At 37.2% G+C, this 132,570-nt stretch overlaps 6 protein-coding genes and 3 long non-coding RNA genes across 13 annotated transcripts; 2 read left to right on the forward strand and 7 right to left on the reverse strand.

Annotated features, from left to right (window-relative positions):
- Positions 1-2,304: 2,304 nt before the first annotated feature.
- LOC124199545 lies at positions 2,305-7,679 on the reverse strand. Of its 2 annotated transcripts, XM_046595377.1 has the most exons (6): positions 7,557-7,679; positions 6,916-7,127; positions 5,153-5,328; positions 4,888-5,082; positions 4,042-4,272; positions 2,305-3,163 (listed from the first exon to the last, which is right to left on the reverse strand). In XM_046595377.1, exons 2-6 carry the CDS (start codon positions 7,109-7,111, stop codon positions 3,026-3,028), a joined length of 936 nt encoding a protein of 311 aa, XP_046451333.1. In that variant the 5' UTR covers positions 7,112-7,127; positions 7,557-7,679; the 3' UTR covers positions 2,305-3,025. The 2 variants fall into 2 exon arrangements, with proteins under 2 accessions (XP_046451333.1, XP_046451332.1); XM_046595376.1 differs by having other exon boundaries at positions 6,916-7,673.
- A 20,664-nt stretch (positions 7,680-28,343) lies between these two features.
- LOC124199532 lies at positions 28,344-29,233 on the forward strand. Its single transcript, XR_006876870.1, has 4 exons — positions 28,344-28,557; positions 28,621-28,690; positions 28,751-28,820; positions 28,885-29,233. It is a non-coding gene; the product is annotated as an uncharacterized LOC124199532 (long non-coding RNA).
- Positions 29,234-29,375: 142 nt separating this feature from the next.
- LOC124199531 lies at positions 29,376-34,856 on the reverse strand. Its single transcript, XM_046595364.1, has 3 exons — positions 34,248-34,856; positions 33,933-34,143; positions 29,376-29,832 (listed from the first exon to the last, which is right to left on the reverse strand). Exons 1-3 carry the CDS (start codon positions 34,381-34,383, stop codon positions 29,592-29,594), a joined length of 588 nt encoding a protein of 195 aa, XP_046451320.1. The 5' UTR covers positions 34,384-34,856; the 3' UTR covers positions 29,376-29,591.
- An 817-nt stretch (positions 34,857-35,673) lies between these two features.
- LOC124199693 lies at positions 35,674-56,378 on the reverse strand. Its single transcript, XR_006876953.1, has 3 exons — positions 56,028-56,378; positions 40,718-41,015; positions 35,674-35,797 (listed from the first exon to the last, which is right to left on the reverse strand). It is a non-coding gene; the product is annotated as an uncharacterized LOC124199693 (long non-coding RNA).
- A 6,059-nt stretch (positions 56,379-62,437) lies between these two features.
- LOC124199581 lies at positions 62,438-69,844 on the reverse strand. 2 transcript variants are annotated; one of them, XM_046595421.1, is made up of 5 exons: positions 69,329-69,844; positions 69,009-69,228; positions 64,470-64,550; positions 64,140-64,380; positions 62,438-62,873 (listed from the first exon to the last, which is right to left on the reverse strand). In XM_046595421.1, the coding sequence occupies exons 1-5, from the start codon at positions 69,695-69,697 to the stop codon at positions 62,657-62,659; spliced, it is 1,128 nt and encodes a 375-aa protein (XP_046451377.1). In that variant the 5' UTR covers positions 69,698-69,844; the 3' UTR covers positions 62,438-62,656. The 2 variants fall into 2 exon arrangements, with proteins under 2 accessions (XP_046451377.1, XP_046451378.1); XM_046595422.1 differs by lacking the exon at positions 64,470-64,550.
- Positions 69,845-73,263: 3,419 nt separating this feature from the next.
- On the forward strand, positions 73,264-90,702 carry LOC124200379. 3 transcript variants are annotated; one of them, XM_046596601.1, is made up of 4 exons: positions 73,264-73,746; positions 76,424-76,828; positions 77,776-77,921; positions 90,551-90,702. In XM_046596601.1, the coding sequence occupies exons 1-4, from the start codon at positions 73,395-73,397 to the stop codon at positions 90,566-90,568; spliced, it is 921 nt and encodes a 306-aa protein (XP_046452557.1). In that variant the 5' UTR covers positions 73,264-73,394; the 3' UTR covers positions 90,569-90,702. The 3 variants fall into 3 exon arrangements, with proteins under 3 accessions (XP_046452557.1, XP_046452555.1, XP_046452556.1); XM_046596599.1 differs by lacking the exon at positions 90,551-90,702 and adding an exon at positions 87,837-88,206; XM_046596600.1 differs by lacking the exon at positions 90,551-90,702 and adding an exon at positions 78,050-79,108.
- An 803-nt stretch (positions 90,703-91,505) lies between these two features.
- LOC124200510 lies at positions 91,506-95,741 on the reverse strand. Its single transcript, XM_046596781.1, has 5 exons — positions 94,667-95,741; positions 92,993-94,500; positions 91,948-92,792; positions 91,586-91,755; positions 91,506-91,516 (listed from the first exon to the last, which is right to left on the reverse strand). The coding sequence occupies exons 1-5, from the start codon at positions 95,739-95,741 to the stop codon at positions 91,506-91,508; spliced, it is 3,609 nt and encodes a 1,202-aa protein (XP_046452737.1).
- Positions 95,742-108,558: 12,817 nt separating this feature from the next.
- Positions 108,559-109,157, reverse strand: LOC124200498. Its single transcript, XR_006877332.1, has 4 exons — positions 109,059-109,157; positions 108,904-108,994; positions 108,759-108,829; positions 108,559-108,667 (listed from the first exon to the last, which is right to left on the reverse strand). It is a non-coding gene; the product is annotated as an uncharacterized LOC124200498 (long non-coding RNA).
- A 5,488-nt stretch (positions 109,158-114,645) lies between these two features.
- Positions 114,646-115,588, reverse strand: LOC124199504. The gene is made up of 2 exons (XM_046595323.1): positions 115,156-115,588; positions 114,646-115,057 (listed from the first exon to the last, which is right to left on the reverse strand). The coding sequence occupies exons 1-2, from the start codon at positions 115,524-115,526 to the stop codon at positions 114,820-114,822; spliced, it is 609 nt and encodes a 202-aa protein (XP_046451279.1). The 5' UTR covers positions 115,527-115,588; the 3' UTR covers positions 114,646-114,819.
- Between the last annotated feature and the right edge of the window lie 16,982 nt (positions 115,589-132,570).

Here is a 132,570-nt window from a genome sequence, read left to right on the forward strand (position 1 = left end):
TTTTTGACTCAATCACTTGTGTCTCACTCGTTGAAATATTTGACTAATACTTTGTTACAAATATGAATCATTGTTCGATGACACATTCAGGCTATAAAGAATTTCTACGAGTGTGACACATGTGTGTGAGACAACTTAGTCAATACAGGAACAATCTAAAGTTTCAAGTTTAGGCCTTAGTAGGTCTAAGGCCTTCACATTAGACCCATTGCATTTATACAGGCCTTCATATATAGTGACCCCAGATTTCTTATTGGCCGATGTATAAGACCTTCTGCTGGCTTCCGCCAGGAGCGCAGCGGACCGTACGAAAAAATGGCTGCAAGCCAGGGAGGGAAACCAGCTAAATTATCCTTTCACTAAATCAGTCATATCTCAACCAGTAAAATCCGGAAAGGAAATTCCTTTTGGATTTTGGTGGTTGAGTATGCAACAAACCTTTTGAAAAAATTAGTTTTTTCCCTAGCTCCCCCGCTTTTCCGAAAATGGATGTCAAAGCCCCCCCACTTTCTGACAAAATTCAAAAAACCCAAACTTTAGAGCTAAATAACTCCTAATCGGGTGGGAATTTTGTAATTCTGCAAACGCAGGTAAATCCTGCGTGCGAAGACAAACATGCCTTTATTTTTTTTATATTTTTAAGGCCTTTTCCGGATTTAGATCTGGAAAGCCCCTCCATGATTTCGGTCTACTTGAATCGTGGATCGCTTGTTAAATTTCTCTGAATGCTACATCTATTGAAGCGTAGATCAAATTTCAAAAAAATAAGTTAACATGAAGAAAATTAACGAATGAAGTTGGGGGGAGGGCTGGACAATTCGACAACAGATGGAGAAGTGGGAGGGGCATCTTAGATATTGCCTATCTATTGCGTCTAGTCCAGTATCACCCCTAAAGAGGGTCTCTTTTTAATTCATTAACAACTCTTTAACTATAAACCGTATATAAACCGGCTGTGTAAAATTAAATAAATGAACTAGCTACTTTAACTATAATATTCATTTTTTACGAGTCATAGCGTGGGCAATACCAAAAATTGTGCTGTAAAGATGAAAAGTCATCCCTTTTTTGTTTCCTCTATAACTTTTGTATTTATAAGAATTTCAGGTGTTTTTTTCACATATCGAAATTTACATTGACAACATCCCAGTATTTATTTCCCCCCAGTTCATCATTACCAAGACCCGTAAATGCTACTATCCTGTTTGGTACGTGTCCTCTATAACCCCGCTCTCCCCTACTTGTGAATTTTTGAACTTGGGATGGGGAAGGGACAAACAACACGAATATCAAAGAACATCATTAAGGCAGATTTAATTGCTATAAAACGGAATGAACCTCAAATATTCACTAAAAAGACCAGGACCGTTGAATTTTTATTATTTTTTAAATATTTATCATGGAGATTGGGGAAAATTGGCATTGGGGCATATTCGCAAACCGTATTTTTCGATAGGTCAGTATAATTTGAATTCCACAATGAAAAGACGTTATAAATGTTATCAATGAGCATCTTTAAAAAAATCAGTAGTAAAGTAAAATAATTGTAAGAAAAACAAATAAAAATAGTTTGGCGCATTTAATTGGTACCGACCGAACCACAGACTAATTAATTAATTTTTAATATTTAAAAAATAAAATTTTAATCAAGCTGAATCAAGCATTCTTTTCTCTTTTAACTGTCAATGTTAAATTTTGTTTTATTAAATATAAATCTTACGTTAAGATTTATATTTAATAAAACAAAAGATTAGATTCTTAGATTCTTTCTTTCAAGTTAAGATTCTTAACAAAAAAAAATGTAACATTTCTAAAACCCTTTTATTTCGGAGCAAGTTACCTTGATAACAAGGGGTAATTTTACCCTGTAGACATTTTACGTCATATTCAAAACAAACTTATTTGTGGTAAATTTTTTAAAACCATTGGTGGTCATTATAGAGAAAAAAGAGAAACTATGCAAAATCGTCCTTTAAAGTTCTTTCTGTAAGAAGAAATGCCGCCAAAAAATTTAACACAAACTAAACCCTACTTACAAGTGAGACAATAGTCATCACAAATTGAACCCACGTCTATAAAATTTCAAGCGGAGTTTCTTTCAATGGGTTACTCTAGTTTTAGTAATGTTAAACTTATAAATGGGAACTCATACTTTTTCAGTTGGAACTTTGACATTTTTCGTATTGAAAATTCTTACACTTAATTTGATATGATAGTAACTGTTTTGTATGACGCTTTCTAAGTTTGGAAAAGCATATTTTGCATGATAATCTCCCTCACGTTCTTTTTAGAAAATTCTTACATTTTTTAGTATTTAGTTTATTTTTATTTCGATTTTCGGATTAATTTTATTACAGTAATAGGATATAATTTAGTCACGATAATAATTACTTGAAATACTGTACCCACCACAGGTATTGGATCACCCCCGTGAAAAAGTGGTGTTTTAACCCGCGGGAGATAGGCCCTATGGTTCTCGCGGCGGAATTTTTTTTAGTAGACTTAGATTGGACCTACGAGTTTCATTTTGTTTTTCTCGGAAAGACAAAGGAATATTCTTTATCCACGATTTTTTCTTAAAAAAAGTGAAACGGTTCTGTATTTTTATGTTTAGTTTTTAAATATTGGATCATCCTAAAAATAGGTCGCAATAGTCTACTAAAAAGATTCCCGCGCGAGACACCGTAAGGCCTAAAATACTCAAAATTGTAGATATAAGCAGAATAACAAAAACAAAAAAGTGAGCCAACTAGTACAACTCTCTCCTACTCTTCTTATACCATGTAGGTGGATCCTATATATTAATCCAATATTTCAAAAAAATTGAGTTTTAGTTGAGACCCAACACTACCTGACAAAGTGTTTTATTCACCTAAATCGAAAAATATCTTAAGTATGTTGAGTCCCTCATGTATTCCCTAAAAATATGTGATTTGAATTGTATAAAGAATTTGTGATAGCTAAGACTCGAGAAGAATGCTCAGAAATTGACAATCTTAAACAGCCACTTGCCCTCTACGAGCAATCAACGTTTGATGAAAACTATGTCGTAATATCCAGGTCCGTCCATCAATTCAACATTTTCATATCCTTGTTTTTCCATATATCTTGTAAGATCGTGTAAGTCTCGTTGGTTTCGTGTCGTGATCTCCACTGTCAGCGTCTGTAAATGAAATAATGATAAATATAATTAGGGGAGAATGTATGGGGCTAGAATTTCTATTTATATAGCACTGATTTTTTTTATTTGAAAATATTACCATGTGTGCATTATCATCATGTGCACTAGTTTTCAACTTTTCAACAATATATGACAAGCCGTTCTAAAGATTTAAAAAAGACACTTTTCGACTCGTAGACGACGCTCACCAAAATCAACCTTTTCGTATTTCACCTTTAGGCTCTAAGGGCGAAAGAGGGTTGTAGACAGCCGTAGGCAGGAAACCGTAGTCATTTTAAAAATATTTAAAAATACCATGAGAATCAGCGTAAAAAAGTGATTCTTACCAGGTATATTTTAAACAAATTTAAATTTCATAAAACGACCCTAATCACAATAAGTCAACTTGCCTTACCTAATAACAACTAGTCGACTAGGAAATTACGCAAAAGTCTATAGAATGATAAATAATATTGTATATAAATCAGAAATAAATTTCCGCTTAGTCAATGAAAATCAAGTCCCAATAAGGATGGCTAAAATACCTGATAATTATTTAATAAAAAACTTTTCGATTGTAAAAAATTAATCTAGCAGTGATTAAACGAAGGTGTTTTTAGATGGGTTAAGAATCCACTAATTTTTTATGTGAAAAAAGTGCCGTCGGACTAGCTTCGGTATTTATTTTTGGACTTGAAAAGTGTACCACGCACTTATCTATGATACACCTTATAAGAGCGTTATCAGTTTGAATAGGCCCACTATAGTTTATTCCGCACGAAACTGCACTTTCCCGGGTACATTACAAGTGTAGTCCAGTTAGGTAGCAATTGTGTAGAGAAACAAAACTGATTTTTTATGTAAGACTATTCTTTATTTACCTTTATTTCAACATGATTCCAGGGTATGTTGACGAGGATTTTGATTTCACTACCCTCTACGTCGAGACTAAAGTATTCCACGCGAGTCTGGCCCACAGCTAACAAAATTGAGTAGAGTGGAAAGCATTGTACTTCAATGAGCCAATTTGATACGTTCTCTTGTTGAACTGATGTTTCATCTTTTCCTGGTTCATAAATTTTTCCTGCTTCGTCATTTGCATCAAATTGCACCTAAATTATTTTTTTTTATGTTTACAGTTTGTAAAGTTAGCATTCAAGAATTTCGACCTTAAAATGCGAGTTTTCAATTTATTGGAAATCTGCAAAATTAAGGTACAAAAAGTCGAGAAACCACACATACTTTGGTACACTTACAGTAACCACGAAAGTTTTCACCAAACGAGTAGAAAATACGGTGGAAATAGCCCAAATCATGAGTGCTTATAAGAATCCAAATGAGTTCACTTTCCTACATCATGATGGAATGATGTGAAATCACTTTGGATTCACATGATATATTTATGATTTCTCAGTGACTATAGACCTGAAATTTTTTTATGATCCCTTCTTTTTCACTGATGTATTTTATGTGAGTCAGATCCATTATATGAGAAATAAGGTACAATTACTCATTTACTTTTCATGATAACCTTAAGTGTGGCTTCGGAGACCCACAGAAGGTCCGTGTAACAAGTACCAACAAATTAAGCGTGACAAAAAGTGTTAATATATTAGTGCATGACCAATTAATATATTGTAGATTTCCAAAATTTCTCTGTTCCTTTTGTGATAATTGCGAACTTCTTTTTAATTTAAAGCAACAAATAAGGATAGAATATTACTCACTTTAGTAGGGTATGGTTCAGTACTCAGGCAAACTGGAAGAGACCAAGCATGACGTCGTTTTGCTAAGATTTCTTTAAATAATTCTCTGTTTGCTTCGATCAGTATTCCTTTCCACTGAAGGTACCGTTCCATGTAAAGCGTATTAGAGCCATATTCACCATCTAATGCACCACACTCAACGAAAAAAGCTCCTGACTTTAGACATATAGAAATAAGAATAAATAAGTGTTAACGTTAAATGTCTCAGCAGCTGTAGCAAACCTACTTGATTGTTCAGGAGAGTTAGGATTACTTTGGATTGACCAGAAGATGAATCTAATACAGCAGGAAAAGAAAGATTAAGTGAATACTCCAGTGGGGCTGGCTGATGCAAAAAAAAATTTCTGATGAGTTCGACGACACATGGGTGATCTTGTTGTAAACGGTTGGCGTTTGCGAATTCTATTGCATTTCAATGCAAACGTGGGTTAAGAATTAAAAATATATAAATTTTTCACGCTAAATTTACTATGTTCGTATACATTAAGTAAATCCTACTTAAAATATTTCCCGATGTTAGCCTACTAAAATTAAGAGCAAATATACTTATACAGTTGTGGCTGCAAGTTTGTTAGGTGTAGCTCTAAAACTCGCCTTTTTACTGTGTATTGGCGGATGGTATTAGCCTGTGGTAGATGTTGAGTTACCTTATTTGCTTGATTTTATAAAGTTTTACCCTCTAGCCTTTTTCCCCTCCGACAATGTTTGTTGGCGCGGCTTTCTAAACTATGGATAACCATGGCCGAAAATCAGACAATTGCATCGATGCCCAATAAACTAGCAATAGCTATTAAATGAAACGGTGATATGACAGAGGATTAATCAGTTTGTTTTTATGGCCATTTCTTCATCGATTGGTTTCATTTTAGCATTAGGCAATAGGATTGCGTAACATTTGCGATATCGCAGGTAAATTACTAATTGATGTTTAAAGGGAAGGTAAAGTAAAGAAGTGTGGTTAAAAATAAAAAAAACGAGAAAATAAGGTCGGGGTAAGCGGGGTCAAACAGGACAAAAACTTTGTTTTGTCTATAATTCAGTTTGTAACAATGTTATGCGGAAATAAATTATATTAGTTTAAAGAGCGTTTGTTTATATAACATTTTGGTTTCTAGTTATTAATGGAAAAACGAATTCTCTAAATACTTTATCAATAAAACATCTATTGTAGCGTAGATTAAATTTTAAAAACAATGAGTTAACATGAAGAAAATTAACGAATGAAGTTGGGGAAGAGGACTGGACAAATTGGAGAAGTGGGAGGAGCATCTTAGATATTGCTTATCTATTCCGTCTAGTCCAGTATCACCACCAATATTTTAAATTCATTCACAACTCTTACACTATAATCCGTAAACAAATTTTTATAAAGGCTCTGTATAATTAAATGAATAATCTAGCTACTTTAACTATTATAATTATTTTTTACTGTAATATTCCCTTCCGTTCGGGAGATTTTTTATGTTAAAGTTTGGTTTTTTTTCAAATATTGGCAATTTTTTTTTCGGGGGGGGGGGAGCCCAAAATAAAAGGTATTGCTTTTTGGGAAAAGGGAACATAAAAAAACTAATTTTCACAAAAGTTTGCCAAAGTTACGCGTTCTTGGCCTTCACCTAAGGCCAAGGGATATGCTGTAGGCCCTCTCATATAGTCTAGTAGCCAATATTTTGAAGCCCGAGGTGCAGAGAACTCGTATGCTTCGGCTGTCATCCACTCGAGGAAGTGATAAAAAATGGCGACTAGGCTGGGTGGAAAATTGGCCAAATGAGCCCTTTACTAGATTGCTAATAACTCGGCGAATCAAATCCGGAAAAAAGATTTCATTTTCGATTTTCATTGAGGGGTGGCCAAACAAACTTTTGGGAGAAATAGTTTTTTAAGGTTCACTTTTTCCCAAAAAACGAAAGCAAAGCGGTCCCTCCCCCCCAAAAAAAAATTGACAAAATTTGAAAAAACCCAAACTTTAACATAAAAGATCTAAGATATTACCGAGAGTACAGAATGAATCGGGAAACGATGATTCCGCGGCTGAGTGCTCCCCATAAAACTCTTCCATCAAATTATAAAGATGAATGTCAGAATTCCAAGAATTGAGAGACCAGAAATGGAAAAAAGCAAAGATGAAAACAATAAAGATCAAACATGGCATTGACTGTCGATAACGGCGTGAAGCAATGAAGAACATTTGAACAAATAGAGACCTAAAATACAAGGCATAGAAAATAAAATGTTATGAACGAAGAAATATAACGAGAATAAATTAATTTGTAATTAAGAGTGGGGTAGTTGCCAGAAATCGGTACGGGGGGTTGTCTACTCATTGTTTGGGTGTATAAATTTGAAATAAAAACACACAGTGGTGGTTTGACACTGAAACACTAAGTAGTTCAGTGGCCCACGCCACTTATTTTTGCAAATCCACTTAAAAAACATGCAAAACACTATTATTATTTTAATTGAATGCCTACTCGATTACTATTTTTCAAGAAACAAGTATGACAACTTTCGTCAAGTATAAAATATGCACAAAGGAATACACGCGTAGCTTTACTAAAACTATCAGTAGTTTGGGTCTATTTACAAGCCTTTTATTAAAAATCACGTGATATATTGAATAAGTGCCAACATACTACAATTACAAGTACTCGAGGTACTTGCATGAAAAACCCTATTATTAAAATCCACGCGAAGTACGAAAAAGTGCTGCTGTACTAAACCTAATTCTTTACTCGAGGTACTTGTATTAACTGAAGGCAAAAATTAAGTATTTACATACTTATATTGCGATTTGGTATTTATAGAGAAAACTTGGATTACATATACATACACACGCTTGATTACTAACACTAACTGTGAAGAGAAATTAGCCACTAAAATATAGGCTTTAAGTGTCTTTTTGGTAGTACCTATCTCCACTTGAAAAGTAGCACTTTGAAAGAAAAAAGAATTTCCTTTTTCACCAGTGCGTTTTTTATAAATATAATTCGAATATTAAATATAAGTCGTTGCAGCACTCAGGAGAAAAATGGGAAATCCCCTGGCTCTGTTTAGTTTAACCCCAATTTTTTTCTTAATTTTTTCCTCTAAGATTTTATTAAATAGCTATCAAATAATTCTACCAGAAAATTTTTTAATTTTACCAAATATAAATAAATGCCAGAGTATCATTCCCATACTTTTATTTTTTTCTTAATTTTTCTTTTAAAAAATTGGCAGTGAAAAAAAAAGTGTTCCACATAGCCCCAGGCCTCCTTGCATACAGATAATTGATACATGCTTCCGCAGGAATAAAACAGCTAGAAATGCACACCATCACTCTGGCAGAACCAACCGGTAACGTTTTATACCAGAAAACTGTGGAAATTTTTAACAGTGTATAGGCCTTTATTCGTTCTCTTTCGAGAGAAGAAATTTCAACTAAATCACCCAAAGCTTGGGAAAACGTGCACATAAAATATTCCGCACAAAATTGTAGATGAACATTAGTAAAACGCCAGATCTAACAATAAGAATGGACACCGAACATCAACATATTTAGATGTTGAGCTACGATGTGCTAATCCGAATCACTAACTAACGAGACAACTATAAACTTCAAATAATCCGTATTCTTTGGATTCCCATCTTTATTAAGACAGTAGTTTATTTAATTGGAGTTTTATTTAAATTATGTGACTCGATTAAATTCACATCTACTGTACGCCTACGAATGATCACGTTCAATGAGAACGTGATGCATCTCTGTTCCCACTGTTGGAACCTGAAGTTTCAAAAAAATCTCGTAACCAGGATAAGTTAGGGGAGAGCGGGGCTATTCTGAACAAAATCGTAAAAACCTTGTTAGAGTTAAAATATCTTTTGATTCTCGAAAATAAACTTAATTATCTAAGTACCATTTTGTAGCCCTTTCTTTCTTCTAAAGCTAAGTTTAAAGCTACAATTTCAAAATTTGTTGATGACTAGTAGTTTCCTTTGTAGACATTTTTAGCGAAACCGCATTTTGTACAAAATAACCCCTTCACCTTGGGGCTAAACTGTACAGCTTAAAAGATCATTTATTTCAAGTTTTTTAGCCATTTTTTTGGATACATAAATGCACCAATCGAATCAAACTAGCATTTTCTATCTAAATTTATCAATATGTTTCATGGATATGAAAATAAATGAATGGAATTAATAAAATAAGAAAAAATTGAAGAAAACAAGTGAATTGAGGGAATTTCAAGGCGGATATTATTGTAGCAGACGGCTTTGTTTACCAGTCATACCGTTTTTCCTGTCCCCACAAAAGACTATTTAGAATCCTTTAAATTAATCAAAAAAGGAAAAAAGTAAAAAGAATATGTGGTGCGACCAGAACAAAAAAAATCCATTTACTTAATTAGTTCTCCTGTAATTTATGAAAAACTGCTAAAATAATTGCTTAACGACAAGTGAAATCTGGCGGTTGCGACTAGAACTTTTTCACCTTAGGCTAAATTTCACTTTCCATTATAGCCTTAGGTTCCCTCGTTTTTGGTTACCTTTACTTTTTTTTTTACTTTTTGGTCTTAAAAATTAGACAAAAAATATGCGGTACGACCAGAACAAAAATAATTTAATTTACTTACTCCCGATAATAATGAAAAACTGCTAATTGATAATTGCTAAACGACTAGTGTCATCTGGCGGTTGCGATTACAATTTTTTTCACTTCAGGTCTAAATTCCACTTTCCACAATAGCTTCCCCCGTTTTGGGTTTTTTGCAGAGTCCTGCCATGTCCATGCGTGAAAACCTCTGTCGAGCAAATTTACCGCCGGAGGTTAAGCGTGAAAACCCTTTATCCTGCAAATATATCTCCGGAGGCCATTGCGCTGGGGGGCGAAGATGGATGGTTCAAGTCCATCTCCACCAATATTATTTATTGTGAACAGCGGCGTATTTGTGTTATTCCAACCAAAATGTAGTAGAAAAACTGTCTGCTTCTCGAACAAAGGATTTTACCTACGTTAAGTGTCAAGCGCAATAAAAATTTTCGTTCTGCTATCGGCCGCAGTGGTGCGCATCGGCGTAAACTGCGCACGAGACTTTTTGGCATGTCTACTACTTTTTGGTTGGAATAACATCTAATCGTGGCTAAAGAGCGGAGCACGTGCTGCATAGGTAACGTTGCCAAGCTAGATTGTATTGTTTTACCCCAAACACTGTAGGCTCAAGTCAGTATGTGTGTATGTGTAGTCAACGTTTGGTACCGATGAAATATCGTGATAACAAATTTTTACGAAAAAACACGACAATGACGCACAACAATAAATTTAATTTGATTGTGGTTCATTATTGTAGATAAGAGATAGTATATTGATTATAGAGCTGGTCTGGTAAAAAAGGATCTTGGTTCAAATCCTATTAAAAAGAATTTTTTCAGGATAAAATATTGTTTTGACGATGTTTTTGTTAACCATGACTCAGACAAGTAAAAATTTCGCGAAAAATTTTTTTTTCACAAAATTGAAGAGAAAAATCGGAGAATTTACAGTAAAAAATTACCGCAGGTGAACTTGCGTGAAAATCTCTGCACTAAAAATTTATCACAGAAGGCAATGCCTGAATATCCTATGTCATGCAAATTTACCGCCGGAGGCAATGCGTGAATTTCCTCTATCCTGCAAATATACCGCCGGCTGAAATGTGACACAACCTCTATCCTGCAAATTTACAGCCGGATGCCATGTCTGAAAATCTCTCAACTACAAATTTACCGCCGGAGGTAAAGCGTGAATATTCTCTATCCTACAAATTTTTCGCCGGAAATGCGTGAATATCCTCTATCATTTTCAAGTTTTTTTAAAAGCAGGAAGTGAGTGGTATAGATTCCACCCCGTCCGGTCTGGTTGTAAGCAACAAACGAAAAAGGCTTGGTCCCCTCGGGTTTTTTGCTCATAGAGCATATATCTCTGGTGATCTCTCTTGTCCTCCCTGAGCGAGTAGCACGACCGGTGCCAAATCCGTCCTCGTGTCGTGGGCTTCTGCGGAAGTGCCGTAAACCTTTTGGTGGAGACCTTGGGGGGTTTTGGACGCTGGTCAATCTGCTCATGCTCTGTGTGGGGGGGGGACTGGGGGTAGTCATAGCCTCCTTCTGACGCCTTGTCCGTCCTTGCATTCCTCCCAGTGTCAAAGAGGATCTCCTGCATTTCTTCCTTCATTTCTCTTATTGGTTGTGTGTACTTCGTCTACTACTGTCAAACAGTCACGTAGTTTTAGCCCCTGGAACCCCCCTCACCTGCTCTTCTCTTCTGTTAGGCTGGTTATATTTGTTGTTTTTTCTCTTCCTGGCTTACTAGTAAGCCAAAGGCAGAGATGCCGGATAGCTCAGACGGTGACTCCGTCAGCAATCTGAGCCAGTCGATCAGCCAGTCAATCAATTGTCACAGTGAGGAGTTCAAGCTCATGTTTGTCCCCCCAAACAAAAAGTTCAAGTATTGCCCAAACTGTAGAGATAGAGCAAAAGTAACTCCCAAGTCAGGTGGCGTCAAACGTGCTGCCATTATTTCCCCTCTGTCTGATTCAAATCACCCGAAACATTCTAAGGGAGAAGATTTTGCGTTTGCTTTCAACGGGACGTTCGGTCTTGACGTAGAGGACTTCATGGTCATGGAGAGAGACGGTCAAATTTAGGTGTTTAGAACTCTCATCAGCAATCTCCGTGAAAATGATTCCAAAGTTGATGAGAGTATGTCCCAGCTTAGAGAAAAAGATTAGTGACTTAGAGAGCGAGCTGTCCATTGCCAGGAACTCTCAACCAATGTTATCTGATATGAAAAAAAGAACTCGTGCTTGTCAAACTTGCTCTCGACGATAAAGACATTAAGCTTTTTGAACTCACTGATGGTGCATCAAGCCGAGTCCCAAGTCACGTCCCATTGCCCTCTGCTCAGTTAACTAACGTCAATCAGTCCTCGTCAATTGTGTCTTGCCCGTTGACTGCGCCTCCGATTAGAAAACCGCCTGCTATCATACCGGTAAAACCATTTTTGATCGCCAGAGTCAGGAATACGATCTCCGTTAAATCGACCACGGAAAGTTCTGTGGATGGCTTGCTCGGTCTAGAGGAGGATAAAGGGGGACGAGTCGTACAACAGTTGATCCGACACAGCGGAAATTCAGTAAAGTAAATCTTTAGGGACGAAGCTAACCCCGACAAAGCCCGAGATCTCCTGGACTGTCCGGCAGCAGATAATGTTTTTCAGAATGTACATGCCCTGGTGAAATGCTACCCGGCCATTCTCAGGCTGAACGGTGTGTCCGGGCTTAGTATGATTAGAGAAGATGGATCAATCGACAGCGCCGAGTTATTTAATGCTAGAACCAAGCAACGTTGCAATCTCATAAACAAGCTAAATTCCGAAAATCCATTACTGAAAGGTAGAATTGCTAGTGTCAGAATCCTTATCAATCGCGCCGACTTCTCGTTAGTCAGATTAAGCTTTCTCTGCAAAGATACCCGCGATCATTATCTGGAACAGGGACGCTTAAAATTAGACAATATGTCACATGCCGTCATTGAAGTAGACAACAATTAAGAGGTCAGATTCTGCAATCGATGCCAAGGCTATGGGCACATAGCCAGGTTTTGTACCAAGCCAGGTGCATGCGGAAAATGCAGCCAAGCGCATGCCAAGCAGTCTTGCAATGTCTCCCACCCAAGCCTAAAATGCGCTTCTTGTTCCCTGAATCATGCTGATGGCTCGTATGGTTGCTCAGCCCATCTCAAAGCAGTTGCGAATATTGTTAAATACAACTCCACTGCCCAACCATGAACCACACCCTTTCCTCTCCTGTCACACCTTCACCACGTAGCTCCGCTAACCTAATCTGTTTTCAGATCAACCTCAAGCACTCTCGTTGCGCTGCGTTTAATGTCTCGCAATTGATACTGGATCTTGATATTGAAGTGATTTTAATTCAAGAGCCGTATTCAGCTATGTCCCCCCTGTCTTTTTCGTTTGAGCCTAAATTCGTTCCTCTTGGCTACTCTTCTTTACACAGTATCTCTTCCGAGCATGCTTTCGGTGCCCTGATTATTGCCAAAAGTTCTCTTAACGTTTCGCTCTGCAATTTTGGTCTATCAAATAACTGTTGTGGCGTCAAGCTGTCCAACGATCTTTTCTTCTTCTCTATTTACTGCAGACCGTCTCTGGTATCGATTACTTTACACCTCGAGTCAATTTTGAAATCTTTTCCGCCTGCCGCAAAAAAACACGCCATTTTCGGCATTGATTGCAACGCCAAAAGTCAGGCCTGGAATAGCGTTCGCTCTGACCACATCGGCGTTGACTTAGAGCTCTGTTTCCTAAATAACGCTCTCTCTGTTTCAAATGTGAATCTTAACCTTCTTTCGCACAAGCCGTCTAACACGTCCTTTGTTGACGTCACTCTGGCTGTGGACTCCGTCTCCCTCAATTGTTGGCAATACCCGGCCTATCCGTCTCTTTCTGACCACCCTTTTATCTCTTTCCGTGTGCCCTTTGGTTGTCGTGTTGCCCCGCCTGCACGCACTGAGGTCCGTCTTCCGTCTCTTCCCAACTGCAACATGACGCTTTTTCTCTAAAACCTTGAAGCCTCCCTCGGTACCATGGTCATCCCCAGTACTATACAGACGTTTACCTCTCCTCATGATATCGAAGCATTCATTGCAAATTTGACTGACTCTATCAAGTCGGCTGCTCTGAAAAGTAAACTCCCATTTCATTCCTCCCCTGCTAGGATGCTAGGAGCCCCTGCTAGGATGCCCTGGTGGTCCGAAAATATGTGGTCTCTGCGTAAAAAGCTGAGAGACGCCTACAAACTCAGTCGTGAATCTCCCTCTCAAGGGAATAGAGACGCGTACAGTCACCTAAAAGCCGAGTACCAAAGGACCCTCAGAGCAGGAAAAAAAGAAAGCTGGAAATTCTTCTGGTCCAATAACCTAAACGGAGATATTTTTGGAGAGTTAAAAAGTTGACATTATCCACCCCAGTAAACAATCATCCTTCAGAACTACTAATTGATGAAGTTTCCATTACCGACCCAAATGACATCCTTTCTGCCTTCAGCTCGCACTTCTTCCCGACTAACCCTCCAGATGACTCATTTCAAAAATCCGCTCTGCTCTCCTCAACTACCTTCTGCGAAGCACCTCTCTCTTCTATGGAATATCTCGTCCTCCCTCCCAAAGTTAAGCAGGCCTTCGATAGTGTGCGTCTCTCTAAGTCCGCCGGCTCGGATGGAATCTCGTCCATCTGGCTAAGCCATTCCTTCGATTTAATCAAATCCTATTTAGCGGCCCTCTTCTCGGTTTGCCTTAACCTCGGTTACTTTCCTAAATGCTGGAAAACCGCCTCTATCGTCATCCTTAAAAAAACAAAAAACCGAACTACCTTCATCCAAACTGTTTCAGGCCAATCAGTATAATCAACAGCCTCTCTAAACTGTTTGAGAAAATCATTCTTGCTAAACTCAAGGCTTTGGCTGCTACGCACTCTTGGTTCAGCCCCAGTCAGCATGGTTTCAGGGCAGGTCTATCCACAAAAACGGCCTCCCTCTCTCTTATTTAGTTAATCGAAGGCGACAAAAAAAGAAGATGGTCGTTTGTTGTGCTTTTTTAGACATTAAGTCAGCCTTTGACGTGGCCTGTTACCCAGCCATTCTGAACAGCCTAATTTAAAAAGGCTGCCCCCAGTTCTTAGTAAAAATTCTGGGTGACTTCCTCAGCTCTCGCTCAAGCATTTTGGAAAACGTTTCAACCTCCTTCACTGACAACACTGAGCTCGGTTGTCCACAAGGCAGTGTCCTCTCGCCGTTTCTTTGGAAAATTCTTATAGAAGAACTGCTAAGCCTTAGTTTCCCTATTCTCTCCTTTATTTTGGCGTATGCCGATGAAATTATTCTCTGTGCTATGGACAAAGACTTCGAAACTGCTCTTGCCAACCTTCAAGCAATAAGAGATTCCGCTGTAGCATGGGGTCTTTCGGTCAAACTAACTTTCAGCGGCTTAAAATCCGTCTTCATGGTCTTCTCCTCTAAACGATCCCTGCCGTCATTGCCCTTGAAGGTTGACAACGTATGTGTTGCTCGTTCCCATTTTTGCCTGTACCTTGGTCTAACCATCGATGACAAACTCAGCTGGAACACCCACATATCTAACAAATGTGCTGCGGTAAAAAAACTTTTGTTCCTCATTTAAAAATGCTGTTGGCTGTCTTGGGGCCTTTCGCGCAATGCAATTTCTCTTCTATATAAAACAACCACAATTCCCACTATACTTTACAACTGTTCTGTTTGGGCTTCGGTCATCCGCAGGAAGCGAGTAATTGCAGCCCTGAAATCCGACCAACGCCTTTTTGCGCTGACCATTGGCCGACTGTTCAAGTCCACGTCTACTGACGCGGCTTTCATTCTCGCCAACATCCTCCCTCTGCACCTCAAAATCATCGAAACGGTTCTAAAGAGATCCATCTCTACCCTAGCTGCTCTTCTGCCACCCTCGTCGTTACAAGTTGCTGGCGGTATCTCTGTTAAAATAAATAAGATACAATATACTTGGGTATATTGTTGATGACACCAGTGATACAAAAGTCACATTTGAGACACACACGAAACACAGAGCACATACACCGTTACCTCACTCCACGAGAACATAGACAAGAAGGAGGAAAAAGGAAGCCCCCCCCCCTTTTCTAAGATGTCTCCCTCCCACGTTGCCAGACTTAAAGTAAAGCCTGGTGTCGTCACTTGTTCTAAAGAAGGGGAAGGGGGTAAAGCGGGTTTGCCAAATGGACGGCCGTTTCTTATACCCTCTCTCAAACCCGCACCTCCTCAATTCTTCTCGTATGGTCCTACCCCGATGCGTTCACGTAACTCTTGGAATCTTGGTGCTGGTAAAGCCTTCGTGAAGATGTCGGCCAATTGGTCTTTGGAGCTAACGTATTCGACGGCGATCTTGTTGTTTTCTTGCAGCTGTCTCACAAGTGATATCTCATGTCGATGTGTTTTGATCGCCTCGGATGGACCGGATTTTTGACCAGACAAATAGCGCTTTGATTGTCGCAATACATCTTAACGGGATTTGGTGGTACCTCGTTGCCTGAAGACTTTTCTTTTGGGACCGGAGATGAGTTTAGCCCGTCAGCCAGCGCGTTGAGCCATAGAGCTGTCTTCGCTCCATCGGATAAGGACACATATTCCGACTCGTTAGTTGAGATAGATACACATTCTTGTCTCCTGCACGACCATGCGACTGGCCCTCCCTCGTAGAAAGCGATGCACCCTGAGATGGATTTTCGGTCGTCTACATCGCTGGCGTAGTCGGCGTCGGTGTAGACTACGGCTCCTTCATCCTTCCGTCCACCCAGCCATATACCGAAGTCGAGTGTACCTTCAGATAAGCGAATATACGTTTGACCGCGTTCCAGTGCGCTGGCTGTGGGTTTTCGCAAAATTTTGACACTTGTCCAACGCCGTAGGCAATGTCCGGTCTATTGGTAGATGAGAGATAGAGCAGGAATCCAACTGCCGCACGGTAGGGGATTAAAGACATGTCCACTTTCCCCTCGTTTCGTGGCACCATCGAACTTGAAAGGTGGACGCTGGATTCGGCTGGGGTCAGCTTGGGATGGCTGTCCGTCATGCCGAACTGTTCCAGTGCCTTGAGTATGGAGTGCTGTTGCGAGAGAAATATTTGTTTGTTTTCCCCGTCGTACTCGATGTTCATACCAACGAATCTGGTCGGGGGGAGACATCTTACTTCAAACTCGTTACCGATCCAAGTAGCGAAGCGTTGACACTCCTGATCAGAAATGCTAGAAAACCATCCGTCATCTACCCAGATGAAGAGATATGACACGATGCTCTTGTTTACCAGGATGAACACGCACATATCTGCGTCCAGTGCCTTGAAACCATATCTGAGTAGGGCGGCGATGAAGGTCTTGCACCAAAGACGGGGAGCCTGCTTTATGCCGTAGACTGCTTTCAAAAGCTTACAAACGTGGTCCTCTTTTCCAGACACCACGAATCCTTCGGGTTGGGTCATAAAGATTGGTTTGTCAACATCCGCGTTCAGGAACGCTGTGGCCACGTCGAATTGAAATGATTTGTATCCGAGCGATGCGGTGAGTAATAGAACAGATCAAATCGAGTCAAGGCGTGGCTCAGGTGCGTACGTTTCTTCGTAGTCGACGCCGTACTGCTGGTGACATCCAACAACTGTCAATCTTCCTTTAAAGCGTGGGGCCACGAAATCTGGCTGCAGTGGGTCTCCATAGCCCGGCTTATATTTCCCAACCCATTTGTGAGGCAGTATAGCGCACTCAGTTGGTACTTGGGATTTGGGGATGAGCACCCACGATTTGTTCTTGATCTGAGAGTCATACTCTGCCTTGAAAGCTGGTAACCACTGTTCCGCATATCTTGATTCCACCGCTTGTTTGTAGGTTTGTGGTTCATCAATTTCTAGTTCGAAAAATGAAGAGCGCTTAGGGGCTGGATCAGTGGATGCTGCATTTCCGAATGATTCCATATATTCAACGTATCGATCCGTGTATCTTGGCACGCGGCCGGATCTTGTTGGTCTATGAAATATATATAGAAGGTGGTGAGCGCCAGTAATTGTTTCGTAACGGCGATTAGTTTTTACCTTCGATAATTGTGTGATTCGTGAATCGATATTGGTGGGGCGTCAACGTTGGGGACTTCATCCGCTTCTTGATTCTTGTTGGTGTGATCAGGAGTCACAACGTGAACAGGTTCCGCATCCGCAACGTCGAGGACTTCCGTACCATTTCTGCCGCCAGGAGCCCGTTCAATCTCCTTCTCTAAGGCCTCGACTTGGGAAGCTTCTTCGACTGATGCATCTTGATTATCGGCTTTGTCTTGGCTTTCATCTACACCTTCGATTAGTTGAGTCTGGTGGAAAAAAAACGGATATATATACATAATATATATATAAATATATAAATATACACATACATAAATATATATACACAAAAATAGATTTTGTTTGTTTATGTATGGCTACTAGTATAAGCAAGATACCTGATTAAGTACTTCTACTAATAGTTGCATTGGTTCCATTGGGCTATTGCCCTTTACAGCTGTGAGTGGGTGATCTCCAATCAGGATTGTTTCATCGAAGGTCACATCACGGGAAACGATTATTTTCCTCTCGACAGGGTTCCAAAGTCGCCAGGCCTTTTGATTTTCACCGTAGCCGACCATCCAACATGCTTCGCCTTTAGGATCTAGTTTCTTGCGTAGCTGGTCGGGAACTTGCGCGTATGCGCGGCAGCCGAGAACCCTTAGGTGGGCCACCGATGGTTTCTTGCTGAATAATTTCTCAAACGGAGTGACTTCTGTGTGGCTGGTAAGAGTCCGGTAAAATATGTAAACGATAGACAGAAGAAATTCGCCCCAGAGTTCTCTGACTTCATTTCTGATGTTGCACGGAAGTTGGTTGCTGTTGTCGTTAGTGTACAGGCCACTTCTCACGGCCTCTACAACTGTACGCATTGTTCTCTCGAAACGAGAGTTTTGTTGTGGAGTGTACCTAGCAAGAGTTTGATGAATAAGGCCAGTACGTTTTTTGTATTCGCTAAAGTTTCCGCCGAGGATGTCGGTTCCTTGGTCCGTACTGAGTATTTTTATTGGCCTTCCGGTTTGGGTTTTCATCATTTCTGCAAATTCCATGAAATGCGTGCCAGCTTCGTTTTTCGTCTTCATGAGTTTGGCTACTGTATAACTGCTGTTGTCGTCTTTGAAAATGACGAAGAAGCGATGGCCTTCAGGAGTTGGCACGTGTAATAGACCCCCGACATCGGAGTGGATCAAGTCGCCGATATTTTCCGCGCTTCCGCATCCGGTTGGGAACTTGCTACGGTGGAGTTTTCCAAAGATGCAACCTTCGCATATGAGTGGTTTTTTGACGTCGTTGAGGTGCAGGCCGTATACTGCTTTAGATTTGTTGATCTTTGAAATGTCCTGACAGTTGAGATGGCCGAATCTTCTATGCCAAAGTTCGAGGGACGCCTTGGTACTCCCATTACCAACACCGTAGAGCGCTGTTGAAGATTCTTCGTTCAGTTCCGTTGGGTTTTTGGTCGTAGCGCATAATCTGTAGAGAGAGTTTTCGACACGAGAGCCAGTCATGAATTTTTCGTTAGTTTCCTTATTAGCGAAAAAGACCTGTTGGTAACGAAATATTTATAAACATAAATCTCGAGTCATGACTGCAATTTTTACGAGTTGTATCATACCTGTGTATCAGTGAACTCAACATTGACGTTACAGTCGGTGGCTGCTCCAATTGAAAAAGATTAATTCCAAGGCCGGGAACGTATAACACGTCGTGGAATGTTTCTTCAAGCTTCACACCATCTACTTCTGTAATGACGTCGATGTTTCCTATACCAAGGGCTTGTAGTTCAACACCACCAATTCCGTTAATTTTCCATGTTCCGGGTGGCATTATTTTGAAAGTGGTGAAGAAGGACCGTTGATCAGTCATGCGATTGGTTGCGCCCGAATCAGCGTTCCAGACCTTGTGTTCCCGTGCAACCAGACACAATGACGAAGAGATACAGCCAAAGCCTCTTTTCTTGTTGAGGTTTTCGTTTCTCGCTTGTCCACGTTCTTCTTCTCTTTTTGTTGGACACTGATAAGCTTTGTGTCCGTTTCCATTGCAGTTGAAGCAGACGACTGTGCCGGCGTGTTGGCTGCTTTGCTGCTGATCGTTTTGTTGTTGTCCATCTTTTCGAGCGTATGAGTGGTTGTGCGGATAGGAGCTACCACCACCTCTACCTCTTCTTCCTCCTCGGCCTCTGCCAAGTCCTCGCCATTCACCCGTAAAGTAAGGACCTCGTCCGCGGCCACGAAATCCACCTTGCGCGTGTGCTGCGTTGTCGAAACTTTGCCCTGAGGATGTCTTTGCAGCGCTCTCCCCAGCGAAAGCGGCGGCCTTAGGTGTGTGAAACGCAAAGAAGGCCGCATCGGTCGGATCCATCGCGCCGTTGTTGGCCGCTCTGCTGATGGCTTCTTCGTTTACCAGTCTTGGTGTTAGGTTTGATATCGTTTGCTCGTTCCTTGGTAGATTGTCCCAAGCTGAACGGAATGAGCGAAAACTGGGGGGTAGTGTTTGGATAATTTTCACAACGAGTTGTTGTTCAGTGACAGGTGATTCCAAGTTTCTCAGCTCTTCTGCCAAGTTTTTGTATACTGCCACATTTAAGTACTCTGTGTTCTGTGAACGGTAATCATGTGTGAGTCAACAAGATTCTTTAGTTTTATGAACTGTATAGTTAGTATACCAGGATTGTATTTGTAGTTGAAAAATTTCTCTAGCAGTAGATTGCCGTTGATAGGAGCAGCGTTGGCGTATTGCAGTATCAGACGCTCCCACATTTCCGCGGAGGACGCGCATCCTTCGATGAGAGTTTGCTGTGGTCCCTCAACGTTGCAGAATATTATAATTCTCGCCTCTGCATCCTTCATGTCCCAAGCCTCTATCAGATTTTGGTTCGCGACTTCCTCGTTCTCATTGAGGTTCTGTCAATAATTGAACATAACGTTAATTAATTGGCGTGCGTAATAGGCCACGTCTGCGGAGATGAGATCTCAATGAACGGCATAATTTTGTGTGAATTCTCAATAGAATAAACAGTGATACTCTGGTATTCTGTCGTGTCGTGGTACGCGCATAAAATATGTATACATACATATATTTATATATAAATATACATATATAATTGTTTTAATCAAACGATCGTGACTTTCACCACTCGTTAGACGCGAGTGTGGCGTGTGTGAGGCCTGAGTGACGTGAACGATCGTTTGTCCCAAGCAAATGCGTTTACACGACTTACAACGACATAAACCTTCTTCACAAATCATGCTAGAATGGCAGTATAGTGTTTCTATTTCAGACCGAGGCTGTATAATGAGAGGATTAATTCAGACTGCTTTAGCCGAAAACAAAATCTAGCTTACAAGTATCATGTGAAATGCCTATCTGAAAGAAACACTATTTACAACTGCAAAATTGAACAATAAGCCAACCATTTAATGTTTTTCCATCATCAGGTAGTGTCATGTTTCTATACCAACACGTGGCTGCAAAGAAGTAAGTCTGACCCCACGATTACTGTAATTCGTTTCAGAATAAGAAAAACTGGTCATTGACTTCATTCTGAGCAGTCGTTGGGTAGAAACATCACTTACAACTACTCGTAAAATCTCTTTCTTCTATGTCCCGGAAATAGCTCAGTCTTTTGCCATCATTACAATTTTTGTCTCTCTCCTTTTCTTTTGCAAAAAAAAATTCTCAAAATTCAAGCCTTTTTCTTTGTCTCGCAAGACGTCTACATAGAAAGACAATAATTACCGGTTCGGGTCGAGGTTCAAGTCTCGTGACGACGTTGAAAACACGTGCTCGTTGCAGCAGCAGTGTACACCCATATCTAAACGAGGTCCATTTTTCTGGACCGCTCAGCTTCGTTATTCTGTTGACTTCTCTCGCGGCTTCGTGATTCATTCTTGTCAATTAATCGGCGTGTTCTGGGCCCATAACCTGTTAAAATAAATAAGATACAATGAACTTGGGTATATTGTTGATGACACCAGTGATACACAAGTCACATTTGAGACACACACGAATCACAGAGCACATACACCGTTACCTCAATCCCCAAGAACAAAGACAAGAAGGAGGAAAAAGGAAGCCCCCTTTTCTAAGATGACTCCCTCCCACGTTGCCAGACTTAAAGTAAAGCCTGGTGTCGTCACTTGTTCTAAAGAAGGGGAAGGAGGTAAAGCGGGTTTGCCAAATGGACGGCCGTTTCTAAAAATCTCTGCCAAAATTCTGGCGTCTGAAGCTCCAGCAGGCATACCCCTTGGTCTGCACAGAAAAAGAGTGTTGCGCTCGGAAATGTTTTCCATGTGGAACGCAGCCTGGCAAAATGCAAACACGGGTGCCCAGACCCGCTTGTTCCTTCCCTCAGTGGAATCCACCTTAATTTTGTCTTCCTCTAAACTACCGTTCTTTCTCTGCAGCTTTCTCTCGGGCCACTGCGGTCTAAAAAATTTTCTTTCTAAAATCAAAAGGTCCCCGTCACCGCTCTTTCCCTGCCTGTCGGGGGAAGTGGAATACGCAGCTCACTTTTTGTTTGTCTGTGTAAGCCACGTCGCACACCGAGTCCGCCTTATTGATTCTGCAGCTGAGTTAAAGTTATCTTGGCCTGTCTCACTAGATGCCATCTCCCAATCGAAAACTCTGTGGTCCGCGTTTGTCAAATTCCTTTGTTCCATCAAAAGACTATAACCATCATTACCTTCCCCATTTATTTATATTTTTTCTCTTCTCTTAATTGCGATTTGGCCACTCCTTTTGTTTTCGCATGAGTCCCTCGTGCCTTAATTTCTGTTGTATTTGACCCTGCTGTCACCCTCTGGCTCTAGCGGGCGCCTTAACCAGAACGTGGACGAAAGAGACGTCCGTTGCTTCGCGGTGCTGGTGGAAACCAAATCAGCATCGCGTCGCTCCGGACCATCTAAGTGGTCGACAGCAGCAGATTTTACTCAGTCTGTTCTCGGTCTGTTCAGCCGGAATGCTCTCCTCTGCCTAAATATCGTGTGCCGTTCCACTTCTTTCTTTTTAGAACGCCAGTTCTCCTCCCGATCTTTCGCTCCTACTCCTGCCTAAATTTTATTCTTGGTTCCCTCTTCTGCCTACCCCTTTTCTTTTCTTATTTTATCTCTCCTTCATATTATTTTGACTTTATATTTTACCGTGTCCTGACAATAAATTGGTAACATTCGCCTTCGGCGAATATACACCTTAAAAAAAAATAATCCTCTATCATGCAAATTTACCGCCGGAGGCAATGTGTGAATATCCTCCAAACTTCAAATTTACCGCCGGAGGCAATGCGTGAAAACCTCCCATTGGTAATTTTACCGCCGTAGGCAATGGCACTTTTGCAGAGTTTGCATAAACAATGAGACTGTTGGTATAGTTAGAATTCCTCGATAAAGAATAACAGGAGATTAAACGATAAAATGAGACCAACAGCCATTAAGTAACGGGCAGGATGAGAATGACGGGCAGGGTGTTAATGGGCAACAAAAAATTTAATCGCTGTAAGTAAAAAAGAAAATTTGCAGCAACACCCAATGATGCCACGACGACCAATTTATCAACCAAAAACACAAATAACTGCATTTAACTTTGCCGATGCAAGCGGCCGAAGAGTGGCGCGGCTAAAGAGTGGAGCCCACGCTGCATAGGTAACGTTGCCAAGCTAGATTGTATTGTTTTACCCCAAACACTGTAGGCTCAAGGCAGATGAATAACACGGAATTTCGGGCGCGGGCCCACGAAGGGGGCCCGTGACCGAAGTTGCAAATCACTTAAGAAAAAATAATATGCCTATACAAGCAGCCATAACGAAAAAATCACAAAGCAGATGCAACGTTGCCAACCGAAATTTCTTTTTCACGTATGACACTGACTGCTCAAGGAAGGCCTTTAGCCAAAAGTCGGACTTAGAACTGAGACAACTAGGACCGGCCTCAGAAGGGCTAAAATTTACTAGGTTGTGTCGAATCGTATCGATATACGTTGCGGCATAGGCAACGTTGCCAAGCTAGAATATATATTTTTTTTAACTCCAGACTCTGTTTGATCAAGGTGGGTAATTGACAATAGTGCAATTCTTTTTTTAGAATTGACATTGAAAACTCAAGTTAGTACTGCAATAATAAGTGTAACCTCTTAAGCAGAAAAAAGTTACAAAAAATTGTTTTTAATGTTCAAGACTGATTGCTCAAGGAAGGCATTTAGCAAAAAGTCCGACTTAACAATAGGCCCTGAATTTGTCATTTAAGACAGTTTTCAACCGACTTACGACTATCCATTTGGCGAACTGATAATCTTGCTTTTCTATCTTAATCCGGTGGTCTTATTGTTGTCTGTGGCATGTAATCGCTTAAATGGCTAGATTTAGCTCGTTTCTGTCATTACTGAAGTTTGAAAAATATGTAACCCGATAGTTGATCATGTCCATCAAGATACATCCATTTTCAAGTAGGCTTTTTGAAACGGGGCCCGTGTTGCTAAACATTTCCAACCGTCGACAAAATGTGTGTCAACCGGTATGGATTGCAGTAGGGCTGTGCACGTTTCTTTTGCATTTGCTCAGTCTAAATTAACAGTTTACAATATGCGTACATGCTTGGACACCAGACAGAAGTATATCTTATGTAGTTTTACCGTGACTACGATCCTTCCTCCTGGATTGGCCAGAAGTCCGTTGGGAAGGATTTGAAATTCGTCCTCTTTTTCGAATTTATTTCTCTCCTCTACAGGCTTATTTTGTTCTGCCATAATTGTTTGGCAGAATGTGTCTTCCTTTTGAGCGATAATCAAGTCGTCAATTGCGAAGTTGTTAGACACTATCAGGTGCACTGGTATTCGTCTCAAGGCATCAGCATTTTGATGCATCTTTCCGGGCCAGTATTTAATTTCCATGTTAAATTGTTGCAGGTATAGAGCCCATCTTGTGAGACGGCCTGCAGATTCTCGTTTAGTCATTAAGTATTCGGGGGCTGCATGGTCAGTTACTATGGTAAATAACGAGCCATACAGGTAGGGGGGAAAGGCTTTTACCGTGTGGATGATGGCGTAAGCTTCAATTTCAGTTTTGCACCATTTGACTTGGGTTTCCGTTAAGTTTTTAGACGTATAAGCGATGGGGTTTTCTCGTGATAGTGGAATATTATCCTCGTGGACGTCTTGGTTTTCCTTAGGTGACGGCAATTAGACGCCATCGTAGCACGTCTGCTTCTCAGTACCCCGTTTCCATGGTACTTTTCTTTTTGTAAGCTAGATGAGTACATGGGTCTTGTTGATGAAATTGTAATTATGTTCTGTAGTTCGTTACTGATATAATAACTTCGATTCCTCCTTAGGATACGATATGTCCTAAATATCTCACTTCTTCCTTTGAGAAACGATACTTATTGGCAATGCACTATTTGATAGATTTAACTTACGTAGAAGCATAAAAACTTCTCTAAGGGTAAAATATGTTTTGAGTGTGCCTGGTTTGAGTTTATACGATAATGAGAGTTTTGACACACGTTGGGTCAACACTCGAGAATGTTTTAGCTCCACTATCGGTTTCTTAGACAAGGGATACGTTGAAAAGGGTTAAGATAGAACGCCATAGTAATGTTTTCTTCTTGACTTCAAAAAGGGTTTTTGAAACGAGAGGGAAGCAGACTTATGATTTAATAGTCTTTAATTAGTAGCTAAAAAAAGGACGTTTGAGTTAAGCGATAAGCTTGATAATTTTAGAAGGGTTTTACTAAGTAACACTACGCAAGGAAAATTGAATATTTTAAAATTAAAGTTGAGAATTCAGGGGTTGTCCTCGTCGATGGAACTAATATAATATGTGGTGTAAATATGGTGGAAATAATATATGGTGTCATCAGCTGGTTCTTGTACTTCTCCAACAAAATTTATGTTGGTAAGTTTTGATTGTAGTTCCTTGTTTTCTTTCTGTTGCTGTTTTAGGGTCGTACTTGTGTATCAATATTAGAACTGATGAAAGTAGGCAGTTTTAGTACTCCACCGCTCGTTTCAGTTTTGTAGAGAGTGGTTTCACATCTCAATGCTGCTTTTTGTGCATCATCCCAATTAGTAACTTCTCGGAGCATTTGGTTCAAAACCACGAGTGTTTTAATCGGCTTCAAGATGCCTTTGAGGAGGATCTTGACGAGTAAATCATTTTTTATCGCTAAGTTATTGTTACCCGTGTCATCGTATATAGCTTTGTAGGAGCCATTAATTTTGTAGATAAACATTCGGACAGGTTGGTTGGGTTTTTGGGTCAGGTTCTCTAGTTTTTGTATCTGCTTGTCTCTGTCGGCTGGATGTTTGAAGTGGTCTTTCATAGCATGGTTCCATACGGCGTAGGCTTCGTTTGGGTGAGCTCGAGTGCACTGAGAGTGCCATTTTTAGGCAGGACCTTTGAGTCTTGAAGCAAAATTTTGTTTTTTAATTGCATCGTCCCAATTTGGGATGGTGGCGATTGCTTCTGCTTCGGAGAGCCATGATGAGATGTAGTGGTCTGTGGCGTTACCGCCGAAAAAGAAGATGGTCTGGATGTCTTCACGTCGGTTTAGTGCCGTGATAAGGTCTTGTAAGGCGTACGCAATGATATGAGAATTAGATAGGTTCGGGTTTGGTTGTAGGAAGAACGTTGATGGTGAAGGCTATGATGAATCAATGGGTAATAGGGGGTATATGGTTGGAGTTGATTGCGATCCCGAAGGGCGAAGCTAATAATCGCATATGCAGAAAAAAAAGCCATGTCACTTTGTCTGTCTGTCTGATGATTGTAAATTTGAGACTAATTTAGGCGCTCTAGCGCCTCTGCTAACTCGTTTTTGCCACCTACAAAGTTCGTCCCGTTGTCGGCATAGATGATCTTTGGGGTGCCTCGCGCCACTCGGAAGTTTTCGTAGGTTCAAATAAAGGCGTCGGCGTCCTACGCGTAAGCCATCTCCAGATGGATAGCGCGTGTGGTGAGGCAGGTGAATATACATCCCCATCTCTTGACGACGCGTTGGAAGAGTGTTACCTCAATTGGTCCGAAGTAATCGATACCGTTGCAGGCGAATGGCGGCTGAAAAACTTGAAGGCGGGCAGACGGAAGCGCTGCCATAAGCGGCGATCCGGCCTTTGCTGCGAAACGCCGACAGAGGGTGCAGCGGTTAACTACGCGCCGGATAAGACGGCGTGGCGCAGGAATCCAATATTCACACTGCAGCTCCGACAGCGTCCTCTATGATGAAGTGTGTCCTTTACCCTTGATGTGAATGGCTCGAACGATTCTTTCGGTGACGATGGCTTTCGGTGGCAGCACGATCGGGTGTTGGACGTCAAACGAGACTGGATCATTTACAATTCGTTCCCCCGACGCGAAATAGCCCCTGTTCTAAATAAGGGCTGACCTTTGCGAGCGGATAGGCAGCAACCAATGCAACCTTACGGTTTAGGGCCTTTAATTCCGAAGCGTAAGCCCTTCGCTGCGCCAGACCAACAAGACTACTAACCACTGTGGCCGGCTCTTCTGGCGAAGGCTCCTCCATCTCAACATCTCTGGCTACGGCGACGTACAGTATCCTACAAAAAATTCAGAACGGCGATTTCTTTGTTTTGAGCCACCTATCCATATTTCGGGAAACTGTTTGGCTTTAGACCTAAATTCGGGAGGCAAGGAACAAAGTGAATGGTGGGAACTGGGAATAATGAAAAAAGGAGTTATAGGCTCAATTAGCCTTTGGTCATGTCTCCACCCCATCCCCCCAAAAAATATGAACAAATTCAGACAGGCTGTCTAGAATTATCATGGCGCGAAAAAATGAACAACGAATTATTCCCGCTTTATATGCAAGATTTCGGCAGCTTTAAGGTTTTCTCGTCAATTGTCCAAAAATTGACAACGAGCCTAATTCTATTAAAGACATTACTTTCTTCCCACCTTTCGCTTTGTTCCTAGCCCCCCAATTTAAGTCAAAAGCCACATCAGAGTCTAATCAACTAATATCTGTATTTGTAACTGTAAAAAGATTTTGTCTTCATGGAGCAATCTCAGTTCAAATATATTATTTTAATAGTCAGCTGATCAAATCTGGTCTTTCGGATCGAACCCAAAGTTTAACATTTAATTGAAGGCTTCCCGTTCACGATAAAAAAATCCTTTGATGCAATGTTTCTTCATGTTATGAAGAACACACGATTAAAAAATGAAGAAAATATAATTTTTTTTGTGACGAAAAAATTCGAAACTAGGTGGAATGACCCTAGAGAAAGATTGTTTTTTTCCCGAGCAGCATAAAAGACGATCTTCAAATAAAAAAACTCCGAATTTTCGTATGATTTATTTCCCACGGCTCGAATCATAAAATTAACCATCTTACCATTTAATTACCAATAAGGTAGCAAAATAGCAGCAGAGAAGTAAACAGCAATGGAAATTTGATCTACATTTGGTCTACCAATGACATTTTGAGTGAATGGTAGACAAATTGGTAGGAGGCATATTTTACTTTTTTTTCCCTACTTTAGACAAATGGTGGTCACTCTTTACCAAATGGCAGGGCATCACTACCAAATTGTAGCCAATAGTATAGGGTAAAAGTTGGGGACATAAATTGAGTGCTGTGGGCTTAAGTGGAGTAAAAGTTTGTTTTACTACGTAGCGCTCTCTAATACGTTTGCAACATCTTTCTGATTATTATTTCCAACCCCAAATACTCAATAATTTTTCCCCTATACTAGCATATTTTAATTGAAAGCTGACTACTAGCTACTAACACGACTAACTTATGATAGATGGATCGGCGAAAGCGCATCCCGTCATAAAATTGGCAACGTTTTCCCTCCCTCCTTTTCCCCCTCTTAAATGTCAGTTAATGTCGTCTGTAAAGCACGTTGAATTCTGGGCTTTCACTCTTTCTCTCTCGTGTTAAACTGATTTGTCCGTGATTGCCCAAAGATAATTTACTGGGTTTAAGGACCCGCGTGTGTGTGTGTCGCTCTTCTTATTCTGAGGTATTTCGGCCATGAATTTATGTTGTATTTTCCCTACTAATTCTGTGTCCTATGTTTCTTCAGAGACGTCACTCGAGTTATCTCAAGTGTGTGACGATATATCCAACATTTGTGTGTCATAGGACACTAATTGGTATGTGTTATTAATGAATTCATGTCAATCACCTTAATTATAATGTATGTTCCCTCCCAGGCCTATTCACCTCTGGGTGTTGACCCTGTGTACGAGTGATTCTCACCTTGTGTGTAGCCTGTCTTCACAGGTAGCTAAATTTTTACTCGCTCTCTCTCTCATTATGTCCCTAACCTTATTTTATTCCTTCTCAGGAACCACCACTTCCATTATCATAAGTACACCGTGTTCATTTATATGAGCACAAGTCAAGTCGAACACAATACAAGAGATTTTGCTCTTACGAGCCAAATCAGGTTTTCATTAAGTGGAAACAATAGAGCTTAAAAAAATCCTCTTCGAATTTTTCTTCAATACCTTTTTCATACTGAAATATGCTGCTGGTACGCCTAGACGGTAAACATAGTTGTACAGCAGAAAAAGTGAGCTAAGAATTGAAAAAGAAAGTCCCAAAGGCAATTTATGTTTTTTTTCAGAATTTTCGTCTGATAATTGTATTATCATGTTGGCTAGACGACACAATTTTGAGAAATAAATATAATAAGTGTGCAAAATATATTTTTTCAAACGACGTATAGGGGAAAGAAATTTAATGAAATGTTTCCTTTTTACGAATTAGTATGTAAATGAAAATAAATTATATAGAAAGATAATATTTTTTTAGTTTTATGTACCCCAATAAGAGGTGTCTATTCAAAATAATTAACACTTATTTGAATTGTGTTTTACAACTTTGATGTTGCTTCTGTAGATTATCATGATAACTTATCATAACTCTTTTTTTTACGTCTGTACTGATAAAAGTTTAAAACTACTTGAAATAGGGTGGATGTGGTAGTCTATCGCTGCTCTAAATGTTTATGTTAAATATCGAAAAGAAAATAATGTGTGCCACCGTGGTCTATAGATTTTCCCTATCATCACTTGTAATCTCTATTTTGGAATTACAAATATCATTAAACAGTATTTGAGTCGCTTGTGAGAGAGCAGCGTTACCAAAATGGATAAAATCTTTGCATGTTACATATTTTGCAAAATACTCACCATGCACTTCATCACGTTGAAAATTAACAGCACAACTACGAACGTATTCTTCGGCCAAGGAGTTGCTGGAATCCCAAATGCGAACATTGCTCTGATTACTGAAAAATATATTTCAAAAATGGGTTTATGTTACGTCTGAAAAACTGTAAACAATAGTGGCTGGAAAAGCATATTTTTAAAAGGTACTTTCTTAATTTGAAAACAGTTTGAATCAACTATAGAGTGGTTCGAGGTTGCTATCTTGGATGGCTATTCCCCCCCCCCTCCTCCCCTTTGGTACAGCCGCAACCCCAACGCATTGTGTTTGTTTTTTTCCATAAGCGAGGGGGTACGAATAGAAAGATAAAGGAGAGTGAAAAAAGGGACCAACCCCTTTCTTCCCCTCTTTATTCTTCCCTTCCTTGACTGCTCATAGTTCAAGTTCAATTAATTGCAATCAAATTCTTTCTTCTCAAATTCATTAGGTCAATCCAAAATGGCAACCTCGAACCACTCTATATTCTTTGTTGAAAATTTTTCTCATTTCAAATTGCTGTTTGGGTTTGTAGACATGGGGAAACAAGATTTCGGCAAATTTTTTTCATGACACAAAAGAAAAGTTTGTTGTTTTGTTGTATGGTCATAACAAATAGGCCTACACGGGTCATCATATCCCACATACATGAGAAATTTTCCCAGTGCTTCGACCATCCCCCTTTAATTTTTGCGTTTTTTAAGAACTTTTTCGTTAACTAAAAACGCGTTTTTGATAGCTAATTTGTCCTCTTTCAGAGCAGCAACAAACTACTAAACTCTAACTATTCTGAATAAAGGGACGTTAATACTTATTTAATTTGCCTACTGAATTATTATTTCGCACTTACATTTGATAACAAATCGTGACAAACGTAGACTTCTTGCGAACTTACGATACTACTATAGTCATGAACAGCCTACTGAAAGAAATCTTTGATTGTCTAGCCTAGTGGTGGAAACCTAGATTTTTAAAAATAGGTATTACTATTACTAAATAACTACTTTTACAAATGTCTAAGTAAAGTAGTCGCTAAAAAAGTAGGTTCAAATTAAAGTATAAAGTAGCAGAAAAGAATCTGAGAAAACTGAGTAACTTTGAGAGCTTGATGTTGATTCGAAAATGAAACGTAATAAAAAAAGACTAACTCACTGAACACAGTAGTCTAATGATACTCATGTAATCAGAGACCTGAATCATCTGAAATACATTATTTTTTAATGAAAGCCTTGTAATAAAAAATCTAGTTCTTACGTCAACAAAAGTAATTTAAATGTACGAATCATTTTTATGTTATGTATAACAATTACAGACTATCTCACTGAGATCCTGGACAACCCCATTATTTCTTAGTTCATAAGAGAAGTCAAGACTTAAGAGTCCATACTCCACAGTTATTGAGTTGAAATTAGCAAAGTGAATAATCTTTTTCACATCGTTATATGTAATTATCAACGATAATTCAGACTGTGAAGCAAAAATACTCTTTCAGTATTCAGAAATATGGTTTACTCTCTAATAAAATCTTCCCACAGAACGTTTCCCGAAATGTGGAAGTTGCAATTAACATTCTGTCAGTAACGGAGGGATAGGAGAACACGAACGCAATGAGGAAAGTATGAAATTTGAAATTGAAGTAGGAAAGAACGGGGCAGTTAGGGTATTGTGTAAGTTGGCACTATTGATATTTAGATAGGTTTTAATGAAATCTAAGTGTCGAAAAAAGTGATGCTTATACAACCCAAAAATCTCCATCCTTGAAAAAAACATCAAAAAAATTCAAAGGGTTAGTAATAAATGAAATAATAATTTTCGCGCCTTTAATTAGTATCATCCGCTTCGACAGATTTTTTCAATTTACGGCTTTCAGAATTAGCATTAAATTTTAGTAAAATAAAAATTTTTAAGGAAATTTTTTCCTTTTTCAATCCCATATTTTTGTTCATTTTTAATCCTTAGAGGAGTGACAGATGGGGTAAGTATTGATGGATGGGGTAGAAGATTGGCAGATTGTGAGTATAAAATCTCTGTCGTCCAACGTCTAAATGGTAAGGTTAAAAAATTTGTCAATTTCTGTTAAATGTTAGATGATTAGGCATTAGATTAGAAAAACTGAACGTTATATTTAGATGGTTAAATTTTGAAAACTGTCAAGAAAGTCGTTGCTGAGAAAAAAAAAAGTATATGTTGTTTACAAAAGAAACTTCCACCCCAAAAAGATCTCTACTGAGATATGTAAAAAATGTCTTGGCTGCTGGAATTCAACATGAGGCTGAAGTAACTACAATCATTGGGGGTTACAAAATACCTCGTAAGGAAAATCCACTTATAAATTTTACTTTATATTTTTGTAGCAATGTTAACTCTTTCTTGTTCGCTCTAGGTTTCCAGCAGCGAACAATAAATTATTATTAGCAATTACGTCAAAAGGGCCAGTGACATTTATCATGGAATCACTGCCACAGACATCCAAAGATTGGCTAATCAGTACGCTACCCGAGAAAAATGTATTGTCCCTCTATCTTTTTCAGTCAAGCAGGAAGCTCGAAGAGACTGTCTCTATGGCTTCATGAGAAAACATCGAGACCTTTCAATCAGAAAGCACAAGCAACATCTCTAAGCAGAGATACCAGCTTCAACAAGCATAAAGTTGATTCCTTCTTTAACAATGTTGAAGTCATAAGGGCTCGAGGCATTCCACACTCTCGACCTTTTTCGGGCTACATATTTGTAGCTGGTGTACAAATTCGTCTTTGCACACCTTTTGTACCCGTATGTATATCCTGTTTAGGAAAAAACGATTTGTACGCCTCCTTTACAAGTATGCAAATTAGGTTTTTTCGTTTTTTTCACTCTTTTAGCGAAAGGAAGAGACCCAAAAATCTTTTTTTCGACCGCGTTGCTCTCCCATCCCTAACCGCCCTAATGTCAAGTTCTTTCTCGAAAACCCGCGCGATGGAAATCCATAATGGCGGCTAAAAACGAAAAAAATTTTCCAAGTCCCATCACCAAAATTCAATGCAGCTAGATGAACACTCGAAAAGTTGTTGGCTTTATATATTGTTAGCAAGCTCTTTAATTCAACAATGATTGCAATCAATAGCAATCTTGAAATTACAAGTTTCTTTCTCTGCCCTAAGAATTAATAAGCATTATAAGCTTCCTAATTTAAGTACATTAGTTGGTGGCACAGCAGATAAATACTGGATAGGAAAGCTGAGGTTTCGGGTTCGACTCCCGAAAAAGCAAATATAATTTGACATAGAAGAGTCTAAAGAAAGCTATGAGTTACGAATTGTGAAGGAGGCTAATATCAAATAATGAGATAAAATAGAGGGAAGCAAAAAAATTTTCCTTTCATTCTTGAAAGTGGGGGATGGGTGAGAAAAACGGTGGTCGCGCGAATTTGATAAAACAAAGACGTTATGACCTCGTTCCAGGGTATACAGTACCTACCAAAAGTCTTTGGAAGCCCGAGAGGACCTTATGCAAAAACGCTGTTTAACGGATAACGGCCTTACCACTATTCTCCCCTATTCAATGTTCTGTTATTTTAGTAAAAAATTTAGTTTGGTCAGTAGTTGTATTAATATGAGTACTATACTGGTTACGGCAAAGTCACTTCACTACAATTTTTCACATATTTTCCTTTTGACTTAATAGTGTATTACTCTTTGTATCTCAAACTTATTTTGATATAAAGCGGTTATCGGTTTCTTTGATATATTCTTCAAACATTTCATGTTTCTGCTGCGATAGGTAAACATGAACGTTTGCCTATAGGTAAACATTTTTTTACTATAAGCAGACTCCTCTTATGAGAGAGAGCTGCTGTGATGCAATAGTAAATCCTCTAGACCCTCATGCCATATTCTATCAATTAGAAGAAAAGAGATATAGACTATAGCTAAACACAAAAAATCCCTTAAGTAAGTAAACAAAGAGTAAGATAATTAAGATTGAAGGAAGAATCATCAACCAATGTCATAGTGCGAAAGCTGTAAACAAATGAAAAATGTGTGCGAAAGGAGCGGTTATTTAACGTAACAAAATCCTGGGAGGGGTTTCGTGCAATTTTCCTTTTGTTTACAACTTTCTTGCTGTGACAGTGCTTACTGTGTTGACAAGTTAAAACAAAATAAAACGAAAGTGTGAGGAGCTTATAAGCTATTTTAGGTAATTTACTTCAATATATTTCGGATGTCTTTGTTGTAGCGGTGAATTTTTTCAGAAAAAATTTCCTGATGCGCTGGGTCAATTGTAGGGTATTGGTTTAGCCAAATTACTTTGCTAAAATTAGAAAAATGATCCAGTACTTTCCCAAGCTCTATCATGCTCTTCAAGTACTGATTGTAGTCTGCTCCCTTGTATTTAACCATGTGGTGAACTTCCATATCTTGGAAAATATTAATAAAATCAAAACATTTGTTTAAAGAAATAAAAATATCGATAAGAAAGATAATCATCAAAAGCTACCACACACTATGAGTGGCCTCATACTTAATAGAATCCAATGAGGTCGATTAGATTGATGAATTTCAACCCATTTCCGTATCGTATCGGTGACATTTTTAGTGATACGAGGTCGCCATTTAAAGGATACGCGAAGTCTAAGCAGGCTACTAGTGAAGTCCATATCTTCGTGAATGTAGTAAGGCAGTGGAGCTGGATGTGTTTTTTGGTCATAATCTGGAATTAGCTGAAGAATGAAACGTATTATTATACAGTCATACTGAATCAAAAGAACAATAGTAAACGGTATATTTTGAAACTCAATAAGTAGAAAATAGTTTTTTTTAGTAGGCCTATGATTTATTTATAATTATGTTATTAATCTTTATCAATAATAACACTGGTTTGCGTCCCTGTATTATGACATACTAGTATTACCGTAAATTAAATTTATTAAACGGTACAAATGCTTATTAAGCATCAAATTCATTTATAAAAATTTTAAGTACATTAAATTTAGAATAGTATGTTGCTAAAAGTACTTGTATTGTAAAAATACTTAATTTTATTTTATTAAAATACTTAATTTGTATTTACTTAATTTTTTAACTTAAGCATGATGTTCCACTTCAAAGCATGAAATTTTGTTTTTCAGTATGTTTATAATACTTACCAACCTGCTTAACGTGCCAAGCAATCTTAAAGTAATTTAAAGGGGGGTATATTAAGTATTCTATTATACCACTGCTGCAGTGGAGGTCCGTGGTTGTTAGTTAGGAAAAAATCGCAGAATGAACCACAACGAACATTTGGTGGTCAAAAAAGCCAAAATATTTATCTGAAGTTTGAATGAACCTTCGTCCTGCAAAACTCTACATATGCACGTGAATCATCCCACCAATCCCTTCTGATATACCCTTCAAACGTTTTGGTGCCTTCTAGGGTACTACTATGTGGTATCAAAATAGATCACCATAATTATTTAGCCCACTAGGGGAGACCGGGGCTATTTGGACCGCGAGGCTAAAATGTACAGGGCAGTTTTTATATATACAATTTGTTTAAAAATTCTGAAATAAATACAGCGTATTTTAAATGGTGTCTTATTTTTTTTTAAAACTTTTTTTCCTGAATTTCTGATGAATTTTGCGAGTTTTATGGGAAAAACAAAAAAACGGGAATCGGAAAAAAAATTTTGGTTGTTTAGCTTTCAATTTTTTTTATACTTCAATAAATATTTTTATTAAACCAAGATAGCTTTTTGATAGGGTTTTCTTTCTAGTTTAAGGTGTTTTTTTTTATTTTATAAGAAATGTGGGTTAAGTATTTGATAATTTAGTTCCTTTGATGTTGTTTGGGTCCGGGTTAAATGGTACAGCCATCTGTTTCCAGGTAAACGATAAAAAAAGATCGAAAAAAAGACATCTTTTCTTTTTTGATTGTATCTCCACTTATACTCAATAGAATGAATAAAATAACAGTACTTCTGAAAGAGAAATGAATTTCCGTTTCACTAGTGCGTTTTTTGATAAATTTAATCCATCCGTTGCGGAGAAAAATGGTGTTCCGTTTTGCCCCTGGCTCTGTTCCGTTTAACCCTAAAAATATTTATTTTCTTCATTTTTTCCTCTTTACATTTTATTAATTAACTATTACAAAGTTTTACGAAAAAAATTAAAAAATAACCTAATGTAGATAAATGCATGGAAATCACGCCTATTTTTTTATTTTTTCTTAATTCTTCTATTAAAAAATTTTCAGCTTAAAAGAAAAAAGGGTCCCATATAGCCGCGGTGTCCCCTACTAGATAGTATGCCAACCTACTATCTCAAATAGTAGAGGATTTACTATTGCATCACAGCAGCGCTCTCTCATAAGAGGAGTCTGCTAATAGTAAAAAAATGTTTACCTATAGGCAAACGTTCATGTTTACCTATCGCAGCTGAAACCTCAAATTTTTGAAAAATATGACGAAAAATAAATGTTCTGTCATAAAACACCCGAGGTTCAAGGTATAAAAGGGAAAAAAAACATAGGAAAATTAATGGGAAGAAAAAAAAATGCACTTATTGAAGCTGAACATCCCCCTAAAACCCATAATTTGATTTCTTTATCCCTTTTCCGCCGCCGAGAAAAATTTTGTCGCAGCCAACTGAAAATTTGTGCACATATTCCTGAGGACGTCAGTACCTCACTAAAAAAACCAGTTCCGCCGGTTTTTAATGTACACTTCCACTCGTGTTGTTGTTTTGTCCCGACAGTAATGGCCAAATATCACCATTGCTGAGGTCTGGGGGGGGACACCTATGGCGGAAAAAGTGTCCCGAAAGTTACACACAGCAGCAACTCTTGTGAATATTTGTCCCGACGAACGGTTGGTCACCAACAAATATATCGCTCGAACGTCTTTTGAGTTTAGGAGGCGTAGCCATACAAACTGTTCGAACCTTATCATGTTGGCCAAATTTTCAAGTTTTCGCACCAATCATTTTCCTTATACAACGCTTTTCACCCTCAGACCGCCGGTTGTCTGGCGGCCATTAGGTGATAAGCGCGTGAATAAAGAGTTCATGGTTGCCTCTGGCGGCCATTTCTCCCGGGCATCTAGTGCCCTAAACGATAAATCGTTATAATTCAATAACGACGCGCACGAATGGACTGAAACTTAAACCCTTGACAAAGGATCGGTCAATTGACTTAAAGTGCAAAGGATATTCAATTCTGTGGTTAGGTCATTGAGAAAACAGCTTTAGTCTGAGGCAATTTTGCTGATTTATTTTCTCTCGTGTGGGGGCACATTTCTGCTGCCCACAATACTGAAAAGCCGTCAATTTTTTGATTTGACGGTCAAAAAAGGGTTATTCGAATTTGTTTCATAATGAAAATTCCATTACGATGTTTTCTATCATTAGTTTCACCAGGACACGGAGGATGAGAAGAAGGAGGAACATCGCTCCATAAGCCTATACAGGAAAAAGTGACTACCCCAGTGTACCTTTCTGAAAAGTTGCCAGATTTTGGGAACTGGACCTGAGACCCCACATTGCCAGTTCTAAGAAACGAAGTTTTGGTGAAAGTCCCGTAAATTTATTTTTCCATGACGACAGTCGTCCACGCAGGGACCCATGGCCAAATCAAAACAACAATTTTCTGCTGTTTTTTCTTAGAACTTCCCCGAAATTATGGGGAAAAAGTAGAAAGCAGGTAAAAATTTCTCGATGTGCTCCTTTAAAAACAGTGAAGAACTCCTTGTTCAAAACGGTCTCTTCTGAAGGTTTTTTATCCTATCTAACATCCTTCCTATTGATCTTGGGGGTGTGGGGTGTAGTAGACTAGGGCGTCAACGCTGTGTTAAAAGGTAATGAAGCTCTGGTTTGGAATCCCAGCTGAACCCGTCATAAAACTGTAAGTAGCGCCCCGGAGGCTGCATGCTTGACACATGATTCTCGATTGCTTTCAAGAATATGACGTTTTTGTTTAATCACATCTTCCAAACTGGAAACTAAAAAGCAGCGCTTTGAGCATTTCATGAAAAAGCCCTATATAAATCCTCGAAACATAAACATAAACATAAAATCTTCGTGTACGTGAGATTACTCAACTTTATTGCTGCTCTGCATCTGATTGTTCGTTTGCAACCTTATCACTCAACTGGCTTAGTAGGAACCTGCCTCGTTCAATTCCTAAATCCGAGTCTCTAAGACAGCATTTTAACTATTTATTTCCAAATTGGATTCCCTCTTTTCATCCCAGTCTTTTACGGGAGGGGAGTACCTTGTTGCCCTTAGACTCCGTTCAGCGAATTTTTGACGCTTTTTCTCTCTCTGCTACGTCATCATGTCGATTATGCCTTCTATCAACTTACATGACTAACGTTCTTGATTTTAACTAGTGGCTCTCTGCTACTTCGAGAAACATGGGGTTTGCTAAGTTACAAACATTTTAGGGTTTGGAGATCTTTCCAAACGTATTTTAAGGTATAGGGAACAAAATGTTTAGGGATATGTAAACATTTGTTGGATTTAGCTATACGCAACATTTTAGTTTAGAGACATGCACAATGAATCTATCGGGACAGAAAAAAGCAAAAAAAAAGGTGCACTTTCTTTCCCTTTCTTTTGCTTTCTTCGATAAAAACAAAGAAAATAAAAGCTACCCCTCTTTTAGTCACCTGTAACTCCCAACATATATTAAGCGCCTTTAATTCTCTCTTTATTTCTTAAACCCAACACCCACATTTCTCTTAAGTGCTGAGACGACTGTTTATATCCCGTTACACCAAGGCCTATGAATTTCCTTTGAATTAGCGAGTGTTATGATGTTGAGATTCACCAGGCTAACATTCACGGTGACCAATATGTATGTTAGGCAAAATCACCTATGCAATAAGTAACAATGTGTTGCGATAATCAGGGTTTGCAAGCAATAATTTACTATATTTTTTCCTATACATAACGATAGAAAAGCAGCGTAGCGCGGCATGAGCTCTCCCGAATTAATGAAAAATTTGCAAATCCCTTTTTCTTCACCTGCAATTAGAGCTAAACCTTTTATTCTCATTACCCTATATCTTGAACTACCTCGGGTGTTTTATGACAAATAATTTTTGTTTTGTCAAACTATCTATGAAAATTTTATGTTTCAGCTGCAAAATGGGTGAACACATCTGTTTGGCTATAGCTTAACATTTGTTTAGTATTAGCAAACCCCTCTTATGAGAGAGTTGCTGCCGACTCTACTTTCCTTGCTATGCACCTTTCTATCTTGCACGCGATTACAAGAGCCTGACAAAAATAGACTCGATGAATAAAAAATGTTTGATTGCTCATTCCTTGATTCATTCTTCTGAAAAGAAAAGATGCGAGAAAGGAAAAGGCACCCAAACTCTTCCTTTTTATCTCACCACCCACCGCCTCGATGTCCTCCCTCGTACTCCTCCCTCAGATTTGGATTGGATGGATTTACCCAAGATCGAACCTGAGAACTCTTATTTCCTCAATTACTAACTCAGTGTGCAACTGACTACGTTATGATTCAATGTGACATTTGGAGCGGGGTTAAGAATATACATTTACTAGATATAAGAAAAAGGACTTGATATCAATAAACGGAATACTTTTCAATCTCACGTTACTATCGTTTCAACTATTGGTCATGCATATAAGTTCCAATGGCTTTTAAATCTTAGTTTACTAATGAACTACACCTTTAACATTTCTTTTACGATGTTGATAGTGACAGGACAATGATATTGCCGTCAATTAGTAAATTTAACGACTAAACACAATGTTTTACGCCAAGCCTTCCATCGACCAAAAAAATCTTTCCATAATCCTTTTGCTGTCCTCTCCCTCCCGGTTCCAACTTTCTATCACCCTCTCATCTACTTTTAACTGAAAGGATGAAATCCGTTTGCAGATTGACAGGAAGTGAGACAAATCAAACGAAAGACGTAAATGAAAAGCCGATGTTTTCGCATATGTACAGTACTCTAAAAAAAAATCCGAATGCGATTTATTGTTGAAAAGCCCCCTATCCATATTGCAGGGAACTATGCTGGGCTTTTAGCCCAAATTTGGGTGGCTAGGAAGAAAGCGAAAGGTGGGAAGAAAGGAAAAGAATTAATTAGCCACTGGCCATGTCTTCCCCCTCCCTTCCCCCCCAAAATATGAATGAAATCAGACAGACTTTCTGGATTTTTCATGGCGCGAAAAACTGATTGAACCGACTTAAGCTTATTGTCGATTGTTGAACAAGTGACTTAAGGCGGTTCCTTTGAGTTTTTCACGGTTTCTGATGGAAGATTTGGAAGATTTTGGTTTTATCGTCACTTGTTCAAAAATTGACAGTGACCCTTAGGCTATTCCTTATTTTTTTCGGAAAGGGGAAGGGGTTTTTACTTCCCACCTTTTGCTATGTTCCTGAACCCCGAAATTTGTGGTAAAAGGCCAACACAGTTCCCCGCAGTATGGAAAGGGGGCTTTTTGAAAGAATATTCACTTTTTGGCGTCTTTGAAGAGTTATTTTTCCCCTATTTAGCGAGCGGCAAAGTAACCACTTTTTAATACGCTTCTACAGTGTGTTTCCAATTTTCTGCATCCATTTTTAGCTGCCCTCCCCTTAAATATAAAAATCTGAAAAAAATTCAGGAAGTAGCCAACTATTATGGCTACTTAAAAAAAATTTCAATACCCTCCGTCAAAAACCAAATTTTTGGGAACGCGGCGAAAATCGGCTTTTTACATAAGCTTCCCTCGCGCGTTTCAAAACTTTTGGAAGGTACTGTATATTATGTAAGGAATGGGGCAGTGGCTAGCATCCAGTCGGTTTTTTTTATATGGAACGATGTTTGATCCCTCCTCCAGCTACATTCTCAATAATGAGAAAAATATGGGAAAGTAGCAAATAGCCATTGGCGTGTTTTCGTTCAGAGATAATACTTTATTTTATCTACCTACCAATTAACTATGGGTTGTACCCAATATATATAAGTTACCAATAAAAAAAACAGTTCTTACCCTTAGAAAATTAAAAAAATGTTGACGAATCCTAGAGTCCCCCATGAAAACAAAATTTAGCTCCACTGGGCTATGTTTATTGTTGATAAAAGGACTTCGGGAAACATGCTCTTCAAATAAAACATCCAGACAGGTTACTGCTCGCTGAAGAGTATATGTTAACAACCCGCATGAAATCCGATCTTGTTTTGTGGAAAGTAACACGTGACTATTGGCAAATTTTCTTCCAAGGGTTGTGAAATCCAAGTCTTGTTTACTAAGCAGGTTATTTATGCAGAGAGTTACTTCACTGGAATTTCTGCAATAAAATTAAACCGTATTCAAATAAAATATGGGAAGATGCCGATGTATAGGAATTTTCAAATTGGTTATCTTCTCCGATTTCTTCTATTTAAATTCTTTACAAAGAGCCTTTTTAGAATATTTGTATAGTCATCTTAACATTTCTATCTCGGAAAAGTTGTAATTATAATTTTTAACACTGAGTCCACCACTCAAAGAGGCCAAAATTGGGGGTTTTGGGGGTTTCCATTTTTTTGAAAAGGGTGACCAAGGCATCGCAGCCAGTCCCAGTACAAACCATTTTGTGCGAAATTTTACGGACAACCCAATGGTGAAGTTCGCAATGTTCTAGCTAGCATAGTTTTTAAGTTATTAAATAAAAACTAAGGGAACCCCCCAGAAATTGTAGCGTTTTTTCTGATTTTTGACATTTTCAGTTTTCGGGCAATTTACAAACACAAGACTTGCTTTTCAGCACAACTGATCCAGGTACAATCCCATAAGGATTTCTCAAACGAATAATAAGGCCAAGCCTAAACTGTCACAGTGAACCTATCTTCACAATCTCATAGAGATTTCACTATTACATTCCCAAAGGGAATATTTCTTGTTATTTTATTGCTACAATGGAACAGACATAAATTATAATTATCCCTGAGGGATTTAGTTTACTAAATTACCGAAGAAACCTTCGGTAATTTAGGGGCTCTTAACGCAGCACAAGTTACAGTAGTCTGCTGAGAGAGGCCCCCCGAAAGCCTTTATTGGGAATTTTCTCGACCAATCAGAATCGAGGAAATCCGAAAAACACGATTTAGGGTATATTTAAGGTTTAGTTTTTAACTATAAGGCATGACAAAGTTAGGTATAGAGCTTATTAGACGTTCCTGAACCTCAAAAGAAAAACTATGTGATTCTTTTAACCTTTTCGATGCATTTAAAAAGTGAAGTAGCGGCCATTTACTTTTTGACAGCTGTTGTTTTCTGAGATAGTTCATAATGTGACAGCAGATTGCGCTACTAGGTTTAATGGGAAAATGTAAACACACAAAAATAGAATGACAGTTGCACAATTCTTTGAAAAGCAATCTATGGTGAGACATGGTAAGAAAACTAAATCATAGTAAAAAGTGGATGAGAGTTAGAAGCTGTTGATCATTAACTAAACAAAACCTAAATCCCGAAGGCACCCAAGGGGCTTCATTTATTATTTTCATAGGTGTTCGAAGAATCCTTCAGGAATGTAACACATCAAATTAAATGTGGGCCAGACTCACACAGAACCGAGAATCTTTTGGTTTTTATCGATCATTTCTACCAGTATTCACCTGCAGGAAATGACAAAATGATGACATATCTTGCAAAGATTGAAGGAATGGTGGGCCAATTAAGAGATTAAGGATCTCCAATCCATGACAACCAAGTGGTCCCTAAAGTGGTGATGACACTCTCACCACAATATGCGCATTTTTGAGAATCATGGGGCTTACCACCTACCACAGAGAAGACTATAGGGCCAACTTGATCTCCAAATTATTACTGTTAGAATCCATGTTAGAACTGAAAACTAATCAAGAAGGAGCTGTCCGAAACCAAGAACATGATGTTGCTTTGGTAGCAAATTCATGAAATCCTCGAGGACAAGAAAGAAATGCTGGATCATCTAAGATGTGGTGCTCACCCTGCCGTACGAATAGTCACAACCATGCTGACTGTAGAAATATTTCCAGGCGTAACGAGAATCTACCTGACCATCAGCCATCCAAGAGGATGCGAGTTAAATGTACCTACTGCAACTTCAACAATCATGTTCGTTAGGATTGCCGTTCACGACAAAGAAACAAAATAGAAGCACAGGCCAACGCGAAAAAGAAAAGAAAGGTTCTGTGGCTCATCTGGCAATCAATCAACATAAAAGAAACCCCTAGCAAAAAGAGGTTTAACCTCGAACAAGCTTTTTCTGCATTTGATCTCGCCAGACGAATTAAAAAGACGACTTAAACGATTGGTTTGCTTATTCCGCCTTAACTGAACATATGACAGAGCATCGCCATTACTTCACTTCTTTTGAGCTTGTCTTCCACCAATGGAATTTTAGAGGTGTTGGCAAAGGTCACAAACCATTGGCTGCTAAAGGAAAAGGTTATATCAATATTCAAGTCATGATTGGTGATCACTTTTTCATTATGGAATTCTTCAAGACGTCCCCTTTGTTCCTGCATTGACTACTCTAATTAAAGACGGGACTCTTCGGCGTTTCTTATGTCGGCCATGTGAATTTTTTTTTGGGAGAATCAGAATCAGAATTTAAAAATTACCGTAGAATTACCATATGTTCCTATGCCTAACATTTATTTTTAAAGAGATATTTCAATTCCTTTACGGAAAATTTGAAATAGGGCAAAACACCGGTGCCATCTAGGAACCAAACCTCCTACGATCTTTGTTAGTTTGAAAGCAGATGCCCAAGCATGCATACCGAGGGAAAGAGAGACCACTCTCTTATCTCTAGTCCTCTGACATAGCTGCCTAACTATCTTTTACCTTGTAGCGTATATTCTTTAGAGCTTAGGTTAATTGGTTGCTATATGGCACCGGTGTTTTGTCCTTTTATCCCTACTCCTGTTTTTAAATTTTAAATATATAAATGATTAGTTTATTTCACTAAGATTTATATCCATAGTTGGAATCAGCGAAAAAAGCTGAATTTAATGATATTTTTTATTAATGTTTTCATGAAAATACCCCACCCGACTAGCTATAACAAGGCATGATAGGTGAAGAGTCCCGTCCTTAATTAGAGTAGTCCATGGTTCCTGGCATTGTATTTAACTTATTCTACATTGGAAAATCAACTAACCATGGAATCATATAGACGCTTTCAGGAAACAATATGTCAAAATTTACAGTGGTGACAACCTTGATCTGACCGAAACTCGTGCTGAAAAAGATCTCCATCAACTTAACTTCAAACCTCTGTCACCAGAAGGATCACATTCCATAGCTGCATGATCAACTGTGTCAGGTAAAACTTCAGTCAGTTTTCCTGTTATGTCCCTCGTTGTATGGCATCGTCGTTTCAAACATGCCCATCATGCAGTCCTAAAGATAATGGAGGCAAAAAATGAATTCATAGGTCTTTGCCTCACAAAAAACTCTGTTGATTCCAAGCCTTGTGAAAGATATGTTATGGAAAAAAGTCATAGACAACCATTTCCAAATTTAGGTCATCGCCGAGCAACAAAAATTTGTGAGATTGTTCATTCAGATCTCTGTGGCCTAATGGGTGTCCCCTATATTACCCTAAACCTAAAAAGACTTCTGGAAAGCTTTTGTTCACTTTGTACGTTCTTTTCCAAGACGACGCATCGCGTTTTAGGGTTGTTTACTTTATAAAAATTAAATGTGAAGCCTTCAACCATTTTAAAACCTATGCTGCTCGAATGTTAAATGAAACGAAACGTATATTGTATCTCAATTCTGCATTTTGATAACGGGGGGATGTAGATGGGGATTTTAACCAGTACCTTTCTACCAACGGTATTCGACACAAAACCTGTGCTCCGTACACACCTGAGCAGAACGGTGTTATTGAACGATGCAACAGAACCCTTATGAATCCGCCATGAGTAGTGTCGCGTGGTCAATGATGACGCTATGTAAAACAACTGGTATGTAGTCCAACCAGACGTATAGCATGACAGTGCCAGCCTTGCCGGGTATGTAAGCGTAGAGCGTCGGACTGATCAGGGCTGTTCCCTGGCTATCCGCGGCTGCTTACAGTGATTGTACTAGAATGTAGCCCTAGTAATACACCCCCTTATTTAGTACGTTACAGTAGTCTACTTGATTTAAATTGACTTCGTTATCTCTGAGAAGAAGCAGTAATTATATCTGTCTATATTAATTGTAAGGATCCGTCAACCGCGGCGTCGAAGAGCGTCATTATTTTTAATAGTTGATTTATTTTTTTAAATTTCCTTTTCTCGGTATTGAACTTTTTCCTCTAGAATGTTCTTTTCTTAGTTTGACTCTTTTTCACCCGCAATTCTAACGAAATCTCTTTCCGCCCCTTTCCTCTGTCTCTCTTATATTGCCCTTTAGAATTCTACGTAGTAACTTCTTTTCCTTCTAGAATTTTTCTTTCTCTCTTTATATAAGTTGCCATTTTCTCCCGTGCCATTTTAAGTATAAAAGGCCGAACTGTCTTTCAATCCATGCGAACCCTTCTACATCTGTCGAGCTGAATACACGGTGAATTCAGAACTGGCAATTGAGTAGTAAACTATTTACTATGCAGCAGTAAGTAGGGTTATTACATAATGGTGTTAGAAGTCGGATTTGAATGCAGTAATTTTTATCTTCGCCTTCTCCCTCTCCGCTGACATTTTTCGACCGGGTTTTGGAAATCGATAAAAGTCATAATGGGCCCAACTGTCTCGATTTTTAATTTGCACCGAAGAGTAAGAGGAATTATTTTGGAATCTCTTACTTCCTACCACTTACCACAGCCTGCTGGAAATTTGCCCCAAGTATTGAACTTGGCGGTCATTTTCAGATGTGGCTAACGTATTGGGAGCGCGAGGGACACCCAAAGTGAGCGTAAGAGATTTCTGGGTGGTCCGTGATCCCAAATCACGGGCTTCAAATAGAGATCTCCCAGCCTTTTGGACCGCGTTAGTAAATACGTACCTCTTCAAGCCTTTCTTTTGAGTATTGATTAGCGGTCAGCTCTCTAGTACAATTTCCGCTTGGGAATGAACCGAAAACGAGAGAACAGGAAGTGTCCGGTTCTTCTCGTTAGTAGTTTCATTTCTCTATCGTGCGGATTAGAGATTGCCAGCCAGGGTCAATATTTGATAAGAAGGGTAAGATAACGTCTTTAACAGACCGAGGACCCATGGTCATTAAATTGACTAGCCCATCCTAAAGGAACAACGAATGACTGGTAGCGATGTTGCTAGAAATGAATGCAAGTAACAAGCCCAATCAAACTGAGTTCCTTCCCGTTTGGTTCAGGTCTCAATTAATTACTCCCAAATCGACTTTTTTATCTGTCGCAGAAGGCAAATGGTTGTACTGATGTAATAGAGGTGGGTTATCGAGGCCTTTTGCTACTGAAGTCCCTGTTGCCTCGTTGACAACGTGTAATCACCCAAAACACTATCTTACTTTCTCCAAGTTTAATAGAGATTAGCTGAACATGATTTGAGTAGAACTCTCACGTTCAGCCGCCTGATAGAGATCGCTCTCAGTGCAATTTAAAACAGATTGGTTAACGAGGACTATTGGGCCGATAGTTCGAACGGACCAACTCTTTTCCCATTTGAACTAGTGTTATCATTTTTTGAAATTTTTATAATCATGAATAGTTATCCAGATAGCGGGATAGAGAATACTAGAGGGGAATCAGCAACAAAGAAGCGGCCAATACGTTGGATGCGCTCCTTTCGGGAGAAAATTTCAGCAAATCGTTTTGATACCAAGTCGCGGTCTCTACCTTTCCAAACCCAGCATATATCCATTTTAAGAAGACAATTAAATAGCGAAGAACCACTAACTCCCGAAGCAGCTAATCAACAAGTTAATAGCCCAACTGACCAAATTCGATCAGTTCAACTTCAATCAACTCAGATCGACCCAAGAAGGTACGAGGAAATAAGGAACAATATGGGCAAAGCAAGTAAACCATCGTTGTCAAACGGAAGAGCCATAATCAGTAGTTTTACAGAACGATTCGGATAATCATTCAAACATTCCAGAACCTTTAATAGGAAAAAACACTAGAGATGTCCTTTCCTATAATCAACTTCTTGAGCAAGCTCGTGCTATTTTAGATTCGATTGAAACTCCGGAAAATAAAACAAATATAGGAGAAGATCCAACAAATCTTGTCGATATTGATTTTTCCAAACGAGGGAGTAGACCGTCTGTACTTTTTCAAACAGTTCGACCAGGATAATTGAGGTTCCTGTTGACGAGTTAATTTTTGAGTTGCAATACTTACGTAAATTTAATCAAAGGGCAGATATAACAAATACCGAGGTTGAATCTGCGTTTTGAGCTTTGCTTTTAATGGAACCCACTATAATAACGCCTTTTGATCTTTTCTCGCATTGTCAATTCAAAACTAACTACGAACCTCCTACTGAATCGGAATACGAATCTGTTGTTTCAGAAAGGGAATAACTTATTGACAAAAATTTCAACCTATTGCCTTTACCAGATCAAGAAACTGAGTTAATTCCAGACGATTGCTCGGTAACCATACCCGTTTCAAATCAAGCTGATTTAGTTATTTCCACTACTAGTGCCCAAATCACTCCTCTCAACCCTACTCTACCTTCTATTATAGAAAAAACGAGTACGAATCCATCCCCTTTAACATCTACTCCGATTAGCCATCAACCAAAGCTACCCAGTCGAAGGGTCACTTTTCCCCAATCTGGAAAAATCGCTCAGGGTAGAAATTCACCACCTGCTGGAATGTCGACAGGAGGAAAGAAACCGGATATTCCAATCATCATCTACGCCGGAGAATTGAGTAGATAACTAGAGTCAGGAATGTCCTATGAAGATGCTTCGGTAACAGCGGAATAGTGAAACATGTTATGGATAGTAGGAAATGTTCTCCGATATCTATTCCCGGAGCCATTCCCCGCGTTTCCCCCAAACAGATTAATCAACCAACACCGCTTGGACAAACTCCTCTCCGAACGCTAGGTACATCATTTGTTCCTTTTTCTACCCATCTCACGGGGCAGAGCGGGCAAAAAACCCCTGCACAAAACAAACCCAAGCAGATTCCAGATAAACTCACTCCGAGACAAGGGTTGAATGCTACGTTTACGCTCTCCCTAACTACTCCACAGTCGATTGAGGCAATAAACAAAACTAGAGTCGACGAGACTTCAAATTTGGACAAGAATATAAAATTATTGCAGGGTCAGGCAATGACTTTATTCAGTTATGTGGGGATATACATCGATCGAGATCGTTCCGGTCGCTTTGATGAATGGCTAGCTCACCTCGAATCGGTACTCATTCTTGGCGATTTTGAAGAATCTCGAAAGATTGCGCTATAACAATCGAAATTGTACGGCGAAGCAGCCGACGAATTCGACAACTTTAAAATCGAAAGTCCAATCAGAGCACAGGATTACGATAAAATAAAGGAACGTCTCCACAAACTCTTTCATTCGACTGAGATTAGGTCGAAACAGAGTGTAGAATTCCGTAATATGCAGAGGAAACCCGAAGAGAACATGCGGCGCTATGCCAATCGCATACGCAAAGCGTTTAACCTTGCATATCCAATGACAGGCATAATAGATAAAGCGATGTCCCATTCCAGAGAGCAAATCATGATGGATAGATTCTTGGAAGGTCTTTCGTTTGATGTACAAACCCGTCTTAAGTACAAATAATTTTCATCCTTTGAAAAATTGATAGAAAAGCAGAGATGACTGCAATGGCGGTGGAAGAATCACAAGTCAGAAATAGACTAATTGCTTTTCAAAGTAGAAAAGTTGAACCAAATAAAGAATTCGATAGAATAACAGAAGCGTTAGAGCACCTTAACACAAAAGTAGAGTCAAATACCCATCAGAACGATTTAGAAAAACGTATCGAGAAAATGCAACGACAATTAACTGCACAAAAAAGTGTAAGCTTCTCCCAAAACATTCGTCAGATATACAGACCGCCCAATAAAACTGCAGATCTTTATTTTTGTGATTTTCATAACAGTTGGGGAATTCAGTAACCAGTAGGTGTAAGACTAAGGAAGGTCAAATAGATCGAACGTGTTTCAGTTGCCAAAAGACCGGACACTTAGCAACATATTGCCCGGAAATAAAAAATGGAAAACCTCTCCTCCACCGAGATATGACGCGAATGGAGTCAGGCAAGGCTCGACTGAGCAACGGGAAAAGTAGGTGTCACCGACAGGACCGTAGGGCCAATCGGTGACACAAAGATTAAGTCCCAACATTATATAAACAGTTTAGCAGCGAAATCAACAGTACCTATAATTAAAATTAAAATAGGGAATTGCATTGTAGATGCTTTATTTGACACTGGAGCCGAAAGAAGCGTAATAAGTAAACAATTTTACAATAAATTTAAGGAAAATAAAGAAGTTATTAATTTTACAAGAGAGGTAGACGTGGATCTTTTCACCATAAATGACAAGCGCCTCTTCACGGAAGGCAAAATCACAGTTAACTTTGTTGTGGCAGAAGAAACGCCACACCAATTACTTAAGCAGGAATTTATTGTCGTGAGTAGTATTGTTGAAAATTGCGTCTTAGGGCGTGATGCTCTTTTTAAACGTCATTTCATGTACAGTATCCTACAAAAAAATCCGAACAGCGAATTTTTTTGTTTTAAGCCACCTATCTATATATCGGGAAACTGTGTTTGACAACGGAAGGAAACCAACTATTTATCTCGGAAACTGATCACTTCCTGGAAAAAGAAATCCCTTGTGCGATTGCACGCTCATTGAGAATTCCCCGATATTCTATGTGTGTACTAGAAAGTGGGAAGGAGGAAGCGCAGGATTCTCACATTTCCTGTCATTTTGTTAAATGCAGTAACATACCAACCGGGCTTGACCTGGAACCTTTTATTTCCCTAGCACCAAGTCGTTCGTTCCGTGTGGTGGCTATAAATAGAACAAATACAACCATATCTCTACCTCGCCTAACAGTTTTGGGGACCCTTAATCTTCAAGAAACTCTTAAACAACCCCTCTCGCTTCGTTTTACGCATCCTCGACTCAAATTGATATGGCAGCCATTGAAGCAGTCCTCCCTGACATTGATGAGGTTACTAAAGAGAAAGTACGAAGCTTAATAATTAGCAACTATAGGAATTTTGCCTTTAAAACAGATGAATTGGGCCATACTAACTTAGTAAAACATAGCAATGATACACAAGGGCAAGGGCCGATTCGCCAAAGAGCATATCGAAACTCTCCCAAACAAAAGGAAAAACGGCATGAAATTATGAAGAGCTCCGGAAAAATAAAATAATTCGATTTTCAATGTCTCCGTGGGCCGCACGGATTGTAATTAGTACTAAAGAAAACAGGAGATACCCGTTTATGTGTAGATTTTAGAAAACTTTATGCTATAACGAAGAAAAATTATTTTCCTCTACCTCGAATAGATGACGTTTTAGATCTACTACAGGGACAGAAATATGTTTCAACTCTAGATCTAGCATCATGTTAGTGGCAGATAGAACTAGAAGAAGAGTCCAAAAAGAAAAAAGCCTTCATAGTGGACAATAATCTATATGAATGGAATCGTTTGGCATTTCGGTTAACCAATGCCCCAGGCACGTTCCAAAGATGAATGAATTCCGTTCTACGAAGCGTCATTGGAAAAATCTGTCTAGTATACCTTGATGATATCATTATATTCTCCCGTTTGATAGAAGAACATATTTCCAATTTAAAAACTGTATTTCCTTATTAGAAGAAGGAAACCGAAAACTGAAACTGGCAAAATGTAAATTTTTAGCTCAATGTGTTCCATATCTGGGACATGTGATTACGACCGAAGGAATTAAACCCGACCCTTCCAAAATTTAGGCGCTTAAAAATTACAAAAGACCAGCTACAGTACGAGAGATGAAGTCATTGTTAGGATTAGCATCTTATATATTACCGTCGTTTTTTCGAAAATTTTTCTACGATTGCCCATCCGTTATTGCTACTAACTAGGGAACAGCAAAGTGACGTTTTAAATTGGAATACCGACGCTATTTCAGCATTTGAGCATATACGGCAATGTTGAATAAGTGAACCCATTTTGCTATACCCAGATTTCTCGGAGAAATTCCTTATTTACACTGACGCCAGTAATTACGGGCTTAGAGCTGTCCTCTCCCAGATGCGCAATGGAAAAGACCAACCGATCACTTATGCAAGCCGACATTTAACTACTGCAAAAATGAAGTATTCTACGATCGAAAAAGAGGCAGCCGCACTTGTGTTTGGTATTAAGCGGTTCCGTCATTATCTACAGGACGAACCCTTTACCATTATCAGTGACCCCAGACCTCTTCAGTGGCTCCAAACGTTTTAGGACGAAACAGGTCGGCTTGGGCGATGGTCCATTCGGTTGTCAAATATGAAATTTACTGTGCAGTATCGACCAGGTCGTGTGCATGAAAACGCAGATTTCCTTTCCCGAGTACAAATGAATCTGATTTTGTGCATAAAAACGCAGATTTCCTTTCCCGAGTACAAATGAATCTGATTTTAGCCCGAACCGACGACAACATTGTTATGTGTCAAGAACAACAGAAAGATCCCCTTTGCAAAGCGATACTGGCGTTTATACGAAAAGATTGTCCGTGGAATAAAAAAGATGGCCCGATGCCTCTGTGGGCTGCTGAGAAAGACTTATTTTTTTTATGGAAGACGGTCTCTTTTGCAAACATTAGGAACCTACGTCAACAAAACGAAGGTGATTTGCCCAACGCCAAGTTGTTGTTCCTCTTTCTCTTAGAAAACAACTTTGACAGGAGTATCATGACTCTCCTTTATCAGGAAACCTGGCGTACCGACGAAGAGTCCTGCGTCTACGTGATAAATACTTTTGGCCATCCATGCTATCAGATGTAAAGCAATATTGATTTACTTGTGAATCCTGTGCGTTAGGGCGCCGAATTCATGGATCGAAAGACTTTCTCAATCCATTAGAACTCACTACCAAACCTTTTTAAATGATAGGAATGAACCTTTTAGGCCCCGTCAAACCTCCTTCACTCTTAGGAAACAATTATGTACTAGTTATAACTGACTATTTTAAAAAATGGATCGAAGCCACGTCACGGCCATCGAAACGTCACGGCCCACCAAAAGCTATCATTACCGATCGTGGAAGTAATTTTACGTCAGAGTTGTTTTCTGCGCTATGTAAAGCTTTAAACATTAAATGTATGACGACAACAGCATACCACCCTCAAACGAATGGACAAACAGAGTGATTTAACAAAACAGTTGCCGAAATGCTTAGGAAGTACCTAACGACTGGGTTTGAGAAATGGGAATATATGTTGGGCCCTGTTACGTTCGCCTACAATAATTCAACCCACTCCTCCACCCCAGAAACCCTATACTTCTTAAACCACGGCCGTGATCCCTTAATGCCAATAGACCAGTTCCTCCTTCCTTTACCTACGGCTATGGTTACTCCTTCAGACTTCAGAAGCCAGACTATGAGATGCTTACATGAAGCGTTTCAACAAGTCAAAACTAATCTTGCGCAGGCTCGGGACCAGCAAAAGATTCAATATGATAAACGTGTAAAACAATAAAAATTCAATATTGGAGATCAAGCATTACTAAATATGCGAACGCCCTTGAAGGGAGTAAGTAAAAAACTTATTCCACGTTTTATAGGACCCTTTCGGATTTTAAAACTAAACGATAATGCCACTGTAGTAATCCAACAACATGCTGGTAAACAAACACAGCTTGTTCATGTAAATCGAATAAAACCGCTATTCGAGTCAATGATCAGGAAAGACGAACCTTCGTAGATTTCCTAGATATTCGAATTAGCAAAGAAGCTAACACAATTCTTCTCGAAAGTGTAAAAAAACTTGAAACTCCCTTTCCATTTGAAGAGATTCAATCTCAACCCATCATTGAATCTGAAACAAGTCCTCTTGTGACAGAAATCCTTCCAGAAATTACAAACCCCATTTCAGTTGTTTCCACTCTTCCTAATCCTCTTTTGGACCCGTCAACCATTCCAAAAACCTGAGCGTCGTCTTGGATTATGTCCTAGGAATATTCTTAGACTTGTTGTTCGATACTAACTTTATGTTTTTATTACAAATAACCATGTAAAATTCAATTTTCTTTTCTTAAAACAAACCCTTTATTTGTGTTTTTTCCGTTTTATCGATACTTGTAACTATTGTTTTTTTGACTATTTCTTTTTATTTCTTTTTAGATCGTGCCTACTCCCACTCCTCCTCTTGTCCTTTCTTTTCCGGATTCATGCTTTCAACATTACCATTTGTGATTGTAAAGACTCAAATGGTTGAAAGGGGGCTCAAATTGTAAAGACTTAACCGAAAAGCTTTTTAAAATTTTCTAGCAATGACTTAAATTTTAAAACCAGTCCACTTGCACCAGTTCCTGTTTATTACGATGTATTTTCCACCCTTCTTGAGATTACCTGATTCGTTGGCCATACATGAAAATACATGAAAAAATGAGAGACTCTCGATTGTGCAATACAGAAACAATAGACTACCTAGGCGACAACAAATGGTCTCTATAGCGTGTACCCAACGTCCAAGGAAAATGGCTTCTAGTCACATGAGATCAGCTGGTCAACTTTAGATTGGAAGAAGTAACCCTAGAGACCGAGTGCTCCAACTGTACCATTAGCTCGCCAATTGGTGATATCCCTGGTGGAACGAATGGTTCCATTTTGCATAATTTAGTGACAGTTATTTGGAAAGAGTCCTTAAGAGAAATCGAAGAGTCTAAGTTACGACTTGTAGAACAAGGGATTGCCCTACGTTTTATGACAGACAAAACAGGGGTCGAAAGGATCCGAGACGTCGAACAACAGCTTGATTTCGTTTACAACACCACAAGCAAAAAGTTTTGTAACTCATCAGCAAATATTTTAAAACCAGTCCTTATGGATAAAGTGGTATTAAAAGTTTACCCTTTGGTCGATCACGAAGATCATCCAAACAAAACACTAGCAGCGGAAACAGAAAAAGTGGCAGACATAATCCGAGCAGAAATGAGTAGTGCCGCTCATTCGCAATATATCCGAGACAAAAAAACCGATGGAATAAATGGAGTAGCTCGAGAGCTTCGTGCCTTACAGTGTGAAAACCGGGAATTAGCACACAAGAATGCAATCAGTGCAGCGCAACACAGCGGTTGGCTTGCTGCTAGTTACCTGAGTCTACCATTTTGATCCAAACTAATAGCAATAGGTGAATCCATAAGTGTCCATCAGTGTTCCCCAACAAACGTAACCTTCTCCACAGAGTTCACTAGCTGTGTCCCACAGCCTAAATTTGAGAACTAAACTGTGGACATTGAAGGGTGGGAATTAACGCCATTTAATCCGTGTTACTGGCACTTGAACTTTGTGAACTTTAATGGCCATGCCCATTTTTAAAGAAAAAATTCGTGGAATGCTGTTGTTCCTGGTATCATCGTCCAAGGAAATAATTTAATCGATACTTCCCCTTATGAAATCGACAACTTATTATCACTACGTTTACACCCGATATTAACCTCTCACCCCATGAGTCCAGCAGCAGCCATCGCACAAATTATTGCTGCTGCCCGAGAGGAAAATAGCATCAATCTTTGAAATCCTTTTCACATGGATAGTGTTCTCTCGTCTACCAAAAAAAAGAGGTTATCTTTAATGGAAGATAATCAGTTGGACGACTAGTATCGGGTGGTTTCTTGGAATAGGATTTATTATGTTCGTGATAATTCGCTACTGTGGAGTTGGATATCTCATTGCTCGATTTATACCCTGCTGTTCTTGTTTAACTACATGTAACCATTTTAGCTGTTTTACCAAAAACGCTAAAACTCCAGATCTGGAATTAGGTCACCAAGCCTTTTCTAACCCTCCCTCCATGTCCTCCCCCAATACGATTGTAAATGTTCCTGTACCATCCCAACGCTCTAACCCCGAATTTATTGTTTCGTCGGATTGGAAACAAGCGCGAAGGAAGAATTCATCCAGACGACCTTAGGCGAGCTCAACTAGAGGCCGCGACACTCCTGAATTGAGATCGCGGGACGCGATCTTACGTAAGGGATAGCCATGTAAGGATCCGTCAACCGCGGCGTCGAATAGCGTCATTACTTTTAATAGTTGATTGACCTTTATTTTTTTCCTTTTCTCGGTATTGAACCTTTTTTCTCTAAAATGTTCTTTTCTTAGTTTGACTCTTTTTCACACGCGATTCTAACGAAATCTCTTTCCACCCCTTTCCGTTGTTTCTCTTATATTGCCCTTTATAATTTTACGTATTAACTTCTTTACTTATAAAATTTTTCTTTTTCTCTATATATAAGTTGCCGTCTTAAAAATTAGACAAAAAATAAGCGGTGCGACCAGAACAAAAAAAAATCAATTTACTCAATTAGTACTCCTGTAATTAATGAAAAACTGTTAAAATAATTGCTTAACGATTGGTGACATCTAGCGGTTGCGACTACAACTTGTTCACCTAAGGTCAAAATTCCACTTTCCATTATAGCCTTATTGGTTTCCTGGTTTTGGGTTACCAGTACTTTTTTTTTACTTTTTGGTCTAAAAAATGAGACAAAAAATATGCGGAGCGACCAGAACAAAAATAATTTTATTAACTTAATTACTTCTCCCGTAATTAATGAAAAACTGCTAATTGCTAATTGCTTAACGACTAGTGGCATCTGGCGGTTGCGACTACATCTTTTTAACTTCGGTCTAAATTCCACTTTCCACTATAGCTTCCCTCGTTTTGGGTTTTTACAGTGTCCTGACATGTCTATGCCTGAAAACCTCTATCGTGCAAATTTACCGCCAGAGGCTATGCGTTAAAATCCTCTATCTTGCAAATATATCACCGGAGGCCATTACGCATTTGCAACGCAAAAGCTTGCAATAACGAAATAGAAATTTTTAACTTTTGAAGAACAAACAAAACTGATGAGAGTGATTGATTACGCTCAGGGTAATCGAAGGCATACTCGAAGAGACCCTACCCGGCCTTCGAGTAGCCAAAAAGATTGAGAGTGTTCCATACATATACAATAGGAGAGATTCTATTTAAAAGCTAAAAAAAAAAAGATAAAGTCAATCTTATAGCGATTTTTTCAAGACGATCAATCCATGTTAAATATTTAAAAATAAAAAAAATTAATGAATAAGAGCCAACTGATCCCTCCTAGGGGGTAGGTTGCTCATACCAGCGGTTCGTTTTTCTTGTATTGTTTTTTTTTATATTTATAATAATTATTACTTACTCATACACCGCTATGATGTTTTGCATATTATTACGTTTTCGAGAGATATACTCAATCAGCGAATCTTTGGAGAAGTTGAGAATACCTAAGATGAAAAATACCATCAGTAAATGCTCCAGAAATCTTCGACACGTTTCCATCATCGAAAAAAAAGCTGCGAGAACACTATCAAAATATAAAAGCAAAATTAGGCTAAAACTAGCTTAAAAATTGTTGTGGTTTCTAACAGCACGATTATCGGTAGATATAGGTGAAACCCGAGTTTCACTGTTAAAAGTTGTTTTATTTACAAGTTTTTCAAGAGAAATCTCTCTAACTGACCACACAATCCGGCGTACCCACAGTTATGGTTGCAAGTTTCTTTACCTGTACCTATAAAACATCCGCCTTTTTACTGGTTTTGGCGGATGGTATCAAAATAAGGTGTGGTAGATGTAGCTTATTTGGTCTTTTCTAAATTTTTTACCCCCCTTTTTACTTAACACTACGTTACATCAATTAGTTTTTTACCCGTGATCGATATGGCAAACGGTGCGCAACCCAATTACCTATTTTTCAATTAAAGTTAAATAGATAATAAAGGAAACGAGAGAATTACTAAGCAATCAGTCTCTCTCTAAGAAGGGTCACCAGGAAAATGCCGATGTTCATCGACAAAATCGCCAGATGAATATGTCCAGCAGTTGGGTCAACGATGCCCCATTAACTTATTGTTTTTGCAATTACGCACACATTCCCAAGGGCAGAATACACCAACATCGATGTATGCAGACAGAGAGAGGATCAAACTTATTGTGCTGAGAACCTTGAAAGGCTTATGAAGGGGAAAAAAAAAATATTTCGAATATTTTTTACAAATTTTATTCAAGCAATCACCTAAATAAATTTCATATTAAAAGTTTAAATATACTTTTTTCTTCATTCTAAATTATATGAACTTAATGCCGAAAGAAGGCATAGTCTTTTAATTATTTTCAAGGTCATGGTAGTGGGGGCAACCTTGTTATTTTCCGTAAAACTATGTAATAGTTATTTAATTAAATGTAGGGGAGACTGGGGCTAAAATGTACAGGGCAATTTTCCAATTTTAATATGAACAATTTGTTTTAAAATTATAAAATAAATACATTGTATTTTAAATGATATTTTATTTATCCTATAAACTTTTTTTTAGAATTTCTGATTAATTTGACGAATTTTTTGGGAAAAACCAAAAAATAGGATTCGATAAAAAATTTTTGGACGTTCAGGTTTCATTTTTTTTTATACTTCTATAATTATTTTTATAAAACCCAGATAGCTATTTTATAGGATTTCCTTTTTAGTTTAAGGTGGCATTTTTATTTTATAAAAAATGTATTTCTAAGTATTTGATAATTTAGTTTATTTGATGTTGTACGGATTCAGGTTAAATGGTAAAACCATCTGTTGCCAGGTAAACCATCAAAAAAGATTTTAAAAAAGACATCTTTACTTTTTTGATTGTATCTCCACTTATACGTAATCGATCAATATTCCTTCGGTAATGTCCTTTGGTAATTTTTTTTTAACGTTAAAGAGACAGAAAATCAAGGTTATAGTAGATTTATACATCCTATTACGTTTGGAAAATTCTAATTCCCTTTATTCTCTTTAATTAATTGATTCTTTAAAACTAATTGACTATAATAATCTGTCAATATTATGAGTGGTGCGACTTAGGTGTGGGTCGAACTTCATGTTTAGATAAAGTTATAGCAACATTTATTACTATAGTAACATGGGATTAGGAAAATTTTTAGTTACATATAAACTATAAAGAAATGGATGTGCTCTTCTGGCAGTTAGATCAAACCACCGCTGAAAAAAATCTTTATTAAGTCATATAACCTAAGTTTTTTAACGACCGGTTCCGAAATCGATACCGATAGTAGCGTCGCTAGCGATATTACCATAGCTTTACTTCGTCTTTCGTAAGTATTTGGTGAAGCATCAACCGGCCAATGCTTTCCTTTGAATTTTATGTCAATGGTGGTCTAATGGTCAAAGCAACCCGGCTGCCACTCGTATAGTTCTGGGTTCGAAATCTCGATCTAGTCTCTTAGGAAAACTAAATTTGTAATTTTTGAAAAATTATACTTAAAAAGCTTTCCAACAAATGCTCACCAACTGAAGACATATCTTTGTCTTGATTTTTTCAAATTAACAGACAAAGCATTGTCTTAAGATTTGTCTGTTTTAAATACGATATTATTCCTCGCGCTAGTGATTGGTAGCTGTATTTAAAGTTGATTTATTCACGTTTTTGTCATTATATGTTAAGTTGAATTTTTTGGCCTTACCAAGAGGGCTGAATCTATCTTTTTTTAGAAAGAGCATTGTCTTAAGATTTGTCTGTTTTAATACCATATTATTCCTTGCTCTAGTGATTTGTAGCTGTATTTAAAGTTGACTTATTAATATTTTCGTCATTATATGTTAAGTTGAAGGTTTTTTTGGCCTTTACCAAAAGGGCTGATTCTGTCTTTTTTTCTTCAGACATAGCAAAGTCTTAATTTTTTTCCAATAGTTATTTCAAATTAAATTTAAAAAGTATTAAGGAATTTCATCATGAAATTTTACAATGAATAATTTTAAAATATTAGAAACTACAAATAACGTGGGATTATGAACAAAACAACGAACGATGTTTTATCAGCTATTTATTGTCTTAAGACATTGCATTGTCTGAAGATTATTTTTTATTGGTAAGGGGAGATCTATTTTACGAGGAAAATCTTTGTTATTTATTTAATTAAAATTTTATTTAATCAAGAATAACATTAATTATTTATTTTTTAGTCAAACGATCTTTAGAGTTTAATGTAAGAATCCAAAAAAGAAATTTAAAAATTCAGACAAAGCCTTTTTAGAAGAATTACCTTGTTGTTTCGATTCGTTCGTTCGGTTGACGGTTCTCTATGGGAACCCAAAACCGCCACTTTTTCATTATACAAATATTTCCAAATATTTATATAAGATAGAAAAGCAAGCTTATCAGCTCGCCGAATGGATAGTCGTAAGCCAGTTGAAAACTGTCTTAAATGACATATTCAGGGCCTTTGTTAAGTCGGACTTTTTGCTAAATGCCTTCCTTGAGCAATCAGTCTTGAACATGAAAAACAATTTTTTTGTTACGTTGTTTCTGCTTAAGAGGTTACACTTAATAATGCACGATAAATGATGTTTATGTTGTTGATGACGATCCTTTTTGCAAGAGCGTAATGGCCTCCGGTGATATATTTGCAAGATAGAGGGTTTTCACGCATAAAATCCGGCGGTAAATTTGCACGACAGAGGTTTTCAGACATGGACATGGCAGGACTCTGTAAAAACCCAAAACGAGGGAAGCTATAGTGGAAAGTGGAACTTAGACCGAAGTTAAAAAGATGTAGTCGCAAACGCCAGATGTCACTAGTCGTTAAGCAATTAGCAATTAGCAGTTTTTCATTAATTACGGGAGAAGTAATTAAGTAAATAAAATTATTTTTGTTCTGGTCACTCCGCATATTTTTGGTCTCATTTTTAAGACCAAAAATTCCGAAATCTGTCGTAAAACGCCTGAGCTATGGAGCGTTATATACATACATACATACATACATACATGCAAAGTGATATGGTTTTTATTTTTCTGCGTATGTGATTATTAGCTTCGCCCTTTGGGCTCACATTAAAAAATATCATGATATTCTGCTTAATAATCACTGATTTTTTGCAAATTTCTCATGTGAAAAATCCTTATGATATAAATCATGAGACTTATATGATTTATATCTGATTTCCTACTACGGAATGAGTTGTATCTCACTTAAAATGAGACAAAAATATTTGAAACCTTTTAAATTACAAATATGAGGGTAAAAATTCTCATCAATTCAATGAGAGAACATATGATAGCATCAAAAATTATTTAAAAATCATTTATAAAATTGAATAACATACGATTTCTCATATAGTTTGATGAGATTTTTCCGTAAGGGTATGCTTGGGCCAAAATAAGGCAAATATTCTGTTAAACCAATCAAGCCCCTTTGTGGCACCTTCGAGATTTTAAAAGTCTTTATTCGTTTTTTTTTTCTTGATTAGGAAATTTAAAAATTTAGTTTTCGTATTGTTCTCTCTGTTTGTCATCTTATACTCTCACTGTTGCACCTCTTGTGTGGAATAAAAACTCCGTCTTTTTTTTCAAATTAGGGTGGGTTCAAAATTCTTTTCTAATACTACTACTAGATGACGCTAGTTGTTCGTGTGCCCGTGGTATCGCAAAATTGAACTGAAACTTGACCCGTTTCAAAAATCTTGTATTGGTAAACCGTTTTTCGGGCAAAGTTTTCTTGAGACTGGGTAATTACCCAAATATAACGCAGCCAATATTTAGATTCAATCCCATGCCAATAGTATCGATAGCAACCAGAACTTTACAGGGGTGATCGGGATTTTTTAACCTCTTGGCTTGCGCTAATTTAGATCTATGTGGTAGCGATGTTTGTTGAAACAAATCAAAGTCTTCTGGTCTAAAATCTTGTCTAAGGTTCCAAGAGATGCAAATGTTATAAAAGTAGCCAGGTAAATGGTATGGAAATCTGAAATATAAGTATGGCTACGTTAATCATCTATTTAGATAAAAGATAAGTGGTTTTCAGACCAGCCATTCCCAATATATCTGCATATGTGTAAATATACCTATTGAATTACTGGTGTTGATGTTCCAGAAGCACGTAAAGATGACAAGCATAGCCAATCCACCTAAACTTATGTCACTCAACACTCGGTCCATGTGCAAAGATTGCTTTGTGATTTCAAATGAAAGTATTTAGTTTAACATTCTTTACTATAGTTAAGTAGACCAGGCTAAAATAAGTTTCTTACCATGGCATTGGTATTGGAATTGTTACCTTCATTTTTGCTCATTAAAAGACGAATAACCAGAGACACATAAAGATGATGAGATTCACAATTCTCACGATTGAATAGCTTCTGTAGTAATGTAACCTGAAATATGAATAGATAGATTAATGATCAATTGCAATAAAAGATGAGTGGTTTTCAGACCAACCATTCCCTGCGTCTTCATGTGTGTAAACATACTTGTGGAATTTCTGGTATTGATGAAAAGCAGGTAGGCCCTATTGTAGCAAAGTTGTTATTCCTTCATCTAAAAGATTACAAAGCATCGAGAACAATAGTGAGTAGTCGCAAGGAAAACAAACTGATGTTTAGATTGGCGAAACTTGAACAGGATTTCCGGATCTACATTTAAACATGGTGAAAATAAGAAAGGATAACTGTATGTATTTCTTAAGTTGTATCATACCTTGCATATGTGTGAGAAACATTAGATTGGGAGGCGAAATCAGATACAGCGTCAGATAATCAAATGCAATTCAAGCCTTGTTAATTGACTCATTTAGCCATGATTGTTTTGATTTTGCCTACCGTTCGCGACAAGCAGACGGGCTATAGAAACTGTCGGCTGCTAGTGGATCGAGCTAAAAGTCGATCTTTGTGTCTTTTTCTTTGTCAAATATCTCGTGAACCACAAATAACGTAATGCAAATTTAGTCTTTTCGGTTAAACGGGAAGTTCTTCTTTCATTTAGAGGTGGTTGCATCCTCTAATTTTAGAAGACAGCTTTTTCCTATATTTTAGAAGTTTCCCCTCTTTTTCCCGTTTTTGCTCCCAATCTCTCGTTAATTTCGTTAATAATTAAAAAATTTAGTCATTTCGTATGTAAAAAGTCATTCTACATCGAATGGGATAAGTCGCGTCGGGATCATATCCCAAAATCTATATCTTTTCTCTTTCTCCCCCTTCCGTTCAAGGGAAGAAAGAGATTTTGAGATATGGCAACACTGGTGAGGGGGGATCGAGGGGAAATAAACGGAAAACTTATAATTCGTGTTTTCAATTTCGATTTCATTACTATAAATGAAACTTGAAAAGTGTGATCTTATGACCACACATAGAGCTAATGCAGCTCTTTTTTAAGAACTTTCCCACCCTATAATATTACGTAGATACCGAATGACAGGCCTCCAAAATAAGCCCATTCCCTACTAGGCCTCTCGGCCGTACGGATACTTACGCAACGCGATAAAAACCACATATCGCATTGCTGTAAAATTTTCAAAAAAAAATCACATGAAACCCCACCCTAATATTAACCTTAGAAAAAATTTTTATTGAATTCAACCGAAAATTCAATTAATGGGAGCGTTTTGAAAAACGCGTTTTCCCTACTGATCCTCTCAGCCGTACGGATACTTTCGGTACCCACTGTATAAAAAGTTTCCACAAAAAGAATCCTTCTCATTTAAAAATAAATTTGTATTCCTGAACACACGCTTTAATTAAATTTTTTCCATGAAGGTATTTAAATCTATTGCTACTTTGACATGTACTTCAATTTTAATAACTAATCACGAAATTTCGGAACTTCAGGCATTTTCTAACATGCGCAGAATTTATTTCCATGGTTACAAATTCACGAAAATGGTATTTTAAAATGCATAAATACTGTGCATTTTCACGAAACATTATAAATCGACTTCATAACTATACACGAAGATGAGATTGCTAATGTATTGATCCTGCAATGTACGATATTTTAATTAAATATTGAACCCTCTTTCGCAGATATGATTAATCATAAATTGAGTGCCAATGGATAATGCAGACAATCCTGGGTGAATAAAGTCTTGGCAGTTGATGTACCTATTGTCAACTTTTTCAGAATCATTTTGACGTTCTTCTCTAGATAGGGCACATGCGCGAAGGTACTCTTCGACAACAGCGTTGATTCCGTCCCAAATAATAACTCGCGTATCCCTGAAAATGGACATATTTTTATGCTAACCACTTGTAACAAACAGTATGCGCAAATATTTTGGTAATATAAAAGAGTGGATATGTTTGGAACCAGCTCATTTCTTTAAAGGTATTGGCATAGAATGAGCGTATAACATAGGCAGAAATTCAATATGTGTTAAATTTTTTAGTTCTAAAATTGATTTCTAAATCTTCTTTACTTAACTCTACCGTTCAATATATTTGACTAAATTGCAAAAAACAGAATATTATTACCACAATGTTGCATCTGGTTACGAATCTCTATTTCCTAACGCTCACATCACGAAAGAGTAGAGAAGACGTTGCCACCACAATTTTATTAATCCTACTTTCACACATCACCACACAACTAAACTGGATAAGATCGGAGATAGTGACGAATCATACGATTTAGGGAAGCATTTTTTATTTCTAACATTTTCCCTACAGGGAAAAGTTAGGTAGGCACGAACTCTTTTTTCATTATTTAGAATAAAAGTTAGTCGTAATAATGACTATGCAATTTCATGATGTGGCAATTATTTTGTTAAAATCTCGTTAATTTCACACACAAACAATAAATAAGCAATAATTGACTATAAGATTCGTTTTTTTAACTAAATAAAAAATGTAATCAAAATTGATTTAATTTGGAAAATTAGATAGTAAAAAAGCGGGGGGGGAAGCAGCTTTTGCATCTTTTTTCTGTCTTTCAATTTCGGGGTTCCTTTCGGGGTTATTTTCACCAAATATTACCATTACATTTTTAATATATGAAGAGTAAACCCTTAAATTTTCGAAAATAGTCAAAATTTCGTACATTCACCAATTTTTTTTTTTAGTTAAAAACCAAAAATAAATGGTACATTTTTTTAGAATGAAAATTGTTTTTTCTCACACTATTGAAAGTCGTGTACAGCCTCATTGGTTGCATATGTCGACTTAGTTTTTCTTGTATTTCTGAAAAAATACAAAAAACTAGGGTTTTCTCTCTTAATTCAGCGAGATATTTACACAGAGGATTACGTATGTTTGAACATTTTAGAACACTTGTGGAACTGCTGTGTACAAAGGTACTGTAATGGAAAAATTCTTCTTTCGTAATTTTCAAAGCGCTGTGACGAAAGCATTTTTGCAAGAGATGTGGGCTATACTTAGTAAAACAATTTGGAATGAGAAACTGTGAGTCAAAATTGAACCCACGACTGTATAAACTATACTTTAGCATAACATTTGATTTGAAAGTAGTATTTTTGATTAATATACTTAAACGATTGATGAACTGCGTTATTGAACATTTTTACGGTTTCTGGATAAAAGCCACGGTTAAATTGGCCCATAGTTGTTGCACTCTGTCTCAACCAGATAATTTCCTGATGAGGGTTAATGTTCAATGACTGATTGATGAGAGGTACAAGGTAAGTATCTAACAATTTCTGATACGTTTGAAAACTGTTTATGATTGTAGTGTTGTAATTTTTTTGATCAATGTGATGAGCTGTTACTCCTAGAAGAAAAAGAAATGTATATAAATAATTATAAATAATATGAATATGGCATATATGGAATATATCATGTATTAAAGTGTATACACACTAAACAGTAGGGGAGAGTGGAGCTGTCTGGCTATCAGGTCTGTTGGCTCAGCTGATCTCTTATGAGTTAGAATTGCAAAAACTGCAAAAATCAGGAGATGAAGATGTTAGTAATGCGCATCTTAAAAAAAAATTCCATGATATTACGACGATCTGTTGAGGAATGAAAAATAAATAAATGTTTTGTATGTATGACTAATGTTGTTGGTATGACAGTGGTAAAATTATTTTTGTTCGACTTTTTTCTTTTTTTTAGTCAACTACTATAATTATTTAACCTTTTTCATTGATATTCCGTTGGTGGTTTGCATTATTGGGTAATTTTTTTTTATTTTGAGTTTCTTACTGTTAGGCAACTGTTTCTCGTAAGAAATACAGGGGCCAAGAGACCCCGGCGGTGTGAGCAAGTTTCCCCGTATCTGGGGTCAGTCGCCCCAATTTTGTTTTGTTTTTAAATCGTGAAATACCTAACCTAGATATAACTTGATCAGTTTTAAAAAATACCAGTGAAAGCTTGAATTATTTTCTTTTTTTTAAGATTTGGTGGATTTTAAAATTAGAGCTAAAAGAAAAATAATGAGCCAGTCGCCCCACTCTCCTCTAATAATACCAGAAGTATACAGTCGTGGCCGAAAGTTTCTTTAGCTCAAAATCCCACCTTTTTACCGTGTATTAGCAGATTGTAATAACATAGGCACATGAAATAGGTTAAGATACCTTATTTGTTCGATTTTATCATTTCTTACTCCCTACCCTTACCCCTCTGACAATGACGTGTTGGCGCGGTTTTCTTAACAATGGATACCGATGGCCGATAGTCAAGCGATTGTATCGACGCCCACTTAATTAGCAATTAGTTATAACGTTTGCGATATCATAGGTCAATTAGTAATTTATGTGAAGAGATACACAGCAAAAAATCGCACCCTTACTTAGCCCACACGTTTTAATTGTACCTCCGAAAGTGTGCAATTCGTGTGCTTTTTCTATGCCTAAAAAGTGGAATACTCCACCAATTCGGATGCCTATTGATAGTGTGGGGCTCCACCTTGCTATTCCCTTGTATAATTTTGCGCATAAGTCCTTGGACATTTTTTGTCGATCACGTGACTCATAGGTAGACATAATTGTGCAACCCCCACTTAATAAGTCATGTTTAGACGGAAACAAACAGAAAAATAGGGGAGGGGATACTCCAAAGGAATGACGCGAAGGGGGGGGATTAAACTGATGGGAATAACATTTTCAAAAAGAACGTCCGAACAGCGAAAGTCCCAATACACATAATTAAGTGGTAAAGAATATATACAAAGAATGGTCCAGTGGAAAAACATCCGATTGGGATGCGAGAAACACGTGTTCCATACAGGGTGGCCCGAAAGGGTACTATTCCATTTATAATTGGGTATTCACATTTTAAGTAGGGTCTTCAATTTCCACACTTGGAAGTAGGGTTAAGTGTGGGTAAATTTTTGACTGAGTAGAGTTACGTTAAGAAAGGCTTAAAAAAACAAAGAAAAGAACAAATAAGGTACCCTTCCTCTACAGTAGGCTTATAACATCATTTTAACTTTTTCTCCTACTTCTTTCCTACTTTCTACGGTAGAGGAGAAGAAAAAGGTAGGAAATTTCTTCTGCTTTAGCAAAGTCGGAAATTATTTTATTCATTCTACTTTTATATAGTAGCTTAAAAGTAGACTATCTAGCATTATTCCCATTTTTTTAACTATTTGCCTGTCAAAAACGTAAGATATTTTTTAGAATGGAAAAAAAAAATTTTCCCAATTTTTATTACTTCAACGAAATTTTTTGGTCAATAAAATATATATATTATCTCATTGAAAACTTTTCAAAAAGGTTTCTGCTTAGCAATCAGATATCTGCTTAGCAGCAGCTGTTTCTTTCTTCCCCGTTGAACAGAAAAACGCCAAGTCACATTTTGTGAAGTGAAAGTCTATAGCGAACAATTTTGTTTCCATCATTAACTTCTATATACTAGGGGAGAGCGGGGTCACTCAGGACAAAAAAATTATTTTCCCAATATCTCTTTAACTATACATAATTTTTGAAGACAAATTAACAAAATTGTTAAACGCCCCAATATCTATGTCCCCTAATTTTTTCATAAAGATCGGATCATGAATTAAGCTGTAATCAAGCTTTGAAAAAAAAATTGGAAAAAAAATTTCAGGGGGGAAAACTGGACAGAGAGGGGGGTGGGTGGTAAAAGACATGGTTATAACTCTAATGCTATTTCAAAACTATTGAAAATGAAATTCTTAATAGCTACATAGGTCATTAAAGTAATATAATATGTTTTAAAAAATAATAATGATAATATGTTATCAAACTTTGGTCTTGGGGGGGTGGAATGGACAACGCAGCGCTGAAAATGTAAAAAGAGGAGGGGCTTAGAAAGTTTCAAGTATTGAATCACAAATAATAGTAAAGATGGTGTTGTTTTACAAAATTATGTTGTTTTTTTTACAAAAAAAATTTTGAAATTTTTATAGCCTACTGCTTTCGCAGTCCATTATTACCCCCAAAAAGATGTCCAGTATTACCCGCAGCAAAGACATTTTTCTAAATCATTATTATTCTTAAACGGTAGACCGTAACAATAAAACTTTTACAGAACATGAAAACAGAATAAATAAAGTATTTTATTCAACAATAAATTTTTTTTTAACCGTAGAGGTTGTTTAGTTATACAAAAAACTATGGCAATGAAAAACATAAAATTTGACCGCCATTTTTGATTGTTGCTATAACTCAAAAACTATTAGCAGGATTTTACTTAAATTTATACCCTATAGTCGTTATGAAATTCTACATTTATCACTATTTTTTATTTTTTTACCTCATCCCCATCGTCAGTTATTGAGCTTGTCCCACCTGGTACGTGTTGAGCGTGACCCCGCTCTCCCCTATACAGTCTTTTTTGTCATTTTTTATGTGTAGCTCATAAACCCGCCTTTTTACTGTGTATTAGAGAGAGGTATAGTAGGAAATGGGGCTATACTTTAGAGATCTATATCTATACTGGTCTAATTGACATATCAACAAAGATCTTCTTTACTCTAGTGTCTGATGAGAAATTGCTATTTTTATACCCTAAATAATCCATCCAAACGGGAAGAATTCCTTTGTTCAAGAATCCTCCCATTTTTCCCCCATACCCAGAGGCCATGACGCTGGTAGGGACAGGCCATGCGACATTTTTGGGGGTGAAGCAATATTTAAAAACGATTCAATAAAATCTGGATCCCTTTCACCTTTTTTAAAATAAAAAATCAGGGTTAAAGAATATTCATTAATCTTTCCGGGGGAAAAAATGAAACTCGTAGCTCGAATTAAAGTCTAATAAAAAAATCCAGCGCGAGGCACCGTAAGGCCTTTCTCACACGGGTGTAAACACAACTTTAGCATGGGGGTGATCCAATATCTATGGTGGTTACTGCAAATTTATATGAAAACCTGAATATAGTCTTAAAAAGATATGATGCGTCCTAAGTAACCCTATTACAGTGTAACTTAATCACACTTGGATTATTGACCCGATATATTTTCTATAAAAGCAACAAATATAATAGCTTCCTACGTTCAGAATTATTATAGAAACTCATATTGACTTAATGTAGAAAAATCTATAAGTTCCAAGCCCAACGGAGAAATAAAATCACAATAATCGTGCGTTATTAGCCTCGAAATCAGACTTTGGGTATAAAAACTACCGATTTATGTCATTCGAAAACTTTTAATCACCGTTTTATCAATTTCGGTAGGAGAAACCGGGACAAGTAGGGTAGTGTGTAAGCTGGTACCCAACGTTTTTCATCCTCTTGTGCCCGAGGGATTGCATTTTGAAAATTAACTGTTTTGGTTTAAAAAAAATACTGAAATAGTCTTAGTAGTATTGGAACATCAAATAAATAATTTTTTGGGCCTTCAATCGCTTCGTCCATTTCTTTATTCTTTTTAGACTCTTTCCCAGTTAACTTGAAATCAAGTAAAAATAAATTTCTAAAAGAAAATTATTTCCTCTTTCAGAAAACAATTTTTATTTATATTTATTGGCCAGGTTATTGCTTGAAATCGCAATATTACCAAACCCACTTTTTCTCGGGGCAAATTGTCTTTTTGGATTAGAGGTAGGTGGAAAAATGTTTTGGAAAGTTGAGTTCATGACGCCATCGCCAGGTGTTCTTTTAGCCCACGGGAAATTCTTCGCTGTTTTCACGAGCAATTCGCCCCGCGACGCGACAAATCCCCTTTCAATTCCAAAACGATTTTATTTTTAAACAAAGTGATTTGTCTATAAACTTAAAATACGCCTTAAATACATAATTTTTTCCTCTTTTTTAAAGCCTAGCGGGGATAAAAAAATTTGAGAAATAAAGACGTGGGAGCTCAAAAACTCAAAAACGCCAACTATGCCGACTCTCCCCTATCTAGTCTAAATTTTCGTTGATACCAAATTTTGACAATCAGTAACCTTTTTAACGGTTTAAAGTTTTTTATAGAAAAATCTCAAACTCACCAAGAAGAATAAAGTCTGGTACTTTGCTTTTGTCGTCAGCGCTTGCCCATCTCATGAAATCGTCAATTAAATTGGTTTGAATGATATTGCGCCAATAAAAAGAAACTTTCAGATTGTCTAAAAGGTGACTTGTCACATTGCAATCTGCGTGGTGTTCTTCTAAGTAAGGGACCCACAAATTAGAAACTCGTGAAACTTTTCTGTCATAATCCGGAATCAACTAAAAAATGATTTTTTCCGAATTATAAAAAAAATTATTATTCGATCTGTTTATCATTCAATAAAATGAGACGATGAGAGATAGTTTCAAAAATACTTACCCGAAGGAACAGGTTGAATTGTTGTCGGATAGTTGAGTCACCTATAAAAGCGAAATGCATTGGCCGCCTGTTTCTTTTAACGGATAAAGAGTCAAAACAACGGGCAACGTCCGCAGGTTTGTATTCTCGAAGCAGACGACGACTGCGAAAACATTGACTATTCTCATTTTCACTATCTTTAATGCTGATAGTATAGCTAATCTCGTCATTTCTGAGGTTCAAAAATTGCCGAGAAAAATAATCGTCTGCATTCAAGCATACATTTGAGGTAGTACTACCCAACATGTGTAAGCCAAATGTTAGTGTCAAACTCCCTGTGAGTTTACTCACAATGCAAACCGCAATTATAATTTCCACTAAAGATGCCATCGCTATCCAGTTTGATTTGACACCATATGTGGAACTTCAGAACGTACAAAGTTAATTCCGAGTGCTTTCATGTAAACGTATAAACCATTTTACTATATAGCTAACTCAATAACTAGTAACATAGAGAATTGACAATCGTAGAGAAGTCTAGCGTCTAGCTCAAAATAACTTTTGGAACGAAAAAAATTAAAGGCAGAGGAAAATTGCTTTTTTTAGACTACTGAATTGTAAGGACAGCCCACTTTCTGGATTTTCCGACCATGGAGGTATACCGTAGTTTGAATTGGTTAATTTTGCAATTATTGTACTCAAAGTTATTTTACTCTACTTTTGCTCTACTTTCCCATATTTTTACAGTAGCCAAATAAACTTAGTACTTTTTGGTAGTACTTTCTAGTTTCTACCAAATGGTAGTAACGTCTCAACATGGGCTCTCTGACCTAAGACAAGGCTGTGTCTGAAACTTTTTCATGTAACAGACAAAGCCATGTCTTAATGTTTCGTCTTCTAAATTACATTGCACCCTTATATTTTTTATACATTTAATCTATCCCTTTTCAATTCTTAGCATCTTGCTCGTTTTTTAATTATGTGATTTAATAAAATGATAAAATATGCGCTAATGGCGCAAGAATCTTCCGTTTTATTACTGGATACAAACTAGATATAAAGGGGGTGAAGGTGTAGTATGTAGTTAGATTTTTTACAGCTAGGTGGCTGCCGTTTTTGCCTGCCGTAAAACTTTCCACTTTACATATTGAACTTTTGGGGGGTTTTATATAACACTTTTTTTGGTTTAAGTATTAACTTTTTGTGTTTTAAATGAAACCTTTTTTGGTTTTTATATTATACTTTTTGCCAGTTTTGATATTGAATTTTTTCATTTTTAAAATTGTTTTCTGATTTATATATAAATATTTTGAAAATATTTTTATACTGAAAAAGTGGCGGTTTTGGGGCTCCCATAGAGAACCGTCAACCGAACAAACGAATCGAAACAACACTGTAATTCTTCTGAAAAGGCTTTGTCTTTCTTGGCTTCTTACATTAAACTCTAAAGATCGTTAGACTAAAAAAGAAATAATTTATGTTATTGTTGATTAAATAAAACTTTAACATAATACTACATAAATTTTTCTACTTCGTTATTTTTTATAGTTAATTATGATGCTTCTGATTGCGATTCCTTATGAATAATCGCTTAGTTAATATTAAAAAATTCTTAGTTAGTTAAAATTTGTATAATCCCCCAAAATACATGTGCCATGTGAGTTGAAATTTACATACTGTGTAAAAAAGAATACAACCTGAGCTTATAGCGCTTTCGTAAAAATAGATAATATTTTAAGACGTTGCTTTGTCTTAAGAATTTTTAAATTAAAAATGCTTAGATTTGAAGTAAACTTACTAATTTCATTTTGCTAAGGTTTCAATTTTTAAAACAAATGCTAACTTAAAAAGAAAAATTTAACAAAATGTGCAACCCTACCATAGAAACAGAAAAAAATTTAGAAAATTCTGAAAGGGAATATCAACGTTTTGAAAATTTTATGCTGTGAATTGAAAAGGAATAAATTAAATGTATAAAAAATATAAGGGTGCAATGTAATTTATAAAACGAAACCTTATGACACGGCTTTGTCTGTTACATGAAAAAGTTTCAGACACAGCCTTGTATAGTTGTCTTAGGTCAGAGAGCCCATGTTGTAACGTCTACCATTAGAAAGGGTCGCGAAAAAAAGTAGAGTTTGTCTAACTTGCTCTACTATGCCGTCTGATTTTTACCAGGTTTAAAATTAAACCTCTGGAGCCACATGGTCATGGTCATTGAAATGTAGTCGTCATTTTTTCGTTTCAGTTGGGAAACTAAGCCTGCATGTTCCCAAAATACCGATTAAGCTTAACAAATAATTATTTAGCATTACAATGCTAGATAGTCTAATTTTAACCAACTATACAAAAGTAGAATGAAAAAAAAATCCTAATTTGTTAAAGTATAAGTAATTTCCTACCTTTCCATACTTCCCAAAGTAGAAAGAATTAAATAATTTCCTACTTCGTTAAAGTAGAAGGAATTTCCTACCTTTTTCCTACTTTTTTGCATCTTCCATAGAAAGTAGGGAAAAAGTAGGAAAGAAAACTAAGAGTGTAGTTTGGTGGGACTGGCCAACTCGTTTTTCGTTATCCTAAGAAAGACAGATATCATTTTAAATATTACCTTAGTGCGTCTTCTAAATTAAAAATTGTTCAAATAGTTCTAGCCGTTTGAGAATTAAAAATAAAACTCTTTGTTCAATCAAATCCGTTAGTTCTTCTGTCGACTTCACTAGCCAACTAAAAATTTTGTAATATTATAGTTTTATAAGTAAATTCTTCCCTTTTTAAGAAAAGGATTTTTTTTTTTTTTTTACTGTTTTATTATTGGTACTTATTTTGTTTTATTATTGTACTTCAAATACGTTCGTAGTTGGTTAAAAAAGGAAAAAAGTCGAACACAAATATTTTTACTTCTGCCATTTGAAACATTATGTATACGCCAAAATTCACGCGGGTCTGGCGGACGCTGAAAATTTTTATGACGATAAACATTATTGATATCTATAAACCATAAAAATTTCAAGTCTCTACACCCAACGAGATTTTATCTAAATGCATTTAAAATTAAAAATTAAAAATCAGTATAAGGGTAATTTAATAAAACATAATTTGATTTTTAAATACATATTCGGAAAGCCTGAATTATTTCCGATTTTTCCATGTATTTTGTTTTTCGATGTCGTAAGTAGAAACGGTCGAAAAACGAGCAAAACCGCTATTTAAGCATGTAAATTTAATTCAAAACCGGAAACTTTGATTCCGATTTCACAGCTTCCTATTTGAATTAAAAATCTGAAATTTCACAGAGTGCATCATTGATGCATAAGGAACACACTGTAAAAAAATCATCAATTTATATTTTTTTCCGCGACGAAAAAATTCGAGTTGGGACGGAATGACCCATGGAACTCGAAGTTCGGTATAGGGTATATAACCTTTTGAGTACGCTTATAGGGTAATTCGTGGCATACTCGAAAAGACCCTTCCCAATATTCGAGTACCCAAAAGGATGAGAGTGCATTGCTGTGCTGTGTTTTTTTTACTTTTTTTAGCCCCCCTCTCCAAGACCAGTTTTCCCGAAAAACTTAAAATATATTTTCCATAGTAAATTAATTGACTTATTTGTCCATCAAGTTTTTATGGACATTATTGTCTTGGCTGAATTCCTGAAAATGTTTAGAAGCTGCTAAGAAACAAAAAAGTAGATAGGTGACACGATTTAATGTGTAAAATTTCTTATATTTACATTTTATGTATAGTTAAAGATTTACCATTGTTAGAATAAACTTTTAAAAACCTCTTTCATAATTATATAATTGACATATTGAACTATGAGTTTTCTGAATAGTGTATAGTGTACAAGTTTCATTTTCATTCTGGCCATTGGAAGCATTTTTTACTATAAGCCAACAATTTCAGGAAACAACCGAGAACCATTCCCCCAAAATCATTTCTTGAACTTATGTTGTTCCAGCTGGATGTCTTACTTGTCCTGTCTTCTTTCATCCTATAGTAACTAAAACTGTCTCTTTTTTCATCATTAATGTGATTTTGAAACTAAAGGCTTCGGTATTTTTAAAGAACACAAGCTTTTAGAAAGATGAATTACCTGATAATGCGTCAATCCCTTCATATATTTGTGATCATTTTATTGATTGTTGCAGTCATAGTGTCTTGGAACCAACACAAAGTTATTAATTTCAATAAAGTTCAGTGCAAAACACTTCAAACAAGTAACGAGTCGAAAGAAACAACGATATACATTTCATCATTATGCAACTGTAACAAAGAAACAGTGACGGATAATGAATCAGTTCATCTTGTTTCGACTGCCTTCAAGTGGTGCAGCCCTGAGTCTTCTATGCGTGGAATGCATCAATTTGTCATCGCTTACACTTTATACGGAAATGTTCATAACGATACCGTTGCACAGCGATATTTTTCAATGTCAAGTAAGTAGTTTTTCGGAAACAAAACTTAGCCAATATATAGTAATGAAAACACGAAACCTATAGCTAAAGTACCAACTTAACACTCGTATGAGTCCGATATTCATACACATTTTCTTATACAAAAACATCAATAATAGAAGCTACGTATGGGAGAGTTGTACTAGTTGGCGCGTTTTTGATTTTTGAGCACCCACTCCTTTATTTCTTAATATTTTTCGTATCCGCTAGGTTAAAAAAAGGAGACAATTAGCTATCGATGGCGTATTTGAGGTTAATGATAAATTTCTTTTTTCAAACCTAAAAGCGCTTTGAAAGGGAGTGGGTTGAATCGTGGGGCAAATAGCTCATGGAATTGGTGTAGGATGCCCTATGTTATTCTTATGGGCTAGAAGAACACCTGGCGAGGCCATCATGAAATAAATTTTCCTTCCTATCTTTAACCCAGTAAGACAATTTACCCCGAAAAATATAGTTGTCTTTGTTAATATAACGTTTTCAACCAATAATCTGGTTTAAAAAATAAAAATCCTTTTCTGAAAAAGGAAAGAACTTTTGGAAACTTATTTTTTCTAAATTTTTAGTGAACTGGGGAAGTCCACAATAGAAAAAAGAAAACTTTGTGTGACAACCTACCCAGCACCTACTTACTTGCCACAATCTTTCCTATAGAATTATGATAGAAACTCTTTCTGACTAAAAGTAAAAAATAGTCACATGCCCAAAGAAGAAATAAAGTTAGATAAAACTGTGCATTTTATCCACAAATAAGAATTTTTAATTTCATTACTAAAAAGGGTACCACTTAGTTGGGGTTGTCAACAACCAAAAATAGGTAAATGTACGAAATATGGACGCTTTGCGCCAATTTCAGGATGTTAAGTACCATTCTCACACAGTAAAAAAATTTACCCACACTTATCCCCAACTTAAAGTGTGGAAATGGAAGTCCGCACTTACAAAATTTGGGTACTCACTTATAAGGGGACACACCTTCATCTAGGTGTGTCTCTTCACTTAGGGGATAAGTGTGTTAAGTGTGGTCCAGAAAACACAGACATAAGTGGGAAAAAAGTATGATAATCCAAAAGCGGATATTAAAGAAGTGTGCATTAAATCTGAAAAAAGGCAGCCACCCTGCCACCTAGTATTTAACACGGGTCTTCCTCATTCAAACGGAAATTGTTTCGCTAGACTATCCTAAAAAAATCATTCAATTGTTCACATGCGGTATGACTTTCGCTCTAGGGACTTTTTTTTAGATTTTAATATTTTTCAAGTCTGTCGTCACGATCGTTATTAATAATTGTTTAGTTTATCAATGCTTATTTTTTCGTGAAATCATAAATATTGCATTTCATCACACTCTTTATCCTTTTATATAAATTTTGAACCTAAGAGAATGATTGTTTTTAATGAAAATCTTTTAAATCTTTTACAAAGATTTTGTTCCCACTAGTTATTCCCCCGTCGCATCATTCCTTGGGAGTGTTCCCCCTGTTTTTAAGTCTGCTTTCGTCTGACCTTGATCATTTCCGTTTAGACATAGACATGTGGGGGTTGCACACTTAAATGCCCACCTGTGTAACTTGATCGACAAAAAAATTCCCAAGGTCTTACGCGCGAAATTCTACAAAGGAATTTCTAGGTAGACCCCCAAACTTTCAATAAGCAACCGAATCGGTGGTGTACTCCATTTTTTTAAGTGTTGTCGAAGAAAAAAAAACCACACTAACTGCACACTTTCGGGGGTACACTTGAAAAGTGTGGGTGAAGTGAGGGTGCGATTTTTTACTGTGCATTTTTTTTCTTATTTAGTGCAAATATTTGGGGTAAATAACCCGAAATTTCTGGGCATGGCCAGACAGAGACACGACAAGTTTAGTTTTCTCTAAACTATGCTGCAGCGATAGAATTATTTCATGTCTATTACAGTGTATAGCAACCATTAGTTTTGGCAAACTACTCCTAACTACTACTTTAAACTTACTCTACTTGGTCAAGTAGATCAATTTTCATTTACACTAATATCACATTTCCAACTTGAAACATTTTCTAGCGTGCTTCCATTTCATGTTCATTTCCTTGCTCACATATTATACCAATTTCTGAAAACGTAAGTAGTTTTACGTATATTACAAGTTTAAATATTACAAGTTTAAGCACTGTAATATGGTATCCATCTATAGTATTTATGAGTATTTTCTAAAAACACGCCCGCTATTTACTAATTTCTATTTTCTGCACTAACCTAGACTAGAAAACTTTCCAAGTCCATAGCAGATGTAGGCTATATCGATAATCAATGTCAGTAATGTGGTGTAGCAGTTTGTGAGTCGAGCTAGTATGTTAAAGGTTGAAGTCGAATCTTTTATTTTTCTACTTTAGAACCCCAAACGTTTCGTATTATGATACGTATTGCGAACGTTCATCCCTGTTTTCCAAATCTTGGTACCCAGTATCGATTTTTGTTGATGCAATGAAACTACCAGTAATCGGATACCTTTTTCAACTTTTAATAGATTTAAAAGTCGCACTGGAAAATAAAGAAGCAGGGTACATGTTAATTTTGAGGTTTTATGAGAATCGTAGGCTTACCTTACCAAATCGTGCCATAGCTAATCATGCTTTAAAGTGTACTGTCAAAAAGAATTATTATTTTTATACTTCCGATTTCCAGTACTAAGGAACATCTCGTTAACGGCAGAGAAACTATACCCAGGTTGGATAGTTCGGATTTATCATAACATTCGAGATCAAGAAGGTGCAGAGAAAGATGCTCACAACCAACTCTGTGACATATACTGCCAGTTTCACAATGTTGATCTCTGCAGTGTACCAAATATGGTTGATCGAATAGGTAACAAAACCACGCCAATCGAAGCTGGTCTTCTTGCTGGATTGAACCCAAAAATGTTTCGTTACTTGGCCATGCTGGATAGAAATGTTGACGTATTTATTTCGCGAGACATTGACAGTATAATTTGGCAGAGAGAAGTAGACGCTGTCTCTGAATGGCTTAAATCCAACTTTACATTTCATGCAATGCGCGACCACGACTTTCATGCTACAATAATTCTTGCAGGTAAACTTTTGGATTCACTTTACTATTCTTGCTGAAAATTCTTTTATCAGTAGTGAAACTAGGGTGGGCATAGTTGACCACATTTTTTCCGTCTCCCATTTCCATAACTTAATTTAGCTTTCCATGTTATTCAACAAGGTACGGTTAGGTAACTTGGCCGATGAATACAAAGTACTAGTTTTACTTGGACTATGTCTAATCAACAGTGGTAAACCATTTAAATTGAAGGTTTTGTAGCAAAACATAAAAAAATAACATTTGGTGACTTAAATTTTTCACTAAATGCTCAATTTACTTATTTTTAAAAATAACCTTCGCCTCTTAAAACTTAATTTTCATGTCACTAAAATTATTAAAGTATAAAAATATGGTTTAATATGGTTCTCTCGTGCGTTCCCAAATTTTAGGTAGGTACTGTAGAGAATGATAAAAAAGTGTTTGCTAACAAAAATAGTAAAGGGTCCAATCATAAGACAACGAGAAAACATTTCTATCCTTTCCCCATTTTGAATTGAAAACACATAAAATTTATTAATATTAAGATAAAAATCATTCTTCTCTCACACCAAGATTTGCCAACAATAGCCCTTTTCTCCTTATAATAGGGAAACATTTATTTACTACAATACCTACCTAAAGTTTGGGAATGCGCGTGCGCACGCGAGAGAGATAAAAAAAAGCTTAATGCTACCCATAATGGCTACGGCCAAAAAAAATCGTCGCATTCCGACGAAAATTGTTTTTTTGGGAACGACGAGAAAAAACGCTTTTCCCCATAAGGTTCTCTTGCGCACGCTCTCACGTTCTCAAACTTTAGGTAGGTACTGTAAATCACGCTGTTATAAAAATAGTAGAAAAATTTACGTGCTATACTACATTTAAGATGGTATGTTCTGTCATTACGTTTTGAATTTACATAAAACTATTTTATTTCATTTTTGATGAAGGAATGTGGGGAGCAAAAATTTACAAAAGACGAGACGTCATCGAAGGACTGATGAGAGATCTTTTAATTTCTGGACAAGATCAATACGTTGGACAAGACCAATCCTCATTGGAAACAATCGTTTGGCCTACAGCAAAATTTGATGTGGTATGTTATCAAATGTCCATTGATTTTTATGTCTATCAAATGTGAATTTTAACATAAAGTTTAAGTAAGACTTTTTTGCATGTGGACGATTGCCCCCTGTAACAAATGACCCCTCGTGTTGGCTACAGTTGCCCCAGACTGTTTTCCCCGAAAAATATTGCCCCCATAACTAATGCCCCCTAACTAATGCCCCCCACCCCAAAAAAAAACAATTGCCTCGTAATTTTATTTTAAATCTTAATTCAAATAAAATAAATCTACACTTAACCCCCTTTCCAGTGTAAAACGGAAGTCCAAACCAAAAAGTATACAGTAATTTAAGTTTCTTTTACGTGAAGCTCATGTTCTCTCCTTTTTACTGCGTATTTGTGCATGGTATTAACCTATACTATGAAAAAAATGGGGTTTGATAAGTTGCAAACCTTTTGTGGTTTAGAGATTTTTCGAAACTTATGTTTAGGTATAGGAAAACAATTTGTTAGGTTTAGTTATACGCAACATTTTCCTTTGGAGACATGCACAATGAAACTGGCGAAACAGAAAAAAAGGTACATTTTCTTCCCCATTCTTTTACTTCCGTCTGTAAAAACAAAAACCAAATAAAAGCTACCTCTCTTTTAGTAACCTTAAACTCTCATATCCTATCATCATATTTGAAGCGCCTTTAATCTTCTTTATTTCTTCAACTCCCCACCCACTTTTCTCTTTCTAGTGGGGAGGAGAGAACCTTCCATCTCGCTTCTGTAGGTAGGCCAGTATTGACTTACTTTGAATTAAAGGGTGAAGAAATTAATTTCGCATCTGGAAGTTTCTATACCTTGTGCTAAAGGACCCGTCTTTTTACTCTGTATTGGCGGATAGTGCGAGCCTATCGCAAGAGAAAGGGGTTGTTATTTGTTCGTTTCTTTTTTTTACCGGCCTTCTTTACATAACCCTACCTCTTAAAATCTATTACTAATTTACCCACGATATCGCAAACGTAAAGCATTCCTATTGCCTAATGCTAAAATAAAACTAATCGATGCAGAAATGGCAACCACTGTAAAAAGGGTACCACTTTTTGGGGTTGTGAACCACCAAAAATAGGTGAATGTACGAAATTGTGACGCTTTTTGATTTCGGAGTTTTATGCACCAATCTCATAAATTTCAACTTTAGTGCAAATATTTCAGGCAAATAAACCTTAGCCCTACATGGGTCATTCCATGACAAGTCGAATTTTTCCGTCGCAAAAAAAAATAGATTTGCACCATTTTTTTACTGTGGGTTCTTATTGTTATTAAGATTACTTTTGCCAAAGGAAAAATTTTTCCGGTCAGCAGGAGCTGAGAAATAAATCCCCGAAATTTTCCCTTTTTTAATTTTTTAGATGCGTGTTTTTACGATTTATTTAAAATTTGGCCTATTCATTTTTTTTTAAGAAAAAAGAAAAAATAGCGAAAAGAAAGAGAAAATTTTTCTCTTTCTTTTGGTTTGTGTCCGGTAAAAAAAAATTTTTCCCGTCTATCCCAAAAATTGATCCCAAGATTAAAATTTTGATTGAATTTTGACAAAATCTGGCCGCTCGGACGGCCTTCATTTTTTCAAGAGTAATAGAAAAGTTTGTAATGAACGACGATAAAAAAAAATCACGCTCAACCCGCTATCAGTTTAAAAGTTAGAATTTTTTGAAAACCGAATTTTTTTTGCGTGTTTTCACCGCGCGCGCGGAGTTGAAGGGGTGCGCGCGCCGCGCGCGGACCCCTTCAACCGGCGGAAAAGATGCAACCATGGGAGCTACTATGAGGAGAGCTACTGTTATTAAAAAACAAAACAAATATTATTCTAAATTTGCCAATTGGCAAGTATATTTGGCAGAAATGCTGTCATGTTCACTTTTTGGAAGCTTGAAAATACGATTTCTTATTGTGGTGGGTTTCAGAGATTGGATTTTTATGATAACATGTGATAAGGGAATAACTTTTTGATTATTGGTTGGTTTATATCCTCGAATAAAACCCAATTCTCCACCGGGGGACAAAACATTAACATTAAACTCTCTTTTTTCTTCATCGAGACTTACAATCTGGGTAACATACCAATACTTATCATCTGGGTGAATACAGGCTATGTAATCATTAATATTGCATGAGAAAAAATCAAATACTTCATGGGGCTTTGGCAAAACGTTAAAGGTCGCAAAGTCTGCATCATCACCGGATAAAATTGATGCATTTACTTGAAAAGAATTAACGGGGACGTAGGAATGAAACTTTCTTGTGCCAGTAACCGCAATAGCATTTTGCATTCTTTCATTGATTACTGCCTCATTTGCTTTCACCTCTTCCGATGTGACGAAAAAACATTTAATTTCTAAATTTTCCTTCGCCCAGTTGAACAACTGCATCGGAGAGGTGATTTGGTTGTTTGTGCTCCTTTGAAGACTTGCGAGTCTCGCAAGTCGTTTCACTGTACCGCCGATGCCGTCACACGCACTTTTCCCATGACAGGAAGCAAAAAAATGCCATTCAGCCTGAAGCTTGAAGTCTTCAAAGTGCGCACACAAATTTGCAAAATTCTTTTTGTTTTTGTATTGGGCACCGGACCCATCTGTAAAGTATTTGACACTTTTTAATGACGGATTTAAGGTCATCAGATGTTGAAGCACAGGTTTGAGATAAGCGTGCACAGATATGGTGTCGTGCGTTAGATGGTCACTGATTATCGCTATGCTCACGTTGAAGTTACTCCCGTCTGGTCGTTTCATATAAGCCATGAAGGGAAGAATTGTTGCTTGATCATTTGCCCAGTAATAACCTTGCACCGAATCTTGAATAATGAAGGAGTAATTTTCTGAAAAATCACTGACTAGAACACACGATTCATGGTCAATTTTTTCCTTGCACTGAACGAAGAAAGCGCTTTGATTACGAGCGATGAAGTGATGCGTCGTCAGTTTTTTTATTGCTGAAACAAGACTTTCTATAAAATCGTCACTGGCTGCTACGATGGTTTCTAATTTGTTTCCATCAGTGTGGGTCCATTGCTTGTATGAAATGTTCTCATTTTCATCACAGATCAATTCTTCCAAAAAAGATTCGAGCGCGTTCGATCCAGGGCAATTTGGGCAGCCACTCAACATACATGTCTTGTTGTAGACACTGCATACGACTTTATCCATCAATAAGTGTCGTTCTTCACCAAGTCCGATTGATGATAGCATCAGTTTCACGTTCTGGTGGTACACACACACGCACACCGAATGTGTGCCGCTGGATCCGACGGTGATGACGTGTTTTGGTCGAAGATCAGCAAATGCGGAAAATCCAACGGTTTTTATTCCGACGATGTCTTTAAATTTCTTCTTATATTCACCGTGAAGCTCATCAATGTTGAGTAGCAGCAAACGTTTTTGAATTTTAAGCCGTTTGCCGTCCGGTTGCTTCACGCTTTTTACACTCTTCATGCCAGGTAGTTGTCGGCTATATTCGTCAGATATATAGAAGTCGATGACGCGTTGTTTGTCGTCATCTGTCAACCGACGAGAAGAAATTTTAGCCTATGGTTTCGCTAAAATTCCAGATTTTTTTTTTCAACTCGAGTGCCTGAGCAGCAGAATATTCACTGACACCAAAATGTTCACTTATTTGTTTAAGCGTCCAACTAGCGGGAGCGAGTGTCAGGAGCGATAATTGCAAACTTCGATCCGCGGTCGACTTGATTTTTTCCTTGACAGCTTCCATTAGTTCGAGATAATCACTCGGCTTTAGTGAAGACGACGAATCATCCTGGCTTAAAATATTGCGTTTTAAGTTTTCAAGGACGGAGGCGCAAATTCTAGATCGTCTTTCTGAATTGCTTTTATTGAGATCAACTATAGGTGTGATAACTGTGGCACTAGAAAGAGCGTCAATCACTCGGCGGGGCGTTATGACCTTTTCGATAATGAACGGACTTGTAACACATTCATTTCTGTCATTTTCTTCATAAGTTTCGTGCCGCGGTGTTTTTGGCTCACTAGAAAGCACGTTAAGTTGTGTTGAGCACCGAGGGCAAAGGGTTTTGCCTGGAATCAACCTCAAATTATTGTCAAATGAATGCACTTTATCACTGAACGAAAGGCTGATTTTGTTAATGCCACGTACAACACGTTTATGCTTGTTGAACGGGTCACAGCAGTTTTTGGCGTAATGAAAGCGAGGCGTGTCATAATACTCGAAATAGATAGCATAATGGTGAGCGCAAATAGTTTTAACACCTTCACTATTAACTCTTAACTTGATAACACGCTGATCGTCCGGTGGCAAATCAAGTAACACAATTAAATCCAAACTTTTAGTAAAATGTAGTTTAAAACAATCCGAATTAACTACCACGCCAACACAACACTTATCAGTAGATATATCCATTTTTAAGAACACGAATTCGAAACTAAAAACCAAGAATAAGGAGAGCTGTGATCGACAACCGATTGCTTTGACTGGCAAAAAGACACTGTCTTTCGAACTAAAAATAAAATTCTTTCTTCTGAAGAAAACACGGTAACCGTAAACAAGCATGTCTTTGAAATAAAACATCCTTGTTAACTCTGTTTCATCGGCCGACATAACAGCTCCCGTGGGGTTGCGCCTTTTCCGCCGGTTGAAGGGGTCCGCGCGCGGCGCGCGCACCCCTTCAACTCCGCGCGCGCGGTGAAAACACGCAAAAAAAATTCGGTTTTCAAAAAATTCTAACTTTTAAACTGATAGCGGGTTGAGCGTGATTTTTTTTTATCGTCGTTCATTACAAACTTTTCTATTACTCTTGAAAAAATGAAGGCCGTCCGAGTTGCCAGATTTTGTCAAAATTCAATCAAAATTTTAATCTTGGGATCAATTTTTGGGATAGACGGGAAAAATTTTTTTTTACCGGACACAAACCAAAAGAAAGAGAAAAATTTTCTCTTTCTTTTCGCTATTTTTTCTTTTTTCTTAAAAAAAATGAATAGGCCAAATGTTAAATAAATCGTAAAAACACGCATCTAAAAAATTAAAAAAGGGAAAATTTCGGGGATTTATTTCTCAGCTCCTGCTGACCGGAAAAATTTTTCCTTTGGCAAAAGTAATCTTAATAACAATAAGAACCCACAGTAAAAAAATGGTGCAAATCTATTTTTTTTTGCGACGGAAAAATTCGACTTGTCATGGAATGACCCACATCACATTTTCCAACTTGAAATATATTTTAGCATCTCCCTTTGCTTATAAATTTTACCAATTCTTAAAACGTCCATTGTTTCCTATGTATCAAGCCCCATCTGTATCGATATAAAAGGCCTTAATACATAGGAAACAGGGAAAAAGCGAAGAAGTGGACAGAAAAGGGCGCGAAAAGCACATATACGGCAATCGGCAACGCCGAATAAAATGCCTGAAAAATGTGTCGAAATAGGGGTATCACGAAAATCATGATATCTCGGACATCTCAAAGAATTATTAAAAATTCTTTTGGATTCTGAAAGAGGGATGAAAGGGCTACATTTTGTATCAATTAGTTTTTTGTAGAAGCCGAATATACGGCTAAAAGCGATGTAATCGGAGGGGGAGACTTTGGGTTTTTGTGATATTTCACGATTTTCAATCCCGATTATCTCGGGAACGAAACAAGAAAAAACTCCGGACTTTATTCCGTTGGAATCGCCTTGTGATTCTGAGCAGAATAGATCTAGTCCGGATTTTTAGAGTCCTTTTCCGGATTACAATCCGAAAACGAACTCCGTAAAAAGGGGGTTTTTCGGTGCGGTTGAGAGGGAGATTAAGTTATGGGCAACTTATTTTCTATTCATTTCATTGAGCGTTATATGCGAAGATACTGAATTTTCAACACAATTAAACGAATTCATAATGAAATTTTGACTGTTAACTAAATTTTTTTGAGGGGGGGGGGTTGGCACTATAGTGTAAGCTGATTGATAACTCAGCTAGTTTCAAGAAAACCCCGAAATTCCGTAGTAGAAATCCCCAAAAATAAGGAGTTAAGGCTGGAACAATTACTCTTAAAAATTGATACTAAAATTTAAAAGTTGCCAAATATCAAAATATTCGGAATACCCCTCTCCCCAAAGGTTAAACAGCTTCTAATAAATTTCCAGCTTGCGACGCGATCAAGCAAGCACCCAACAAATGTTACCATTCAGTTGAGTTTCTCTACATATAACGTATTAGTAGGGGAGAGTGGGGCGACTGGCTTTCCTTTTTTCTTTTACCTCTCATTCTCTTATTTCTTAACGCATCAACTTCCGCAAACTCTTATAAAAAAGAAAATAATTCAACTTATTACTGGTATTTTTTTTTTCAAACTGATCAATTTATTTCTAGGTTAGGTATTTTACGATTTTAAAACAAAATAATTTATGGCAACTCACCCCATAACAGTGGTCAGTTGCTCATACCAGAGGGGTTTTTTGGCCCCTGTATTTCTTACGGAAAAAAACCGTTTACTGACAATTGAAACTAAAATAGAAAAAATACCTAATAAAGCAATTCCCCCAACAATATTTCTATAACAAAAGGTTAAATAAGTATTGTATTGATTTAAAACAGGAAAAAGTCAAAAATAAACATTTTTACTGCTGCAATATGCAACTTTATGTACGCCAAATAACGAGCTGTGAGGCAACTGATTCGCCCCAAACAAAGGGATCTTAGTTTATCATTAAATTTCTCTTAATCAAACTCTTATAAATATATAACAGACTAAACAAGTTTCAAGAGGAGATAACTTAGAATATCTTCCATATTTTTTTATAATTTTAAAGTAATCGGGAAATCCAGTAATTGATTCGAAAATGTTAGGTAGGGCAACTCCATTTGTACTCTCTTCACTGCAATGATACAGAGCTATTTCTTCGGTGGTTTAAGTACTTCGAAGATTATTTGTTAACAACAGATTTTTACACTTGTATTTTATCATTCTGTGACGGGTGGGATCGAGGGTTGGTGAATTTCATGTAAAGCCTAGGCTATACTAGAGCGTTTTCTAAGGCTTACTTTATGCAGCCTTTTCTATGCAAATATCTCTTCAATATTTCGCAAATATTTGATAGAATTTTTTATCTATTGTCTTTTTAAGAACCACGTCACCTCAGATCTGGGAACCCGTTAGAAACTTTTTTGTTCGCTAAAACTTTGTTAACAATTACTTTGTTCATGCCATCCCTTAATGGCGATCCTTATTTCTTTAGGCTATCAACTAAAATGGTTTATTATTTAAGCTTAAAAAACTGAAATTCAAAAGGTTTTGAATTTTGTAAAGCTTTTTGAAGTTCTTACCTAAATATTTCTTAAAAATATGCGTTACGTAAAAATGTATGGGATTGTGAACGCGAAGTCAGACGAATTATTAAGAACTTTTTAAACTTTTTAAAATAAATATTTACGTAATCCTTAAAATTGCCCCGTGTAGCCTAGGCTTGAAACGATTAAGTGGGTTGGATTTGGATTGAATTCTCTTGAAAAGGCTCAACTACCCAAAAATAATCCTTCTTTATCTATAAACATGCTTCAAGTTACACACATTTTAGTTGTTCAATCAACACCCATGCAAACACAATCAATATTCTCTATCCCACTGTGCTGTCAATGCTTTCTTATCCCCAAACATAGTATGTCTGGAAATACTATGCTACAAAAACGCATTGGTTGTCTCGACTGAATCTCGAATTCTAGATTTGGTGGACCCCATGAAGAAACATCTTCAAATTATTGGTGATATAGATGAAATCACAAGATGAATATGTTCAGAAGTCGGGTCTTTGATGTAGTACTTGATTTTGAATCAATCACTAAAACCCACAGTTCAAAAACTTTACTTGTAAGAGTTGTTAGTAAGAAAACCACCGTCTAAGATCATTTTGAGCTTTTACAACAAATTGATAGGAACAATAATTTTTTGTGTGTTAAACGATTTTTGCAGTAGTGGAAATAGAAAGCGCGAAAGTTTTCTTTGCGTTTTCTCCCCTTAGGCTATAATTACATGATGGGACAACGAAGATTGCAGGCCCTTTCATCTGATTTATTAATTAATGTCCATCAACGGTTTACAGATGATTTTTGTTTGGTTTTCTAAACACTCTCTAGAAGAATGTTAATTTTTTTGAGACTTTGTCTCTTCAATAATATTTCAAAATAGTGAAACAAATTTTTTACTTATTACGCGTTTTTTTATTCTATTGATTAACTTACGACCAAACCTCCTTTCAAGGCCAAAGAAACGAGTTTGTTGATGTTTCCATGTTACACTGATTTCAAACTTCTAAGCACATCATAGATAGGTGCATTGCACACTTGTGTTTATAGCTTATACCTTTGTATAAATTCCCACGCTAGTCGGCATTCAGGTTATTTTTTATCAATTGGAATATTAGACGGCTTTTGAATGTTTAGTCCATTTTAATAAATGAGCAACAATCTCGACTACCAAAGCAGTCAAGTTCAGAAAAAAACAGTCAAAAATTGGGAAAATGGATTAAACGCATGGGGACAGAATTTACGAAATCATTAGAGATTTTTATGAAATGACAGCGTTAAAAAAACAGAAAAGTTATAATGGTATTATGAGAGTGGGAACAAATGCATTGAAGATCGTTTTCATTAAAAAATTATTTTCAAGCCCAGAAAGCACTATAACCAAAAGCATCGAAATTCTGACATATATCGCTTCAAATATGCATTCACAAAAGGTTCGTGACTAGTGATTTCCGTTTTCTTTTTAGACCAATTTTAAGTGAACGCAAATATACCAATAAATGTAAAAATTATCCCTGAGGGTTTATATATATATAATGTGTTATATATATACGAAGGTCCTTAACAATATTAGGGTGTGGGGTATAGGGGGTAGGGTAGTAGTAGTAGAATTCAGAGGATTTAATGTCCATATGTTTTTCCATATACCGTTTTTCCTTGCATGAGCAATCGTCCCCAAATTTTGTAAAAAAATTATGAAAATTCAATGCACGACGCTGTCGTATTTTAATTTTTTTTTTTTCAGTTATTTGATTTTATTTGCGCATTCGTTACCTAGCTGGTTGCCAAATCCTATGCAGTGAATACCCTTTTGTTTGCGTAACCATACAACTGTCAGTGGAGTAATTGCTCAGTGGTGCACTGTTGCATGAAGTATTTACTAGCACCTTAATGCTAATTGATTGAAATAGTTTCTATCATATTATTAAAGAAAAAACTTTGTTAGAAAAGTTAAGGTAGGCTGTTTTTTACTGCTGACATAATACTTATATTTCTGTTGTTAAAGGGATATATCTTTAGCTAAAATAATCTTAATGATAAAGTTTGTAATTGTCATTAGTTTTTCAATGATTGTCAGGGATGTTTATACCGATAATGGAATCGATTCCGATAGTATCGCTGCTAGCCATGCATAGGTCCGTGTACACCCACTGTAACGACAGACGAAGTAAAGCTATGGTAATATTGCTAGCGACGCTACTATTGGTATCGATTTCGGAACCGGTCGTCAAATTCTTAGGTTATATACCGTACTAAAGATTTTTTTCGACGGTGGTCTGATCTAACTGGTATAAGAGAACATCCATTTCTTTATAGTTTATATGAAATTAATTTTTCTAATTCCATGTATATAGTAATAAATGTTTCTATAACTTAATCAAAACATGAATTGTGACGTGGGGTGGTGGGGCGAAGTCTCCGCCACACCTAATACTCACCACTCATAATATTGACAGATTATTAGTCAATTAGTTTTAAAGAATCAATTAATTCAAGAAGAAAAAACGGAAACAGAATTTCCAAATGTCATGTATTAATCTACTATTGAAAATTGATTTCCTGTTAACGTAACAAAAAATGCCCGAAGGACATTATTGAAGGAATCTTGTTGACAGTAGAGCCAATAGTATATTATTTTTTTATTGGTTAGATGGTCCACGATTCTTATCATTGCCAGAACAAGAATATTACACAAGTTTCTCCGTTGAAAGTTTTCCCATTTCCCACCCAACGCAATGGAAGTTATTACGTTGGGGGGCTTGGTGGGGAACTGTATCCATGGGATTGTCCTGAGGCATGCCGCCCTCTACAACACAAAGATTGGCAATATTGTTGATTTGAATGAATTTACTTATTCGGAAAAATTTAGGGGGAATTTTTCTAACTTTCTGCATAACCTCGAAGTGACAACTACTTTGGAAAATTTGCCCTAATAAAATTTTGCTATAACATATATACGATTGGAACGCAAATTAATAAGAAATTATTTTGAAAGACAAAAATTTGTCATAGAATAAATTTTCTGGTGCAAATAAACACTTACATGTTTTTGTATATAAACTAAAAATTGATTGAATAAATTGAAATATCAATGAAAATGCAAGGAACATTAAACGAATTAAAAAAACTGTTGTTATGATATTTGTATACAACATCACTTTTGAAACATAGAAAAACAAAATTTTTTCCATGCCAAAAAAATTGGGCAAAAATTGCTCTTTTAAACAATAACTTGGACTTATAAAGTGCGATCCTTTTGAGATGCGCATTCAAGGCTTCGTCGCGTCAGAATTGACCAGTGTACAGGACATGAACATGCGAGCTTTCAGAATGCGAGGAACACGATACCTCTAAGTCACACTAGCGAGTCAGGATTTAAAGTTTCAGATTAAGACCACACCTTGGCAGTGGAGCGGGTCTGTCTTCTGTTCTGAGGAGCCACTTAGCAGGTTAACCTATCATCTTGCTTCCTTCGTCGGCCAATGTAGATTAGTCTAAGTCTTGCGTGTTTTGTGAAAAGTTATATTTTTTTCCACACCGGAACATCCTCGTTGGTCACATCACATTCTTAATCTTCTTCGGATATTAGAACTTCCTCTGCAGCTAACTTTTGAACATAAATCAGCTCCCCTCTAGCAACCGGTTCCAGACCAGTCTCCTTAACCGGCTCCTTTGTGGAAACCGTTTCCTCAGCGGCATCCATCTCCGCTTAATCATCTTGAGCATAAGGTCCAGTATCAATATCGATAAATGGCTCTTCATTTCCAGCTTCTTGTTTATTTTTTATTTGAATTGCAACCTCTTCAAATGAGTTGCTTCAACGGCTTTCTGGGCCAAAAAATTGCAGCCTTGGACATATATTGTATATTGTATATGTTGTATATTTTGAGTCTCTTCATACTATTGTTTCTTGCCATTTTAAACAATTTGAAAATACAGAATTGATAAAAGGCTCTAAAATAGTCTTTTATCTATTGCAAAAAATTCAATTTTCCTTACAATATGACGGTCTGTATTGTTTTTGAGAAAAATAATAAACAAGAACGTGTGGCTAGTGTTTGTTGAAAAGAAATTATTGTATTCATACTTAAACTCTCAATACTATTAAAAATAACGCTCGTACTGAAAGATGCGTCTCTCCCGTGCGAAATCTCACCCAGTCTCTTTTTCTTTCCAGCTTCATCTTTTTCCCCAGTGTGGTCGTGAGTGAAAGCTCGAGACGGGTTGACATTTAAGTAAATAATACAACAGTAGTCCTTCAGAAATATATTCATCTTCAAGATAAAAAGATATTTTTTGCCGCTGTTAATTACTATGCTTTCATGCCTGTCCAATGCCGAATGAGACGTTTCTCATGTCCTATTTATTTTATTGTGTCAATTATGTTGATCACAGTAAGGCCCTTATTTCTTAAGTTTAGCTTACCTGAATTTGGCGTGGCCAACTTCAATCCAATCCTTCTCAAAACAGAAAACTCCATGGTCTTCTTTGAACAAATTCTTGATGGTCAATAAAAGGTTTCAACTCTAACTTTTCTCTCGTTCCCTTTTTCTCCATATTACCAAGCCAATGGAAAAAGAACCAATTAATCGCAACATTCATCAAACTGAAAGAGATTCGTTGATAGTTGTTCCTTGACTCCCATTGGCTGTAGTGGGGGCCTTTATCTGACCACGGACATGATGGACGTCTCAGATTTTATTGGCCTGATTCTAATCTGGCAAGTCTCGCGGGACTTCGACCATCCAATGGGTAAAACCTTGTCAAATTTTCCAAATAGTTTTATATATTCTCGTATATCGTCACATCTCTTGGCTTCTGTAATTTTTCAAAATTTCACCTATAGAGAAGTTTGGTTCACTTTCAATGATCAGGGGTACTATGGTGGTGTTCATTTGTTGGCAATACCATCTCATCCAAAACAAGTAATTTCCTTCCTAATTCAAGGTCTCACTCATTTCTCGACAAAGTTACCATTCTAACTCACGTTTTACCTTATTTCTGTGATGACTTGCGATATTGTAACAATGTATTGCCCGTCGCCGTCGGCCACTTGGCAGCCTCCAGTCTCCCCTCTAGATTACCCTTTGTCTGATCAACACACAGTAAATACACGATTGAGGCTCAGTTCACACCCGTTACTTAGGCCCCTCCATACTTGACAAATCTCTAAAAACATTCAGTTCAATCATTCATCGACGTCTTGCTTACTCGGCTGATTAACGACATTATAATTTCTCGTTTTTGATCAAATTATCCGCTTTTTGTTCTAAATTTGCATTGTTGTACTTTATTTGTTTATTTTTATTTGTATATTTGATTTTCCATATGTTTTACCACTTGTTCAAATTTTTGTCCCGACAGACGGCTCTCGCCTCTTGACTCTCATTCAGCTGGCAGAATGAAGGGCACCCCGCCTGTTCGGTTTCACAGCTAGTAAATTTAACCCTACACATTAATAATTATCATTACCTGATTAAGAGTGAATCTCCCAGAATATATAAAGATGACACAATTTAAGGAAGCCGATTTACTGTTTTATTCTTGTCTCTCGTGATTTAACAATCAGCACAAGCCCTCACACGTTTTTACTACCGTCCCCTTCATCTGCTCCGTTCTCCTGGTAACCAGCGTTGCCTCCTCGTTCTTACGGATCTTTTTGATTCGTAACACCGCCTGAGGTTGAGGTCTTTCGTCTTTCTGACGTTCGACCGGATGGCTTTCCAGTCGACGGCTCTGTGATGACTATCGATATTTAGCCAATCCCAATAGATCATATTACATACTATTAAATAAAAGCGTCCCGTAACGCTAACAGTCAGTATCATTCAATCTCAGTCTGACATCTTCCTCCCAGTCTCTCCGTAGTTGTATAACCCTTACCCGTTACTAGTTACAATACATTTTTATTCATTTAAACGACGTCTACAGTCCACATTCAATCGAGCTGTATGGCGCCATCACTTGCTTCTTATGAAAAGGAATAGGATCTTCAATTAGAAATGTCGGTCAGATCCTTAGTCAGTAACCATTCCGGCAAATGCCCGCGCTTTTGAATAAAAGTGCACAGGACATACGAACAAATCATTTATTCTTGGAATTCATTATATTCATCAATTACAAAGCTATTAAGGTAATAATTATCTTTGAGATCGACAGAATCAGCGGACGAAGAAGAACACACCGCAATGGTCGGCTCATGGACAGCCACTTGGCTGTCTGATTCCGGGCGTGATTGAGGGCGTGAGTCAAAAGGCCCATCGTGACGTTCCGTTTGAACTCGAGAAGCGTCATAGGAACTTCGAAATACGCCATATATTTATCCTCGACCTAAGTCAAGAAAAAAAACGGAAATTATTGTGTGTATCAAGAACTGATTTCCGCCATCTGCAAACTCACCATATCGTTGAAGTATATCCAGCGGACCAGACAAGTCTCCAAGAGAGTATAAGAGACGATGCCACAATTTTTTGGCTTTACCGTCTCTCTCGTAGTAGGAACGCAGCTGGTTCACCATGTCTACACCACCTCCGGACAGAGTCTGTTTAGGGTGAACGGCAGATCTGAATCTGTTGGGGACATGTTCATTCTTGGAATGAACACACTTAGTCCTTTATTTTTTCCAGAAGAAATTACTGCAACGATAACGTTTTGACGGATGTTGAAGCTGTTTGATAACTAATCTTGTTCCGTTGCATAGTCCTCGTCTTGAGTCTATATTCTTCAGAAACATTATTATGGCACCAACTTTGAGCTCTAACGTATGAGGTGGAATTCCAGAAATTTTCAGCGTGTTGAGGAACTCTGTTGGAAAATTAGCAACTTCTTCTTCATCGCCTGTGATTGTGTCTATGCTCTTATAAACAAACTCCTCACCAGGCATGTTTTTGATTATTGCATTGTTTATCTTCAAACATTCATCATTCTTGGGACATAAAATCGCACGGGAATTAACTTCTTCAGAGAAATCTTGATCTAATAGATGCTTCGGATCCCCGAACACGTGATGAATTAAAGCACTGATTCTTGGATCTTGGTCATCTCCGGTGAAAGACTCAGCATTTTCTTCGGTAATCAGGAAGTAAGGAGGGATTTCAACGACATTTGAACTCAAATTTCCTGTTGTTGGTAACGTCCCATTTCCCAGTTCAATCAGCCAATTTGCGTACTCTTGGCTTCCCGCCGTGGTGCGCATGTTTTCTGTTAATCGAATGTGACGAAAGGTGGACCAACTCTCGCAGTTTTTAATGGTAGCTTCGACTACCTTAACTCGATTTCCATGTTTGACTACTGGCAAACATTGTCTAAAGTCTTCCCCGAGAAGAAGGACTTTATTTCCAAAAGGCTTGTTATTCTTAGTCATTTTTTCAGTGACGTGCTTAATCGCATTGAGAGCGTGGTTGGTCATCACAGTAGCTTCGTCCTCGATTATGAGTGCGGCATCCCTTATCAATTTCGCCAAGAAGTGGTGTTCTTCTATTTTTGATCTTGTTGTTTCTGTGATGGGAGGATAAATTTTAAATTGAGAGTGATATGTGGCTCCATCGATTAACAATGTTGAAGCGATTCCAGTTGGAGCGACAGCAATAACCTTTTTTCCTTCACCCTGTAGAACGTTGATTAGAGTATAGTAGAGAAAGGTTTTCCCCGTTCCACCAGGACCATCTAAGAAGAATTGACGTGATTTTTCTTTTGTCTTTGAACATTCTCATCATTTTCTTCAATTTCAGCGGAAATAAGTCTATCAATCAGTCGGAAATCAGGTATGGGTAGTTCAAAATCTTCATATTTTTCTCCATTCTGCACTTTCTTATCTTGAATCCATTTTAACGCTAGATTTTTGGCCACTTCTTCTCCATGCCCGTTTCTTGTATAGTTAACAGTGAGATGTTGGAGGTTGTTTTTAAAAAGAAGTTGCGCGTTCGTCGGACGACAGTGGCAACATATGTCGACGAAAAGTTGTCTTAACTGAATTGGCATTTCAAAGGCAGCTGCTTCTTCCATAACTTTTTCCCAAGCACTGTCATCAGCGAGAAGATTTCTTGCTATGGCCGCTTCCTTGAATGTGGGATACAAAATGTTGTCGACTGTTCGAAGATATTCAAAACTTGTTACTCCTTTTACCTCGAGCAAAAGCAAGCGAAGACTGTGTCTTTCTACTTGTTTAACCCCAACAGAAAAAATTCTGCCGATAACATTTATTCTCTTCTTTCTTGGCTTCCATCTACGTTGGTTTTTATCGAAGCAGAAATGATTCGGAATTTCGCGATAGTAGTACTGTCTTGCCGATTCGTGATCCTGGTTTAATTTAAACCAAGCTGTCAAAGTAGTTATTTTTGTAGCTGCATTTAACATTGATCGATCTTCAAATCCTGGTTGGAAGTAAACAGGTTGTTCTTGAGGAAGATGAACAGCCAATCGACTTACGGCGTGAGATCGGAAACAAAGTGGGTACTTCAAAATTCGCCAACATGCTTCTGGAGCACTCACGTATCTTGCTTCCAAAAACTGCTTGGTTTCATCCCACACTATTTCCTGTTGACCTTGTTGATTTTCAGCTCTGCTAATTTGAACATTTGCGCAATCATGTCCTTTGTATATATATTTAAATATATACTTGACGCTTGTAACAGAGGCGCAAAACTCTAAATTGATGTGAGAATTGTATTTCAGAGAGAGATAAGCATTAAAAGGAACAACCCAGCTGTTATCAACTCGACGAAAGTTGGGCTTGTCGTTTAGAGGATACGAAATACCGGTGTCTCGTCTTCTGTAGGTTGGATATCCATTGGAATTAATGACTGTAGATGGTGAAAAAGATTTTGGAAACGATTTCGTGCATTTACTACCGTCCATGCAGGGTGAGTTTGGATTAATGGTACCGCACGGACCATGAATCATGTTGCTCATGATTATTTTGTGAAGTTCTGGGTGTGTTTCTGGATCCGGAATTTCAGCTGAAATTGTCTTGTCGATTTCAAATTCAGTTGTAGGAACGTCATGTTGATCAATCCATATCAACATATGGCAATGGGGTAGGCCTCGCTTTTGAAATTCAATTACGTGAATTCTTGCAACAACAACCCCTAAAATTTGTTTTTCTTGAATATCTTTGATGAGTTCTTTTAATTTCAGTTGATAGACTCTTGCGACAACGTCAGGTCTGTTGGCTACTACTTGATAGCTCTCGATTCTCTCCGTAATCTCTTGCCATTTTGGATTACAGGTAAATGTGAGGAAATAAGTCGGCTTTCCAAATCTACTGCAAATAGCCATTGCATCTTGGTATCCTTGTTTCATCGCTCTTGGACTACCTATGAAAGACGAAGGTAAAATCACAGGTGTCCCTATAGTAATGTTGCTCAGTCTATTGTCTACAGTAATGCGATCCTGTTCGCCTCAACTTTCACGTACGCATCAACAAGATATTGTTGAAACAGCGGACCTTCGTATAAAACCGCATTAAAAAAATCCCTTTACGTATCGAAAGTTGACTACTATAAAACTCGCACTGAGTTATTCTGGAACGCGGTCCTCTTCGGTTGACGTCATAGATTGGTACTGGAACATCAGGATCAAAGTCGACTTCTGTTTCAAAATCTGGTTCCGGTACAATTTCAGATCGAATCTGGACTTCTTCATCATTTAAGTCTGCGATTCTAGATTCTCCATCCAATAATTCTTGCTCTTCATTATGATCATGGGAAACATTATCTTGGTCTTCGTTTAGATATCTTCGTTTTAAATTTTGATCCCATCCACTGTCACCATTCGGAAAAAGCAATGGGTACGTCATGGGATCGCACATGGGTTTTTGAGTATCAATCCTAATGAAAACTTTTCCTCTCCGTGGAATCAATAGATGCCCTCGGATATCCCTGTTTTCAGGAGGTGCACCACCAATGCTTTTTAACATAACCGCAATTTCTTCTCCTGCGGGGCTATTGTATCTTCTTTCATCCTGTGTTCTTCGATCGTTATGAATAACCATCGAAACCACTAACGGAGCCCTACCTTCAACTGCTGCTTGACGGTCCTCTTCCATAGCCACTTGACGCATGTTTTTGTACATGACAGCATATGGATTAACACGACGAATGAGAGCATCTAGCTGTTCCATGAGAGCGCTATCACAGCTTCTGTTTGCTGGATTATTTAATCGTTGTTTGTTCGCTTGATTAGAATCCAGGAAGTAAAGTTGCGCGTACTTGAGAGCGGGAGGAACGGATATTTCTTCATCATAGTATTGAACGGCAGTTGTATTGTGGTACAGTTGCCCATGAATCTTGAAACAATATGGTCTTCTTCCACGTAGAACATCAATGGATGCTCCAAGTGATGCAAATGCGAGAGCATTGTTGTTCTGTCGGGCATCTTTGATGAAATTCGCAGATTGAGGATGGCAGTGGGTAAATAACAGTTGCAGCAATTCTGGGCATTCCTGAGGAGGAGGGAGAATCACCTTTCCTTTGGAACAACAAAGATTAAATTTCTTGCCACTTCCCAATTCGCCTTTGAAATGAATTGCTCCGCAGAATTCACAAATCACATCCATTTTCCCACATGAATAAATCTTAATTTTGCTTTCATCTATGATTGGCTTCTGAGCTAATTGATGAGTCTTCATCACCTTTGTTAGCCGATTTTGCTCAAAAAATTTTTGTCGGTGGCGTTACTCTTCTTCTGTTTCTACTGGAACAATATCTGCATGATCTTGAGCATACTTTGCTCGTCGTAAATCTTCAGTTTCTTGTTCAAATTGCGTCCAATCAACGCTTTCCAATCTGTAGCTTAATCATCTGCCCGTATTAGATTTTATCGTGGGAAGTCTGCCCAGTGACTAACTTACTTGAAGATTTCGTCATCACTACGATGCTATAGACATCTGGTGGTGATGCTGGTTGTTGCGTCAAGGTTGGGACACCAATGATTGCGTCATCACGGCGATGCTATTGAGTATGGACATCTGGTGGTGATTAATTTTGACCTAAATTGAAAAAGTTGTAGTCGCCACCGCCATATGTCACTATTCGTTAAACAATTATTTTAACAGTTTTTCATTAATTACGGGAGAACTAATTAAGTAAATGAAATTATTGCGAGCCCGAAGGGCGAAGCTAATAATCGCATACGCAGAAAAAAAAACCCATGTCACTTTGTATGTAAGTATGTAAGTATGTATGTTTGTATGTAACGCTCAATAGCTCGGGTGTTTCACGACAGATTTCGGACTTTTTGGTCTTAAAAATTAGACAAAAAATATGCGATGCGACCAGAACAAAAATAATTTCATTTACTTAATTTTTTTTAAATAGAAAAGCAAGCTTATCAGCTCGCCGCGAAGGGATAGTCGTAAGCCAGTTGAAAACTGTCTTAATTAACAAATTCAGGGCCTATTGTTTAGTCGGACTTATTCACAATTCAAACTTTTCTTAACAGACTTTTTGGTCTTAAAACGGGATTTTTCTGTCACAGTTCAATATCCTTGCAAGTTATTTACGTTTGGTTTGATCAACTCATATTTTCCAATTTTTTCACATAAAGTTCAATAATTGAATTTAAAAATAACCATCTTTTAGTCAAATAACTACAAAACATGAATGCAAATCTGGTTGTTGCGACAAGGTTGGGTCATCAATTATTGCGTCATCACGGCGATGCTATGGACATCTGGTGGTGATTTATTTTGACCTAAAGTGAAAAAGTTGTAGTCGCAACCGCCAGATGTCACTAGTCGTTAAGCAAGTATTTTAGCAGTTTTTCATTAATTACAGGAGAACTAATTAAGTAAATGAAATTATTTTTGTTCTGTTCGCACCGCACATTTTTTGTCTAATTTTTAAGACCAAAAAGTCCGAAATTTGTCGTGAAACACCCGAGCTATGGAGCGTTACATACAGACAGACAAACAGACAGACAAAGTGACATGGTTTTTATTTTTCTGCGTATGCGATTATTAGCTTCGCTTAAAGATAGAAAAGCAAGCTTATCAGCTCGCCACCAGTGTATTGGATTTGGTACTTATTTAAACTTAAAATCAAATCCGTGAAAAAAGAATCCCGTCAAATCAGTTCAAATCAAATCACGTTCAAAATCTGAATTTTCAAATCAAATCATTGAAAAAATCGTTAAAATCCAAATCCATTAAATATTTTTAAAATCCAAATCAAATCCAAATCAAATCAAAATCAAAATTTATTTGTCTTTTTTCTCCTTAGCACAGACGGTTTCAAGGAGATGAGCATTTCTTTTAATGAATACAAGCATATCAAATAATTTTGGTTTGATCTTATTTCTTATTGCCGACAAAATGTCAACTGCTGTGCTGAACGCACGCTCAATGTTTGCTGATGAAACTGGAATACCCATTATATCCCGTGCAATTGGGGCTAAAGCATGGAATCTATGTTGATTAACTTTCCAATAATCACAAGGACTGAAATCTAAATCAAATTGACCCTTTTCGTTTACAATGGGGGGCTCTTTAAAATAAACATCAAATTCTTCCAGTACTTTGGCAAGTTACAGAGAGTATATTCAGAAGCAGATATCCTGTGATTGTAGAGAATTGGCTCGATAACACTTGAGACTTCACTTCATCAATAAACTTAGTTCTACAACTGTGAAAGTAGGCCTAAATGAAAATGAATCAAACAATTACACATACATCAATATAAACCAATCGAAAGTAACTAGTTACAGATAGGATATTCACTATTCAGAAGCAAAATGGCGTCTTAAACCTTTAAAGTAAAGAATCATGAGCATGATCCCCACATGGTACGTGGATTACTACTAGATAGGCCTAAAACCTCAGAAAATAAGAAAAAGCTCAAAAAGGCTAAAAGAGTGCGTCTCAGGTCTCAGCTTACTAGCGACATCTGCGAGGGAAATTTTCATAAAAGGATTTGGATTTGATTTGGATTTTGGACAATATTTCAAATCAAAACCAAATCCAAATCCATGCATGAAAAATCTTTTTAAATCAAAATCAAAATCCGGAAGATTTTGATTTGATTTGGATTTGATTTGATTTGCGGGCCAAAATCCAATACACTGCTAGCCACGAAGAGATAGTCGTAAGCCAGTTAAAAACTGTCTTCAATGACAAATTCAGGGCCTATTGTTAAGTCAGACTTATTCACAATTAACCCTTTTCTTTACAGACTTTTTGGTCTTAAAACGGGATATTTCTGACACAGTTCAATATCCTTGCAAGTTATTTATGTTTGGTTTGATCAACTCATATTTTCCAATTTTTACACATAAAGTTCAATAATTGAATTTAAAAATAACCATCTTTTAGTCAAATAACTACAAAACATAAATGCAAATCTGGTTGTTGCGTCAAGGTTGGGTCATCAATTATTGCGTCATCACGGCGATTAAAAATAAACATCTTTTAGTCAAATAACTGCAAAACATAAATGCAAATCTGGTTTTTGCGTCATGGTTGGGACATCAAAGATTGCGTCATCACGGCCATGCTATGGACATCTGGTGTTGATTAGAATTAGACAAAAAATATGCGATGCAACCAGAACAAAAAAGAATCCATTTGCTTAATTAGTTATCCCGTAATTAATGAAAAACTGTAAAAATAATTGATTAACAACTAGTGACATCTGGCGGTTGCGACTACAACTTTTTCAATTTAGGTCAAAATTAATCAACACCAGATGTCCATAGCATCGCCGTGATGACGCAATCATTGGTGTCCCAACCATGACGCAACAACCAGATTTGCATTTATGTTTTGTAGTTATTTGACTAAAAGATGGTTATTTTTAAATTCAATGAATGAACTTTATGTGTAAAAATAGGAACATATGAGTTGAGCAAACTAAACGTAAATAACTTGCAAGGATGTTGTGGAAGTGCAAGGAAACTGTGACAGAAAAATCCCGTTTTAAGACCAAAAAGTCTGTGAAGAAAAGTGTGAATTGTGAATAAATCCGACTTAACAATAGGCCCTGAATTTGTCATTTAAGACAGTTTTCAACTGGCTTACGACTATCCCTTCGCGGGAATTTTTAATTTTTGTTCTGGTCGCATCGCATATTTTTTGTCTAATTTTTAAGACCAAAAAGTCCGAAATCTGTCGTGAAACACCCGAGCTATTGAGCGTTACATACATACATACATACTTACATATATACATACAAAGTGACATGGGTTTTTTTTCTGCGTATGCGATTATTAGCTTCGCTCTTCGGGCTCGCAATAATAGTTGACTTCGTTTTTTATCCTTTTAAATACTTTGGTATTAATTAAATTTTTTCTGGTGCCACCGCCTAATAAGTAGCTAAATTTTATATTTCCACCTTGCATTTCAAGCCATGGTGTCTTGTTTTTTCTACTTTTTTTTACTTGATTCGCTTTCTTTCGGGGCTTTGTACAAAGGCCCACCTTGTTGCCCAACGTTACAATTGGTGGTCTCCACTTTCCCCGGTTCCAACGATTGAGCTGTCCCGCGTTATTTTGTACTGGGGGCCTTTATTTTTCTTTCGGACTATTCTGCGTTTCCGGTCAATAACGCGCGAAACGTTCCGGTTTTCTCCATTTGAATTTTGTTGGACCTTTTTTGACGGAATCCGCACATTTCAGTTTTATGCCTTGCCGGGCATTGGAATTAGATACGAATATTAGAGTTCGTGGACACAGCATCACAGCATCCTTCATCTCGTTTCTTTAGCATTTTCTCTTTCTTTTGTTGTAGAAGGTCGAGGCTAAGTAATTTTTGGAACCTTTCTGTGGCTGATTTTCATCCATCCGCTTCCTTTTTTAATTTTGTTTGACAAAGATTGGGAATTGGAGTTGATAGAGATAGTATTATTAAATTATACATTTATTTTCTCTATTTTTGCTTCGATTAATATAGCTACAGAGTTTTCCGTAGCCTTTACTTCATCTAAAACTTTAAATTTCTTGAAACTCATACGTTCGCGGAAATTTGATTTTCAACCTCCTAAAAATCAGTCCATCCATTATTATGAGTTCTTTCATCTCAAGATCCACGGATTTCCCTGCTTTTGTTGGATAGGCAAAAACAAATAAAGTTTCTGTATTCGACATCATAGTTTCTGATCCAGGGTTACGAATACAGTTATTGTATTCTGTCAAATAAATTTTTAGGCTGTCTCCTCCGTGAAAACGCTCATGAAAACATTGTGTTATCTTAGTAAAAGTTTTTGTTTCCTTTGGAAAGCATAATTGGAAAGTCGAAATCCAGTCTTCGGTAGACCCGAAAAGTTTTGAAAACATCAGTTTGGTTTTTCAACCTTCTTCAAACTCAGAAGTTTCAATAACCCTTTCTAAATATTGAATCCAATCTTCAAATTTGTTGACCCAATCCGTCAAAGGGGGGTACTTGGGCCAACAGCGATACAGCCTTTTTCTTATTCTGTAATAATTATTGACTGTTGGAATAAATCTGGTTTGATTTCATTGTTAAATCTTTAGCCAAAAATGTTTCTTCTGGTTCGACTACGCTGTCGCAAAGGGCTTCGCATAGTGGTTCAGATTCAAATATGGTGCCATGTGCCTCTTCTTCTTTAGTGGCTCGAAGGTTTTTTTTTATAAAGATACATCTTGTCAAAATGACTGATTGGATGTCGATGGCCTTTTCTTTGCGAATAATGTTTCCCCTTCTTTTATTTTTTAGGGGAATGCTTTTGTTTCAACAAATTCCATTGTTCTAAAAGGGTTCGCCTTACTCAGACGGCCGTGGGGTTATTGGCCTCAATTTAGTCTTAGTCTCTACTTTCCTTCTTTGTTCCACTCTTTTCGTGGGATCTGTTATCTTTACTGTTACTTCTTCTTCGTCGGATTATCTTTAAGTCGTAGTCTCCACTTTCTCTTTTTGCTCCACTCATCTTTTATTCGATTCGTTATTTTTCCGCTACTTCCTTGTCGTTGGATTTGCTGACTGACGATTTTGTGCTGCCAAATTCTTTTAAATGCAAAGATTCAGCCCTTACCGACTGACAAAATTCACACAGTATTCCTGGTATGGTCACTAGATCTTCGAAAGTCGCTTTGAAATTACTTAAGAAACGGTTTTTTCAGTATAGTTCACACAGCAGCGTGTTACGTATTACGAAGGGGAGAACGGGGCAATTGAGGTAGTGGGTAACTTGGCACCCACCGTTTTTCGTCCTCTTGCGACCGAGGGATTTATTTTCAAAAATTTCCAGTTATATTCGTTAATTATGTGTATCTTAAAAAAAATTACTGAAATAGTCCAAGTAGTTTGGGAACAAGAAATAAAATAGTTTTTCTACCCTTAATTCGTGTCGTCCATTTCGTTTTCTTTTTTCTTTTGTTGAATTCCCTAGTTAACTTAAAATTTATAAAAAAATAAGTTTCTGAAAGGAAATTCTTTCTTCTTTCAGAAACCAATTTTTATTTATTTTTATTCGCAAAATTATTGCTTGAAAACGCAATAATAGCAAAGAAACCTTTTATCGGGGCAACTTCTGTGGCTGGGTTAGAGATGGGAGGGAAAATTTAGTTGATGACGCCATCGCCAGGTGTTCTTTTAGCCCGTTAGAATAACATGGGCCGTCCTACCCTCGACTCGACCCACCCTTCTTCATTTTCAAAGCGCTTTTGGTTTTAAACAAAGCAAATTGTCGTAAACTAAAAATACGCTTTTGGTAACTGATTTTTCCTCTTTTTTTAAACCTAGCGGGGATAAAAAATATTAAGAAATAAAGAAGAGGGGCTCAAAAACTAAAAAATGCGCCAACTAGTACTACTCTCCCCTATAACGTATTTGCGGTTTAAGTAACCTTAACATGGAAGGCTTTCCGTGCAAAGTGGTTTCTGAAACAGCTACAAATTACGTTATACAAAATACGAAAAACGCTTAAAAGGCTGGCGTGTGAACGTAGCTTTACTCATTCGGTACCCATCACACAAGGGTTCTGGGACCTAAATACATGAACGTCGATGGATGCGATTTTTACATTCAATATTTACATGAGACCGCACCTGACGTGATGGTTACACATTTGCAAATATATAAGAAATAAAGACACCAGAGTTCAGATACCAGAGTCAGAATAACACAGGGATCCTTGATTGCTTTCAAGGATATGACGTTAAACATACGATGATGTGATTAATCACATCTTTCCAAATTGGAAAACTAACCAGCGTCATTAGATCGGATTAGATTATCTGCGATAGTGCGCTATATAAATTGATACATACATACATACATACATAAATCGCTGCCACCAATGTAAGAGGTTACTCTGCGTGGGAGCATAACACAGCTAGCATAAGAATTAAAAGAATGAAAAAAAACGAATACTTTATTTACCACATTTTCTAATGCACTAAAAACTGAAGATTGAAGATTGGCATGGCGATTTATTGTACGGATGACTTCTTGGTAAGTTTGTCCTGTGGTAGAATTCGGGAAGGGTAAAATCGGGTACTTCAGAGGAAGATTACAGTAACGAATAATTTGACCAAACTGACAGAACTGCTTGAACTCAACTTGAAACTGCCAACTGTTCAATTGTACTTTCTTCTAACTTACTAGTTATATTTATTCCATTTTGAAATGTAAGGGGATGGCTTGCACTTTGGTAGCTGCAGCTCTTGGCCTTGGCTTTGTCGCAAAAAGAAATTTTAAAAATGCATAAGGTTTAAACATTTCTGGAAAGTATGGGTCTAGTTTGTGCCAGTTATTCTAGGCCTTGACTCTTTTAAAAGCGAGGGAGACTTTAGAAAGTCAAGTGTCCCATTACATGCTATCTGAGTCTAGCTGAATCCTTCAACTTGATCTCGGTCGTCGGAACGAACCCTACCGACTTTCCTGGGTACAACCTAAGGCAGTAGGGTTCGCCCCGCCGACCCTAGGCACGGTAGCGCTCGTGGTGGCGAAGGGCTACAATACACTGTCAGTGTGAAAACAAATAGGCTAATGTAAACACAACCTACGTTAATCAGTGAATGTTGTGTTATTCTCTTCTCTAGTTGTAGTTTTAGATTAGAATCTTTTAGATTTTCATTATCACAATGACAAGTGTGTCACCTGAGGAAGTGTTGGAAGGACAAACTGTAAATCTGGACTTAGATGCAGCCCAGACAGATAGGTTTGAGAATGGATCGTATTATCAAGATATTAGGGTATGTTTTTATGATCTAATCTGTTGTTTAGTTAATTAATCGAATTCTTTCCTTATAGGAGAAACATTAAAGTAAGAGAATTCAAGAAGAAGAACTGCACACCAACGCCTTGTTGAAGTCATGAGTTATTCTACTCGGCCAGCTATTTGATTAAATTTTAAGAAGTCTCCAGGTTAACATCCATTCACAACATTGTAAGTAAAAGCTACTATACTTCTATGTTCGATACATATTAACACTTCACCATATTCTAGCAATCTAAAACTGCCATAGAAAGTGGGATGGACCATTTGACGCTGTCTGCATCTCAAAATGTAAAAGAATGGTCTACTGACGTCAGTGGGTATTGGAATAATGCAGGTGAATTTATGAAAACACCAGAGTGTTATGCTGCAGTAGACGCCTGGACTGCTTTGGTTAAAAAATACCAGTGTAAGTAATTTGTCTAGTGTTATCTAGACATTTAATTACATCTATATTCTATTGCAGTGAAAACAGAAAAAGATTCGGAATGGATTACCCTTCACCAGGAGCCGAGGCTCAACGAAAGAGAAAACGTGTGGAAACTATTTCTGGCAAAACTTTTGGTTGTTCGGCCGCAACGAGGATGGAGGCCGCTGCGACAGTGCATCGGCGCAATCAGTGGTCTAGTGATTGCCCATAAATTTTTCAAAGTTTACTTTACTCACAATTAATCTATGTACTATTGAACTTAACAGGGGCAACAGAGTCATCTGTGGGGGTTGAACTTCCCAGAGAATGTAGTAGGAATCAGCGATTCTCAGCACAGTCATGGTAACCAGCGACCATTGAGTCGAGGTTAGCCTGTATTAGAGTCAATCAATGATTTTGCTAGGCATTAATTTCAAGAAGTATTTTATGCTAGCAGTACAGTTGAATGAAGCTGATACACAAAATCAATGGCCTCTATTACCGCCAACTTTATTTTCATCTATATCGTCTTATACCAATCGAACAACTTCGGTCGCCGCAAAGCCTGGAAGAGCCGTTCGAACGTTAGTGGAAAGAGGGCTTGGAAAGAGGCAAAAGAGGTTCGCAAATCCGGTCAGCGCTGACAGTCATGGTTCCAGTTAGCGGTGAAGGTATGGCACAAAATACATACTGTATACGGTAGCATACTGCTACCAATCAGTGTATTATGCACTTAAACCAAATTCAAACCCACCAGAGGCATTATTTTGATGCAAAATTTGGTAATGCAATTGTATTGTTTCATTAACCTTTCAAATTTTTTCAGTACTACTTCATAACGAAAGGAAAGCTTCCGTCGCAGTATTCGACAACCATGAACTCCAACAAGCTCCTTACATAGCTAAATTTTAGAGATGCGGATGCGATACAGTTCCCGCTGAATTGTCCACGTTGTTATCTTTTTTTTTTAAATATTGAGCAATATTACGCTATGATCAAGATATTTTGTTTTATTCAGTTGGTGTTTTTTTCCAAAAAGTGACTTGTCGAAATCGCTTCGCCATTGTCGATCATTCATTTAGGAGCACTGAGCACCTGGCCAACTTGTTATTCTCAACGCTACATAAGCAATTGATCGCCCCGCCCCCTCCCTACAGTTAAATACAACTTTTCAAAAAAATTCAACTTTTTACGCCGAATCGAAATATCAGGTCAGAAAAAGCCTAATATAAACATACACATGTGTAATTAACTGCGAACGAATTTTCACTTTCACGCACGCTACTATGCGGCTGACCCCCAAAATGAATAAAAATTACAACTCCAACTCAACTTTTTACGCTGAATCGAAATATGAACTCAGAATAAGTCTAATATGAACACACGCATGTGTAATTAAATGCGAACGAATTTTTACTTTCTCACGAACGCTACTTTGCGGCTGATACCCAAAATGAATGAAAATTACAAATCTAATTCAAATTTTTACGCTGAATTGAAATATGAACTCAGAATAAGTCTAATATGAAAACACGCATGTGTATTTAACTGCGGGAAGGGGGCGGGGCGATCGATTACTTATATAGCATTGAGAAAACAAGTTGGCCAGGTGCCCAGTGCTCCAAAATGAGTGATTCACCCTGACGAAGCGATTTTGGCCAGTCACTTTATTGAAAAGAACAGACTTTTTCAAACAAAGTATCTTGATTATAGCTATGCATATTGCTAAATATATAAAATGAACACAAACAGTTTCAAACCAAATTTTTTTATTGTAGCCTATGCATATGCTCAATACAAAAAAAATTAAAGAGACACAATGCGGGGTATTCAGCCACCAACATTTCTAAAATTTGGCTATGACAGGAGCTTGTTGGAGTTCAATGGTTGTCGAATACTGCGACAAAAGCTTCCCTTTCGTTATGAAGTAGTACTGGAAAAATTGAGTTAATGAAATAATACAATTTCATTACCAAATTTGTCATCAAAATAATACCTATGGATATTGGGTTTCGGTGCATAATACATTCATTGGTAGCAGTATCCCAGCTAGCAGAGTATATTTCCCAAATATTGCTAAAATATTATATTCCTACAATTGAGATGTTGGTAAAATATTTTTTTTAAATATTTTTCCAATATATTTTTGCACCAAAATTTATTGGCTTACAATATTTTAAGTTATTTTACTTCTATTGGTAAAATAACATTTTAACTACTTTTAAAATTTTGGCGAACGTTATTTGTATTGTGTTGTTGTGTTTATGGTTATATAGTCCATCGTGGTATATTTATTCATTTCCAACTTGTTATTAGAAGGATTCTATTTTAAGTGCTGTTTTGTTTTCGGCCGAAAGTGGGATTGAACCATCATATATTGAGTCACCAATCCAATGCCAACAGCGGTATTACAACCCTTTATCGACGTGAGCCAATAAAAGTTTTTAACTTCTATACACCACGTAAACAAGGGTTAAGAGGGGATTCCCTATAGGGCTTTGTCCCGACAGGCAATAGAGAGATCCAGAGGATCTCGCCACGGATGTCCCTACGGCCGAAAAAGGGATAAGTCAAGTCCCGAAATGGTAAAATATTGTTTTCCGATAATATTCTTCTGTCGATAACCCACATATTGGTATAATATTAGATTAGTACTTTGCTGTGTCAAGGTGGCTGTTAAATTGTTTTGTTGTTTTCTCAATGAATGACTATTATCAAAGATGAATAAATCAATATTATGTTTTGTTATTTTCCCAATAACTACAATAACAGATTCTAATCTACAACTTCATCTAGAGAAGAGAATAACACAAAATTCACTGATTAGCACGAAGGTTGTGTTTACATTAGCCTATTCGTGTTTACCCTGACCCCTGGTAGCACACCTCCATCCATAGGATGGACGACACAGATCCGACTAGTCCGAGTCGGACGTCCAATCCGAACGACGATTGGACGGACGTCGTCCATCCTCATGTCCCACCGTACGACGTCGTAACCCAGCTAGCAGAGTATATTTCCCAAATATTGCTAAAATATTATATTCCTACAATTGAGATGTTGGTAAAATATTTTTTTTTAAATATTTTTCCAATATATTTTTGCACCCAAATTTGTTGGCTCACAATATTTTTTCAACTTATTTTACTTATTTTACTTTTATTGGTGAAATAACAGTTTTACTACTTTAAAAATTTTGACGGAAATCTGGTTGTTGTGTTTATGGTTATATAGTCCAGCGTGGAATATTTATTCATCTTCAACTTGTTATTAGACAGGATTCTATTTAAAGTTCTATTTTGTCTTTGTTCTAAAGTGGGTTTGAACCATCACACCTTGAGTCACAAATCCAATGCTATAACCACTCCACCATCAGCGATGTTACAAATGTTTTTCGACTTGAGGCAATAAAAGTTTTTAACTTCTAGAAGCCACGTAAACAAGGGTTAAGAGGGGATTCCCTAAAGGGGTTTGTCCTGACAGGCAATAGACAGATCCAGAGGATCTCGCCACGGATGTCCCTACGGCCAAAAAAGGGAAAATTCAAGTCCCGTAATGGTAAAATATTGTTTTCCGAGAATATTCTTCGGTCGATAACCCACATATTGGTATAATATTAGATTATAAATTTGCTGCGTCAAGGTGGCTGTTAAATTGTTTTGTGGTTTTCCCAATGAATGACTATTATCAAAGATGAATAAATCAATATTACTTTTTGTTATTTTCCCAATAACGGACCATTAAAAAAGTAATAAATCCTTTTTTTATGAAAAGCTATAGTCTTTTACACTTAACATGCGTTCAAAATCCTAAATATTTTATATAGTATTCAATTCGTTAGTTCTGCATACAATTGCTAAATGAACAATCCAATTGTCTTAAAATCCAGATCTTGCACAAATCTCGAACAACTAACTTACGTACTTCGAATTTAAAACTCTACCTCCACGCTAACGTGGTATAATTTATCTTAAACGTTAAGGAGATAAAATGTTAAAACTGCTATTATTATATATCCATATAGGTAATTCTATGGAGGTTGGTTCAAACCCACTTTCAGCAAACAAATGACTTATGAAACAAATAGTCTCAATAATCATAAATTCCTACACTGATTAAATTAAATCGATTTTGCTCACGTTGGGCTATAACCATGACAATGTGTAAGTATGCACTATCCAACTGGTCACATCGGGACTTTATTATCATATCCGTTGCTGGTGTAGTGGTTAAAGAATTGGATTTGTGATTCAAACGATGGTGGTTCAAACCCACTCTCGGCTTAAAAAGCAGCACCTAAACAATCATTTGGGATTTTGAACATGTGGTAAATGTAAAAGACTATAGCTTTTTCATAGAAAACGATTTATTCCTTATTTAATGATCCGTAATTAGGAAAATAAAAAAAAATAATATTAATCTATTCATCTTTGATAATAGTCATTTAATGGGAAAATAACAAAAAATTTTACAGCCGCCTTGTCGCAACAAAGTAATAATATAATATTATACCAATATGTGGGTTATCGATCGAAGAATACTGTCAGAAAACAATATTTCACCAATAAAGACATGCTAGCTTGGAATTGGCACAGCCTTTGGACGTCACCAAATATTTGTCCATACGCAATCCAAACGCGGACGGTCCCTTGCAGTCACCGTAAAGACGTTATCTGGATCACTCTTTCCTATCCATATTCCATCCTAATTTGATCTTATTCGTACTAGTACCCCTGATCCCATTAAAATTCATGAATATGCATATTCCTTTAATGATTGTATTGATTTGTGGGAAGGGCAATACAAATCTATACCAAAATCAAAAGCATTATTAAACAATATCTTGAATTGCTGCGCTGATTCCAATCGAACTTGCACTTTGCATAAGCCTGCGACTGAGAAAATCTATTAAAAAAACAGTTATTATAATTTACTCATGCACAAAATCTTTTAAACATATGGTAAAACTTATAAGTCAGCTGATAAAAAGCCAGACCTATCGTGCTACTAGCCTTATGACATTAATCACAGAACTTGGACAATTCAGAGGAATACGGCTGAGAAAACCTATGCAAAGAGCCATAGACAATGATAAAAATTTACTCGTACAAAAAATATTTTGAACAAATTGTAGAACTTACTTGTCAGCTGATAATAACCATGACTTATCGTTCTACTAGCCTTATGACATGAATCACAGTACTTGCACATTTCAGAGAAGACTGAGAAAACCTATGCGAAGACAATCATTATAATTTACTCATACACAAAATACTTTAAACATGGCAGAACTTACAAGTGAGCTGATAATAACCATGACTTATCGTGCTGCCATCTTTATGACATTAATCAAAGTACGGCTGGCACAAAGTACATGCACATTTCAGAAGAGTTTGTGTGAGAAAACCTATGCAAAGACAATCATTAGAATCTACTCGTACATAAAATACTTTAAAACATGGCAGAACTTACAATTGAGCTGAAAATAACCATGCCTGATTGTAGTATTTGCACTAAGACACAAATCAGAGGACTTGCACATTTCAGAAGAGTACGGCTGAGAGCATCTTAACAAGCACAATGATTAGAATTTACTTGTACACAATATATATTCAACATATGCCAGAATTTACAAGTGTGCTGAGAATAAAAGCGAATGAAAAGACATGACGACGACGTGGTCGAATCAAATGGCGGCTATCTCTTGTCAATTTGTCATTTTCATGCTGCCAGTGTGCAAGACGTTGGATGCCAGATTGCAAATAATTCAAAATGCTCCGAAATAAATTGACTCTTTCATTATTATATAAACTAAGAATAATTTATAATGAAATTATAAATTATGATGAAATATTATTAAATTAATACTCGTATTTTAAAAGTGAATAACATCATCACAATTTTAACACACAAATATTGCCAACGCTGCCTGAATGATAAGAAAAATTTTCCCAAGTCCTTTTCGTCATCGTCCATTCAATGGATAGATTTTATGGACGTCTCACAATGAAGTAAATTCCGCCTGTCTATGGGATAGACGATAGACGTCCGATTTCGAATGAAAAATGGATGTCCTTGTGTATCATTTACGTACATCCAGGGGATATACCAATGAAGACGGCTTTTTGCCGTCGTAAAGATGTCATCCATAGGATGTCCGATTTGCGTCACGGACGGGACGGATCTGTTTAGGCGATTGCGTCGGCCATAGGATGGACGCTGGATGGGAGTGTGCTACCAGGTACAGTGTGTTGTAGCCCTCCGCCACCACGAGCGCCCGTACCTAACGTACCTAGGGTCGTCGGGGCAAACCCTACTGCCTTAGGTTGTACCCAGGAAAGTCGGTAGGGTTCGCCCCGACGACCGAGATCAAGTTGGAATCCTTACATTATCATTTTATGATTAACTAAAATTAACTGACAATAATTTAGTAAGACAATCAGAGTGTTAGCTGTCAACAAAAATAAGATAAACAGCAAAGTGACGGCCGTAATTCGTGATAAGGAATGTTAGTAAGGTATATGATCTGAGAAAAATCAAAATTAAAAACCTTATCTTAAAGATAATTTTTTCATTAAAAAGGTTAATTTATGATGATATCTCGTTGTTTTCGTTCAACTTAGACGTTATTTTCAACCACCAGAGACCCCCACTGCTCAAAATTAAGGAAACTCCCTGAGTGCTCAATCTTTACTTGTATATAGTCGAATCGATTGCGTTTTTGACATCGATTATTCAATTGAAATGGGGTTCTGACACTAGGCCACTTTGAAATAAAAAAATTTTAAGATGTTGAAGACAAATAAATTCATATAAATTAATAACTGCCTTATGAACCAATTGTTTTATGATACAATGTTTGCGACACATAAATAAACGAAATAATTTTGTAAATTAATATATCTGCACTGTGGCATAAGACACCAATTCCTTCTGTTATTTATTTGAATACATTATTTATTACATTATTTTAAAAAATTATTCCTTTTGAAAATAATGACTTATGCTACAAATTTCTTGTGACAAAATATATATTCCCTACTTATACGGCTCATCCACTTTATGTAAGATGTAATTAAATATGGGATGACTAGATCAAGGTCGCAATTAGGGGGATGTACTATAGCGTAGGTATATATTTATTCGGATCTAGGATGGAATCAAATAAAGAATATTCATCGTAGGTTCGCTAGCGTATATTCATTAATGTAGGCCTACTGATTTTACGTAAAAGTAATGTACCCAGGGGTATGATTTTGTTGTGATACCATTTGGTACATACACAGAATGTTCATTACAGTATAAGCATATTAGGTACACCGTGGACGTGACTGCTAAAATAAATCAATTTCCATTACTACCAAACATTTGGGCATGTATTGTAAAAAACCGGTGAGAGAGGTGAGCTGCAGAATTGAAGGTCAGCAGTTCGACCCTGGGGTGGAACTTTTATTTTTTATCTCTAACTGAAATCATATCCAGAGATGGATGCAATTTAAAAATACTGTGTATACGCAAACAGGTATATCCAAGGGAAATACAGATGGTACGTGCGGGGAAGGGGAAATTTGGAAAAACATGAAGCATTCCATGGATATGCTGTTTGTATCTCCCTTATCCTTTGGAGTACACTGCAGAAATATCCAAGGTACATCACTGTGTTAGTAGGGTTATTTGTTCATGTGAGCCATTTTTGTCCTTGTGCAAATGCGTGGTTACGAATTGTTCCCCCGACTTATCTTCAAAAAAAGATGATGGAAATCGTGTAAAAACGTAAATTTTTGCGGTACATCGACAGCTTTATGCCTTCGCATACATACATGAAAATATTGTTTAAAACTTGATGGCACAAAGACCTCTATGAGGGAAATTTTTAAATGACATTGAATACGAAAACGAAGTCTGAAACGGTAATGTTGGTTGGCAATACCCAACACATTAGTTTCTTTTTCAACTAATTCTAAAATAATCCATTGTCTTTCACCTTTCTCTTGGAGCACACCAGGGCAAAAATAAAATTATGCCATTCCAATCGCATCCCTTTTTCCCAATCGGTCACCCGAGTATTTACTGGACCCAACATAGTTTAACTTCTGTGAGCTAAAAACAGACCATGTGAGTTCTATGTGGAACGATCGTTAATTAAATACCAGTCAGAATTATCCAAACTTATCCACTTGATGTATTATTTCTGCTATAGAACTATTTTTTTAAACACACGCCAACCTTAGCCAAACAACTGAGGACATATAAGTTTACTATTGAATTAGTCAATGAACCATCAGATAGAAAGTTGATTATATATTTGCTTGCGCAAATATTTATGGCACAGTACCTGTTATTTTTAATATTCCGTTTTTGGGGAAGCCCAATCAATTGGCTAAGAATCCATAAGTCATCAGGCTAACGATTGCCTACATTACTTTCTTTACGTAACAATGTATAAGGATCCCAGAGTCTTTGCCAGATGCTTCGTGTTTGACCCATCTAAGAGCTGCCTTAAATCTTACGATCTTGTAGAGTCTTTGCCTGATGCTGCCTGCAGATACAACCGAAGTATCAGCCTCTCTGCTGTGCCGTTTTGAGGTCTTCTAAGCAATTATAAGCAGGAAAACATACTTTATTTCCTGCAACACCAATATAAGTGGCACAGTATCTGTCATTTTTATTTTTCCTTGTCAGGGACGGGGATGTCCAATAAATTGGCCAAGAGTCCAGATGACGTAGGGCTAACGTTTGTTTCGTTGTTCGTGCGTGCGTTTCGACTATTCCAATACTTAGGTTACTTAATTACTGGATTCCAAGAGTCTTCCCAAGATGCTTGATGCATGCCCCTCTAAGAGCTGTCCGATCTATCTGGCATAGATCTGGTGCTGGAATCGAAGCCAAGTCAAAATTATTTGAAAATTTGTATCGTTTTTTTTTTCTAACATGATTCCTTCGGTGATTTCCCTCGGGCAATCTTTTACCGATGATGGCGCTGAAAAGAAAAACATAAAATCTAGGAATTAATACATCTGCTAATTAATACAAGCAAGACGTGGGGAATCTTATTATGTGTCAACTAGAGTTGTACTGGAAAAGACAAAGAAAATAGCCTACCTTTTGCCCCTCATAAGAGCCATGTCAGATGAGCAAGGTTCCCACCTCCAAAATCCCTTTGATGCCTTCTATGCAAGCAGCCCTCCACCACCCAAGTCAATACAGCTCCGATTCTCCCGACCCCAATTTAGTCAAAATGCGGCACTGAGGCCCACAAATAGCTGACGTTTTTGGCCTAAAGCTATACCGGCGTCCGTAATTGCACGGCCTTGAAGGTCCTACCATGCCAGGCAGGTTCGTCCGGCTGCAAGGAGGCCATTTGGTCCCAGTTTCTCCCTCTCGTCTCCCCAAGCTAGTCCCCAAGGTAGTGGATCCAAGTACCAAAAAAAATTACGAGCTTCTTATCATTTATTTTTCAATTACCTAAACCTTAGTAACTTATTTCAGACGGAATAATAAGTTTAAAAATTGAAATTAATTTAGAAATCCCCAAAAAGTATTTGCTAAAGCTACTTTTTTAAAAATATACTAAACTGACTTCATACCAGATAGTGATGTAGTCCTATTAGTCTTAAGTTTTGTTTCGTCTCTACCGAAAAGAGGAGATTAATGCCAGCTTTGGGACTTCAGTGCCATTTTTCGTCACATTTTACTACTGGAATTTTAGAAATAGTTCACTGGTATGATTTTCTACCACTTTCCGGTACAAAGACAAATAATTGGTAGCATGTATCGTTTTTCAGGATCACTATAAAAAAACCCTGGTTTTGTTCCCTTCCATATTCTGCTCTTATCATGGCATTTGTCTACCGTTCCTGAAAGATCGTGCTAAAATCATTATACAATCTACGTACTAGCATAAAGATGTTCCCGGGATATGACTGCAGTGTAATCCCAAAAGATAAGGGAGATACAATCAGCATATCCATGGAATGCTTCATGTTTTTGCTAATTTCTCTTTCCCCGGACGTACCATCTGTATCTCTCTTGAATAAACCTGCTTGTATATAGTATCCTATCGTAAAATTGGAAGAATACGCATCGTAAGAACTCTAGGCTACGTTTCACCTTGAAACGGGGCGCTCTAGACTGGTGAAAAGGGTGTTTTTTTTTCGATTTTCACAAAAAATTATTTCTTTGTAGGTCCGGAAAGTAAATCAGTTTCTTTAGCCTACTGACTTTTTATAAAAACAAAGAATTTAATTTATATAACCAGCCACCGTCCGTTTGGGACAGAAAAATTGCAGCCCGAGTTTCTGTGCAGGATACTGTAGAATTAGTAAATAAATATAAATATACTTTGCGGAATCTAAGATGAATATTCTTGTTTTATTCCATCCTTGATCGGAAACAATATATACCGACGCTATACTAACTGTTGAAGTTAGGGAATTATAAATGAAGAATATTATTGTATATATCTTATTTAGTATTAAAGAAGATACAAATACACGTCCGTGGATAACGTCAGGAGAGAGGAGTGCTTCTAAACAGTAACTGACAAAGACTGCAGAAATAACTGACTTAACCTCAACGATCAGCTCCTCCTGGTTGCTATTACTTAATAACATATTTATAGATTTTCAACAGGGTTCAACAACATGTACATTAAATACTGTGATTGAATATTATTTTCAACACTACCGACTCACAATTATGACCTGGATCTTTTCATCACAGATCTTACATTTTTATCTATTGGATGAGCCGTGTTGATAGGGTACAGTAAAAAAGCGATTTTTAGCTACAACCAGACACGCAAATTTAGTTACCGTTTTCCCATTCATCAAGTTATTACTACATAGTTTACTCAAGCATATTTTCTTAAAAATTAATCGAACTGCTGCTGACATTTTATTTATCTGTAGTTGAACAATTCACATAGGTTGAATAAATAACTAATGTGGCAAATATTATTGCTTGATTGCATTGCTTCTCGTTAAACGAGAATCATATATAATGTTAAATTGATGACCAATGGATTCAGGAATGTAGAGACTTTCTGAAAGAAGATTTTATTTTCCAACATTTCCACAGAGCGGAAATCCAGTTGTGCTACTGCAAATGGCTGTCAAAGTAACGGTTGAGGTTGCAATGGTGTAAGATGTCACTGTATTGGTGCCAAATGCCACCAAAAAACGATTAACGGGGCTTCCTTCGGGTAACTCAAAACCAGGCTCAATAACAAGAGGAATGACAGATGTTTCATCTACTGCTAGTTTCGGTTGAAGCTCGTCGACAGGGTTATCCGAACTTTATTCAGAAAGCACAAAAAACATTGCATGAGGATTCGAAAGATGTGTTAAATGTGTAGTTAAATCTAATTTCTGAGAAACCAAAGGATAATTTACCCTTTGATTAAACTAGGAAGGAAAACTGTGCCATCCTTGTTATCTGCTTCGTCATCGTTGTAAAAAAGTCCACGACGATTTCTTCCCTGTGTTGAAGCATCGTCATAAAAGAGCCCACGACGACGGCGGCCAATGGTGCATGTTGTCAATGTGGCCGTCGAGGTAGTACAACTGGTTGTTGATGTCAAAGTAGACGTGATGGTTGTTGAGGCCTTAAGAACCGTGAAAGTGGTAAAAGAGATTCCTGTAGTACCATTAAAAACCAAAAATCGTGAATCATCAGTAACCCTTTCAGTTTTAGCCCCTTCAATGGAAGCAACAGAGAAAACAATAAGACAAAGAAGCACCAAGATGGGTAAATTAAAATACATGGTAAAGTTCTTATTTGATATTCTGTTGCTTCAGTGCAATGAGCAATGTCTGTGGCAGTTCAAAGAGGAGCATGGCTTTTATACGTTTCCAAATTGAGTTTTCTGATACGATTTATATCCTTCAAGGTTTTTTTTTAAAAATCTGGTATACTCTTATTCGAATCCAGAACACGAAAGTTTAAATAATTATTGGTATACGTATGCTTATTATCTGGTATGCTCAACCTTTTTGTAAGGCCGTAATTGCAATAAACAGTTGAAAAAAAGAGATGTAAAAAATATGAAATCCACGAAGTTGGTGACCTTGTGCATTATCATTATGCGTTATTTCTAATGTAAGATGATTTTTCACCAGGTCATTATCTAATTATTTATTTCCATGTAATGAAATTAAAAAAGCAACTAAAGTTGTATAAATAATAAAGTGGGGAGATACCCTGGTTCGTGCAACTGCTACCATGAAGCGCGGGCTATTTGGCTTATGTTTAATTGTAATTTCATATACTATAATTTTTTCCTTGTATTTATATCTTAACCATCAATTAATATGTTTCAGTATTAAACAGATACTTTACATTCCAGACTAAAAATGGTACAAACAGATTTGACATATTTAGTCATTCAGGAAATTTTTCGAAAAGAGCTGATACATCACTTTTTAGTATCATAAATTTAGCTGATGTAAGTTTACAATCCAGCTATATATTAAGTTAAAGCTTAACATTCAATATTTCTGTTTTAGAGTTCAACAGGTACGGATGAAAACTTTATACTTCGAACAAATTCATTCCATTCAATACATATTTTCAAGTTTGTTGGAGAAAAGTTAAAAAAAAACAAGGCTTAAAAAAAGCTAGGCTTACACAGCATCCGTAAACCACTTAAAGTCAGCAACATAATTCTACTTAAAAATGGAGAAAATACTTTACCGTCTATCCTACTTAATATCCTCCACTTAAAAAATATTGCAAACTACTTAAATTTATTTAGAATACTTGATAATTTAAAGTAATTTTATGTTACTTAATTTACACAGAAAAATGGGCTCTTCCCTAGCAAGACAAGTTTCCGGAGTTGATGGAAGTGGAAGATCGGTGGTAAAGTGGTAACTCACGACCGACAAGAGCGTGAGGACGTGACCGTGACTACGGAGAGGACAAGGGGAGAGGAGCGTCAACTCCCTCTCCCCTCAACTGAAAATGGAAAACATTCAATACAGCATTACTGTCAAATGTGTATTACACCGAGTAGTGACCAAACGAAAGTAGTTACACCGTAACACGAGCTTCAACATTTGGAAATAAATTTTGTTGCGTTCAATTGAAAAATGAATCCCTAGAAACATGAGATAAGATACTTGAATTGATTGCTTCTCTTTGTCAGAAGATTTTCTTGCTAGTGGGTAGACATTTTCTTTGTAGCAAGAAATGTCAACATTGGTTATTTCCACCTATACATCGAGAAATAACAAAATTATAGGAGTAACGATGTCCTTTGTTGTCTGCTGAACATCAATCGGGACAAGCCAAACCGACACCTTTAAATAAGCATATTCCAAATATTCGTAACCTCTTGATTATGAATTTTGGGCAGTTGCCTTTTATATGTCTTTAATGTTCCAGAGGAGAATTTTCCCGTCTTGTTATGTGTTGCGTTAAATGGGATGGTTAAACGACGCGTTTTTTTGGGCAATTAGGGGTTGGAATCTCAATTTTTGAAGGAAGAATGGAAAGAAAAAAGGGGAAAAACAGCCCAAAACCATCGCTCGTCGGCGATCGGCGATCAACCGATTTAACGCAGTTATAAACGGTTATAAAATGGAGGGCTAAGGTATCGTGATTGGTGATATATTAAACTTTGAAAAATTGAATTTAAATACAAAATAAATACAGTATTTTATTAATTTTTCAACGAGTGTTGTAAATTCCTGTAGCCATGCAATTGGATTTATTCTTCAATAATTAATTCAATTTCCATTTATGCCCATGCCAACACAAAATTTACAAGACTTTCAATAATGTTGATGGAAGGCATTGCATAGTCATGTAATTCTTTGAGGTACGTTTTGTTGTATTAGAGTATACTAATTGCGAGCCCGAAGGGCGAAGCTAATAATCGCATACGCAGAAAGATAAAAACCATATCACTATGTCTGTTTGTATGTATATAACGCTCCATAGTTCGTGTGTTTTATGAAAGATTTCGTACTTTTGGTCTTAAAAATTAGACAAAAAATATGCGGTGCGACCAGAACAAAAAAAACCATTTACTTAATTAGCTCTCCGGTAATTAATGAAAAACTGCTAAAATAATTGCTTAACGACTAGTGACATCTGGCGGTTGCGACTACAACTTTTTCAGCTTAGGTCTAAATTCCACTTTCAATTCTGGCTTCCCTCGTTTTGGGTTTTTACAGAGTCCTGCCATGCCCATACGTGAAAACCTCTGTCGTGCAAATTTACCGCCGGAGGCTATGCGTGAAAGCCCATTTTGCACATATATCGCCGGAGGCCATTGCGCTCTTGCAAAGGTTGCTTAACAAATGTTGCTTAACAAAAGTTGCTTCGGACCAAAGTAGTCGTCGGTGTAGTGGCTATGGTTTTAGCTTCGTGTGGCAAAAATGGGTGGTTCAAGTCCAAAACAACACTCCATTATGCCACGACGACCAATCTGTCAACAAAAACTAAAATTACTGCCACTAACTTTGCCGATGCAAGCGGCCGCGAAGCGGATGCAGCGAGGATCCCCGCGGCTAAAGAGCGGAGCCCTTGCTGCATAGGTAACGCTGCCAAGCTAGACTGTATTTTTTACCCCCAACACAGTTGGCTCAAGGCAGGTGAATAACATGGGGGCAACTTCGGGCGTAAGACCCCAAAGGGGGCCCATGACCGAAGTTGCAAATGACGTACGAAATTAGAATATGCCGATACAAGCATCCTTAACGCGAAACCCAAAAAGCAGATGTAACGTTCCCAACCGTAATTTCTTTTTTCGTGTTTGACACTGACTGCTCAAGGAAGGCCTTTAGCCAAAAGTGAAAAGTCCGACTTAGCACTAGGCCAACTAAGGACCGGCCTCGGAAGGGCTAACATTTACTAGGTTGCGTTGTATCGTATCGATATACGTTGCGGCATAGGCAACATGCTAAGCTAGATTATATTTGTTTTACCCCAGACAATGTTTGCTCAAGGTAGGTAATTGACAAGAATGCAATTTTTTTAAATTGACGTTGAAAGCTGACGTTAATACTTCCGCTACTAAGTTTAACCCCTTAACCCTTTTTCGACGCCAAAGTTTTTTTGGCCGTGCTTGACTGAAATGAAAAGTACAGATTGCTGAGGACGTCTTAAACCACTCAATAAAAAAGAAATTAAAAATTCCTATTTTTACTGTACTTTTTTTGCTTTTTTGTTTTTTGTCCCGTCAGGAAAGTCCCGACCGGCACTTCAGTCACCGAAAAACGGCCAAATTTCAAAGCGACTGCCGTCCACCAGGACAAAAAAAAGTCCCGACGGTTACACACAGCAGCCACTTTAAAAAAATTTGCCCCTTCAGACGGCTCGCACTAAAAGTCTTAGGGGTTTCAGCGAGTAGAACGCGAAAGATGAAAACAAAAATGATCCGACAATACGGAAATTCTTCGTCTTTTCTCTTTCTCATTTTTCTCGGCCTATCAAAATGAATCCATTTGAAACGGCGGAAGGAAAGAAGTTTTTCCACGAAGGAATAAACTACTGGACCGGACACTTCCCGTTCATTTTCGCTTATTCCAAACAGCTACATCCAACATCCACTTCGAATCCATTTCTTTCGACCGTTCCTATTTCAGTTGACATCAATTGCTAAGTCCCAGGCTTTCGCCCGAGCGCCGGTGACCGCTGATTCAGATCCCCAAACTCAGTAAAATAACAAATTTATACAACATAAAACACTTTATTTAAGCCATTTTTCTTTATTTAAAAGGACACCATCATGTACACCATTATCAAGCACGTCAAAATCAGAATCATCAGAGGAATCAGATGAAGGATTAATCCCCAAAGGATCCGTTTCGACAGTTTGGACTGCGATTTCCTTTTCAGGATCGACAGCAAGTACCGTTTCAGCAGCAGCCTTTTTTGGAGTGAGTATCTGATCATCGTGAAATTCCAAAAAGCAGTTTCTTTTCTTGGACAGGCAAAGAAAAATTTTGCACATACTGCACTGAGAGAATGGTCGAGATTCCTTCGTATGACCATTGGGTCTTCTCTCGGTCGTGGCTTGGCACCATTCGCATCGTCCTCTATTCTAAACGAAAATAGGATGATGGATTCCGACACTGAAGCGTATTTCATCTGGCACGCTCAGTCTATCTTTCCTTCTTTCGGCACCGGGCTCTGCTGAAAGTGGAATCTCTTCCATTAATCTTGCTTCTGGAGCATCTCCTTTGCGGCCTATCTCAGCATTCAGCCTGTAAAGTAAAAGAGAAGTAGTCACGCTTCGCTTGAATTCCAAAAGACTTAGAAATCTTTTGTCCTTCAGGAAGGTTTTTCCTTTCTGATTTTTCATCGTCTGGAAAGAAATTGAACAGAAAATTATTGAAGCTTGGCACTCAATCAATAAAATTTCTGAACTCACCACCAAATCGCAGTAAGTAATCCAGCTATTCACCATACATGTTTCCATGAGGGAGTAAAAGAGACGGTGCCACCATTTTCTTTATTTGCGGTCTCTCTCGTAGTAGGAACGCAGCTGGTTCGCCGTGTCTACACCGCCCATGTTATCGACGTAATCGCCAATAGCTTTTGGACAAGACTTTGTTCTGAACGAACCATCGCGCTGCTTCCTTTGCACCTTGACAGCCTCTGAGCCGTGGAAGTTGGAAGCGACCCGAAACGGCTTAGTGTCCTTCCAGATGAAAAGACCCTTTCTTCCCGTTCCTGGTGCACCGCCAAACTTGGCCACAAATTCGTCCTGCGGAAGGTTCGATTCGTTGACCGTAAAGATAGGTTGCCCCACTCTAGTTTTAAGAATCGTTCCAACCGCATTGATCCCCTTTTTGTCGAGTTCGTCCAAGAGGGCGATGCTCGTGAAGAAGCGATTAAAGGTTACTACATGTCCCTTCTTTTCCAAGGGCTCGCAAAAATCAAGAACTACTTCTTCCTCCATCGTAAAATTGGAATCCTTGGGCGTATTCCGAGGAACGCAACAAGTTCATATCTGTCGACTAAACCTCCAGGAAGCACTTCGCTAGATTGCCTCCCTTCTGGTCTGCCTCCAAATCTCCTAGATGGTGGATTGCCTTTTTCAACGTAATTCCAGGAGTCTCGGATCCGTTTATTTGTCTATTCTAGCAAAAGATCAAAAGTTTGGAATCCGCCAAGCATAGACCAAAAGATGTGGAGAGGAGTATCACCCGGATGGAACTTAGAAAATACGGGGCCCACAGGTTTCTCTGCAGTAAACGGGTAGGAATACTGCCGGTACTGTGGCTCCTGATTCTCATCATCATTTTCTCAGTAATCTTCTTCCACATCAGTCCAATAGCTCACTCCCTTCCAATGCTTGTTGATGGCTTTATGGTGTGCGATTAATTTAGCATCGGCCTTTCGTTGCATTCTAAGCTTCACCGCATCTGAATTGACATTTTTAGGGGCCATAGATGGATGTCGTTTAGAAATGCGAGGACCACGATGTCTCAATTTCGCATTGGTCAGTCCGATTTTTTTTTCGAGCGAAGTAACGAGTCACTTCGTCGTCGGCAACTTGACCGTCAGAAGAGCACCCTACCTTGGTTGTTGACCGGGTCATTCTTCTCCTCTTTTCAGGCGGCGAGTAACCACCTTTAAGATCAGCATCTTGTGCTTTTTTTTTGTTGCCTTCGTCGAACTATCCGGATTAAAAGCCAGGCGTTCCGCGTTCTAACCTGACGGTCACTTTCCGCAAATTGAACGCTTACTTAGCTTTAACCGGAGGTTCTTCGTTGGCAGTCTCTTTTTCGGCAATTGCTTCCTCCTCATCAGCCGGCACCTGATCAAGAACCGGATCCCTTTCAGGCGCCAGCTCCTGACCAGGCTCCTCAACCGGCTCCTCGGCGGCAACCAATTCCTCTACGTTATTTTAAACCTGATGTCCGGTATCAGTATCGATGGACGGCTCTTTATCCCCAGCTTCTCGTTCCTTTGCCTCTTTTAATTGCTTCCTTTTTAATACGGCGGCGGCGGCGGCATTCTTGGCTGAATTTTTCACCGCTCTCAACTTTGTATATCTTACGTCTCTCCTTTTACTTCTCGCCATTTTTAATCAATCTGAAAACACAAAATCAAAAAAAAAGAACGATTAGTCTTTGTGAATTCGCCAAAAGGATAACGAATTGCCTTACGTCCTAAGCCTTATACGACGGTCTTATTATATCATGCAGGGGAAGAACATGCAGGAGTTACCGGGGCTAATTTTTATCCAGCGCCTTTCACCGCCGTTCGGAGTTTCCTCACGATACAGCAGCAATCAACGCACGGATAAGAAAGTACAAGAGGCTTTGTGTAAAATTTAATTACACGGGCACTAATAGCGCCAAAACGACTTCAAAATAAATTCATAAGAACCGTTGGACGGAAAGGAGCTTTGCCACGGAGGAAATGAAACTACAACCAACGCCGAACCGGACACTCCCAATTCTTTGTCTTCGCTCCATTCCACAAAGCTCCCCGTAGAACAAATTTTCGTCGAGACTACTAAGAACTGTTCGCGCAATTCTTTTTGCCTCTTTCGATTCTTCGATCTATCCATCTACCGCTTCAAATTCATTTCATTCGACTACACGGACCTGAACGGAATAAAAATAAAATCTACTATCGGTTGGCGGCAATGAGCTCTACCGCGCTGGGAAAAAAACTACATAGAACTGACACTTCCCGTTCTGTTTTTGCTAATTCCCATGGGAATTCATTACAACCACCTCTTCGATTTTCTTTCATCCGTATATATTTCTGACATCTCTGATCTTTGTTTTTTTTTAATGAGGAACACAAATAAAACCTCACAATTTCTAAAATCTCTAACCAGGGCGGTTGGTCGCCTTGTTATCAAATATCTACTAAGCGCCGGCATCACTAATTCTGACTCCTGAAATGCAATTACTAACGAAATGAACCAGACACTTCTGTACAGCCAGCACCACACTGGCGTTCTCTCGCTTTCGTATAATTCCAGTGCACGTTACACTAGGAGCTCACCACTGATCAATGCTTGAAAAAATGCCCAACCGCCTGGTGGTTCAAATCTGTCCGGGCTTTTGATAAATTGCAGCCGCCTGGAGGGACATATCTGGCGGAGACTTTAAAATCCCGACGGTTCGCGATCAAAGTTTCTCGTGTAGACTTCCATCGGAGCCGCCTGACGTTCCAGAAATGTCCCTACACCAAGAGAATGGCTCGTACGAATCGTTTGAAACTCTTACCCTCGATCTACCGATGGACGATTGACAGATGTTGAAAAGGCGATTCAATGTTGTAGGTAGATCATTGAGAAAACAGCTTTAGTGTGAGGCACTTCGTCTGATTTTAATTTCTCGTGTTTGCCTACTGAAAAGTCGTCAATTTTTTTTGTCCCGACGGTAGATAAAGGGTTAATCTACTATAACCTTGATTTTCTGTCTCTTTAACGTTTAAAAAATTACCGAAGGACATTACCGAAGGAATCTTGTAGTGAAATTCAGAGGGTTTAATGTCTATTATGTTTTTGCATATACGTTTCTTCCCTGAATGACCAATCGTCACCAAATTATGTACATAATTCTGTCAAAATTTGATACAGGGCGTAGTGAAATTTTCATTTGTTTTCATTTCTGTTTTAAAAATATAATTTAAGTACTTGTTACCTAGCTGGTTGCTGAATCCTAGGCAGTGAATTCGCTTTTGTTTGCGTAACCTTCCAACTGTCAGTGCAGTGAGTGCTCAGCAGTGTAAACAAAAAGAAAAAAGTTTGGATCTTCCTTAGCAAGACAAGTTTTCTGCTATTGGAGTGGAGAGGACAAGGGAAGAAGATATGAAGATATTGTTCTTATTTGATTTGATTTTTATTGTTCTTGTTCGATTTCGTCTTTATTGTTCTTTTTACTTTGTATTTTCCCACTATTACTTTTTTAACTCTTATGTTTTATTATTAACTCTTTTTGTTTACTGTTTTTTGTTTGTTTTGTACCACCGATCGCCCACTTCTATTAACCTCCGAATGCTTTTTAGGAGTAATTTTTCAAAAATTACAAACTTAGTTTTCCTTTCTGACTTGATAGAAATTCGAACCCCGATCTATAAGAGTGGCAGCCCGAGTTGCTAACCATTAGACCACCATTGACATATGGGTATAAGGGAAAGGGTGGGCCGTTTGGTGTGTACACCAAACAATGTAACGAAAGACGAAGTAAAGCTATGGTAATATCGCTAGCGACGCTACTATCGGTATCGATTTCGGAACCGGTCGTAAAACAATAAGGTTATATGCCTTATTAAAGATTTTTTTCAGCGGTGGTTTAATCAAACTGCTATAAGAGCACATCCATTTCTTTATAGTTTATATGTAACTAATAATTTGTCTAATTCCATGTTACTATAGTAATAAATGTTGCTATAACTTAATCTAAACATTAAGTGCGACGTGGGGTGGCGGGGCGAAGCCTCCGTTACACCTAAATCGCACCACTCATAATATTGACAGATTATTAGTCAATTAGTTATAAAGAATCAATTATGAAAGAGAATAAACGGAAACATAATTTTCCAAACGTTATAGTATGTATTAATCTACTATAACCTTGATTTTCTGTCTCTTTAACGTTTAAAAAAATTACCGAAGGACATTACCGAAGGAATCTTGTTTTTTGGGGAACCGAACGTTTGAACCTCTTTCCGGACTGGGTGTATTCCAAAAGTAAGCTTATCTGTAGAGCAATATAATAAAATTATTGCGATAAAATATTCTAATAGACATAATAAACAAATTTAAGTTTAAAAGTTTGAAATGTGGCACACTTAATTTAATTGATGCTGTTTAGAAACAAGAGATTTCACTGAAACTTGCGAAACTGAAAGATAGTGAAAAAAAAAGATTCAGTGGACAAAAAAACTAGAACATGGTTTGGTTTAAAACATATTCGTTATTAAGGTTACCATGAACGTTGTTGACGTTTGATATTTGAAAACACTAGGAGAGAGTGGGGCGATCTGGCATTCCTGTCGGTTGACTCAATTATTTTTTCCACAGGTTAAAAATTGCAATAAAAATTTGAAAAATTAGAAGTTGTAGATGTTAATAAGGCGCCTTTAAAACCAAATTTCATGGAATTAAGATGAATGGTTTAGGAATTTTTAAAAAATCGTCTTGAAATTGGGTCGTTCCACCTATACTTTCCAATCAATTTTATTTTGAGTTTCAACTGTCGGCCGACGGTTATTTCCCGTAAGAAACACATGTGTCAAATGACCTCGACGGTATGAGCAACAGTCCTCTCCTTTGATGCAGGGTCCTTGTCCCCCGCAAAGGATTTTGCCCCTTTGCCACAATAATGAATAGCATTTTGTTCTTTGTTGCAACAAATTTCCATATTTTTTGAAAAATTTGAAACTTTCCACAGTTGTAGATTACTATGTGATCACTCAAATGCGAGTTATCACGAAAAGGGGGAATACTTTGGCCCGTTTAAGCCGCCATGTTTAAAGCGCAGAAACCCCCGTCGTGTTTCCGTAACCAGTAACTAAATTGAAGCTAATTTTTATACGTTTTTTAAACACAAAATAAATTTAAAATATTAATAATTGTAGATGGAGGATAAGAAAAACAATAAAAGTAGACCAAAAAAGCTTCCCTACATTACATAAATTTTGCTGCAGTAAAATCAATATGTATGAATTAGATTATTTTTCTCGTTTTTAGTTAAAATTATCTACTTTTAGAGAGATAAATCACCAAAAAATTAAGATAATTAATAGTAGAATCCGACATAATGTCTCTTCCCGTGGAATCTCACAGAATCTCTGGAATTGTTCTAGAATATCAGAATCTCGTCCACACTCGTCCTCCGCTCGGCAGTTTCTCGTTATTTAAGAAAAGTGATTGTTATTACCTCGGCATAATATTTAAATTCTCATAAATAATGTGTTCTGTTTAAAAATATTTAAAAAAATTATTTTCTTCTCAAGTTTTGTGTCAAAAACCAAATTATTCTTGTAATCTTATTATTGATCTGTTAAAAATGAGGTGTGCCAACACCCCCTCCCGCAACCATCTAGCCCACTCCCCTCCATACTACAACAAATTTTTCTAGGTTGCACTGGTCTTTCATACAGAACTTCGAATAATTTAGTAACATTGCTTAAACAAGGTTAATCATAACCTTCGATTCTCGTCGGGAATGGTTCAAATATTCTTTTAAAACTGAGTGTATGTTTTGACCACCCTTTCTTAACTCTCCGTACAGTATAGCGTATCTACTAACTTACTTCTTCAAAAATGTGTACGCCACAGGAAATAAAATCATCTATTGTTGTTTTTTGTGTGTGTGTTGTATGTTGGGGGTTTGCGTTGTTTTCGGGGATTTATAAACCAAGTATTTCAATGCTACAGTCCTCCTTTTGAGGTCTGTCTTCGATTTAGTACCAATAACTTTCCACCAATTTCCACAATTTACTAAAATTTTAATAAAGATTTGATGGGGTTCAATCTATTTCAATGTCTAAACCAAAGAAAACAAAAAAATCGACAAAAGATTTGTTTGTTTTTTTTACGGTGTCTCATTGTACTAATTGGTTGGTTATTTATCAAGAAAATTTCATTTGTGAGGCCAACAAATAAACAAGAGCGACACGTAGTTTTGTGCCTACAGGAGAACATAGTTTATATTCCATCAGAGGCCGATGGGATTGTCGTAAAACCAGATGTTAATCCTAACCAATGGGTGACATTTAATGGATCATCACACGACGCAAAAAACAACAAACGAATATTCTTCCATGAAACGAGTGGACAAAGTGAGTTGAGTTTGAGACAAAGTTGCGCTGTGGAATCTTCAGCAAAGCACAATCCCGATAGAACTATTCAACTATTTGTACGGCCATCAGGAAATTGTGTTCCCAATTTGATCCAAGCTTCACCGAAATTTTTCCCATTACAATTTCCCGCTTGGTTAAAAGTACTTTCTCGATACCCTAATTTATCAGTTGTTTTCCTAAACGAAGGTCATTACTTTTCTGGAACCCCATTAGAGGATTGGTATCACAAGGGAGAGTGGCGTAAAAGTCGATTTCATATAGGCCACCTATCGGATTACATCCGAATTTTAACGCTTTACAAAGGAGGTGGTATGTATATGGATATGGACATAATGACTCTGAAAACCTTTCAAGGGGTAATGTTTAACAACTACCTGGTGTACGAAAATGCCGAAATGGACACAGTTGGTAACAGCATTATGCACTTCGAACGTGGGCATCAGTTAACGCTTGAGCTCATTCGACTACTTTCTGAAGAATACGATCCTGATTCATATGTTTTCCATGGACCAGATGCCATTGCCGAAGTTATGAATAGTGTCTGCGGTCTCGTAGCAGGGAATCCTTATTCAAATAAATGTAGCGATGTAAAAATCTTACCTCATCGCTATTTTCATCCTGTTGCTGCGATGTTTTCTCACATGATATTTCAGAATAATACCAACTCTGTAAATCGGGAAATTTTTCAAGAAATAAAGAAAAGTTTTGGACTCCATCAGTGGAACTCTATTTCGCTACATGAAAAAATTGACCTAAATTCTAATCAAATTTTTTCAGTTTTGGCGCGTGAACATTGTCCCCTCACTGTAAGAAGAGCAGTTGATTTTAAATATATTTAAAATTATGGATTGTTTATAAATTAAAATGGCCTTTCTGAACGACATCGAGTGGGTAGCAATTTCTGCCCAAGTGGACCCTACATACCAAACGCAACGACTGAAAGGTGGTTGACCTTGATCCATAACTTACTTCGTACGTCTTTTGTGAAAAATTTGAAAATTTACAATGATCTGATTCTCTTTAACGTTTTCGAACACAATGTTTAATGGGTTATCCCACTTATTTTTGTTAACCATACAGAAAATTTGGTATTGAAAATTTTGCATTAGTGAGCACAAGTTTTTATTATATTCTGTTTCTATGTTCTGAAATACTTTTAAATCCCGTTGGCATAACAAGATAGGAAAAAACAGCTGATTTTAATGTGTTGGTGATTTTTATAACCTCTGCAATTTTAAACTTGATAAAGATTTGAAAATAATAATATGCGAGATCACCCTACTCATATCAGGTGTAATTTCTCTTGCTGTTACGAGAGGTTGGCCCCTTGTATTCCATATATGTAAAAAATAAACTATGCAATAATAAAAAAAATTAGATTATGAAAAGAAAACACATTCAAAAATTATTAATTGGGTTGCAGTTTAAAAGAAAATAAAAAAACAATAAATAAAAAATAACATTGATGAAAATAAATTAGAAATTTTGAAACTTTGGAGAATTGACAGACTAAAAAATGTGTCGTCTGTTAGCGTTGCATTTTTGGTTTTAAATCTTCTTGATGTAGCTTGTAGTCACTGATTCTTGAATAATGTAAATCAAAAATTTAATCTAATTTCACAATTTGATCGGTGTTTGATTTGATTGGCAAAATTAAATAATTTTTATTTAATTTGTTATTTAATCGACAAAACGTTTTAAAATAAAATTTGTCTTTACTTGCGAAAAAAATTTTGCGGGAACTCTAGCAGGTATTTTAATCCATTTTTATTTATTTCTTGAAAGAATATGAAAAACGTGGTGCAACGGTTAAGATGACCGAGCGAGAGTATAGAGGTAAAATTCCGGCGCAGACAATCTTTTTAAAATTGATAAAACAACTTTCGTAGGTGGGGAACTAAGTCCTTCGTACCCCGGGTACTAAGGCTTGGAACCCGGGGATACGAAGAGATGTTAGTGCCACTAATACTAGATAGCACCCTCTAAGTTCCATTCTCCAGAACACTATTAGAAAAGGGGTGTTAGCGGCAAAACAGTTAAATTGTTAATTATTAGGCTTTAACTCAAGTTTACATCATTTTAATCGCCCTTAGGTTTATCTGACTTCTCAAAAGTATGTTTTATTTTATTTTCCGAGACGAAAACTAGGGTTAAAATAAACAAAAAATGATTTTCGTTCGAAGCTCCCGATTAAAGATAGGGGAGCCCGGGGCTATGTGGGACACCTTTTTCTTACGCTGCCAATTTTTTAAATAGAAGAATTAAGAAAAAGTAAAAGTATAGGAGTGATTCCCTGGCATTTCTTCATATTAAGGAATTTGTTCATGATTTTTCATAAAATTATTTAATAGTAATTTTTATTAAATGTCAAGAGGAAACAAATGAAGAAAAAAAATTTTATGGTTAAACGGCACAGAGCCAGGGGTAAAACGGAATGTAAAACACCATTTTTCTCTGCAAAGGATGAATTAAATTAATTAAAAGACGCACTAATGAAAATGAAATTCATTTCTCTTTCAAAAGTCTTCGATCTTTTTTGGTCGTTTACCTGGTAACAGATGGCTGTACCATTTTACCCGGACCCAAACAACATCAAATAAACGAAATTATAAAAAAATTAGGAATACAATTTTTTATAAAATAAAAATATCACCTTAAACTAGAAAGAAAACCTTATCGAATAGCTTTCTGGGTTTTATAAAAATATTTATAGAAGTATTTAAAAAATGGAACACCAAACGTCATAAATTTTTTTCGAATCCCATTCTTTTGTTTTTCCCATAAACCTCGACAAATTAATCAGAATTTCAAGAAACCAATTTTATAGGATAAATAAAACATCATTTAAAATCCGCTGCATTTATTTAATAATTTTTACAAACTTGTGCATAATAAAATTGCCCAGTACATTTTAGCCCCTAGTCCCATATAGCCCCGGTCTCCCCTACAAGGTACCGAATTTTGTTAGTAGAATCATGCCATACATCAAGACCTTTTTTAACAGTGTTTTGAACTGCTCTCACTTACAAAACAAAGGTTCATCTTTTCATTCTCTACAAAATGATCGCAATGTCTTCCCATTTTGAATTTTTATTTTATTATAGATAACGAAAATGTTCGAAAAATTTTCAGTCTACTTGCCATATTTACGGGGTAAGTTTTCAGGACGTATATTAGATTACTTTTGGCGTTTATTTTTTCAAGTTTTCCCGTGGTTTTTTTATCTTAACAGAAATAGTCAAATCAGTGAAGAATGAAAAGGTGGTGATTTTAGTAACAGTAGCTAACTAAGAGTAACAGTAACTACCTTATGTTTCCACACAGTTCAGAGAAGCATATGGGTAAACAGGCTACCTACGAAAATGAAACAAAGAAAAAATCGTGACAACTCTGCGGGGAGGAATAGAAGGGGAAAAAGGAAAAAAAAAGATTAATAAACAGAAATAAAAATAAATGTGTCTCGAAATTTGAAAATGTCACACGTTATTATAGAGCTAACAAAGCTCTTTATTTTGCATTTTTTGCGTTGTTATAGAGTTATTTGTCACGATCATTTTGACCATCTATTGGTATTGGGGTTTATTGTGTGATTTCATAAACCTAGGTGGCCTAATGTAGTTCGTCACCTTGTCTGACCTGTCTTTCTTTACCCTTAACCTTGCTTTCCCCCTTGGAGGCGTTTAGACGCGTTTTTATTCTAGAACTAGCCTATTTTCTTATTTTCTAGTGCGTATCTTAACTTATTGTAGCTAGTGGACACTGGTTGATGGAGAAATAAATTAGGTAGGCACCAACAGTGACGATTTATCATTTTATGTCGGCTCTTTTGTTAAAGGGGGTTGACAGAGTGATTAATTTCGCTATCTTGACTTCACTTCTAGTGTAAAATGGCTATAAGTTAATTTTAGCGTGACAATATGCTTCTACAGCGCGTTCCCAAACTTTTAGAGCTATTTATAGCTCCCTCCCTTACGAAAAATTAAGCAGCTGGCATAGGGATCTAGCTAGACTAGTAATGTCCAAGCAAGTAAAAAACGACTATGCAATATATCCGTAGATAGTTAGTTTTTCACTGACTTGGGGGTTCATATTCGTAACGCGCTAGTAACTGACTAGCGCGTTACGAATATGAACGAGACTGGGTTTAATACTAGCTAGAGCTAGCTTATTGCTAGTTAGCACGGCCCTGTATGTAAAATACGAGCATGCGGCTTGTTGTTGTCTGTAAGGTTAATACGTTTATTTATACAAATAAATAGGGGTCCGATAAGCAAAAACGGACATGCTACTGACTTGTTTTAATAAGTTTTTCAATATGATGATATGATAATAAGCTCTTCATATGATACTCTCTTTTTCAATTAAAATAGCATATGCTGAAAAGATAAATCCATATAAATAAGAAGATAAATCCCGATGTACCATATATAGGCTACTATTATTTTGTAAATAAATTAAGTTAGTATTAATGCATTAGCTCATTCATAGGGGTATTTAAAAAAAATACACCCTGTACAAAAATTTCATCAGCTATTAATTAAGCAAACTAATTGGTTAAATTCCAATAGCGGCAAAAAAAATGTTGTTTTATTTAGATATATACAATACAGTAAATAATGTATCTTTATTAAAGGTGGTTTATTTCATTTAATTGTTCCATCTTGTGGTGTTGAAATTTCTGACTAGGCCTATAACTCTAAATATGTCAGACAAACTACAATTTTTTTAGGTCTTGAAATATTTAGATAATAAATAATTTAGAGTGCCACATCAGCAGCAGCAGCATCCAACTGTAAGAGCAGAAGCAACCATCGGAGCAGCCAACAGTACTTGGATGGGTGACCCAATAATATATAAATTCAAAACATCATAATAACTAATAATTGTGACACTAGCTAACATAAGCAAGTGAAGCTTGCTAGATACTAGCTAGGAGGGGTAAAGCAAGTGAATCTTGCTATATCTAGCTAGGAAAAGTACGCGCGGTAATCTGTTTTATATTCCTCTGACGGAAGTGAGTTCATGCCAGTTTAAAACTAATAAGCCCATAGCAGTAAGGCACTAGTATGTTTGAGAAAAAACCCTTATTAGGAAAAAACTTTCATGCAACTAGCAAGCATGACAGTAGACAGCAAGAAAGTTACTGCTTGGTAACTTGCTATCATTTTCGTACGGGCTTACTCTTAATTTAAAAAATCTGGAAAAAATTCAGGAAGTAGCCAACCTTTATGTCTTGGAACTTTGGGTAGGTACTGTATATTTATTGAATGTAAAATGTTGAATTATTTTTTAAATTTCTTATCCTTATTTAATAAACCCCTCTTTACTTAACTCTACCCCTTTACACCAATAACTATTTTATCGCGAATTGATAATTTGATATACCTGATGAATGAAAGAGAGAACAATTTCTCAACAAAAAAATTTTGTACATACCCCACAACTTGAAAAACCAGTTTTTTTACCCCAAAATTTAAAAAAAAATTATATAAAATGAACTACTGTATATTTCTTTTCGGCCTTTTGATATTATGTGTAGTTATAGGTTTCCAATAAGTGTATTAAATTTCAATGATATCGGATAAAAAATAAATACCCCACTCGCGGTTTTTATTAGGCACCCATCATAAAAAAGGGGGAGGGGAAACATAACGTTAAGTCAGTAGGGCGCGAGGCGCCCTGCGAAAATGGCGGTTAAGAGAACTGGAAACTCATAATAAATCCAAAATAAATCTCGCATTGCATGATATGGTTCGAAGTGTATTGCCGGAGCTAGTTAAATGACTAGCTCCATAATTATTATTCTCATTAAAGCAACCGGTAAAAAAGTGCTCTACACAGAAAGTACACGCCACCTCAACCAAGCTGAAAGACATGGAAGTTGCGCCATCTGCGATACAAAGAAAAAATTAACAACTTACAACAGGAACAATTCATCTATCTATTTTCTTTCAATCAAAAAGACAGAGACACTTGAAAAAATGGCTCCAACGACAAAAGCATCAAGAGCTGGAGTGAAA

This window comes from Daphnia pulex, chromosome 8, assembly GCF_021134715.1.
Source record: "Daphnia pulex isolate KAP4 chromosome 8, ASM2113471v1".
Taxonomy (NCBI): Eukaryota; Metazoa; Arthropoda; class Branchiopoda; order Diplostraca; family Daphniidae; genus Daphnia; species Daphnia pulex.

What these genes read in the sequence shown, in the direction of transcription:
- LOC124199545 (XM_046595377.1), bottom strand. Translation starts at nt 7,111, where the DNA reads ATGTTCTTCATTGCTTCACGCCGTTATCGACAGTCAATGCCATGTTTG. An exon ending in CTGAACCATACCCTACTAAA is followed by an intron (nt 4,273 to 4,887) that starts GTGAGTAATATT and finishes AAAATAATTTAG; the next exon opens with GTGCAATTTGATGCAAATGA. An exon ending in GGAATCATGTTGAAATAAAG is followed by an intron (nt 3,164 to 4,041) that starts GTAAATAAAGAA and finishes TTTCATTTACAG; the next exon opens with ACGCTGACAGTGGAGATCAC.
- LOC124199531 (XM_046595364.1), bottom strand. Translation starts at nt 34,383, where the DNA reads ATGGACTTCACTAGTAGCCTGCTTAGACTTCGCGTATCCTTTAAATGG. An exon ending in ACCTCATTGGATTCTATTAA is followed by an intron (nt 34,144 to 34,247) that starts GTATGAGGCCAC and finishes ATATTTTCCAAG; the next exon opens with ATATGGAAGTTCACCACATG. An exon ending in GACATCCGAAATATATTGAA is followed by an intron (nt 29,833 to 33,932) that starts GTAAATTACCTA and finishes TATATTTTTCAG; the next exon opens with TAATCAGAGCAATGTTCGCA.
- LOC124199581 (XM_046595421.1), bottom strand. Translation starts at nt 69,697, where the DNA reads ATGGCATCTTTAGTGGAAATTATAATTGCGGTTTGCATTGTGAGTAAA. An exon ending in AATTCAACCTGTTCCTTCGG is followed by an intron (nt 69,229 to 69,328) that starts GTAAGTATTTTT and finishes ATCATTTTTTAG; the next exon opens with TTGATTCCGGATTATGACAG. An exon ending in GCAGTTCATCAATCGTTTAA is followed by an intron (nt 62,874 to 64,139) that starts GTATATTAATCA and finishes GTCCATTTTCAG; the next exon opens with GGATACGCGAGTTATTATTT.
- LOC124200379 (XM_046596599.1), top strand. Translation starts at nt 73,395, where the DNA reads ATGAATTACCTGATAATGCGTCAATCCCTTCATATATTTGTGATCATT. An exon ending in GCGATATTTTTCAATGTCAA is followed by an intron (nt 73,747 to 76,423) that starts GTAAGTAGTTTT and finishes TCCGATTTCCAG; the next exon opens with TACTAAGGAACATCTCGTTA. An exon ending in CTACAGCAAAATTTGATGTG is followed by an intron (nt 77,922 to 87,836) that starts GTATGTTATCAA and finishes TTTATTGGTTAG; the next exon opens with ATGGTCCACGATTCTTATCA.
- LOC124200510 (XM_046596781.1), bottom strand. Translation starts at nt 95,741, where the DNA reads ATGGATGTGATTTGTGAATTCTGCGGAGCAATTCATTTCAAAGGCGAA. An exon ending in AATGGATTCAAGATAAGAAA is followed by an intron (nt 92,793 to 92,992) that starts GTGCAGAATGGA and finishes AACGTTCTACAG; the next exon opens with GGTGAAGGAAAAAAGGTTAT. An exon ending in TCTGGAATTCCACCTCATAC is followed by an intron (nt 91,756 to 91,947) that starts GTTAGAGCTCAA and finishes TGTCCCCAACAG; the next exon opens with ATTCAGATCTGCCGTTCACC.
- LOC124199504 (XM_046595323.1), bottom strand. Translation starts at nt 115,526, where the DNA reads ATGTATTTTAATTTACCCATCTTGGTGCTTCTTTGTCTTATTGTTTTC. An exon ending in CTTCCTAGTTTAATCAAAGG is followed by an intron (nt 115,058 to 115,155) that starts GTAAATTATCCT and finishes TTCTGAATAAAG; the next exon opens with TTCGGATAACCCTGTCGACG.